This window comes from Brachycentrus maculatus, unplaced genomic scaffold (assembly GCF_059751285.1).
Source record: "Brachycentrus maculatus isolate JH-2025_06_01 unplaced genomic scaffold, ASM5975128v1 h1tg000792l, whole genome shotgun sequence".
Classification (NCBI taxonomy): Eukaryota; Metazoa; Arthropoda; class Insecta; order Trichoptera; family Brachycentridae; genus Brachycentrus; species Brachycentrus maculatus.
This window is the reverse complement of record NW_028281520.1, coordinates 1-140904: the sequence shown is the minus strand read 5'-3', so window position 1 is coordinate 140904 and position 140904 is coordinate 1. Positions and strand designations below refer to the sequence as shown.

At 33.9% G+C, this 140904-nt stretch overlaps 6 protein-coding genes across 9 annotated transcripts; 4 read left to right on the top strand and 2 right to left on the bottom strand.

Moving 5' to 3' along the window:
* The first annotated feature begins 32682 nt into the window (after nucleotides 1-32682).
* LOC148300200 (ATP-binding cassette sub-family G member 5-like) lies at nucleotides 32683-47882 on the top strand. Its single transcript, XM_088275114.1, has 13 exons — nucleotides 32683-32980; nucleotides 35851-35968; nucleotides 36813-36997; nucleotides 38088-38150; nucleotides 39319-39400; nucleotides 39499-39630; nucleotides 40393-40533; nucleotides 40617-40824; nucleotides 41341-41458; nucleotides 42481-42574; nucleotides 43712-43850; nucleotides 43944-44129; nucleotides 46348-47882. The coding sequence occupies exons 1-13, from the start codon at nucleotides 32927-32929 to the stop codon at nucleotides 46745-46747; spliced, it is 1920 nt and encodes a 639-aa protein (XP_088131240.1). The 5' UTR covers nucleotides 32683-32926; the 3' UTR covers nucleotides 46748-47882.
* Nucleotides 47883-48066: 184 nt separating this feature from the next.
* LOC148300199 (uncharacterized) lies at nucleotides 48067-49766 on the bottom strand (the record flags this gene model as incomplete). The annotated part of the gene is made up of 1 exon (XM_088275123.1): nucleotides 48067-49766. A coding segment is annotated over one exon (918 nt), but the record flags the coding sequence as incomplete, so codon positions are not given.
* Nucleotides 49767-56865: 7099 nt separating this feature from the next.
* Nucleotides 56866-64137, bottom strand: LOC148300198 (uncharacterized). Its single transcript, XM_088275115.1, has 6 exons — nucleotides 64077-64137; nucleotides 62729-62885; nucleotides 60377-60510; nucleotides 59408-59617; nucleotides 57838-57910; nucleotides 56866-57512 (listed from the first exon to the last, which is right to left on the bottom strand). The coding sequence occupies exons 2-6, from the start codon at nucleotides 62820-62822 to the stop codon at nucleotides 57418-57420; spliced, it is 606 nt and encodes a 201-aa protein (XP_088131241.1). The 5' UTR covers nucleotides 62823-62885; nucleotides 64077-64137; the 3' UTR covers nucleotides 56866-57417.
* Nucleotides 64138-64924: 787 nt separating this feature from the next.
* On the top strand, nucleotides 64925-101714 carry LOC148300197 (5'-3' exoribonuclease 1-like). 4 transcript variants are annotated; one of them, XM_088275120.1, is made up of 32 exons: nucleotides 64925-65169; nucleotides 66314-66540; nucleotides 68528-68741; nucleotides 69694-69858; nucleotides 70417-70699; nucleotides 71268-71428; nucleotides 72192-72320; nucleotides 73812-73881; nucleotides 74866-74953; nucleotides 75784-75976; nucleotides 77056-77229; nucleotides 77998-78109; nucleotides 79523-79701; nucleotides 80185-80354; nucleotides 81194-81346; nucleotides 81425-81492; nucleotides 82845-83053; nucleotides 83963-84110; nucleotides 84914-85035; nucleotides 85571-85746; nucleotides 86312-86510; nucleotides 87175-87267; nucleotides 87995-88167; nucleotides 88735-88801; nucleotides 89485-89588; nucleotides 90383-90473; nucleotides 92230-92313; nucleotides 94814-94966; nucleotides 95760-95918; nucleotides 96555-96652; nucleotides 96731-96848; nucleotides 100756-101714. In XM_088275120.1, exons 1-32 carry the CDS (start codon nucleotides 65095-65097, stop codon nucleotides 100837-100839), a joined length of 4539 nt encoding a protein of 1512 aa, XP_088131246.1. In that variant the 5' UTR covers nucleotides 64925-65094; the 3' UTR covers nucleotides 100840-101714. The 4 variants fall into 4 exon arrangements, with proteins under 4 accessions (XP_088131246.1, XP_088131245.1, XP_088131248.1 ...); XM_088275119.1 differs by having other exon boundaries at nucleotides 94811-94966; XM_088275122.1 differs by having other exon boundaries at nucleotides 96737-96848; nucleotides 100756-101708.
* Nucleotides 101715-102442: 728 nt separating this feature from the next.
* LOC148300196 (maltase A1-like) lies at nucleotides 102443-117615 on the top strand. The gene is made up of 10 exons (XM_088275124.1): nucleotides 102443-102602; nucleotides 109042-109221; nucleotides 109312-109475; nucleotides 109555-109680; nucleotides 110357-110812; nucleotides 111463-111570; nucleotides 112542-112790; nucleotides 114118-114215; nucleotides 115063-115203; nucleotides 117460-117615. Exons 1-10 carry the CDS (start codon nucleotides 102458-102460, stop codon nucleotides 117527-117529), a joined length of 1737 nt encoding a protein of 578 aa, XP_088131250.1. The 5' UTR covers nucleotides 102443-102457; the 3' UTR covers nucleotides 117530-117615.
* A 4859-nt stretch (nucleotides 117616-122474) lies between these two features.
* Nucleotides 122475-140367, top strand: LOC148300195 (maltase A1-like). The gene is made up of 8 exons (XM_088275116.1): nucleotides 122475-122634; nucleotides 124807-124986; nucleotides 128066-128229; nucleotides 129047-129172; nucleotides 131326-131781; nucleotides 134116-134223; nucleotides 139213-139461; nucleotides 140245-140367. Exons 1-8 carry the CDS (start codon nucleotides 122481-122483, stop codon nucleotides 140344-140346), a joined length of 1539 nt encoding a protein of 512 aa, XP_088131242.1. The 5' UTR covers nucleotides 122475-122480; the 3' UTR covers nucleotides 140347-140367.
* Nucleotides 140368-140904: the final 537 nt, after the last annotated feature.

Here is a 140904-nt window from a genome sequence, read left to right as displayed (position 1 = left end):
TATTTTTTGAGTGTTTTGTATTTGTATTATTTTTTGTATTTGCATTATTTTGTAGCCGTTAGCGAAAAATAGCTTCATATGTATATTTTTTTAAATGACAGTTGCAATTAATATTTATCTTACAAGGTTTATAATCAATAATTGGATTTTTATTTCTTCTAGCTAAAAACATGTTTTATTTTAATCTGCGTTGGGAACCAGAGGGATAATCTAGTATGGGCCAATCAGGAATTTGTTAGCATTTGCTCGTTGCTGGGAGAAAACCACGTAAAACACCTTAGGAGAACCCGGACTATTGACTGTCGTCAACAGGCTTTCCGTTCCACTAGAAGAGGGTTTGGGATTTAGTGTCCTAGCTTGGTTTATGGTACCAATGTCCTTCACTAGTTTTATCATGTATGATACCACATCTCTTGAGAGTTCCTTATGAACCAACACGGATGTTCTATATGCATCTGTAATATATGAATGTAGGTAAAATAATAACTAATCTAAAATGCTTCGGAATACTAAGTATGCGAGTCGAATAAAACCGGTTCAAAATCTATAGAGAGTAGACTTGTTAATGGTGTTTTAATATAACGAAATAAATCATATTCGTGATCAAATACCATCTACTTTCACAAAGATAGCTATGTATGTTCATATTAAGTTTAAAATTAACGTCAAAAATGTAGGTATGCTTTGCATACGAGCTGTATAAATATATTATTTTAATATTTATTCTTTGATATGAAGTTAGTGATAGCTCAGAAGTGAAATCAAATTAATTAAAGTGTCGAAAGTAACACCATTCTTTGAAATTTTATACATAGTTTTGAACTCGTTTAGTTTTAGCTCCTTAGAAATCAGCACAGTTGGTTTTACAGTTTTTCTATTGTCAAAGGTGTGTGTTTTTTTATGAGTTTGAGTGCGTCCAAATATTTTGATTGCGTCCAAATACTTGTTCACAAATTAGTAGGAGTATTTTTCATATAATTTTTTGACATCTGATCAAAGATGAAAAATATGGAAGTCTGGGCATTTACGGGGCTGACGACCGTGATAGGCTGGTATATGTGTATATATATCACTTTACACACGTGTAACATTCACCAATTCAACCCATTATTGACAACTACACTACTCAAATTCTTAGAACTTCTATATATGGTACAATATATGAACCAATTTTGAAACACTGTTCTTGAATCACTAGAACTTCACTACAGACATATATTGGTGAGATGAAAATAAGCTTTTTATTGAGCAGAAACTCTTTTATTAGTATGTGAGGTCCGAATCCTGGATTATAATCATATTTTAATTTCATGCTTTTTCTGTGAGCCTAAGCGGCTCATTATTAGAAAGAGGTATCAAATTGTGGTAGAGTGGGTTCGAACCGAGAAACTCTGACCTAAGAAACCGCGATACTAACAACGGGACCACAACCCGAAACTGTTGTGATCGTTTTGGCATGTGAATCGAATGAGTGTAGAATAGTAAAACAAATTTGTAAGGTATAATTGTGGTTGGAAATAGGAGCAGAGGAAGACCGAGAAAATATTACCATGATCAATTATGTTACATATAATACCTATTTGAAAGCCTTCAGATCAGGAGTCGAAATGGTCGGGTATGTATGAGGAGACTGTTTGAAGAATGTGTGTAAAGACAGAATGTTGTTGCGTTCTATTTTATTTGTTAGTTAGTTATAAATAAGTATCTTTTACATCAATCTAATTGAACGCCCTTCCGGTTTCATTAATCGTATTGTATTATGCATTATTCTGGGAGTGGTGTTGCGTTCTATTATCTTTGCCTACCCCTGCAGAGAAATATCGTGATGGTTAGTTAGTTAGTTAGTTTTGGACTAAACCTATTAGCATTCTTAAATTTGTCGTATGGTAATAAAACCACTCTCCTTATCGTTCATCGTTCACTTTGTGTATTACCACTTTAAAAAACACTACTTCGTGACTGCCGAAAAACTTAAAAACAAGTATGGCAATTAATAAAGACTTACCCATAATAAATAACCAATTAAATTTTACTACAAGTCCACTTTTAAAAATATTCCCATTGTGATTCATTTGTCTTCTGTCTCTCTTTCAAATTTCAGTCTTGTATAAATGTCAGACCGTAACAATTTCACTTAAGTCTACATTTGACCTGGCGATGGTATGATTATTCCGAAACCGGTAGCCACAAAGTGGTATTACACAAAGTGTACGATTTATGATGAGAAGAGTGTTATCTCTGAAAGAGTTTTGTTGATGATAAATATGGAATTATGCAGATTTATTAGAAAAATGCTCATCACACATGTACACATGTGTTTTTGAATTATTCAGATGAAGAGTTATGACTATATTACGATAATTACCATACAGCGACTAGTCATCTACTTTCTTTTAGCTAATCTGTCGAACATGTTAATTTTCAGTCCGATCAGTTCAGAGAAATTAAGTTTCTAACGCATACATAAATATCATACGCATATCGCTCACTCCTTTCAAGAATGTCATAAACAACTTACAACTCATATAGTACATACTTTTTTGTTATTTTTTTCATTTTCATCTTTTTGTTTTTTAGTTTTTTGATAAAATCTATTACATCAGACAATAATATGTATTAACTCTTAAAAACGTCTGAGACATTACTATCTGTCATTAGAATCCTAACTGTCGATCAAACCTCCTCCCTCTACCTCCTTCCCTAAACTCCCTTCTTCCTTTGCCCTCCTTATTATCGTCTTTTGGTAATTTATGTTTTTTTTAAATGTCAATTTGTAATTTATGTTTTTTTAAATGTTCAAGTACTATCTACCCTCTGATTGCAAACAGCTATATATGGTATCAAACGTTTTGATCAATATCACTAGTCCGTTTTTGGTCGGTTGGAAGATATTGCTTTTTAGCAATAAGCCCGCCAATGTACTTTTTATTTTCTGTACATGAAGTTTAAATAAATAAATAAAAAATAAAAAAAACTTGATTATTCAGGAGATCGTTGTGTTATACATATCGCTCACTCCTTTCAAGAACGTCATATATCAAAAATCGTCAATTTTCAGTTGTGCATGTTTTCGGGATGCCCAGAAAATGTATTATATCCCAGCAAAATATGCATATTTTTAACTTAATATTTACCCGCTACAGGGCAGAAAATGTTGTTTTTGCATTTTGAAGAAAAGGTATTGTTAATTTTTTTTTTTTAAATAAACTAGTTATTTTTCAAATAGAGAAAAAACCTTCAGGTCTAATCTAAAAAGATCAGTTGCACAGTAAAAAGTTAAGTAAGTGGCTTGATACTTATTTTTAATAAATTGTATTATATTTTCAAACTTTAAAAACGTTCTCCTGAAAAATTAAGTTTTTTGATTTATGACGTTCTTGAAAGGAGTGGTCGATATATGACGTTGTTGAAAGGAGTGAGCGATATGTTATCTGATATCATGTTAGTAAATATAATCGCGGAACAGTGAGATGTGGAAAGATTGACGAGACCATAAATTTTGACGTTATATTTAGAATGGTATAATAGTATTTCGTGGTCAACGGATGCAGTCACCTTTTTGTAAGTGAGGATAACCTGTAAACTCCACACGGATACGGATCATAATGACTCACGAATGACCTCACTCCATTTATAAAAAAAAGTTTTCAAGGAAAAAGGACGATTCTTGCGTATTTTTTTTTGGTTGACCTTTACGCAACAATTATTTGTGTTTTTTATATTGAAAAAATTGAATCATCCATTTTTAATTCAATTTTTAATTAGTAAGTAAAATTAAGAAAGATGTGTTAAGATGGTTTGGGCATGTGGGACGAATGAGTGAGGAAAGAACGGTAAAACAAATTTATGAGGCGAATGTAATTGGAAAAAAGGAGCAGAGGAAGACCGAAGAGGAAAAACCTGGCACGATCAGTTATGCCAAATACTGTCAGGTTAGGATTCGAAACAATCGCCGGATATGTATGAGGAGATGCATGAACGTGGAAGAGGCGAAGAATGTTTGCAAAGACAAAGTGGTGTGGCGTTTTATTCTCTCTGCCTACCCCTGCGGGGAAGTGGCGTGATGGTTAGCTAGTTAGTTAGTTAGTAAGAAATTGCGTTTTACAAACAATCGTCTTCATTTAAATATAAATGAGCAGAAGTAATAAAAAAAATGTGCCCGGACCCATAAACCAGTGAATACAAATGGTATTTACTAAGTAAAACTTAAATAGAAAATGAATAGATTTTACCACAAAGTGACTGCCGAATCAACTTATGATAAAATTTAATCATATTTATTGCAAAAAAAAATAACGTTCTATAAAAATCAGTATCATATAAAAATCTATTTTTTTAATTATTTATTTGGCAGTCACCCAGTGAGAGGATGTTTCTGCCAGTGCCAAGTCTTAAATTGACCAATTATTTTAAGAATATTCAAAATTATCATTTATATTTATACTCAATATATAATTATTACTCACAACTTTAGGATGTGCCTAAATCCAGTTGTTCAGGCGTCTCACACTATGAAAAAGAATTCGGTAAAGATCTTGCATACAGTACGCTTCGATAAGTAGAAACGCGTAACAGGTACAGTAAAACCTCGATATAACAGACTCATTGGGGTAGGGGAATCCGTTAAAACCGAAAGTCCGTTACATAAAAATAGGTTTAAAATAAAATAAAAAAGTTTTTTTTGATAATATGAACACTGTATTTAGATATAGATAAAAATACAGAACACAAATAAAATTATATTTATTGTCTTCGGATACTCGTCGTGAAGTGACGTTGCTGTTTGATATCGACGCGCTTGCTTTCGGTAAATCCTGCTTAGAAAATGGAATCAAGTTTCATTTGCATTTTTGAAGTTTGCTGTTTTTTTATAACCAACTCTCTAAAATTATGAAAATGCGTATAATATGACCTTCTGACATAGTCTATAAAAGTTTTTTTTGCACTTTGAAGTATTGAGAATTTGTGATTATCATAAAAAAATTACTGACATGTGCCGACACTTGAATTTAGGCATTAGACCAGATTTTTGTCCGTCATATCCGAAGTTCGCTAAATAGATGTCCGTTATATCGAGGTTTTACTGTACTTGCGACACATTACTGTGTAGAAATAGGTGAGAATTAATTATTATACATGTTATGAAATACCTGACGATTATATGTGCCCTAATTCGTCGGTAAAACATTTGTCTTTTGTCTTCTTGTAGCCCGCCCATCTCCTAGCAGTTGTACCAACAACACATTTATACGAGGAATGCAGAACGTATAAATTTATGACCCAGGTGTCGATTGTGTTCGCATCGATTTTAGGACGCCGATTATCGAAATAAAACATGTGTAAATAGTGTGTAATATGCCGAGTACGCATGTGTGCATAGATTAAACTAGCAAGATTGCATATATGTATAAACGAACGAGGCAATGTGGAATGTAAACATTGTTTGGTATGCAGATCCTCATTATTTCTACATAGTTGGAAGTAATCGTCTAGATACCTACTATAACGACCTCGGAATACGATTTTTTTAAATTACCTAACGTCCAAGTGACTCTGCTACGGCTTATGCAACACCGCTTATAATGACCCTACTCAGGCTTTAAATTTTTAAGTTTCATAGCCTATGCCAACTCGTGAGTGGATTTACTCTTTATGTTTAAAGTTACTTTAATTTCATGTAATTCATGAGTGAAAATTCTAGGCAAAACCACTCGCTAGTCCTCGGAATACGAAAATCAGACTTTGCCCCTTATCGATGACCAACATAACTTTTATTCTTATCTTATCTACTGTCTATTTTCCTTGTAAAAAATATTGTTTTTACTTCCCCCGGTGGCTAAGTAAAGTATCGAACAGATTAATTTAAACAAAACTTTTTTACAACATTTTCTCAAAATGTTGTAAATAAATTATCTGGTCAAATTATAAGCTTAAATAATAAAAATGAAAATTGTATTTTCTGGCGTTTCTCATGTGTGTGATTATAATCCAGGATTTGGACCTCACATACTAATATAAGAGTTTCTGCTTAGTAAAAAGCTTCTTTACATCTCACCAATAGATGTCTCTAGTGAAGTTCTAGTGATTCAAGAACAAGGTTTCTAAATTGGTTCATATATAAAGAACTTCCAAGAATTTGAGTAGTGTGGTTGTCAATAATGGGTAGAATTGGTGAATGTTACACGTATGTAAAGTGATCACTTAAACCAGCCGATGACGGTCGTCAGCCCCGTAAATGCCCAGACTTCCATATTCTTCTTCATCTTTGATGAGATGTCAAAAAATAAAAAAAATAATACAAAACTTTTTTGTTGTATTTTTGTAAAAAGTTTTGTAAAATCTTTTGTTTATTAGTTTTATCACGAATTAATATTTAATATGATCTCATTTGGGCTTAATCAAATATTTTTCTCTTCTTGGCATCTATTATATAAGGTTTGGGCACGTGCATGCCATTTTTTCGTCTCGAAACCATACCTGAATTATGGACAAAATGAGCTTTTCCACCGTAGTGCAATCAATTTTGGAGAGTCGATTCTTACATATCAGTCTGGATGGTTCCATTCTCCTCACATGCGCATACCATTGTCTCCTTCGTTGCCTTCCCCACCTAACGACATCTTCGATCACGCATATTTCCCTTATCCTGGTGTTCCTTCTTCTATTTCGCAGACTCTTGCCAGATATGCTTCTTTAGAGTCTTCATTTCTGACACTTTTTTCGATCCAATATATCATGATGGGTCGCACACAAGTATAGAATACTAATAATAAATAATAATAAATACTCGCCTCCGTGGTGTAATGGTCAACACGCTCGGCCACCATACTGGAGGTCCCGGGTTCGATTCCCAGGGGGGGTCAAATAAATATTGGTGATTTATTCACTCTAATATTTATTTAATATAATCCTGGACTGGTACCTGAAGCGTAGGGCTGATCACCTTTCCTTCATTTGTTAATGATCAATATAACACTGCGTTTATATGATGCAGTGCCCTATGCACCATAGGGTGCGGATAAGGGTTTGAATGAATGAATAACAAATAAAAAGTGGTCAGGAGTCGGAATCGGCTGGCATGTATGAGGCGATGCATGAATGTGGAAGACTGTAATGATGATTAACATAAGGTTTCTAATACACAGTTTCCATATGATTCGTAATTCTTTCCACTCATGACCTTTATTTGCGGTTGCGTAAATTACAGCAGATATTCAACCGGAGGTAGATCTCTGAGTATTGTTTGCTCATTGAGTACCTTTGTAGTACAATCATCTCATTGCATCACATAGTATTGATAGTTTAATCGTACACATGACTTATTTTAAAGAAAAACTCGCTATGGCAAGTGTTTGAGCATTGTTTTCAGAAAAAACATGATAACCTTAATCTGAAAGTTCGGCAAAAAATGTGTTGGAATAGCAACGATGTTTGGTTAGTACTTTTATACAGAGTTGAACTGTAGACCCTCAAGATCAGCACTATAAACCAAATATGGCTACATCGTAGAATGCTACCCATTCCATAGACTGATGTGGTCAACAACGCATAGTTAATGAGTGATATCAAGGTCCGGAAGGTGTTCTATCTGGGGCATGTGCTGAGAGGAGAGAAGTACGAGCTATTACACCTAATGGTCGACGGGGTGTGGGCAGAAGACAGATCTCCTGGCTCCGGAATATTGGACAGGGATCAGAGCTGCCCAAGACAGGGACAAATACCCTCGAGTGATAGTCAACTAGGGGAGACCTGACATGGAATACGAAGAAGAAATGTTTAAAGAAATTCAAACAGTCATACTAATATGTAATGATAATAATGCTTTAAATACGAAATACATTACGATTAAATATATCAGAAGGGCGCTCAATCAGATCGATAAAAAATATATACGTAATCAACCAAACATTACGCCGCTTCCCCACAGGGGTAGGCAGATATAATAGAACGCCACATCAATCTGTCTTTGCACACAATCTTCGCATCGGCTACATTCATGCATCTCCTCATACATACGCGTCGATTATTCCGACTCCTGACCTGACCAATTTCAAGTATTTGTAATACTTGATTTTGCCATGTTTTTCACGGTCTTCTTCTGCTTCTAATACCAACTAAATTCGCCTCATATATTTGATTTTGCGTTTTCTCATTTCAAAACTATCACCTCATCACACCTTTCTTTATTTTATCGATAATGTTTTAAAGGCCTTTATCTAAGCGTTGCGTTCTTCCCTTATTTTACTATTGGAACATCTATCTAAGACCGTTTTGCCATGCATTCGTCTAGGTGATCGAGAACTACATTCACCTCATAAATTTCTTTGAAATCATAAAACGAACTTTAAGGAGAATAAATACATGCATATACTTGAATTGTTGCCTTAGTCGGACTTGAAGTATCGCTGGCAGTAGTGTAATGATTAGATTATGTGTGTAACTGAAATTTAACACCCATTTTGTGTCGAGTCTCGACTCCCAGCCCACGCCATCTGCACAATGCGACCTTCTTCGCGGATCGTTTTTTTGTAGACCCAAGTTTTCTCATCATAGCATTACAGTAATCGCTAATTACCGAACCACACATTGCATCGGCGCTAGTAACGAGTAGGCATTTACCATTTTAATGTAATAATTGCGATTTCCACACACTCGCTGGTCGTAGGCAGTGTTCGCGAGATAAAACCAAAGGAAATGAGCAAGGCCGCGATTGAAACTTGAAGCATTTACGTGATACACGATACACCCAGCTGTCTTTTTTGTTATTATTAACTTAGTATACCAATTCAACGAACAAGGGTGTAATAGTTAGCGTGTTTATGAAGCTACCGTGCAGGAGGTCCCGGGTTCGATTCCCAAGGGGGGGGTGAAAATAAATAATACTGATTTTTCACTCTTATATTTTTTTAATATTATCCTGGACCATAAACTGTATGTTTTTTATGTTATATGTATATATATATATATTTATATATATATATATATATATATATATATATATATATATATATATATATATATATACATATATATATATATATATATATATATATATATATATATATATATATATATATATATATATATATATATATATATATATATATATATATATATATATAAACTAACTAACTAACTAACCATCACGCCGCTTCCCCGCAGGGGTAGGCAGAGAGAATCGAACGCCACACCACTCTGTCCTTGCAAACATTCTTTGCCTCTTCTACATTCATGCATCTCCTCATACATACCCGACGATTATTACGACTCCTGACCCGGCCGCTTTCAAGTATTTGGCATACCTGATTGTGCCAAGTTTTCCTCGGTCATCCTCTGCTTCTTTTTCCAACTACATTCGCCTCATAAATTTGTTTAACCGTTCTTTCTTCACTCATACGCTCCACATGTCCAAACCATCTCAACACACCTTTCTTAATTTTATCGATAATGCTTATCTCAGCCTTACATTCTTTCCTTATTTCATCATTCGAACATCTATCAAACATCGTTTTGCCACACATTCGTCTGAGGGATCGCATTTCGACTGCATTCAGTCTGCTTTCATCCTTCTTTTGCCAACTCCATGCTTCGCTTTCATACATAAGGGTTGGAACCAGAACTCCATTGTGTACTGCCAGTTTAGCTTCCGCTGATTCTTCTTAGAAGTTCTATATATATATATATATATATATATATATATATATATATATATATATTTATATATATATATATATATATATATATATATATATATATATATATATATATATATATATATATATATATATATATATATATATATATATATATATATATATATATATATATATATATATATATATATATATATATATATATATATATATATATATATATATATATATATATATATATATATATATATATATATATATATATATATATATATATATATATATATATATATATATATATATATACATATATATATATATATATATGATGAAGATCGTAATGTAAAGCATGAATGAAACGCATAAAACCTTCAAAATTAAATTGACTAACAATAAGCACACTGTATATTGCATAAGCGTTATGCGGTATTTGGGACACTAAACAAAATGTGTTTAATTATTCAACGATTCCAAACTAAACATCGAGTGACATCATTCTTGGTGAATTCATCATCATCACTCTCTCAAGGTTAAATAAAGGTTTGAATAAAATATGGAAGGATGAACGTAGACTGAATGCAGTCGAAATGCGATCTCTCAGAAGAATGTGCGACAAAACGATGTATGATGGATGTGCGAATAGTGAAATAAGGAAGGAATGCAAAGCTGAGATAAGCATTATCGATAAAATTAAGAAAGGTGTGAGGCGAATGTAAGTGGAAAAAAGAGCAGAGGAAGACTGAGAAAAACATGGCACGATCAGGTATGCCAAATACTTGAAAGTTGTCAGGTTAGGAGTCGCAACAATCGGCGGGTATGTATGAGGAGATGCATGAACGTGGAAGAGGCGAAGAATGTTTGCAAAGACAGAGTGGTGTGGCGTTCTATTCTCTCTGCCTACCCCTGCGGGGAAGCGGCGTGATAGTTAGTTAGTTTCAGTTAGTTATCTTTGTTGAAAATTATAAAACGTATCATACGCTTCTGGAATTCATTCACGTGTTGATTTTATTTATTTGAAATGAGTGCTGAAAGAATATTTTAAGGATGTATTCTCAAATATACAAAGTCAGTAAGCCAAAGGTGTTAAACAAAAACACATTGGAATTTGACGAAAAAATGTTTTTTAAATATACCATATTTTTTTAACTCCTTGCCATTCTACCAACTGTTTTTTTAAGACTCCACTCGTTTGCGAGTGATTTAAATAAATGTTTGAATTTTAAATGACTGTTTGTATTTTAAATACCTGTTTTATTTTTTAAACCATATATTTATTTTGAAAAAAAACTTATTTTGTTCATTACAAAATAAGTTTTTATTTATTCAAGTCATAAAATATAATATAAACTGACTGTTCACAGCGGAGTCTTGGTTCCAATACATTTAAAAAATATATTTAATAGTTGCCTTAGAAACTTCCCCTTGTCTATTATTTGTGTTTATATTACTTACAAAAATACTTCAATTTCATATTATTTCTGTGAGCCTAAACGGCTCATTATTAGCAAAAGGTATAAAATTGTGGTAGAGTAGGTTCGAACCGAGAAACTCAGACTCAAAAGTCCGACACTAGCCACGGAACCACAACCCGACATTTATGTACCAGGATTTATAGCATATTTAGTTTATATGTCTTAAAAATGATAGTGGATGTATAGTTTCAAGAATTAACAATAAATATGGGAGTCGAACACTGCAATATATCGTTCCGAACATTTTTAATTTGTTGCCGACGGATGTTAGACGTCAAAATAAAATATAGAACAAAGGCAAAATAAAGGAATGGGTAATTTTATGAAAATTGTAAAATGTTTATATTCTTAATTTTTCTCTCTTTTTTGTGTGTATATTAGGTTAAAATGGTAAAAAACAATAAAAAAATATATTAAAAAAGAACTCCACCGACAAGACACCAAGGTTACCTCTACATTTTTTTTAAAAATATTTTTTTAATTGTGATTTTAAATAAATTTATAAAATTTATGTCAATAATAATAAAAAAGTTAATAATAAATGAATAAGGAGTTAGTTATCATTTACTTCCAAGAATTTTCCATTACAAAAAATCAAGTTTTTTTTATTTATGACGTTGTTGAAAGGAGTGAGCGATATGTACAATAGATTGGTATTTTCATTTTAGTATTTTAGTGACCTTACGATGACCCGACACAGTTTAAAAGCATATTATGTAACGGTTGCTTGTTTGAAATATTGACCCGAGGCAAAAACACATAATACATACATATATGTATATATTATATTTATAATACACATTACATATCGTGTATGGGTAAAATTTGTTGATCCCGTTAAATTCCTTTTTTTATAATTCACACCGTTAGTTACATCAAATTCGAACAACGTTATAACGAAATCATATCGAATTATTCTTGGTGAATTTTTGAAATACTTATAATTAAAGACTTATAACTCTGTTTTAAAATCAATATAAATATTTAATTATAACTTACTTATAATGTCTACCGGTTTCGAAGCTAACCGCTTCTTTATTATTTTTTAACATCTCATCAAAGATGAAGAAGAATATGGAAGTCTGGGCATTTACAGGGCTGACGACCGTCATAGGCTAGTTTGAGTGATCACTTTACACACGTGTAACATTCACCAATTCTACCCATTATTGACAACCACACATTTCAAATTCTTGGCTGTTCTATATATATGAACACATTTTGAAACATTTTTCTAGTTCTATATATACATCTACATCTCACCAACAGATGTCTATAGAAAAGTTCTAGTGATTCAAGAACAAGGTTTGTAAATTGGTTCATATATATAGAACTTCCAAGATTTTGAGTAGTGTGGTTGTCAATAATGGGTAGAATTGGTGAATGTTACACGTGTGTAAAGTGATCACTCAAACCAGCCTATGACGGTCGTCAGCCCCGTAAATACCCAGACTTCCATATTCTTCTTCATCTTTGATGAGATGTAAAAAAATAATATGAAAGTGACTCCTGTAATTGCAGATAATTCAGATTTTGTGAACAAGTATTTGGACACACTCAAAATGTTGTAAACCGCTTCTTTATCAAGACTGATTAATATTAAAACATGATCTACTTAACAATATTCAAAATATTTTGACGGCTAGGCAAAGGAGCTTGGTTAGATCTCAAGTGGCTTTATTTTTTTGTATTAATTAGCAGTCACAGTCAAAAGGGATCAGGGATGTTGAGTGATTGGAAACATATTTAATAACTGACTTTTAGAAAAATCTTTTACTTGAGTATTTATTATTTGTAAATTATTATTAATTGCCTTTTTAATTTGTAATATTTCTAAGTAATCTAAATTAAGTCTTCTGTTGCATGTGTGTAGTATATTAAGACCTTTATTTTTATCAAATGAGTGATTATTTTCTATTAAACGATTGTCAAATTCAGACATTATAATAAAATATATGTTATAATAAAATATTTATAATGATTTTAAAACAAAGTTACATTTTAATTGGTTTTTTTTTAAAGTTCTGTTGGAATTGTTCGGTATTGCATTTTGCAATATGTGTCGAACTCGGGACCTCTAACACGGTAGCTAAACACGCTTTTCATTACACCACGGAGGCGGACAAAATTAAATCTGTAGGTCTCTTCCAAAAAAAATTGTTATCTCCTATGGGAGATGTGAGAATTCGCCTTCGTTTTTCCTTCGATGTGCGATAATTTTCACTGATTTGCTCAGAGCAATAATAGTAAAATATACGAACTGTGTCGGTTAACTGTAATAGCGGGTAATTTAATATTCCGACGTGAGCTGTGTTGTTTGTAGTACTCCGTATTTATTTACCGTAGTGTAGAGATAGTAGAAAATACTATAATTTCCCAATTGACTACGCACTACAGGCGAACGGAATGTATCGACCTATGTCTAAACGGCCAACCGAAGATTGACGACCGTGACGGAAATACGAAAACATTTTAGCCGGGATTGCAAAATCGCCTCATGCTCAATTCTGAATGGTATAACAATGCGGCCAACCTTGTACGAACTAACTTTCGGTTTTTCTTATCTGGAATTACTTTTCGCGGGAAATAAGGCAACTTTTGCGAAGATTATTTCGTACAAATGTAACGAATGTAATTGACGATAATGAGGAAATAATGTCATATTATTTTTTTATCACGAAAAACTCATCCGTTTTCAACACGGCACCGGCTAAATTGAGATAATTATATAATGTAAAATGTTTAAGCTTATCTTATAGCGGAACTGTATCAATTAATACATTTATATAAAAAATATTGCCTCCTCATGTTCATTCTACCCTGGTATACCATTAAAATTGTATGTAAATTGTAATATACAAACAAGGAATTTATTTATTGATTTGGCGTTTAATTTGTTGAACTCCATTTTAATTTCTGTATTAATTTTTAAATAAAACACAGATTTTTTGAGTCTGCTAAGTTTTATTTTATCAAAAAACACATAAAAATTCATATTGTGACATTTGTTTCGCCTAGTTATGCCATTTTCAAACGAATGTGAAGATTATAAGGACCGTCAGTCCTTATAATAACTTTACAATTCTAGGTACTTAAGTGATAGTTTTAACATGTGCAGTGATAATTAACGGGAGATAACAATAGGAAATGGGGATGTAGGTACGTACACTTATATTTTTTTTCTAGAAAGGAAATACATATTGTTTTGACGATTTTCAATAATTCGTAATGCTTTATCATGGCAAATGCTCTTCGGTCTTTCTCTGCTTCTATTACCAACTACATTAGCCTAACATATTTGTTAATTTTATCGATAATGTTTAAAGGCTTTTATCTAAGCGTTACGTTATTTTCTAATTTCACCATTGGAACATCCATCTTACATCGTTTTGCCATGCATTATGCTAGTTTAGCTTCCCCTGTTAGGCTTTTGTTAGCTGTGACTGATTTCAACATTTAAATTATTGGGAACCAAATAATTTTGATTTATATATCTGGATTATCTCCAATTGGGAGGAGATAATAAAAGCTTTCATTATCCAGCTAGACTTCATAAAATAATATAATATTGATCAGTTTTAGAGTAGACAGTTTCCCATTTCCCACTGATAGTTTTCACCGACAGGTATGTTATGGTCCTGGGCAACAGAAGACCGGCTGTACAGATGTGCATCAATAGGTTTATCGAACAATACCAATATTTGGTAATAATGTATTGTGGCTAATGTCAAATTGACAACAAAGGTTCGAATCTGGGCCGATTTATTTCGACCTGAATTCAATCGACATTTCACACTCAATTACACTGAAATAATGGCCGTGAAGAACAACTGAACTTCAATGAAAAGAGTCAGCGAGCAGCACTCGAACCGGCAGCTACTCTTTTTTATGGAATTATTCATGCATAACCCGGTGGGGGACGAGATATGAATTTTTATTTCAAGTTTGTCGTCCAGTCACAGATAATATAGCGGTCAATGTTGAAATGTTTTCTTGGATGTTTTTCGCAAATACTTTGTGGCACATTTTATAAACTTTATAAAATTAAACAACTTTATTTTAACCGCTTTTTTATTATTAGCACACTTTAACCTACCGGTTTCGACAAGAACCTTGACATCACAAGGGTTTATTAAATTCTAAAACATTAAAAACATTAAAATCCTCATAATTAATTACATTCCCTTACCAAAAACTTCCACACACTCCATTACATTTAGGATTTTTTTATGAGTATTTTAATGTTTTAGAATTTAATAAACCCTGCTGATGACAAGGTTCTTGTCGAAACCGGTAGGTTAAAGTGTACTAAAAATAAAAAAAATAGTCAAAACAAAGTTGTTTAATTTTATAATTTTAAAATGCATTGCATTGAATCACGGACGACTAATTATTTATTGCAAAATATTTATAAACAAAAAGTATGACATAATCAGAAGGTAGTGAGTACAGAAGAAAGAACCTCCCAATTAACATCTTTTATTGCACCGTACATAGATCTATAAGGTCCAAAACACAGAAACACGTCAAACAAAACCTGACACAAACCTCTTTTGGTGAAAAGGACTTTGATTAATATGCAATAAAGCTGTATAACCTGCTACCATTATCCATAATTTTACTTTAAACCCAATATATTACAACTTTTTAACCATTCAATAACTCTTTTCTTTTCAAAATACATATATGTTTATTTAGAGGTAAAACATAAACGTTAAAAAAAATCAATTACGGTTTAAAGAAAATTAAGTTACGATTTATCGTATGTTGGGCCTTAAACAAGCGATACTTATGCAAAAAACGAATATTTAAAGAAATATTATGTATTCAAGACGAGAAATATAACAGAATTGAGATTTGGTACTGTTTTTTTGTAATGTTAAAAATAATTGCCAGAATAGACCTATTAATGCGTTTAATGCCTTCGAAATACTCACGAAGGAGCCGGTAATTATTGTAAGAACACATTATTGGACCGTACAAACGGCACATTTATTTCCCCATCCCACGGTACACTTTGGTTTGAATATTTTAATGGATACCAATAAAAATGTTAGGCACATATTTTGGCGTTGCTCGTAAGAGTTAATTTTCTCGCAGTTCGGTTCGTTAAGACGAAACTAATCGAAAATGGACGGCATCTGGTGCCACGAGTGAAGAAGCGGTATTTGATATATGTCCGCTAGGTCTAGTTTCCGTGTAAACTAGCGGACCCGACAGACGTCCTCCTCGAACGTCATGTTGCCCTGGTAAAAGCTGGTTCAGAAAATGTTTTTTCGATATTCTTTCGACTAACTAACTAACTAACCATCACGCCGCTTCCCCGCAGGGATAGACATACAGAATAGAACGCCACACCGCTTTGTATTTGCAAACATTCTTCGCCTCTTCCAAGTTTACGCATTTCCTCATATATACCCGCCGATTATTTCGACTCCTTACCTGACCGCTTTCAAGTCACTTTCGAATTTTCGATAAACTAAGTTACATATGACATTTCAGACATTTGGTTTCGACATTGTATGATTCGCGCACCCAAACCAAAATAACAAAATTAAAAAAAAAAATCTTGATCGCAGCACACCCGATGACGTAAAATTTGGTAACGCATAGCGGTGTCCGTTTTTCGTTTTATTCAAATATGTAAAGTTTAAACCTTAATATCTCCCATACTTCTCTACAGATTTCAACAAGAATGTTACCTTCTAATGTCTTCTAATTTTTCATATACATTTATTAGCCAATCATTTCATATTAATTTATTACTACTCATCACGAGAATCATCATCCATTTCGCGAGCGCCGTCCAGTCGCACACAACTCACAGTGCGGGTTGGCGGGTAGCAATAGGAGCTATTCGGGGCATTGGACTTCGGCGAAGTGCAATGCCTTTTGCGAGGGCACCCGACACTGTGCAAGGGCTCGAGGACTAAATGTCCGTATGGATTTCAATTCCATCAGAACGCCTTGAAATACATTACGACGAAACGCAACGATTTCCCCATCACCCATCACGGATCATTAGGCGCCAGTAATTTGTATGAAACGCAACCAATTTAATGGATATTCTCATGATGTGTTATTATTGGCTAATAAATTAATATGAAAAATCAAAAGATTATCGATAACATTCTTATTGAAATCTGTACAGAAGTCAGGGAGGTATGAAGGTTTAAACTTTAGATATTTTAATAAAACGGACACCGCTATACGTCGTCGGGTGTGTTATGGGGCGTATCCCTTTATGTATCTGCTTTATAGGGCTGTAACAGTAGTAGAGTAATAGTGTGGATTCGTTTCTGTGACGCTATTCGTTACCAACTTACGAAATACAACGATTATACGAAGGTGAATTTTTCGAAGGAAAATGATGAATGAAAATATTGATTATATAGGCTGTTATAAACACAAAACGAGTCAATACGAGAAAAGAGTCACAAAACGAGAAAAATTATATCGGCCGTTATAAACACACACAATCCTCAATAGGTTGAGTATGTAAAATTAAGATATTCCTCCCGAGTGATAATACCCTATTGACCGTGACTGGGCAAAATCGCCCATTTGTGGGTGATGAAGGAATCTCCGTGGGCAATATTGGCTTAGGGGGAATTTGGTGGGCGATTTGAGGAGTCAATTACAGATTGTCGAAAAAATTCTGTATAAAAATGTTTTGAGTATTTTATAATAACGTAACTAGCCGCACGGAGAATTTTCTAAGGCAACTTATAAATATTTAAAATAAAACAGATTATCGGCACTCGTTATCATTTTGATGTAATGGCGTGAGGTTCCTTTTATGTAAATTTGCCTTATTATCATCATCAAGAATGATGTAATAGTTGGGAACAAAGCATTTTGCTTGGCGAATGCTTCAGAGGGCCCTTCATGGCTTCGCGAGTGTTTGAGAGCTGTAATGGTCTATGGCAGGGATGGCAAACCTATGGCTCGTGAGACAATTTTCCATGGCACGTGAAAAAAAAGATTAATCATTAAGAATTATTTTTGAAGAAATCAAGCGAGATCGTTTTTACCATTCCAAAGAAATGCCGAAAATGAAGTACTTACAACTCGGCAATCCATCCCGGAAACTTATATTGTCTTAAAAAATATAGCAATGGGCATTGTAACAATTTTTTCTTCTTGTTCCTATGAATCATTGTTTTCTTCAGTGATCTTTATTAAATCAGACATTAGAAGAAGACTTACAGAGGAAAGAACTACAGCTTGTACATATTCTATTAAAAGTTACCAGCTATGAACCCGATTTAAAAAAACGGCATCTATCATCCAACAAAAAAATTCAATAATAATAATCAACATTTTGAGTGTGTCCAAATACTTGTTCACAAAATCTGGATTATCTCCAATTACAGGAGTTATTTTCATATTATCTGGTCAAATTATAAGCTTAAATAATAAAAATGAAAATGGTATTTTCTGGCGTTTCTCATGTGTGTGATTATAATCCAGGATTCGGACCTCACATACTAATATAAGAGTTTCTGCTTAGTAAAAAGCTTCTTTACATCTCACCAATAGATGTCTCTAGTAAAGTTCTAGTGATTCAAGAACAAGGTTTCTAATTTGGTTCATATATATAGAACTTCCAAGAATTTGAGTAGTGTGGTTGTCAATAATGGGTTGAATTGGTGAATGTTACACGTGTGTAAAGTGATCACTTAAACCAGCCTATGATGGTCGTCAGCCCCGTAAATGCCCAGACTTCCATATTCTTCTTCATCTTTGATGAGGTGTCGAAAAATAATATGAAAATAATAATGAAGTTGTAAGGGTTCTACATTTTTTGGTTAGGTTTATTTTTTTATTTATTTCTCTTATTTAGGCATTGATAAGTACTTTATTATTTTTTTTCGATGTATTAATGCTTTGTTTATATTACAAATCTGAAATTACACAAACATTTAATGCATTTTTAATTCCATGGCATGTGGTACACGACATACTTATTTTGAAAAAAAAATGGCACTCAGGCTCAAAAAGGTTCGCTATCCCTGGTCTATGGTCTATGGGCAGTAGTTATGGCGGACTGCCACCTTATTAGCACAAATTATCTAATCATTACTCACTTATTACTTAAGGTATTATTAGAATGACACGGGCCCAGTATTGCATTAACAATAGCCTATTTTTTCATGCACGATAAAGCGTTAAACGCAAGAACGAACGTTTAATTTGTCGCAAGCATATGCAGCAGCATAAGCCACTTAAGGGCGTACTCTTAAATATACAATTTAGTACGTGACCGTCTGCGCGAGGAGCCAGCCACAAGTGCACATTTCTTTTTAGAATACACAAATACTGAAAAAACATACAATTTTTATTTATAACTCTACCTTTTAATAACTCTTTTCTTTTCTAAGAAAAACTTATTTTTTCGATACAAAAACAGCGTTTTAAGCAAAATATTCTATTACGTTAATTTTTTTATTTATTTTTTGATTATTATTTATTTGGTAGTCACCCAGTGAAAGGATGTTTCTGCCAGTGTCAAGTATTATTTTTATTTACAAACAAGAAAATACTAGAAAATAGTAATAAAAATTAATGCAAAATTCATGGTTTAAATGCGTTTAGCTTTATCATTTTAGAAATTATGCCCGCACATGTCGCTCGCTCCTTTCAAGAACGTCTTAAATCAAAAATCGTCAATTTTCAGTTGTGCATGTTTTCGGAATGCCCAGAAAATGTACTATATCTTAGCAAATAATGCATATTTTTAACTTAATATTTACCCGCTACAGGGCAGAAAGTGTTGTATTGTTTTAGTATTTTTTTTAAATATTCTAAATATTTTTCAAATGGAGAAAAAACCTTCAGGTTTTACCTAAAAAGATCTGTTGCACAGTAAAAAGTTCAATAAGTGGCTTGATATTTATTTTTAATACATTGTATTATATTTTTAAACTTTAAAAACGTTCTCCTGAAAAATCAGGTTTTTTGATTTATGACGTTCTTGAAAGGAGTGAGCGATGTGTTTCAAGAAAATTAAGATGCGATTTATCGTATATTGGCGGGATAATCAATAGCCCGCAAATAAATAAAATAATAATAATAAATTAAATATTTTTTAAATCCAGGTATAAATTTGACGTTATTGAATTGCTTTGCTTAAAACACCGTTTTTGTATTCAAAAAATAAATTTTTCTTCAAAATAAATAAATGGTTTTAAAAATACAACAGGTATTTAAAATACAAGCAGTCATTTAAAATTCAAACATTTATCTGAATAGATTTATATTATCCACTGACACTTCGTGATGGAATTGCATTTTTAATTTATTATTAGATTAAAACCAATATTTTTAGCTTTTCCACTTTTTTATTTGACCAGCGACCGGGTTTCGTCGTTACCGACATCATCAGACTGGTGATGATGTCGGTAACGACGAAACCCGGTCGCTGGTCAAATAAAAAAGTGGAAAAGCTAAAAATATTGGTTTTAATCTAATAATAAATTAATTTATCTGAATCACTCGCAAACGAGTGGAGTCTTAAAAAAAAACAGTTGGTAGAATGCAGTGGCGGTACTTCCCTAGAAGCCCAAAAGCCCGGCTAGCCTAACAACTCCAAATAAAAATGACTTTATCTAGACCAAATGATTAAAAATACATAATTAATGTATGACTATTTTTAAATTATCGCGCGCTTACATGATTATTAAACACTATGCATGCCATTATATTATAATGGTACTTATTGGTTATGGTTAATATCTGAAGAAGATATTTTATTATAGTGAACATTTTCTTCATTTCAAGGTGATGGCTATACCTTACAAAAGTTACATGTAAGCATATTTTTACAATGATTACAATACATTGTTTATATTTATAATACTTTCTGGGTGCTTACTATACTGGGAATGAAATGAGGTGAAGAAATTATAGGTACATCATGTATTCACGAATGTGAAAAATAATGGGCTTGCCTTGCTGGTAAACCCTAGGCACGCCACTGGTAGAATGGCAAGGAGTTAAAAAAATATGGTATATTTAAAAAAAAAATTTTTCATCAAATTCCAATATGTTTTTTTTTAACACCCTTGGCTTACTGACTTTGTATATTTGAGAATACATCCTTAAAATATATTCCTTCAGCACTCACTTTAAATAAATTAAATCAACACGCGCATGAATTCCAGAAGCGTATGATACGTTTTATAATTTTCAACAAAGATAACTAACTAACCATCACGCCGCTTCTCCGCAGGGGTAGGCAGAGAGAAGAGAGCGCCACACCAATCTGTTCTTGCAAGCATTCTTCGCCTCTTCCACGTTCATGCATCTCCTCATACATACCCGCCGATTGTTACGACTCCTACCTAACCTGACCACTTTCAAGTATTTAGCATACCTGATCGAGCCATGTTTTTCTCGGTCTTCCTCTGCTTCTTTTCCCAATAACATTCGCCTCACAAATTTGTTTTACCGTTCTTTCCTCACTCATTCATTCTACATGTCCAAACCATCTCAACACACCTTTCTTAATTTTGTCGATAATGCTTATCTCAGCTTTGCATTCCTTCCTTATTTCACTATTCGCAAAGATCTCTGTGGGAAATATGATATAAGAAGATCCACCTTGAGGACGCTGGTAAGGTTGAAGTGAGACATCGCATGGAAGCCAGACGAGCGGAAGTAAGTACGACATGCAAGTTTAGTTTGAAGGATTTGTTGGGAAAATGAGATAATAGTTGCTGTTCCACGTAGAACGGCAACACAATCGATGACATTGAAGAATCCAGTCGCTAGGTTCAACCAGAACCGGATTTGTTGGAAAATTTATTTGATTGTTTTCAAACTGAGCAATTTGAATCAATCACTCAGTTCAATAGGGTGTATGCAAAATCGGGGACAACGTTTAACCCTTTCCGGTCCCCCAAAATTAAAAAAAATCTAGGTAGACAGATACATTCCATTTGGAAAAAATATTTTGTCCTCTGCTCCACACAATGTTGTAATAGATCCGAGTGACATTTGTCCGCTTCCGTAGTGTAATGGTCAATGGTATAATGGGTGGTTCTGGAGGTCCCGGGTTCGATTCCCAGGGGGGTCAAATAAATATAAGTGATTTTTCCACTCTAATATTTATTCTATATTACCCTGGACTGGTACCTTAAGCGGAGGGCTGATCACCTTTCCTTCGTGTGTTAACGATCAAGATAACACTGCGTTTATATGATGCAGTGCCCTATGCACCAGTGGGGTGCGGATAAGGGTTTGAATGAAAAATAATGCAAAAAATGTCGAATAACATCCGACATAGGACCTAAGAGGAAAAAATCGATGTCGAATGAGATTCGACATTGGACCAGTAAGGGTTAAGGGGATACAACGCAAGACAGAATTCATGGTTCTACACAGGAGCCGTGGCGTAGTTGGATAGGCGCTCGAATGCGAAACTGGCTTCACGGGTTCGATTCCCGATAAGTGCAAAATAAATTCACGAAAGATTTATTTTCAATGGGTCTGGGTTTTTGTGATGTATTTCTTTTATATTTGCCTTCCTTATCCTTGCTATTCTACCGACAGACAAGCCTCTAATAGAAATTCACCAGCCGGTCACCGTAGAGGTAACGTTGCCGGACGCTAAATGAATTAAATTATTGCTTGTAAGACTTTAATATATAAAATATGAAACTTTTTAAAATTAATTTTAATTACGTGACTATGAAAAATAAAGATAATATAATAAAATATCAAGTATATAGTTTTTTACAGATTTATTTTATTTGACAAGTGACCGACATAATCAGACTGCTCCATTTTATACTGATCCAGTCTGACGATGTTGGTACCGACGAAACCCAATCAAATAAAATAAATGTGGAAAAACTATAAACGTAATTTAAGAACGTAACGTAAGAAATTTCAGTACAAAACTTAAATCTAAGAATGAAAATTGTATTTAGGCATTTACAGGGCTTGCGACCTGTCGTAGGCTGGTCTAAGTGACAACTTTCATCATTCTACTCGGATTGAAAACCAGATTACTCAAATTTTGGAACTCGTATTTATGATGAAATGAATAAATACCTCTAAATATGAATAGGTTCCTGCAGAAGTCAGAAAACATGGACGCAAATAAGTTAATTGTGGAATTTTCATAATTTGCTAAGGAAGTTTTGTTCGCGCATAGTGGAATTACTCCGTTAATATCGTAAATTGCAACTTTTGTTTTAACAGCTGCTTCCAATTGTACTTTGTCCATTACATAACATAATTATGGCTATAATAAAGAGGTGAGTAAGAGAACACCGCACAGTTTAAACATTATACATATCGCTCACTCCTTTCAACAACGTCATATATAAAAAAAACTAGATTTTTGAGATCGTTTTTAAAGTTGAAAAATATAATAAAATGTATTAACCTGTCTGGGAGTGAGTTTCTGCGGACAAAACTATATGAATCAGTTTTTTTTTTGCTTTTTTTTTACTTTTTTATTTTTATTTCTTAGTCGATGCTAAAAGCAATATATTTTTTAAATATTTTTTTTATATACCAGTAAACATGATTTATCGAAGCATCGATAATTTTGCCGTAAATCGTGTTTTAAACATGTTTTGATATAAATCATGCCATAAATCATGTTTTGTATCGGCCGTACATGTACGGTCATACTCCTTGAGGATAATTTGGAATGGCCGTACATGTACGGCCATACTCCCTGAAAGGTTAATAATAAATATCAAGCCACTTATTGAACTTTTTACTGGGCTTTTTACTTTTTTTGATCTTTCTAGGTAAAACCTGAATGTTTTTTCTCCATTTGAAAAATATTTAGTATTTTTAAAAAAAATAATTAAACAATACCTTTTCTTCAAAATGCAAAAACAATTCTTTCTGCCTTGTGGCGGGTAAATATTAATTTCATTAATTGATTCGGCAGTCACTTTGTGGTAAAATCTATCCATTTTTAATTAATGTTTTACTTAGTAAATACAACTATTTCTTAAAATCTACTGTGATGTGTTTCGATGCATTACGCATCATTTTCATACGGTGTTTGAAAATGATGCGGAATGCATCGAAACACGTGTCACAGTAGATTTTAATAAAATAGTGGTATTTACTAAGTAAATATTAATTAAAAATGGTAATTATTAAGTTAAAAATATGCCGCTTATGCTGGGATATAGTTCATATTCTGGGCATTCCGAAAACATGTTCAACTGAAAATTGACGATTTTTTTTATATATGAAGTTGTTGAAAGGAGTGAGCGATATAGATTCAATGAACAATATTTGTGGAATTTAAAGAATTTTCCCGTACAAATAATACTAGGCATTCAGCCATACCTTGTTCCGAGCAGCTGTGGAGTATTCCGGAGTTGCTGAATGTTTGCGCATTCCTACATATTTCTGTCTTTGGTTAACGTGACTCAGATCATTGTGTGTTTTGAATAATTGTTTCTGTAAGCTAAAATTATATTGCCGCAATGCAATTTCCCGAATATAGCCGACGGCTTATTACTCAACCGCGCGCTTTATATTACTATATATCGGTAGTGTAAAGGCAAAGGGGTATTACCAGTAAAAATTTTCTAAGTTTGTTCCACAAAATGTCTAAAATAGTGTATTCCATAATCTGGTAAAAGGATATAGCTGTAGTTGCAATACTTATCTAGTTTTATTAAGATATGTACATTTAAAAAAAATTAAAACAAATGAGTTATTTAATTTCACAAGTTTGTTTTTGCTCTCCTGTAAAATTTGGTCTGGGGCAGTTATACCCCTTTGCCTTTTCACTACCGACATGTATGTGTATATATATATATATATATATATATATATATATATAATATATATATTATTTATTTATTTATTTTAACCCTGTATCCGCTCCCGATGGTGCAAAGGGCACTGCATTATATAAATACAGTGTTATCTTGATCGTTAACATGTGAAGGAATCATGTGGGTGATCAGCCCTCCGCTCAAGGTGCCAGTCCAGGGTAATATTGAATAAATATAACAGTGAAAAAATCACTTATATTTATTTGACCCCTCCCCCTACTTATCGAACCCGGGACTTTTTATGTATAAAATAATTTTTCAATGTTTATATTCTTTTTTTAAAAAAAAAAAAAATTATTATTATTTGCCTGAAAACACGTCCGACCACTCACGAGATCGGTCGTGTTTTAAATTTCAATATTCGAGAAAAAATAGAAAAATTCATATTTTGTATATACTTGTACGGTATATATGTAACAATAGATAAATACCCATCACATTCTCTAGCTTGCTACGGAACGGTGTAGAATTAATACATAACTCCGCCTCTTTTAACATTGCATAGGTTCACCCTGAAGATGACCCCTGAAACGGAGGTCGAACGCCGGAAAAACAAAGTCAACTGGGCATTTACAAAATATCTCACCGACTTAATAATTACATATATCGCTCACTCCTTTCAAGAACGTCATGTATCAAAAAACTTGATTTTTCAGAACGTTTTTAAAGTTTAAAAATAAAATACAATGTATCAAAAACAAATATCAAGCCACTTATTGAGCTTTTTATTGTGCAACAGATCTTTTTAGGTAAAACCTGAAGGTTTTTTCTGCGTTTGAAGAATATATAATATACTTTAAAAAATCATAAAACAATACCTTTTCTTCAAAATGCAAAAACAATACTTTCTGCCATGCAGCGGGTAAATATTAAGTTATAAATATGCTTCTTTTGCTGGGATTATAGTACATTTTATGGATACGTAGCTAGATTTCAGAGTCACTTGGACGTTAGGTAATTGAAAAAAAATGAGCGAATTGTCACAAAATTTTAATTATTTTTTGTCAAAAAAGTAGACTCAAAAAATCAGTGTTTGATTTAACATTTAATATATCGCTCACTTCTTTCAACAACGTCATATATTAAAAATCGTCAATTTTCAGTTGTGCATGTTTCCGGAATGCTCAGAAAATGTACTATATCCCAGCAAAAGCGGCATATTTTTAACTTAATATTTCCCGCTACAGGGCAGAAAGAGTTGTTTTTGCATTTTGAAGAAAAGGTGTTTTTTAATTATTTTTTAAAATATACTACATATTTTTCAAATAGAGAAAAAAATCAGGTTTTACCTAAAAAGATTTGTTGCACAGTAAAAAGTTCAAAAAAGTAGCTTGATATTTATTTTTAATACATATTATTATATTTTTAAACTTTAAAAACGATCTCCTGAGAAATCAAGTTTTTTGGTATTTGACGTTGTTGAAAGGAGTGAGCGATGTGTGAAATAAATTTATCATCTTCTTTGGGTATTCACCGTGGTGTAGGATTTTGACTCGCAGAAGGATTTTCTCTATGTAAGCTTTTTTTACTAAGAAAGATTTCAACGCACAGACAAGACCCGAAGCTCGTTCTGTTTAGTAATGATTATTAAAATATTACAATCACAACATTTATGTGTCCAAATCCTTGTACATAAATATGGGTTTCTCCACGTAGAAATTATTTTTACATTTCGACATCTCAACATAGATGAAGAAGAATATTAAGAAAAAAATAGTGTGATTGTCTATCATGGGTAGAATGGTGCCACTTATGTAACTTAAAAAAACATTAAATTCACATTTATGTATCCAAACCCTATTATCTCAACAAGGATGAAGAAGTATATGCACAGACTCCCATATTCCACTTCATCTTTGATGAGATGTCAAAAAACAATATGAAAAATAACTCCTGTAATTGGAGATGATCCAGATTTGTGAACAAGTATTTGGACACGCTCAAAATGCTGTATCCAAATCCTTGTTCACAAATATGGGTTTCTATTTTATAATTTGGCTATTTTTATATTTTGATATCTCAACATAGATGAAGAAGATTATAAAGAAAAAAAATAGTGTGATTGTCATGGATTGAATGGTGAATGTTACACGCGTGTAAAGTGGTCATACAACCAGCCTATGACAGTTTAAAAATATAAGAAAATGGGTATATATATATATATATATATATATATATATATATATATATATATATATATATATATATATATATATATATATAAATATATATATATAAATATATATATATATATATATATATATATATATATATATATATATATATATATATATATATATATATATATATATATATATGTATTGTAAGACTTGGCACGATCAGATAAATCAGAACCTAAAATCTGATGGTGTCAAAAGTCTGCGTAATCGGAGGGCATGTATGACTAGATGTATGTATGTGAAGGAGGCGAGGAATGTATGACACGACATAAGAGTGTGGCGTTTTTTTATCCTTTCTGCCTACACCTGCGGGGAAACGGCGTGATGGTAGTAGTAGTAATAGTTTATTGTCAGACAGCATACGACGGGAATTGAATCGATCATGCAAATATACATACTTATATATAAAAATGAACGAGCTATCGGTGAAATGAATGGAATTTTTACGATCTATATACGTTTTTTACGATATATGTAGGTGTGCCGTTTGCTGTGAGAAATGTCCCAGCGTTAATGTAGGTAGGTTGGTTTGTGTCATGCATTAGTTCGTATAACACAGTGATTCCCAAAAGGAAATTCAGATTTGGGGGTCCCTGAACAACGTCAGCTCACCCGTGCAAGGTTTAATATAAAATAAAAAAAATTGTGACACATTTTGTAATAATATGGAAGAAAATAAGAATCATTAAATTAAAAGCTAATTTTTAAACGAATTTCTTCTACGGCAATAACACCTCACTCTTTTTATATTACACATATTGAATTTGCAGTAAGACACTGAACAAGCAGAAAATACTTCTTCAACAAAATGATTTATTTATATATTTCTTTCTAACCCTTATCCTAACCCAATGGTGCATAGGGACTGTATCGTATTGACTAAGTGTTATGTTGATCGTTACTTACACAAAGGCAAGGTGATCACTCTTACGCTTCGGGGACCAGTCTAGTGTCATATTAAATAATATATTCGAATGTAAAATAACAGATTTTTTTATGTCACCATTTAGGAACGTTTCAAAACGTCAAAATTTAATTTGTAATTTTTCTATTAAGTGTACCTATATGTAGTTTTTCATTCAGGGTCCGTAAGCAAGTTTTGACTACGAAAAGGGGTCCGAATACCAGAAGAGTTTGGGAACCACTAGTATAATACATTACGCTCACTCCTTTCAAGAACGTCATAAATCAAAAATCGTAAATTTTCAGTTATGCATGTTTTCAGAATGCCTAGAAAATGTACTATATCCCAGCAAAAGAGGCATATTTTTAACTTTACATTTACCCGCTACGGGGCAGAAAGTGTTGTTTTTGCATTTTGAAGAAAAGGTATTGTTTAATTATTTTTGTAAATATAATAAATATTTTTCAAACGGAGAAAAAACCTTCAGGTTTTACCTAAAAAGATCTGTTGCGCAGCAAAAAGTTCAATAAGTGGCTTGATATTTATTTTTTAATACATTTTATTGTATTTTTAAACTTCAAAAACGATCTCCTGAAAAATCAAGGTTTTTGAAATATGACGTTGTTGAAAGGAGTGAGCGACATTAGTTCTACAATTCCACCCAGATATGTTAGGACTCACCCGGTCACCTTTATAGTAGCTAAACTGTTCAAAACTGGTTACTTCGTAATATTATTCATGCGTTCTATTATTATATGTATTGTGAACTTCTAGCTGCCTTTGTGGATGCAACGTATACTTTCGACCTTCATGGTAGTAAGAATGAATATGACGATTTTGTTTGACCCCTGTCTGAAGCCAAATGGTGCATAGGGCACTGCATCGTATCTAAGTTACGTGTTTTTTTTTTTAAATATTTTTTAATTGCCTAGATAAATTTCTCCTTGCTTATTATGTACAAGGATTTAAAGCATATTCAGTTTATATAATATATATATATATATATATATATATATATATATATATATATATATATATATATATATATATATATATATATATATATATATATATATATATATATTTATATATATTTATATATATTTATATATATATATATACATATATATATATATATATATATATATATATATATATATATATATATATATATATATATATATATATATATATATATATATATATATATATATATATATATATATATATATATATACTTATATATTAATAATTTCAAAAATATGTCATGAAATTATGACATATGTAGAGTTCCAAAAAAATTAATAGCGTGGCTGTCAATCACGGTAGAATGGTGAAGTGATCACTTAACCTGCCTATGACAGGTAAATAGCCAGACTTCCATATTCTTATTTATCTATGTTGAGATGTCAAGAAAGTGACTATCCTATTTACCAGTTAAAACTATTTTTAATTTTCTTATTGTTTCGATTTTTCTTTTTCGTTGTCAGCGATTGGTTTGTAGCAAGGCGACACCTTCGACTTACCGATAAACATGTAAAATGGGCAACATAATTATCCCTAGATATGAATAAAAACACCACAGCCATAACACATCATTCTTTAGTAATTCCTTCTCTATCCAAACGGCCAGACTATGGAATGAATTACCTCTCCTTGTAAAAAATGCACCTTCTTTAATAACTTTTAAGAAACGTCTGAGACATTACAATCTATCATTAGAATCCTAACTGTCCATCAAACCTCCTCCCTTAGTTTTTCCCTCTACCTCCTTCCCTAAACTCCCTTTTTCCTTTGCCCTCCTTATTATCATCTTTTGTAATTTATGTTTTTTTTTTTAATGTTCAAGTACTATCTACCCTTTGATTGCAAACAGCTTTATAAGGTATCAAACGTTTTGATCAATATCACTAGTCTGTTTTTGGTTGGTTGGAAGATAAGTCCGCTAATGTACTTGTTTATTTTCTGTACATGAAGTTTAAATAAATAAATAATAGAATAAACATGTAAAATGAACAACATTTTAACAAAAGAATACTCACGAGAGTTGGTCCACACAACATCACACCGCTCACAACAGATCACAAAACAAACCACAGCAAAGTCGAGCACTTTTGTTTTATGACTATTCGGGAATCATAGAGATATATAAAATCTTCACTTAAATGTTCGTTAATAGTTCACTCTTTGGATGGAAAGAATGTTATTTTCATTGTATAATTCGTTAGCGAGTCATTTTTCACAGTGGCCCTGTCATGTAGAGGCTTTCGGGTCGAGAAATAGCGCTCAGCACGAAGCGATCGACCTCATCTCTGCGCTTCTAGCCGGCCCAACTGTTGAACGCGCCGCCGGACGCCATAGAATACACAGACGTTCTATCGCCTTCTCCCTTCCGCGCAGCGAATCGGGTGAAACAAAAAACGCCGACTCGATCATAGGTTCCGCTTTGTAACACACTCCGCGAATACCTGAGATGTGCGTTGGTCTCTTTCTTACTTGCAGCGCGTTCATTTACACGAAAGAGATGGAAGAACTTAGTAATCGCTATGGAATGTGATGTATGGAGGTGGGAATTGCTGGATATCGTCTTTTTGACTGTTATTTTCAAATCCATCAGATTAAATTTTTTGAACGAATATATATGCTGATGCTCTCCGCCTCCGTAGTGTAATGGTCAGCACGTTCGGCTACCGTTCTGGAGGCCGCGGGTTCGATTCCCAAGGGGGGTCAAATAAATATTTAAGTGATGTTTTCACTCTTATATTTATTCAATATTACCCTGGACTGGTACCTGAAGCGGAGGGCTGATCACCTTTCCTTCACGTGTTAACGATCAAGATAGCTCTGCGTTTATTTATGTAGTACCCTATGCACCACCGGGTGCGGATAAGGATGTGAAGAAGAAAAAGATATATGTAGTCCCATTTCCCGTAATGGAAAATCGTTTATCAATACTATTACTAAGTACTACCATCACGCCGTTTCTCTGAAGGGGTAGGCAGAGAGGATGACACGCTACACTCTTCTGTCCTGACATACACTCTTAGCTTCCTTCACGTCCATACATCTAGTCATACATGCCCTCCAATTACGTAGACTTTTGACTTTACCGGATTTTAGGTTCGTATGGATTTTTGGACTTATTTTTATTTGCAATCGCTTTTATCAAAGCACCATTTATTTATTATATTCCCTGCATTCACCAACATTCACATTCAAGCTGAGCTGAGATAAGCATTATTGATAAATTAAGAAAGGTGTGTTGAGATGGTTTGGACATGTAGAACAAATGAGTGAGGAAAGAACGGTAAAACAAATTTATGAGGCGAATGTTAGTGGGAAAAGAAGCAGAGGAAGACCGAAACAACCATGGCACGATCAGGTATGCCAAATACTTGAAAGTGGTCAGGTTAGGAGTCGTAACAATCGGTGGGTATGTATGAGGAGATGCATGAACGTGGAAGAGGTGAAGAATGTTTGCAAGGACAGAGTGGTGTGGCGCTCTATTCTCTCTGCCTACCCCAGCGGGGAAGCGGCGTGATGGTTAGTTAGTTAGTTTTTTAGCATTCACCATTCTCTCAGTATCTTTATCCACCTTTCCATCCCTTGAGAACATGCCTCCTGGATATAAAATTTCTTGCGAAGCGGCGCGATAGTTAGTTAATAAAAACGTATTCTTGTTGACATATCAATTGAAATATTGGGGTATATTACTCCTAAGTATAGTAACATCAACACTAACATCTGAAGAAAAAAATTGCCTAGTCAAAATAATATCGATTATTTTTTGGTGTGTCCAAATCCTTGTGCACCAATATGGACTTAAAATCATGTGTAAAGAGATCACTTCATGCCTTGCTCGCAATAATAGAATTCGTTGAGCGTCTGGCTACGCTCAAAGCTAGACGTCAGTTCACGGCCAATTTTTTTAGTATATTTTTTTGAACGTATAATACACTGATTTAAAAAAAATAAATTAAACTCTTTATCTCTCGATAACTCTTTTCTTTTCAAAACTATATATTTATTTCGAAGAAAAACTTATTTTTTCAATACAAAAACGGTACTTTAAGAAGAAAAAAACAATTTCTTCAAATTTTACTTGGGTGTTATAAAAACTAAGTTGCGATTTATCGAATACCAGGCCTTAACCAGCCTATGACAGGTCATTAGTCCAGACTTTTATATTCTCCTTCATCTAACCAAAAAAGATCTAATCAAACAATCAATTACTTCAAATGTTCCCTGGGTTTAAAAAAAAATAATTTGTAGTAGGCCTTTTAACAACTATTAATATTTAAATAAGTTTCATCGTTTCTGTGACGTCATTCATTACCAACTTACGAAAACAACGTATTTACAAAGACGAATTTTCCAAAAGTAAATGATGAATGAAAATATTGATTGTATCGGCTGTTATAAACACAAAACGAGTCTAATACAACCTTATAGGTTGAGTATGTTAAATTAGATATTCCTCCCGTCTGACAAAGATCCATTGAAATCGTCGGAAAATGAAAACAGACTGCTTATCCTGGTTCGACGGGCATTTTTCTTGGAAATAATGAGGTTCGGGACGTACGTCGGTTCGTTGTTCGCGCGGCTAGAGCCGCGTTACGGCAATTTACAGTTCGAGCGGTGGAGGTGGCGGCGTTCCCAGCCATTGTTTATTCTCTCCGTGAGTCGCGAGGTGGTCGCGAACTCGGCGTAGAACTACATACTTGAACCTAAATATACCAGATACATACACCTATCTGACAGTTGCGTCTTCGTCACATTCACAGCGTCCTCGAAACTCCTGTGCTGTTGATACCACAGGGCGGAGTCTACTCGCGCTAAATAAAAATAAAACACAGAGGAAATTGAATAGGAATATTGAGTTTGATACTAAAACATGATCGGAAGCGACTATACTTTAGAACTATGCAATATTTTCCACTCTGGCCAGGTAAGAGACACTCCATATTTTATTTCTTAATTTACATATTAAATGTCATTGTCAAACGCTGATTTTTAGAGTCTACTAAATTGTTTTCTTTTGTTAAAAAACACATAAATGTAAAGTATGTGACAATTTTTTCGCTTTGCTATAGCATTTTCGAACTAATGTTTTAAACTACGTAATTTTTTAATCTTAAATAGACCACGGGACTGTGCAACGTGGTTTTTGAGAACTTTACATAATAAAATACGAACATGAAATATCGGCAAAAAAACAAGTTGTCACTACATTATTTTCATGTGTTTCCTCGGTGCTCCTCAAAGACTGGATGTTCGTCGTAAATTTTACGAATGTCCCGTAATCTAGGGTCAATATTCTTCCTGTTCTTTTTTTAACCCTTATCCACACCCAACAGTGCATTGGGACTATTTATCTTCTTGTAATGGTAATCCTTAATAAATGATGCATAGGGCACTGCATCATACCGGCGTAGTGTTACCTTGATCGTTGTTTACATGAAGGCAAGTACTACTACTAAAGGTGGAGACTGACCGGAGCATTTCGTCCTAACATAACGTCGTAACATCGCTCGCAGCGAGCATCAGCGAGCATTCGAAACTATGGATGGAGCGCTCGGCTCGCTGTACTGACTGCCTGAATGCTCGCATCGTAACGTGTTACGTTACGACGAAATGATTCGGTCAGTCTCCACCTTAAGTAGCATTACTCAATAATAGCATTATTTTCTGCTAATAATGGGCATGTGTATCTAGACCTTTATAATGTTTATATTTTTGGTTGAAAAAATTACAAGGGATACCTCATACCCCATATAATTAACGATCAAGATAACATTGCATCGATATGATGTAGCACCCTATGCCATATTGATGCGTACAAAAGTCGGAACAATAATTATTTTAGTAAGTTTGTTGACATTTATTATGTTATGGGTTATTGAAAGGTTTTCATTTTCAGTTGACCGCGCGTTGAGTATTTTTGTTTGCGTGATATTTTTGGCAAACCTGAAATTCAAGTACTCGCGCTTTTGTTATTATATTTACATAGGGCTTTTGTTACATGTAACGCGGTGGAATGGATAATATACAGGATGTCCTATAATCCGACGTATTCCTTTCAAGGGATGTTAGGCCAGCTTATGACTCACCAAAAAATTAAAATATGACATCAGTAAAAGTGCCTTAGTTTTCCAGATATTTCCACTTTTATGAATTTTACGAACATCTACGCCTTAGATCAGTTTTTTGAGTGCCACTTTTTCAATTTTTCATATTTTAGGATTCTAATTTTTGTTTCATAACACTGAATAAGTATTCTATTCATCGCAGTCCAAAATATTACCAATACTGGCTTGCCTTGGCGGAAAAAAAATATTAATGCCCGGTCAATGATTTTAAAATAATTTTTTAGGTGACCCTGAAAAAAAATATGTGACGCTTACCTGGCAAGTTATTTTAAAAGTTTGTTCAATTTATATCATTTTAAAAACAACATAACATTTACTTTAGAAAAAAATATACTGCTTTTTTAATGAAAAATGAGCTGATTTTATAATCATTTCGTAATTCCTAATAAACGAAATACTTATAAAATCAGCTCATTTTGCATTATAAAAGCAATATCTTTTTTTCCAAAGTAAAATATCGCAAATGTTAGACTGTTTTTAAATATGACATAAATTGAGCAAACTTTTAAAATAATTTGCCAGGTTGGCGTCATATATTTTTTTCAGGGTGACGAGTCAAAGTCACCTAAAAATTTATTTTAAAATCATTGACCGGGCATCAATATTTTTTCCGCCAAGGCAAGCAAGTATTGGTAATATTTTGGACTGTGACAATAGAATACTTATTCAGTATTATGAAACAAAAATTAGAATCCTAAAATGTGAAAAATTGAAAAAGTGGCACTCAAAAAACTTATCTAAGGCGTAGATGTTCGGAAAATTCATAAAAGTGTAAATATCTGGAAAACTAAGGCACTTTTACTGAGGTCATATTTTAATTTTTTGGTGAGTCATAAGCCGGCCTAACACCCCTTAAAAGGAATACGTCAGATTATGGGACACCCTGTTTATAATTTTAATTTTCAAAATCAATTAGACAATCTATATTTATTTAATTCATCAAAAATTATAAAATATGGTATTGTAATGAATATTTTAATGACATTTTAATATATATATTTTTTAAGTAAAAAGATTCAAACGCAGTGAGTTCCGGGACCTTTTTTGTTTAAAAAAAACCATGTACATATTTACCTATTTATTTAATGTTATCAACCTTTCTATAACTCTTTTCTTTTCAAAACGGATGTATTTATTTATTTCAAAGATAAACTTATTTTTTCAATGCAAAAAAATCAGTTACGTTAAATGTTTAAGGGGGAGGTCACAGACTTCAAATTCAGAACGCGAACGACCGCACTAGAGGTCAGTCGTATTTCCGCGCGCGATAATTTTTATTTTATTGGGATTTGACTTTTTTTTTAGAATGTACACTGAAAAAATATGTTTATGATTTTTTTCAACTCCTTACCTTTCAATAACTGTGTCAACCCGATGCATTGTCCTATGCACCACATGTATGCGGATAAGGGCCAGAAGAAGAAAATAAACGAAAATGACTCAAAAAACATCATCTTCTTCTTAATCATATCTGCTCCCTATGTGGAGCATAAAAAGTCCACAAATTGCCTGTAAGAAGATTTAATTCTTCTCTGGTCATTCCCCTCATTGCTGAGGATCGTGACCCCCTGCTGAACACTCCGCCATTGGTCCCTGCATTGTGCAGCCTTTAGAGCTCCCGCAACGGTCCTGTGATCTCTTCCTGTTAATTAATAATGCAATTGCACAGGTGGAGCCCGGGAGCTGCACACAGCGCCTGACAGGAAACATCAAGACAGGAGTTATCCTGAAGGATGTATCTCTCACCGTCCACAGTGGAGAGGTGGTCGCTATCCTGGGTTCCAAAGGTCTTTATTAAGCTGCAATAACTTTTAATATACCTTTTCATTTGTGAACTAGTTTTTGGACATACTCAAAATGTTAATGTTAATATAAAATAAAATGTCAAAATATTATGTAAAAAAATTAACGGGTGAAATTATAAGCTTAAATAAAATTGAAAATTATGTTTGCAAACGTTTCTCAAGTATGTGAATATAATCCAGGATTCGGACCTCACATACAAATGATAGAGTCTCTGCTTACTAAAAGCTTTCCTCATCCCACCATATATGGCTACAGTGAACTCGCGCATACTGTGTTACGAGTTTGATCAATATATCTAGAGGTTTCTAGAATTTCAGTAGTGTGGTTGTCAATCATGGGTAGAATTGTGAATGTTACAGCCTTTAACGGTCGTAAGCCCTGTAAATGCTCAGACTTATTCATATTCTTCTTCATCTTTGTTAAGATGTCAAAAAATAATATAAATAAGACTCCACTTAACCTGATTTACCCTACGCTATAGTTCTTCAGATGAAGCCAAAATGTAAAGGAGTGGAACATTTCATAGTATACAGATGATATACGGCTGTCCAAATTTAAAACACAGTAAGGGACATTTTTTTTGTAGTAGGTTGTTTTTGCATTTATGGACTCTACTTAGTCCAAAAATGCAAAAAAAAACCTACTACAAAAAAAATGTCCCCTACTGTGTTTTAAATTTGGACAGCCGTATAAATGAAGGAGCTTTGTTAACAAATATTTGGATTCACTCAAAATGTTGTAAATATATTTAAGAATTGTAAAGTTCCGCCAAAAAATTTCAGTAACGAAGTAGGTTTTTTTTTCTTACATTTTCAATGATATTAGGGAGCGGTAAAAGAGCCCTTCTGGATGTAATATCTCGGCGCGTGTCGGCCCGAGGCCAGGTGCTGTTGAACGGGTCCCCTCTGAGCCTGTCCCAGTTCCGCACTTCTTGCGGATACGTCCAGCACACTTGCGACTTCATTCCGGGCCTCACCGTCCAACAGACTCTCAACTACACCGTAGTCAATGTGAGTATAACCCTTAATATTTAGATAAAATATCCACTCTTTTATGCTGTGAAAAAATAAGTTGTTTAAAGAGCTACATAGTACACTCGGTTTAGTTTTTGAAAAATACCAAAAAAATATCTTATTTAACCCTTTCAATGCTGGAATATATCATTGTATAGTACCTTTATATGACCGTACCCAGTAGGCCGTGAGTTTTTCAACAACAAAAAACAAAAAAAAGTATATTTTTTGTAAACAGATAGAAAGGATATTATGAAAAATTACCAATATATGTACCGTGTGGCGTTAGAGCAGCTGTTTACTAAAAAAAAAAACACGGTTTTAATATTCACAAAATGTCAGGGTTGTCACAACTTGATACAGAAAACACATTTACTTATAAATATAGTAGAATATTTGTTTTTTTAGAATAATAATAATAATAAAACCCTTATCCGCACCCCAATGGTGCATAGGGCACTGTGTCATATTAACGCAGTGTTATCTTGATCGTTTACACATGAAGGAAGGTGATCAGCCCTCCGCTTCAGGTACCAGTCCAGGGTGATATTGAATAAATATTACAGTGATAAAATCACTTATATTTATTTTACCCCCCTTGGGAATCGAACCCGGGACCTCCAGAACGGTAGCCGAGCGTGCTGACCATTACACTACGGAGGCGGACAAAAAACGGCTTTTTTTTAGAAAAAGAGAAATATTTTTGTCTATATTATTTACACAAATATTTCAATTTCATACTATTTCTGTGAGCCTAAGCAGCTCATTATTAGAAATAGGTATCAAATTTTGGTAGATTGGGTTCAAAACTGAGAATCTCCGCCTTAAGAGTCCGCGACACTAACGACGGGACCACAACCCGACACCATAACTGTGTTTACAAAGTTTATTTATTTATTATTTATGTTAACTTATATTAGAAAAGGATTAAAATAAATATTGTGATACAAATTTGAAACTCAGTCATAAACATATTTGAAATGAAATATAGTACTAATAGTAAATATGAAATATACCAAATATATATGTTGATTTATGGTAATTTTATAATGACTAAGTTTTAAGTAATTCTCCATTAATATTTCAGATAAGTGGATATTTAAAGTCATCGAAGGTCAAACAGGTTATGGCAGATCTGGCACTTTCTCAGGTTAGTTATATAGTCCACAGATTTACCAAAATATAATAACATTTTTAAAAAAAATTGTATGCAAAATACTGAACGTTTTGTAACACCATCTACAATCCATTTGTGAAAGCTTTTTCACCTCGTTCTGGGTTTTGGGACGTACAAAAGATGATTGGTTTAGGTTAGGGGTAGCTGATTCAACACAAGGCCGCATTTGTAAAGATTTCAAGTGAATCCATCGACTACTTTTCGAGATTTGCGGACATTATATAAGCTGAATTTTTATACATAAAGTTATTGTTTTTTTTTTTAAATATTGGCACACATTATAGCCGTATCAGAGTAGATAAGCTTAGCTTGGTGGCAGCACAAGGCCGCGTTTGTATAAATTTTAAGTCAATCCATTGACTCCTTTTTGGAGTTTTACGGACACAAGCATATGGAAGCCGAATTTTTACATTTCAAGTTATTGTTTTTTTTTTTTTTTAATATTGGCACACATTATAGCCGTATCAGAGTAGTAGACTGAATGCAGTCGAAATGCGATCTCTCAGAAGAATGTGTGACAAAACGATGTATGATAGATGTGCGAATAGTGAAATAAGGAAGGAATGCAAAGCTGAGATAAGCATTATCGATAAAATTAAGAAAGGTGTGTTGAGATGGTTTGGACATGTGGAACGAATGAGTGACGAAAGAACGGTAAAACAAATTTATGAGGCGAATGTTAGTGGGAAAAGAAGCAGAGGAAGACCGAGAAAAACATGGCACGATCAGGTATGCCAAATACTTGAAAGTGGTCAGGTTAGGAGTCGTAACAATCGGCGGGTATGTATGAAAAGATGCATGAACGTGGAAGAGGCGAAGAATGTTTGCAAGGACAGAGTGGTGTGGCGCTCTATTCTCTCTGCCTACCCCTGCGGGGAAGCGGCGTGATGGTTAGTTAGTTAGTTAGTTAGAGTAGACAAGCATAGCTTGGTTGATAAAAGCAACTGACCGGGATATCAGAGGACCGGGATTCAACTCCTGGATCAGAAAGATAATTTTCCTGGATGATACAATGAATTAACTTTGTTAAAGTGAGTTATCTACGTTTCGACCATCCGTTCTTTCACATATTAATTCCTAAAATGAATGTTTAGAATGGGTATCGTTATCATAATTATATATTTTGTTGTATATTTTCTAGGTATCCCACAAGTGTGTCGAAAATTTGACTAAAAGTGAATACCGAAGACTTATGATCGGAGTACAGCTAGTTAAAGATCCTGGTAAATATACTAACTTATTTTTTATATCAGTATTTTTATTTTTTAATATTTGAATAGGAATTGTGTTTTAATTTTGATGGTATTAATTATTATTTTAGTTATTCTGCTATTGGATGAACCTACTTGGGATTTGGACCCGTTGAACACATATTTAGTTGTATCAATTTTATCAAATGCAGCAAAGAAATATGGAGCGGCAATTATACTTACTATGGAAAAACCTCGATCAGGTAAAGAGAAGTTCATTTTTTTTTAAATTGACAGAAATATTTTTGACAATAGTGCCCTGTAATGATAGAGGAAATATCAGAAAAATAAAATTATACACATATTAAACTCAAGAGATATGTGTTTTACATACTATGTGTGTATGTAAAATTATGCAAACATTCATATTATTGTTTTTAGACTGCTGTTATAAATTTTGTTTAAAATTGTGATTGAAAAAAACATGCTTCTTGCTGACTACAAGAAAAATGGTTATTTTTCATTTTATTACATCAAATGTTTAGGTTCTCAAAATTTAAGACTTTGGGGCAAAATCAGTAAAATTCCTTTATTTTTCAATTTCATTTTCAGATTTCTTGTCTATGATTACACACATATTTATGGTAGGGACTTACTGGAGCCATTTCGTTGTAACGTAACATGTTACGATGCGAGCATTCGTATAGTCAGTACAGTGAGCCGAGCACTCCATCCATGCTCGGTGATGCTCGCCGCGAGCGATGTTACGACGTTACCTTACGACAAAATGCTCCATCAGTCCCCACCATTAGAGAGGAAGAATTTTTTTTAAATGTCCCTCGAATCAGGTGTGATGTGCTAATAAAGATATTTGTTGTTTCTGTCTTTTGTAGAAAAAGAAAAGATTTGTGACACGTGTGGTTTTTATCCCAAAGTCTTCATTTGAGTTTTTGCTTAGCATATAATTAAAGATGTCCTTAGTTTTTCCCACACGCAAATGAGTATGTACTTTGATTTGTTTTCAGATGTGTTTCCATTCTTAGATAGAGTAGTTTACCTTTGTCTGGGAGATGTGGTTTACGCGGGGCCAACGAGGACTCTATTGGATTATTTCGGAAGTATTGGCTTTCCATGCCCCCAATTAGAAAACCCACTAATGTATTATTGTAAGTTTTATAATTATTTTCCATGAATGTTTTATGTATTTAAAAACAGTGTACAACATATCCAAAGTGTTGTGTATTTTCAGTATGTCTGTCAACTGTGGATCGTCGATCACGCGAGCGGTTCATTGAATCAAACCACCAAATAGCGGCTCTTGTAGATAAATTCAAAATCGAAGGTCACGCTATAATGCAAAGCGGAGGAAACGATCCACACCGAATTATCAATCCCAACAAAATGCAACTCGCTTATGGGAAACCTAGTGAAGTGAAGGTTGTGTGGCTCTTATACGTGTAAGTAATTCTTCTCTTCAAACCCTTATCTGCACCTGATGGTGCATAGGGCACTGCATCATATAAACATAGTGATATCTCGACGTTAACACCGAAAAGAAAGGTGATTAGCCCTCCGCTTCACGTACCACCAGTCCAGGGTAATATTGAATAAATATTAGAGTGAAAATATCACTTATATTTATTTGACCCCCCCCATGGGAATCGAACCCGGGAACTCCAGTACGGTAGCCGAGCGTGCTAACCATTACACTACGAACGTGGACAATACAATATAATACATGTAATATACGGTATAAAGCTAATTATAATGATCTTTTTACCAGAAAAATGGGTGGAATAATAAGAAAAACAACAAAATAATAATAATCGTAAAAGATTTAAAATAAAAACAGTTATAAATAATAAAAAAATACATTGGAAAACAAGTAGGAAAATGAGAGTAGATTAAACTGTAATAACTGTTATCTCTATTTTTTGACAGTGAAATCTGAGGTGATCAATTTTTTTTTGCAGGAGAATGCTCGCATCAATATTTTGCTTCAAAATGTCGGGAATTAAACAAATAGCACTGAGGCTAATAGCACTTCCAGTTTATTTCTTCATTTTGTGGATATTCTATAATGATTCACAAGTAAGTAGATATTTAGTTTTGTTCTAGTGGGAAAAAAATATGCAGTAATATGGAAAATATCAACAAAAACCAAAAACATGGTCATCGTGAATCAGTGTGATAGTCGGGAATATACACTCCATAACCTCTGCCGCATTCACAGATCTAAGAATAGGATACAATATCCTATAGCTAAATCAAAATATTCTACCATCAGGCAAAAATTAATATTTTTTTAATTACTGACATTTCTTGGTGGAATTACATTTCATACAAGAATAAAATATCAACTAAATAGCTTTTTGCACTTTTATTTTACCAACCAGCTTTTCTGCTAAAATAAACAAACTTACTCAACTCAATCATATTTGGTGTCGAGAACTCGCATTTGAAAGAAGCTGTCAATTACAGGATATATATGTAAACAAATTCCAAAATTTGGTTAGTGTGGTTGCGAATCATTGATAGAATGGTAAATGTGTATGAAGTGATCGCTTAAAGCAGCCTGTGATAGGTTATAAGGCCTGTAAATACTCAGATTTCCATATTCTTCTTCATCTTTATTATCGATATTAGATATGATTAAAGAAAACACTTGTTTTTTACCACTTGAGTTTTATTATAGACTACATGTTTCAGAAGTTAAACTTCCATCATTCAGGTCTGTATAATAACTAAAATATAAAATATAAAATTGTTCTATAAATAAGGAGAGGGGAAAGTAAGGGGAAGGGGTTAGTCAAGGGACGGAGTTTGAAAACAAAGGAAAAATGGAAATTTGTTTTCTTTAAGCATTGTAACATGTCTTACCACAAAGTTAATGCCGAAACAATGAATAAGATATTAGACATCAATATAATTTATTTTACCATATGAAAATGGGCATAAGTTGAAGGGTTATGCTATTAAACAAGGTGTATTTCGACATATACCTTCTGCGACGTTTATAAACAGTTGTGTAATTGAAAATTATTATTTATTACGTTTTAAAAAATCTCATTGCATTCTGTAAATTAATATATCTTAATGAAATGTTATTTCAGTATCTACAAAGGACATTTATTACAAGGGGTGGCCTTTTATTCAACTGTATCATTGGAACATACTTTATAAGTATTGTGAATACTGTGTTAACCTGTAAGTATATTGTAAAATAAATTCTTCAAGCGCAAAATGTAATTAAAAAAAAACTATATGTTAATATATATTTATATATATATATATATATATATATATATATATATATATATATATATATATATATATATATATAGTTATTTTTGAAGATCTACCTTAACTCACTACGGACGGGAAAGGTATTTCTAACCATTCGGTCGATTGAAGCTTAAGGACGTAGGGGTATTTTTACCTTCTGTACCGGCCTCATTTAAAAAGTCAGAAATGAAGAAATTACATATTTAATGTTTTTAAATTAATATTATGTATCAATCTCTTTGTTAAGGTCTTAATTATATGTACATAATTATCAAATCCCGTCGCCAGTGGTCTGAGGCGTAAAAAACACCCGTCTTAAGAGGTGTTAAAAATTAAGCAAATTTGTACGAATAGCAAAAAATGCACATTCACACTAACGATTGGTGCAATTTTTGCACCAATCGTTAGTCGGCTTAGTCAGTTTTTCTACCCTAAGAATTGGAAATAATTCTCGCAATCACATAATAATTATATATCCTTACTATAAAAAGATTTACAATGAACTAAAAATATATAAAAATGCACTATTTGTAAAAATTTTACATGTAGACACTAATGTTTGTAAACAATATACATAAAGACAAGTCCTTGGAATTACATATTCTTTCATGGATTGCAAACCATATTTGAAAAATATTCATATGTAACACTAGTCTAGGCAATTTTCATTTGTAATTTAGCGGGAAAAAATGTTTAGTACCACTAACCACTACATCAAAAAAATTAGTCCATGGTTAATATAATTTTTAAATCAACAGTTCAAATTTTAAATTGATATGGTGACTTATAATTGGGACATTTTGTTTTATTTTTTTAACAAAAAAAAGAAATGTTTGTGTTTTTCATTATTTACAAAATGACTTCATTTTCATACTATTTCTGAGAGCCTAAGCGTCTCATTATTAGAAATAGGTAACAAATTGTGGTAGAGTGGGTTCGAACCGAAAAACTCTGATTCAAGAGTCGATTTTAGTTGAGACAATTTTTATTAAGTAGGGCAGAAAAACTGAGTAATCGGCTTTTGGTTTTTAATTGATAGATAATTTAACTTCATTTCAGATATTCCATATCGGACAAGATACTATCAGGAAGCTCAAGAAGGCGTTTACAGCGGAGCATCTTTACTCCTCTCTTGTAATCTTGTTTCTCTTCCTTTTTCCTTCATATCTGTCATCGCAGCAACTGCAATTGTCTACCCGTAAGTAAATTGATAGAGAATCAATTGTTGAATGAATTATAAAAGTATTTTATTCCCCATATTTCTAATAGTATCATTCATTTTTATTGATAGAATTCTGGGGGAAATTTCCCAGATGATGGATTTTCTATATGTCGCATTGGGACTGTGGGCTTGTTATATATTCGCCGAACAGCAAACAATGGCCGTGCTCATGGTGATAAAATGCCCCCTGACCGCTGCCACCATGAGCATTTACATCTCATGCGTCTACATAATGCTGGGCAGTGGATTCCTCAGGTAATCAATTGCAAATATATTGCATACATTATTCTCCTGTTGAACAATCCATTTAATTTATTTATTGATTTGGCGTTTAATTTGTAGAACTCCATTTTAATTTATGTATTAATTTTAAATCAAACACAGATTTTTTGAGTCTACTAAGTTGTATTTTATTAACAAAAAACACATAAAAAATTATATTGTGGCGATTGTTTCGCCTTCTTAGGGCATTATCAAACGAGTGTGAAGATCAAATGGACTACGGTCCTTATGTAGCTATACAATTCTAAGTGACAGTTTTAACACGTGCAGCAAAAATTTATGGGAGACAACAGTAGCTAATGGGGGATGTAGGTATGTACCCTTATATTTATTTTCTGGAAAAGGAAGAATTTATTGACATGGCCATATTTTAGAGAATTAATATTTTAAAGCTTAATACACTTGTTGGTAATATTATTTTTAAGATTTTTTATAAAAAAAAAATAATAATAAATAAAAAAATAATAAAAAATAATAATAATAATAATTTTACCAACAACTGTATTGATTGATTTAAAATTAATACATTTAATTTATATTTGAAGCACTAGCTTTGTGATTTTACATTTTATAATTAAAATGTAACTTTGTTTTAAAATCACTATAAATATTTTATTATAACTTTATTATAATGTCTACCAGTTTCGAAGCTAACCGCTTCTTTATCAACACTGATGAATACTATATAGTAAAATTAGTGCTTCAAATATGAATTAATACTAAAACACTATCTACTTTTAGTATTAATCAGTCTTGATAAAGAAGCAGTTAGCTTCAAAACCGGTAGACACTATAATTAAGTTATAATAAAATATTTATAGTGATTTTAAAACAAAGTTACATTTTAATTATAATTCATTTGTATTTCATCATACACATGATGACCAACTATAATAATGTGCCCTCACTGAGTAATCTGTCTTCTTCAAACCCTTATCTGCACCCGATGGTGCATAGGGCACTGCATCGTCGAATTGTATTTACCGTTACTAAGCACTACTCAAGGGATAACTGGAGAAGAGGTATTGCTTCGACAAGGGTCACAACCCTCAGTAATGAGGAATAAGACGGAGAAGAAGCCAGTTTACTTCTCCGTAGTTAAATGGTCAGCACGCTCGGCTACCGTAGTGGAGGTCCCGGGTTCGATTCCCAGGGGGGGGGGATAAAATAAATGTAGGTGATTTTTTCAATCTAATATTTATGCAATGTTACCCTGGACCGGTTGGTACCTGAAGCGGATGGCTGATCACCTTTCCTTCACGTGTTAACAATCAAGATAACACTGTGTTTATATGATGCAGTGCCCTATGCACCATCGGGTGCATAGGGCACTGATATAAAGTGATACGAGATATAACTTGCTGCTCCGGGTTTAGACGGTGTAACGCCACTGATGGTCAAATTTGGTAAAAATGAACTCATGGTTCTTATAAATCAGTCATTGTCTCAAGGTGTTTTTCCTGATAAATTGAAATCAGCAAATATAGTAAGCAAAATGAAAAATAGAAATTACTCATCGGGAATATTATATATATGACTTATGTATGTAATATGTTTTGAAAAATAAATAAACAAATAAAATAAAAAAGTTTTTATTGAACAATAAAGAGGATTTTTAACTACTTTAAAAATTGATCTTAGATACACAAAGGTTTTTCCTGTAGTATTTCTAGCCCATAACTCTTTTATAATCCATTACTGCCGCAAATCAGTAAAGGCCTATTTTTTTGTCTGTACCATATATCGCTCACTCCTTTCAAGAACGTCATAAATCAAAAATTGTCAGTTTTCAGTTGTGCATATTTTCGGAATGCCCAGAAAATGTACTATATCCCAGCAAAAGAGGCATATTTTTAACATAATATTTACCCGCTACAGGGCAGAAAGTGTTTTTTTTGCATTTTAAAGAAAAGGTATTGTTTAATTATTTTTTTAAATAAACTAAATATTTTTCAAATGGAGAAAAAACCTTCAGGTTTTACCAAAAAAGATCTGTTACACAGTAAAAAGTTTAATATGTAGCTTGATATTTATTTTAAATACATTGTAATATATTTTTAATCTTTAAAAACGTTCTCCTGAAAAATCATGTTTTTTGATTTATGACTTTCTTGAAAGGAGTGAGCGATATGTTTAGTACATTAAGAGTTAAAGACACAAAAAGTAATATTAACAATGTTTACAATTACAGGTCTTATCGAGGGTTGGAAGACTGGTTATATTATCTGAGCTACGCAACGCAGACAAGATACGCATCGTCTTTCCTCTACAGAAAGATTTTCAGCCAGAGCATGTACGATGGCCTGCCGTACAGCAAGACGCAGAACTGCTCCGACATCAACCTCATCCAAACTTCAGCCTCGCTCTACGACTCCAACAACCTCAACTGCCAATTCAGAACGGGAAAGGCATTTTTATCGGAGCGATTTAGCTATCAGTATTCCGCAGTGGACTTGTACTCCATGGGAGAGTTCAATTTGGAATTTAATCTCGGTATAGCGTTTGCATTCGCCGTCGGGAGTATTGTGATAAACAAATTATTTTACTTGATGCCTCTGCCCTCATTTATAAAAGGAAAATTCAGAGAGTAAAATTATTTTTATGCTTTTTTCATCTCACCAATAGATGTCTCTAGTGAAATTCTAGTTATTTTTTGACATCTCATCAAAGATGAAGAACAATATGGAAGTCTGGGCATTTACAGGGCTGACGACCGTCGTAGGCTGGTTTAAGTAATTTATTTACACACGTGTAACATTCACCAATTCTACCCATTATTGACAAACACACTACTCAAATTCTTGGAAGTTCTATATATATGAACCAATTTTGAAACATTGTACAAGAATCACTAGAACTTCACTAGAGACATCTATTGGTGAGATGAAAAGAAGCTTTTTATTGAGCAGAAACTCTTTTATAAGTATGTGAGGTCCGAATCCTGGATTATAATCACACACATGAGAAACGCCAGAAAATATCATTTTCATTTTTATTATTTAAGCTTATAATTTGACCAGATAATTTATTTATTACATTTTGAGTGTGTCCAAATACTTGTTCACAAAATTTGGATTATCTTCAATTACAGGAGTTCTTTTCATATAATTTTTTGACATCAAAGATGAAGAAGAATATGGAAGTCTGGGCATTTATGAAATTCTAGTTATTCAAACACAATGTTTCGAAATTAGATCATATATATTTATTGTTGCGACGTCGTACTAAATTGGCTTTTTAAAAAAGGTATTTTTTTATTACACATAACTTTATTTACAACGTTACAATTAAAATAGAACTTTCCAAACTATGTATGAAAACTAGCTGTACTATACTGCACGGAATGACGGTCCGGTGACGTAACTGTGGAACACGGTCTTGTTGGTTCTCTTGATGACTTGAGTCATCTCCCTTTTATATTGCCCAAAATGTTATCTGACCTCTGATTGCGTATGCATTGGAATGTTAATGGTCTTGTTTACCTTTTCCAATAGTTAGGTAATTTCCATAGTTTTTAGGAAATGTTTGGTATGAAGGCTCTTTGTCTTTCGTAATCACAACATATCCTCCTCCTTAAGTATGAGCAGCTTGGTTTTTAATTCATGAGTCGCGAATTGTTCTTGATTTTCTTTTTTAATGAAAGTTGAATTTTAACTTTCTGTCGCTTGGGGTTGGCTTTGTTTCTTCTTCTTCTGTTTCTGTTTGTTCGTCAGTAAATTCCGTATTTATGTGGATTCTCCGATAGGTTCCAATTGCAGTGATAGTTGTATCGATTCTTGATTTCTTCTTTGTGTCCTTTGTGTTCTTTTCTTTATGATCCATGTTTTATTTTTAGAAAGCTTAATTATACATAGTATTATTACAATGATAAGGATAATTTGGTTCAAACTAATGTGTTTTATTACATGTGGCTGATTTTCTAACTCTTGTAGTTTTTCATGAAATTTATCAATTTGCTTTTCTATATCTTCAAAATTATCAATTTTTATATGGTTAATTTCCAAAGGCTTAATTTTGTTAAGACTTGAATTATATTTGTTTAAATCACAACATCTGTCTTGAGATATCGCTCACTCCTTTCAAGAACGTCATAAATCAAAAATCGTTAAATTTCAGTTGTGCATGTTATCGGAATGCCCAGAAAATGTACTATATCCCAGCAAAAGCGGCATATTTTTAACTTAATATTTACCCGTTACAGGGCAGAAAGTGTTGATTTTGCATTTTGAGGAAAAGGTATTGTTTAATTGTTTTTTCAAATATACTAAATATTTTTCAAATGGAGAAAAAACCTTCAGCTTTTACCTAAAAAGATCTGTTGCACAGTAAAAAGTTCAAAAAGTGGCTTCATATTTATTTTTAATATATTGTATTATAATATTTAACATTAAAAACGCTCTCCTGAAAAATCAAGTATTTTGATTTATGACGTTCTTGAAAGGAGTGAGCGATATATTAAAATTAGTATTCTTTATTTTAATTTGAGTAGGTAATAATTCAATAGTGTTTGTTAAAGCTTTACATGTTCTATTTAATTCAAGTATTCCAGTTGACTGTATATAAATGTTAAATGTTTTTTCTTTTTCACAAAAAAAAATCTATTCTCGTTATTTCAGAGCTAGTGAAAATCCATCTGTTGTTACTTAACTTTTGCCACATTGAAATTTTTCCTTTCATAAATATTCATAATCATTAGGTATAGTATCTTTTTTTATCGATAAATAATGTTAATTCACAATTAGGTTCAAATTCTGAGTTATGTTTTATGTTAGAGTTACATATAAAATGGTTATTATTCAATACCTTACATTCTTTATCTAAGTCATTTATCGTAATGCATGAATGTTCATCATTTACGATTGCCAAGTACTTATTTTTAGGTAAAATAAGAGAATATAAATCTAGTTGATTACCATTAGGCATTGGTAATGGATAAAGTTTATAGAGATTAAATTCTTCTGGATTCGTAAGAGGTAACTTAATTACAAAAACTAAATTATTTTCAGTAGAGAAGTATACTGAAAATTTGCATAATTCTAATAATAAATGCATATTTTCTATGCTAAGCGGTACAGGTATTTCCTGATTTTTAGGGATTGAATTTCTAATTACTCTTAATTCTTGTAAAAAATCTTCTGGTGATAAGACTACTGGGTGTAAAATACCACTTTTAGCGAATAAGATTGCATTCTGTAAGTTGTTCAATCGTTCTGAAACGATTTCAAAATTCTCAGTTAAGTCAGTTACTTGTTCAAAGTATGTCTCACAAATAAGTTCACAGTTCATTTGTATTTGTTCATATTTTTCGATGTTTTTAGAGTTCTCTTGGAATTCTTCTGCTGTTATCTCAAATTTCTTTGTCGTTGTTTCAGTTATATGGACTTGATCTTTGATTAACTTTATAGATTGATCTTCCTCAGTTTTTATTTGCTCTAACAATTGATCGTAATATTTTGCATCATTTGCATCCATATTTCCGAAAATTGTTTTGAATATACTGCCTATTCTATCGATCCATCCGCGTTTGTTTCTTTTTGCAATAAGCGATTTTATATTACTAAGCTTTTTGTAAGCATTGTTACTTATTGTAGTTACGGGTAATAATATCGCTCACTCCTTTCAAGAACGTCATAAATCAAAAATCGTCAATTTCCAGTTGTGCATGTTTTCGGAATGCCCAGAAAATGTACTATATCCCAGCAAAAGCGGCATATTTTTAACTTAATATTTACCCGCTACAGGGCAGAAAGTGTTGTTTTTGCATTTTGAAGAAAAGGTATTGTTTAAGTATTTTTTGAAATTTACTAAATATTTTTTAAATGGAGAAAAAACATTCAGGTTTTACCTAAAAAGATCTGTTGCACGGTAAAAAGTTCAATAAGTGGCTTGATATTCATTTTTAATACATTGTATTATATTGCTAAACTTTAAAAACGTTCTACTGAAAAATCAAGTTTTTTGATTTATGACGTTCTTGAAAGGAGTGAGCGATATGTCTTTACAATCTTCTCTTAAATATTCTCTACTGTTATGAAATTTACAGATGCTAACTGTCTTAGCGAATTTTCCTTTTAGATAATAGTATTGTTCCTCAATTAATGTATAATTTATGTAAGCTAACATTGTCCATTCACTGCCCTGTTTTTTCATAAACCCTAGTGGATCAAAATAAATTCCACTCCCGGTTATTATTGGGGTTATTTCCTGAGCTCGCATTACTGGATTAAGGAGCGTCCTGTAAGGAAAAATGTGGTTTAACTAAGTCTGTGTGAATACGTTTTTCTTTATTCCTGTTTAATTTTATCGTTGCATTGTTATTATTATGGACTTTTGTTATTTTGTATGGTCCTACCCATTTAGGTGATAGTTTTTTAGAAACTGTTTTTGGTAAGTTATCTTTGAGATATACTAAATCGTCTACCTTGTATTCCGGTTTTCTAAAATTTTTATCGTAATATTCTTTAGATTTTTCTTTGTTTTTTATTATTCTGTCCTTAGCTAACGACCTAAGTGTTGCTAGTTTGTATTTGATTTCGTTAAGATATGTTTCATAACTCGATAAATCTGGATTTTGAATAGAGCTTGGTAAATTTGGTCTTCTACCATAGAATAGTTCGTAGGGGGTAAATCCTGTAGAAGTATGTTCCGCTGTGTTGTATGAAAACATGGCTAATGGTAAGTAAGTATCCCAATTTGTCTGGTCTTTATCTACGTAGTGGGTTAGAAAGTCTTTTGATGTTGAATGATATCTTTCTAGATCACCATTCGTTTGAGGATGATATGAAGTTGTCTTTAAATGTTTAATTCGTAATAATTTGGATAGATTTGCAATTAATTTGCTTGTGAACTGAGTTCCTAAATCCGTTAATATAGTTTTTGGTATTCCATGATGTGCGTAGTATTCAATCATCTTTTCTGCTACTGATTGTGCTGGTATAGAGTCTAAGGTGTATGCAAATGAAATTTTTGTTAAAGCATCCTGCAGTGTAAGGATGTATTTATTAGTTTTTAACGTTGTTGGTAGAGGTCCTACAATGTCAAAGGCTACTCTATCTAATGCATCATTAGACGTAGTCGTAATTTCCATTGGAGCTTTTTGATTTCTTTGTGAACGTTTATTCTTTTGGCATTGTATACAAGCTTTCACATAATTAGTAATGTCTGTGACCATATTTTCCCATTTATATTTTGATCCGATTCTATTCAATGTTCTTTTTATTCCCGAATGTCCTGCTGCACTTGAGTCATGACATTCCTTTAGTATAATTGGTATTTGTCTCCGTTCTAGTTTTATCAATTTATTGTGTCTTATTATTATTTGGATATTTGATTTGTTAAAAACATAATGTATTAGGCTTCGTATTTTAGAGAATTTTATCTTTTTTTAGAATTTATTTTCAAAGTTTGGCATTAGAATTACTTTTTCGTTATTTTCTTCGCACTTTTCTTTTACATCGCATAGAGTATTAAAAATCATTGGATAAGTATTGTCGTCAAAATAATGTACTTTAGTAAAGCAGAGATATATAGTACGGTCGTTTATTGTTTTAATTTTTAAAGTTTTCCCTAGTTCTTTTTCTTTTTGGTTTATCTCAACGAAGTTGTCGCATAAATCTTTTAATTCTGGTATAAAGGGGTTTTCTTCATCTAAGTCTATAGATATTGGTATGGCTATGCTTAGATTTTCCTTATCTATTAAGAATTTGTCTTCCTCTAGGAATTTTCTTAATGGTTTTATTTTATTATTTGTTAACTGTTCTAAGAAAGTTTTGTATGACGGTCTATCTGTTAAATCGTGAACTGAATTTTCGTCGTCAATGTCCATCATTGGATAAGATTCTTTAATGTTAGGTTCTTTGCGAAATCGTTGTAAAAATGTTTCGGGTGATTCTATTTCTTCTCCTGTTAAATCTACATTTTCTCCTTCTAAGAGCTTTTCAACGTTCGGTTCGTTTTTATTTTCCTTTTCCTTTTCTAACTGCTCTAGTATTTCTAATAGTTCTGGATCTATAACGTCATCTCGTTTATCTTCATTGTCTAAATCAATCATTTCATTCAAGATTTGATCAAATATTTCTTTTTCTTTATTAAATATTGGTAGTATCTGTTTAGTATCGAGAGTTTTTGCTTCATCTATCTCGATTCTAGATAATGCGTCCGCGTTTCTATTTATCCGTCCTAGTTTATAAACTATTTCATAATCGTATTTGTCTAATTTTAATTTCCATCTCATAAGTCTTGAGTTTTGGTTTTTTAGGTTAAATAGGTATTGCAAAGGCTTATGATCTGTGAATATTTTGAATTTCCGTCCGTATAAGTAACATCTATAATGTTCTACTCCCCATATGATTGCTAATAACTCTTTTTCAATTGTGCTATAGTTTCCTTCGGCACTGTTGAGTGTTCTCGAAGCGTAACTTATCGGTTTATCTTCTCCTAACTTTCCTTGACTTAATACCGCTCCTATCGCATAGTTTGAGGCATCTGTAGTTAATATGAATTCCTTCGTGAAGTCTGGATAGATTAATATTGGCGCTGTTGTTAGTTGTTCCTTTAATTTTTCAAAAGCTAATTGTTGGTCGTCTTTCCATTCGAATTATTTTTCCTTTTTTTGATAATGAAGTTAATGGTTTAGATATTTTGCTGAAATCTTTTATGAATCTCCTGTAATATCTGCCATTCTTAAGAAAGCTTTCATATCTTTCGGTGTTTTTGGTTGTGGATAGTTAGTAATGGTTTCTATTTTGTCCGTATTTGGTTTAATTCCCTCATCTGATATAGCATGTCCTAAGTATGATACTTCTCGTCTTAAGAAATCACACTTATCTGGCTGTAGTTTTCATCTATTTGCTCTTAATTTTTCGAATACCTGTTCTAATTTTTCTTCATGTTCAGTTAGATATTTCGCATAAATCACTATATCATCAATATATACAAAGCAATGAGTACCTTGTAAAATGCAGTTTTAGGAATATGTTCTTCTGCCATTGGGATTTGGTGAAATCCGCTTGCTAAATCTAATATGGTGAAAGTATTTACAGTGCCCTAGCTGATCTAAGATGTCGGTTATATTTGGTAATGGAAATGCGTCTCCTACGGTTACGTTGTTTAATTTCCGATAGTCTTTAACGACTCTCCATTTCGTCTTACCTGAGGCACCTAATTTTTTCGGTACTACCCATATAGGACTAGACCAAGGTGAATGTGATGGTCTGATTATTCCCTGATTAAGCATTTTATTTATTTGATTATTTACTTCCCGCTTGTGTACCTCAGGGTACCTGTAGGTTTTTGTATGGATTGGGGCATTTTCCGTTGTTTGTATTTTATATTCCGTTACATTAGTCGTAGTTAATTCTTCGTTGTCAATGTGGAAAATTAAATAGTATTTATTACACGTTTTGAACAAGGATTCTTTTTCATCATCATTAAGATGTTCGGCTCTTATTAATGATTTTAATTTTTTTACTTTGTTAATAGCGTTCGTATTATCTGATACGTAATGTATGGTATTGGGATTGGATGTAATATCATATTTATATTACTTATTAAAAGATCTTCTTCCGTTGTGTTTAGAACTGTACAAATAGCTTGTCCGTTTTCATCTACCTTAGTGATAGCTTTTGCCATATATACTCCTTCATATGGTGGTTTAAAATCTATTATAACCTCTTTTATTTCTGGATTCGTTATATTAACTTTTATTATCATTTCCGTTCGCGCTTTAAGTTGGATTTTATTTTCATCATTTGTATTTATTTTTAGATTTTCGTCTCCTACAATCAATTTTTTTATTTCATCGTCGATTTTTGTCTTGTTGCGTTCTAGGAAGTCATGTCCTAGTATACCGTCATGATCTAATTCGATTTCATTTCTGTCTACTATATGAAATTTATGAGGTGTGGTAAATTTTTGAAACTTAAGATTTAGTATGAATGAACCTAGAGATTCACTCGGTTTCTGCGAATTAATTCTATAGAATTGGATAATATCTTTGTCGTTTATGATAACATTTTCATCGAAACATTGTTTTTTTTAGGATTGATACTGCTGCTCCAGTGTCGATTAGAAATTTCCGCTTGATTGTGTCATGATTGAAAGGAATAGCGAGAGTTATGTAATGTATTTTGTTGATTGTAGAAATAGTTGCTATCCTCGGAATTAGAAGTCTGGAGTTTAATTCGATGAACCGACTTCGACATTCATCGACTCTGACACGTTTAAAGTATTTACCTTTTTCGATTGTGGTTGGCTTTCCACGGGTGCTACTTTGATTGATTGTATTGATTAGATTGATGGGGTTTACCATATCCGCACCCATCGGATTTGCGGTTCTCGAGACGTAGTTTGTCATAGAATTGTTTTTTTTTGACATTCATTAAGGGTGTGTCCCTTGAATTTGCAATATTTGCAGAATTTTGTTTCGACAAAGTTTATTTTGTGAGAGCGATTTCCCATCTTTGAGTTATCATTATAAAATGGATTTTGACGCGTTTGAGGTCGATAAGTCGTTTGTGGCTTATGATCACTGATTCTCAAATCATGCATTTTAATGAAATTTTGCCTATTCTCCTCCTCTGCTGCTAGAACGTAACACTCCTGTAAATCTTTAAAATTTCTGCTCATTAGCATTTTGCCTATATCTTCATGTATTCCATTTATAAAAGCATGCACTATTTGTTTCTCCATTAATTTCATTTGTCCTCTTAACTCTTCGATTCCGCATTCCTGATTCTGTAAATTAGCGTACAATTGCCTAGCTACCCTATTGATGAAGTTGCACATTCTTTCGTTTCTACCTTGTTTTAATGTATTGAGTTCTAACAGTAGGTGTCCGCATAATTTCTTTTCTCCAAATTGTCTTTTGAGAGCTTCCTTAAGTTGTTCCCAGTCTTCTATAATATAGTTTGAGGTAACGACTGCCGCCGTTCCTTGTAGGTTTACTCTGATATAATCTATTAAGTGAGGAATTTGTGACGTTCCTGCCTTTTTCAGCGCAGTTTCACAGCAATGTATAAAAGAACTAAGTGTTTGCCTATCTCCGTCGTAGAGCTCGATAAATTTGAACAAAGTTTCCAGGGTGAATTCTTCTTTTGCAAGCAAATTCTTTCGAGTTGACTTGACTGATGACCATCATCATCAGTTACGTCGAATTTGCTGTCTTTAACTGCCATTTTTTATATTTAATTAATTAATTAAAGAAGAATTAAAATTGGAATAAAAAATTTGGCAAAAGTAATTTGGATCAACATTCACTTACAGTATTTGGCTGTACAATATCCAGTGTTGCATCGTTCCTTCGGGATGAGTCCTTGGCTACTTAAAGGATTGAAATCCACCGATGAGCTTGAAGTCTGCTCATTGTTCTTGATCACTTCTTCTTCTTCACAACCTTTCTCAGATACGGGCTGTTCAGCACTTGATTTGCGGTTAACTCTCAAACGAAATCTTGAAAACCACTTTCTCCGATTTCTGATGATCACTTTTAGAATCCCTTGAATTCCAATGATCAAATTTTACAATGATCAATTTTTTGAATCCCACTTCTGACTCCAATTTTATAGTTGCGACGTCGTATTTAGTTGAGTTTTTAAAAAATGATATTTTTACTACACACAACTTTATTAATACAACGTTACAAATAAAATAAGAACTTTACATCTAACTGGGCACTTTTGTACTATACTGCGTGAAATGTTGGCCCGATGACGTAACTGTCAAACGGTCTTCACGGTCTTCTTGGTTCGCTCATGACTGACTGATCATGATGTTGCTTGATTCATCTTCCTTTAATAGTGCCCAAAATGTTATCAGATTTCCAATTGCGTAGGCGTTGGAATTTAAATGGTATTGTTTACCTCTTTCCAATAGTTCGGTAATTTCCATATGATTTGGGTGAAATTTAGTTTGTCGGCTCTTCGTTCTTCGTAATCATAATAATATATATGGGTATATATATATATATGCATAGAACTTCCAAGAATTTGAGTAGTGTGGTTGTCAATCATGGGTAGAATTGGTAAATGTTACACATGTGTAAAGTGATCACTTAAACCAGCCTATGATGGTTGTAAGCCTTGTAAATGCCCAGACTTCCATATTATTCTTTATCAATGTTGAGATGTCAAAAAATAATTATTTATAACAACTGAAGTGAAAAATTCATGTATCTTTAGATTTTCTAATAATTTAATATTGCACAGATGTAAAACAACAGCAACGTCAAACCATTATACGTATGTAGGTAAAAAAAAACATTAATAAACTTCCGGAAAACTTAAAATCAAAAAAAAAAATTATCAAACCTTGAAAACTAAATTTAAAAAACATATAAGACTCACCCCTACCTATACTCCATACCAAGGATTTTTTTTATTTATTTTTAATTTACTTTGTTTAAAAAAAAATAATTGTAAAACGAACTCCCTCTCTAAACACAAGTATATACTTTTTAAGATAGGTAGAAACGTTATATATGAAATGTTTTATATATTTACTAACTATTTTGTATTATTTAAATATGTATTTTATAAAAAAAAAATGTATTTATCTTTTACACAATATTTTGGTTCTATGAATTTTTTTTAAATACACAAACATTTGCAGAGATGTATTTTTATTCTTTATTTTCTTCCTTGATTTTAACCTCAATCTGAAACTTTGGGAAAGAATGGTTTGGTGCTATGTTTTGTCAGTAAAAGAGAGAAAAGATTTTTCAAAAAAGATTATTTCGATGTTCAAGCAGAGTACAAAAACTATTCGACATTCATTGCGCTAAGGTGAGATACAAAAATAAATACAAAATGCTTATGTACACGTGACAATTCTCTACGTAATGTAATAAGAAAATTGAACATATCGCTCACTCCTTTCAAGAACGTCATAAATAAAAAATTTGTCAATTTTCAGTTGTGCATGTTTTCGGAATGCCCAGAGAATGTACTATATCCCAGCAAAAGAGGCATATTTTTAGCTAAATATTTACCCGCTACAGGGCAGAAAGTGTTGTTTTTGCATTTTGATGAAAAGGTATGGTTTAATTAATTTTTTAAATATACTAAATATTATTCAAATGGAGAAAAAACCTTCAGGTTTTACCTAAAAAGATCTGTTGCACAGTAAAAAGTTCAATAAGTGGCTTGATATTTATTTTTAATACTTTGTATTATATTTTTAAACTTTAAAAACGTGTTCCTGAAAAGTCAAGTTTTTTGATTTATGACGTTCTTGAAAGGAGTGAGCGATAATTTGTCTAGAAGACTCAAGTCAGATGGTATTCTCCGACGTCATTCGGATAAGCTGTGTAGATGACTGTATCCCCTGTCTGTCCTTCTCCCATCATTTGAACTTGACTATCTGAAATTTAAAAAATTAATATTTTACCCATTGGTTGCCATAGACAAGATATCTCGGTAAATGGCAGATTTTGCTTATTGCCATAGATGAGAAATCTCTGAAGCGATAAAAACATGCGCGTGTTTCTCAGTGTGGCAGCCCTGTCTGAACATGAAAATTTGAAAATAGTCTAACTTCAAGAACAAAAATCCAACAATCAATGCGGCATATAATATTTAGTAAGTATACTGATATTTTTGTAAAAAAGATTAAAAAAGTAGGTATTTTATTGATACCTATAGAAGTTTATAGAAAAACGATAAATATATAGAACAGTTATTATTACTTTTGTACGCTTCCTCCGATATTTCTTCATATATAATTGTATTTGATAAATGTTTCTCCAGTCTGGCTGTCGCCTGAAAAAAAAAACCAAGGTAATATTTCAAAATAAAACATACAAGTGAAAAAATTGCTTAAAAAGATTACAAGATGTCATATTCTTTTATGGCTTTTCACCCTTCAAGAGTTTTTTTTATTTTATTATTTATTTGGCAGTCACCCAGTGACAGGATGTTTCTGCCAGTGTCAAGTATTATCTTTATTTACAAACAAAAAATATAATAGAAAATAATAATAACAATTAATGCAAAATTTATAGTTTAAATGCGTTTAGCTTTATCATTTTAGAAATTATGCCAGCAATTCTAGAATAAGGTTCAGAAAGAAGGGTGGATACTTGGGTGGGGATTTGGATTCCTGCCCGTGTTAAGCTATTTAGAAAGTTCTCCTTTTCTGTTGTCAGCGGACACTGAAAGAACGTATGGTTTGTACCCCCTATATCTTGTCCATATTCGTAATATGGTGATGTAACGCACTTATCTTATAGAGATGCACAGGCAGTGAGCAGTGCCCAGACCATAGGCGACATAACATTAAGATGGACGATCTAGACAAAGATAAGTTCTAGTACCATGGTACACGGTTTATAGATCATTAAGTGAATTTTTATTTCTTATAATTAAAAAATAAATGTTTTATTTCAATCTGTGTTGGGAACAGGAGGGATAAACTATTTTACTAATATGTACTACTACTAATTGTGGGCCAATCAGGAACTTGTCAGCATTTGCTCATTGCTGGGAGGAAACCACGTAAAACTCCTCCTGTTTACTGTGGTCGACAGGCCTTCCGTTCTAAATCTATCTATTTTCACTTCTCCGACCACAATTTATCTTATCTGTCTAAACTACAGATATTATTCTACAAAAGTTTACACTAAACATACCTACCTGTCCATCAAACCTCATCCCTTAGTTTTTCCCTCTACCTCCTTCCCAAAACTTCCTTTTTCTTTTGCCTTCCTTATTATCATTCATTTGTAATTTTCATAAATATTTAATATTAATTTTTTATTTTTTTATTTATTTTTTGTTGTGTGGTTGTCAATAATGGGTAGAATTGGTGAATGTTACACGTGTGTAAAGTGATCACTTAAACCAGCCTATGACGGTCGTCAGCCCCGTAAATGCTCAGACTTTCATATTCTTCTTCATCTTTGATGAGATGTAAAAAAATAATATGAAAATAACTCCTGTAATTGGAGATAATCCAGATTTTGTGAACAAGTATTTGGACACACTCAAAATGTTGTAAATATTTAATAAAATATATAGTATGTAGTTGCTTTATTAATACAACAGTAATTTGTAATTTATGTTTTTTTTTTAATGTTCAAGCACTATCATCTACCCTCTGATTGCAAACAGCTATATAAGGTCTCAAACGTTTCAACCAATATTACTAGTCTGTTTTTGGTGGGTTGGAAGATATTACTTTTTAGCAATTAGCCCGCCAATGTACATATTTCTTTTCTGTACATGCAGTTTAAATAAATAAATAACTAAGAAACTTACATTGAGCGCCATTTCTCTATATTTCTGCAAGTATAGTTTGAGGGGTTCAACGTAGTTGTCAAAACCGAGATTTGTCATGGCAAAAAGGATATCTTCGCCATTTATGGTTTTTCTCTTTTCCACGTGACATCTGTCACTCGCCTCGCTCGTGATGAACGATATAAACTCGGAGACGCATTCCTGAACGCACTCTCTGGCGTCTTTAGCTATCTGCAAGTAAATGGCATGATAGTACATAGCGGTAGTGTAAAGGCAAAGGGGTATATCGACTGTCCAAACTCAAAACACAGTAAGGAACATTTTTTATGTAGTACGTTTTTTTTGCATTTTTGGACTAAGTAGATTCTACTAAGTCCAAAAATGCAAAAGTAAAATGCAAAAGTAAGTAGATTCTAAAATCCAAAATCATTTCAAAGGCAGAAAAGAAGAAATTATCCAATATTTTTATATGAATATTAAATACAATCTCTTTGTTAAGATCTTAACTATATACATAATTATCGATTCCCGTCGCCAGCAGTCCACAAGCGTAAAAATACCTGTCTGAAATGTGTTAAGATATGTTTGAAACATACAAAATAATATCGACAATGGGCAACAGAGTCCACTACAGTCCATAGACTTAGAGCCATCCTGCTGGAATACATTCAACAACCTTATAAAATAATACGTTAAATCAGTTTGAGCTATTTCTTCAGTTGTCAGCCCTTTTGTAGGTCCCATGTCGTTCTTCGCGTGGTGACGTCACGCTACGAGCAGCGATGGCGCGGTTACGTCGCGCTCAATTGTGGCGTACTTGACTGGTGCCTAGCTCTCTGGACGCCGCTCGCGTCACATCCGTCCATGGTAGTCGGGGCCGGATGAGGCACCACACCAGGGTGCTCATATCAGGTAAAAGGCCCTTTTTTGGATCGTAATGATTTGGGCAAATCGGGAAAAGGATTAAAAGCAATAGATGGTAGATAGTACCTTTCCATTGTCAGGTATTGCCCTCTTCATTATTTTAGCAACATTAGCGATAGGCAGGAACCTATCTTGTTCCCTGAGGGGCATGTGCTTGTTGAAATGGTCATTGCTTGAGTCATCGTCGTGTTCACCTCCCTCTGTAACCATAGACAAAATGTAAACAGAGTTTTTATTCTATATTTATTTACATATTTAAAAAAAAAAGGAATAACCAAAACGCAAAGCCTTTATATTTAGAAGCTTGTTTGCAGGTAGGATAGTAAGGATAGGGAAGATAAATGTGAAAATACATCACAAACACCCAGACCATGTGATAATAAATATTTCTTGAATTTATTTTGCAATTGGCGGGAATCGAACCCGCGACTGACGCGCTGAGTGTCTACCCAACTACGCCACGGCGCCTGTCTTCTTCATTTATTCATTCTTCTTCATGTCAACACAGATGAAGAAGAATATAGAAGTCCCAGACTTCATAGGGCACTGCATCATATTGACGAAGTGTTATCTTGTTTGTTACTCACATGAAGGCAAGGTAATCAGTCCTGCGCTTGATACATAACAAAGCTATAGAAATTATGATTTATCACATCTTTTTGGAAGAAATTACTTACAGTGGAACCTCTCATAATGAGCATAGTTCGTTCCAGAATCTTACTCTTTAAGCGAAAATTTTTCGTTTTGAAAAGCACGGAAGTCTCGGCTCACAGGTGAATGTCGTGAAAAAGGGACTTGCCCTTCCTATGCAACTCATGCGAAATATTGCTCGTTAGGGAGCAACTTTTTCACATTTTCTTTTTGCATGTTATGGGAATTACTCGTTACGAGAAGTTCCACTATATATGTATGTATATACAGTAAACCCTCCGATAACATTGAGATAGGTTCCGCGTTATCTACGGTAACGTTATAGGAGGTTGATATTTTAAATTGTATTGACATTTTGACCAGTGGAAATTAGTCATTATTAAATTAAATTACCATCTAAAAACATCTACCCCCTATAACAGTGGTTCTTAACCTGGGTTCGATGGAACCCCAGGGGTTCAGTGAGTCAATATCCCATGGTCGGTGGAGGTCAAAACACACACCCAACCTATTTTACGACATTATGAAAAATGTTACAAGGTACGATATATTCATTTATCCAAGATCTAGTAAATTATTTGAAAGGAATATGTCAATCTAGAAATAAAAATAATACAAGAGCTAAAATGCTAAAACAGTACGCCTACTCCGCATCATAATTTTTTTTACTATGATGGGACTTCATAATAATAAATCATAACAGATGTACTAGATCTATTGTCATAACGTGTTGTCACTGCAAAATGTGCATTATTTTGATTTTGTTTTTATGTGAAAATCTTGTTACAGTGTTTTTGTTCTTTGTTTTTAATGGTTCTGTTCATTTTGTGCACCTATGTATAAATATATACCCATGTTTTGAATTTGAATAAATCATATTTTATGTTTCCAATTATTCAGTGAACGCACATATGAAACTGGTGGGGTTCGGTACCTCCAACACGGTTAACCCATCGGCCAATTAGCCGCCAAACGTTGGCGGTAGGTATGTTTTTACATTCGAATAACAGCCGCAGGTTAAGCCACGCCCATATACATGGCAGTTCATATTATAAAGATACTTTAGTGTGATATCTACAAATCAGTAAAGAAAGCTTTTTGTAATGCATTATTTCTTATAATTTTTATACGAATTTATTTACGACACTTGACCAAAGATGTCCCTGTGAGGATAGAATTATCCTTTTCATTGAAATATCAACTAAAATCAGTTAGAAATCAAAACTTTACATCCCAGGTATAATGTTCTATTGATTTATGTTTTCAAGTTTTCTTGTTAATTTATCATATTTCTGGTCTAGACACACAATAAAATACGTGCATAATAGTTATATGTACCATATTTATTAGTAAAACAGTAAAAGTTTTAATTTTATTAGTTAGTATATTTTTATAACTCGGTTGAATTTGAACGCCTTTCACGCTTCAATCACGCGAGCGTTATCATTGGTCGGACTGATTTGAAACCACAAAAACCAATCTGTAGTGCGCGCTACCTTTTTCTGCATTTAAAGATTATTTCTATGTTTATTTTCGTTTTATCAGGTGCAAAATATTAGCGATTCATTGTTTAACAAACCATATCACCTCCCCTCTGGGCGGGGCAACTTTTTTACTTGAGGGGATACATTCAATTAGTGTCTTTGTATACATGTTTTGAAAAAAAAACCGATATGCGGATGGGTAAAGAACCACTGCCCTATAACGTTTCCTATACTCGTTATGAGAGGTTCCACTGCATCTGCAAGAATTATTGAAGTTACACACCAAGTAAATCTTCAGTGGTGACCATGTAGGACTGCTCATCGCTAAGAAATCCTTGAGATAGTTCATCCCCACTCTCGCTATTTTCCATTTTCATAAATTTGCCCTCCAGGTTGTTCCAGATCGGTTAGACTTCTTAATAAGAGTGATTTCCTGGATTCTGTAAATACCAAAAAAAATCGATAATAAATAAACTGACCATTTATTTTTGTCCTCAAAATGGGACATCTACCAATTTTTACGTAATATTAAAATAGTTTGAAACAATAATTGTTGTGAACATTTAACTAGACAAAAGGATAAAATAAGACTGCCATTTACGAAAAAAAGTCGCGAAATTGTGAAATGTATAAGGGTTTGAAAATGTATGATGAGATGCCTGAATGTATGAAGAATGAAAAGAGTCTGAAAGAATTTAAAAATAAATGTTTTGTGTTCTGTTAGGAAATGTAAATATATATATGTAGATGTAGTAAATTAATTGTATAAAAAAGTTTATATATATGTTTTTCTAACTTTAGAAATAAAAAAATAGTATGTATATTCAAGAAAACACATATTTTTTCATAGTTTTTATGTATTAATAAAAAGAAAAGGAATGTTGATAAAGAAAATAAGAGGAATAAATAATAAAAATTTGAAAAAATTATGTTGTTTTATATTTTTCTGATGAACAATTTTTCTTAACTATAAGTGGGTTTGCTTTTAAATAAGAATGGAATTCTTGGCAGGATTTAAAAAAAATATATCTTAACTAACAACATCACTTTAAGTACTCCGATGTAATTGTGTTTTTTCTTTCGTCCACAACTTATTCATCTGTGAAAAGACTCTTTACGTCTTTCTACCGTCAATTTTTTGCACTTTTTTAATTGTTACTGTGTGTTGCTCTTTTTTTGAAAACGGGACATTTCGACGTCCTGAAACTTTACTTGGGGACAACGGGACAGTCTATCTAAAAAGGGGACGGTCCCGTTCAAAACGGGACGTACCGTCACTTTAATAATAACCCTGAAAAGCTAGATATGATTAATTTCGTGACTCGATTTTTTGGTAATTTAATAACATTGATATATTTAATTTAGCCACCCTTGAGCTAAAATCCCACATGTATCACGGAAGTAAATTTATGTCAATGCAAAAAAATATCATTGAATCAAACCCAAATTCATCGTGTTATTGTTATAATGATAAAACATCCAAGATCGTTGTGATACAATTTATTGATGTAATTATTACTATTAATAATACGTAATAACGACACTTTGAATTTAAATGAACATAATGTTGGTTTAAACATCTTACTCCAACTAATTGATTGAAAATAAGTATTTAAAAAATACAAAACTACCTTGAAATAGCGAGACAAAAATCCCAAACTGCAAAAATGCATCCGACGAAAAATGCACCGCGATTGACGTTTACGAACCGAAGTTAAAACGTTTTCTTCTTCTTCTTATGGCTTTCACCCTTCAGGAGCGTTCTAGCCAGTATCTAGAAATTTTCTATTTACCATCATTTTTTTCAGCAATGTTAGTCTTATGAGTGAGTGATTTTCGTTTAAAAATGTAAACAATTAATGTAAAGGAATAAACATAGTATTTTACATTTTTTTAGATGAAATTGGAATATTATTATGAAAACCAGAGACTATGAATGCCTTAAAAGTAGGTACCCACTTAGTTACGAGGCAATAAATAAATACTGTTCCCCAATTACTATTATTATTTTATTATTCGAAAAAGGAAATTTGTATTTTTTTATTTCTTAACAAACTTAAATTTTATGCAACATATTTTTGTGAGCCTAAGTGGCTCAATATTAAAAATAGGTATCGAATTGTAGTAAAGTGGGTTCGAACTGATAATCTCTGTCTCAAAAGTCTGTGACATTAACCACGGGACCACAACCCGACACAATTGTTGGACGATGTTTGAAAAAAAATAAAGGAACACGCAAACGCACGTTTTGCGCTAGCGTTTTTCAAAATTCTCCATTAAAAACTACCCTTTAACCGCAGGGTCGTTTTTCCGAGAGACATTTTTGTACAGGATTCATTCATCGAATTTCCGAAAGAGGAAAAGGCCTTAGGATACCACAGGTTTAGGCATTGCAATGTTCCTTTGCACTGCAATAGTCACAATAGTCATTTTTTCATTATACTGTATATCTGTTATCTATATTTCTACGCGTGTTTTTGTTGTCTTTGTTTTTCCGCCTTCCGTCATTTCGCGTCGAATGTCAATGGCGGCTTTTTGCGCTTCTGTGCGAGATATTTTATAAATTGCACAACTGTGTGTGCAGAATAAGTTGGTGATCCGGGTTTTATCTTCAATTCGTGCGTCCTATTATTTTATTTAACTCTCAGAATGGGGGTCCCTAAATTCTTTCGTTATATCAGTGAAAGATATCCGTGTTTGAGTGAATTGATAAAAGCTGATCAGGTAATATTTACAAAACAAGCTTTTTATCGCTAATCCGAATATTCAGTTGACGTTTAATGTTTACATTTGTTTCCTATCATATAATATTATGGTACCCATGTACCTACATAAAAGATAATTTTTTTGCTTATGTGGCTTGTTACGGTTTTTTGAGTTTTATATTATTATTTCGCATAACCTAAAAAATACAGAATCACCTCATTAAAATTATAAAGTAAACCATAATTTATTTTTAAAAATTAGCAAATGGAGGTTTTACTTAATTATTTCTCTAATATAACTAATTATTTATGCGTTATTAATCAAACAATCACAAAGAGTTTGATATGCTGTAGTAGTATTTTTTAAATAGTGGTTTTCTTATCTATTGTTGATAAGTATTATGTCCTCAATTGACACTGTAGTATTCAATATGTAGGTAGAAAAGATGGCATTTATTTTAGATCTCTGTGTAACACATCCTATGTTGATTGGGTGATTAAAGCTAGAGTGACCTTTTGAAGAACGTTTTTTACTACATCCATTATATTAATACAATATTTTTTTATGTATGAATACTCAGTTTTTCTTCGTAAAAAAAATGCGCTATTGGATTATTTACGTGGTACAAGTGCTCCCTCTCTAGAATGACAAGTTTCCAACATAATATTTTTATTATATTTATGTTATATTTTCATTATCTTTAAAGTATTATTAAATTCTGTATTGTAAACGAGAACACTTTTTTTACCACTTTTGTTTCGGAAGCAACAGATGCTCCCATCTTCGAGTCTGAATATAAACCAAAGCATAAATATATTTTGTATATTGAATGAATTGTTAACTTTATGGTGTGGTAATATAACCTCCGTAGTGTAGTGGTCAGCACACTCAGCTACCATTCTGGAGATCCCGGGTTTGATTCCCAGGGGGGGTCAAATAAATATAAGTGATTTTTTCACTCTTAATATTTATTCAATATTACCCTATTACCTGAAGCGGAGGGCTGATCACCTTTCCTTCATGTGTTAACGAACTAACATTTATATGATGCAGTGCCCTATGCACCATCGGGTGCGGATGAGGGTTTGAAGAAGAAGATGTGGTATCTATCAAGTGAAACTTAATTAAAATAGCTTTATTTAATTGGCATTTTAAATTTCAGGTTTCAGATTTTGATAACCTCTACTTGGACATGAATGGAATTATACACATGTGTTCTCATCCGGACGATGCTAATCCACACTTTAGGATAACGGAGGAGAAAATATTTGCCGAGATCTTTCACTATATCTCCTACTTATTTCAACTCATCGGCCCTAAAAAAGTCTTCTTCATCGCTGTTGACGGAGTCGCCCCCAGAGCTAAGATGAATCAACAGAGGGGACGAAGGTATTAACCAAATTTGAATTTGTTCATGACAAAAAAACAAATGATATATCGCTCACTCCTTTCAATAACGTCAAATGTCAAAAAACTTACACTACTACTACTACTACTACTACCATCACGCCGTTTCCCCGCAGGGGTAGGCAGAGAGGATGGAACGCCACACTCTTCTGTCCTGACATACACTCCTAGCCTCCTTCACATCCATACATCTAGTGATACATGCCCTCCGATTACGCAGACTTTTGACACCGCCAGCTTTTAGGTTCTGATTGATCTGATTGTGCCAAGTCTTTTTCGGTCGTCCACGTTCTGTTTTCCCTCTCACATTCGCCACATATATTTTCTTAGTCATTCTCTCGCTATCCATTCGCTCCACATGTCCATACCACCGCAAAGAGCTCTTTCTAATCTTTTCAATTATTCCTCGTTCAGCCTTACATTCCTTTCTTATATCGTCGTTTTTAATTCTGTCATACAATGATTTTCCACACATTCGTCTGAGGGAGCGCATTTCAACAGCATTCACTCTGCTTTCATCCTTCCTTTGCCAGTTCCATGTTTCGCTACACTGAAAGTTACACAAAAAACTGAAATCGCTTTACAAAAAGCAACGTCTCCCATCAGAGTTGCCGTTATAAGAGAAGAAGGTGATTAAAAAATGTATGTAATTTATTAAATAAATTGCACTCATTTTTGATAGTACATATCGCTCACTCCTTTCAACAACATCACATATCAAAAAACTTGATTTTTCAGGAGATATTTTTCAAAGTTTAAAAATAATATAAAATGTATTAAAAATAAATATCAAGCCACTTATTGAACTTTTTACTGTGCAACAGATCTTTTAGGTAAAGCATGAATGTTTTTTCTCCATTTGAAAAATATTTAGTAAATTTAAAAAAATAATTGAATAATACCTTTTCTTCAAAATGCAAAAAAAACACTTTCTGCCCTGTAGCGGGTAAATATTAAGTTTAAAATATGCCGCTTTTGCTGGGATATACATTTTCTGTATATGTATTACATTTTCTGGGCATTCCGAAAACATGTATAACTGAAAATTGAGAATTTTTGATATAATATATGCCGTTGTTGAAAGGAGTGAGCGATATGCCCAATTTTTTTTATTCATATTAGTTTAGCGTGTTCGAAAAAAGAAAATCAGCAGAAAAAATGAGTAGGGAATCCAACCCTGAAGATTTAGGCCTTGTGGCATAGTTGGGTAGACGCTTGACGCCATAACTGGAATCTCAGGCCCTTTTCTTTCCTGTGAATACGTTCTTTACACACAGAGGCGAGTTTTACAGTCCTCAGTCCGTCAATCGCCGTTTATGAGAGACTGTAATCACAATTGTCCGCCTCCATAGTGCATGCATGCTTGGCTACCGTACTGGAGGTCCTAGGTTCGATTCCCAGGGGGGTCAAATAATTATATTTTTTTTCTTTATTTTAAATTCTTTTGTATTACATAGCATAAATTCAAATACAAAAAATATTAATAAAATATAAATATTAATAAAATATAAAATATAAAAATGAACACAAAAAAAGATCCCACAAAGGCATGACCTGTGTGTGGGTATACAAAATAAATAGTCATAGTACAGGGTATAAGGGTATAAAATATAAGCGATTCTTTCACTGTTTATTCAATATTACCCTGGACTGGTACCTGAAGCGGAGGGCTGATCACCTTTCATTCATGTGTTAACGATCAAGATAACACTGTGTTTATATGATGCAGTGTCCTATGCACCATCGGGTTCAGATAAGGGTTTGAATGAAACGAAAAATGACTTCACAATTGACAATAATTTTAACGCTGTAGTGGGAGACTGTTTTTTGCTTATTATATTGCGATATTTAAGGTTTATAGTGACATCTGTTGAATTTTCGTAAATTAAATTCCGGAATTGTGCATATTCACCTAATGATGACTTAAAAATGCGCTCCCAATAACTAAGATGTTTTCTGCTGTCTGTAGGTTCCGAACTGCCAGAGAAATGCAGCAGGTAGAAGACGCTGCGAAAGAAAATGGTGAGAAATTACCCGAAGGCAAGCGGTTCGATAGTAATTGCATAACCCCGGGTACGGTGTTCATGGCCAGACTACAGGAGCAGTTGAGGTACTTTGTCAAGCAGAAAATATCTACCGACAGTGCGTGGGCTAAATGTAGAGTCATCTTGTCTGGACATGAGGTGAGGTACCCCTTTTTAAATGTGCATATTTATTCATTCAAGTCAAAAAGGCCATGTCTAAGCTGGACAAAATCTGGAAAGACTGGGATGTGATTTAACAACACCAAGTTAAAGCTTGTCAGGAGTGTGGTCCACTCCATTTTTCTCTATGCTGCTGAAACATGGACCATAAAGTGGTGTTGGAGGCGCATGCTTTGAATCCCATGGACAGCTAGACGCACCAACGAGTCCATTCGTCAGGAGTTACAGTTATATAGCTTGACTCTGGCCAATGTCTGTACACGACGGATTCTTCAGATCTTTGGACATGCTGCGCGTGGTAATGAGGATAGCCTGGAATGACTGGTTGTGATTGGTAGCCTGGTGGGGAAGGAAAAAGTAATAATGAAAATTTTGCTTTACATACTTCAGTATTCTTCTTGTGTCCAGTGTTGAACAAAATCCTCCCTCTTGGACTTCCACAGTTGTCTGTTGGACACGACTCTCTTCCAGTGCAGGCCCGCCACTTGTTTAATGTCATCGGACCATCTTGTCTCGGGCCTACCCACGCTTCTGTGCCCTGCTCTAGGCCTCCAGTCAAGCACCTTTTTCGTCCATCTATCCTCAGACATACGTGCCATATGACCTGCCCAGTTCCGCTTTTGTTCCACGATTCTTTGAGTCACATCTGTTTTATTTTTAATTTTTAAAGGAATAACCCGTAAAGCCTTTATCAAAGGCTCGTTTGCAGGTAGGATAGTAAGGATATGGAAGGTAAATGTGAAAAATATCACAAATACTCAGATCAATTAAAAATAAATCTTTCTTGAAATTACCTTGGTCTTTTCCCTTATCCAAACATCAGTTTTTCGGTCCCTACGGGATATGTTTAGCATCCTTTTCTCCATCTCTTCATTTACATTCAATTCTCGGACTTTGTTATATGAAAAAATATTTTTTATTTGGATTCCAGACTCCGGGTGAAGGTGAACACAAGATAATGGAGTATATACGTTACCTGAAGGCCCAGCCAGATCATGACCCCAACACCAGGCATTGTTTGTATGGCTTGGATGCTGATCTCATCATGCTGGGATTATGTTCTCATGAACCCAATTTCTCTCTCCTCAGAGAAGAGGTACTTCTTTTGATTATTTTACTAATTGTATTAATGTGTCTAACTCCATCTGGGCTAACTTTAGAGGAGAGAGCACTTGATATAAAGGAACCCGAGAGATGGGTATATTTTTCTCTTATAAGGTGATCATTTTATATTCATCCTTTCTTTTATGGAGAGGTAAAATGACAGGACCTTTAGCCTACACTATTTCAACCTTCCCCTCTTCCACTATTTTAACCTGTAAACTAGAAAATAAAAATTATATGCATGATTTAAGAGGGCCAATTTTATTTGGCGATTGGGATCTGCCAAATTTATTATAGGTTGTATGGACGGATTTTAGTTTTTGAGAAAAATTTAATATTTGAATTCAAAAGTGTTCCGTTGATGATAAAACAGAGAGCGACAGAGAAAAACCAATATGGCAATGTTTTGTCAGTTTTGAAAAGGACATAGTAAGTGTCTTGTTTTAATAATGCCGCCATCTTGGATTTTGTCCATCGCACACTGTTTTATCTGCGGAATACCTATTAAATAAAAAAAATCAGAAATACGTTTACATATATTATTTTTCAGGTAAAATTTGGTAGAAATGCGCAAAGGCCCAGTACTCCGGATGAAAATAATTTCTTCCTACTCCATTTATCACTGCTGAGGGATTACTTGGAGCAGGAGTTCTTGGGCCTGAACGATAGCATGTCATTTGAATTTGACATGGAGAAGGTGATAGACGACTGGGTTCTAATGGGATTTCTGGTGGGAAACGACTTCATCCCTCCGTTACCCCATTTACATATTCACAACGACGCACTGCCTTTACTGTATGATGTTTATAAAAAGGTCATAGTCAAATTAGATGGTAAGTTATTTTTAAATTTTAATTCAACGGCAATGTGCTTTTTTTAACAAATTTATTTATTTATTAATTGAACGGTTAAAGCCTTTAACATAATACATAAATACAGTAACTAATGTAAAAATACACTGATGAATACACTAATAGAGAAACAAAAAGTCTTATAACAAAAAGTCTTATAACATATAATAATAATAGCTTTCAATTGTTGCTTTTATTTTTTGTCTTTAAAAAAAATATTTTTCACAGATTGATCATATCGTAGTCATACAGGAGAAAGTGACCAAGTGCATTTTTTACTAAAACGTGATCATAGACTATTTGATATCTTACTAGACTAATATTGCCCTGAAAAATATCCCAAAGGATTTTAAATTTGAAAGTATAATATATTGACTTGTTAAAAATGACTAACTGCATTGATGTTTATTTTCTAGCCAAGCAAAAGTGACTTAAATGGCCCCCCTCAACATTTTACGTTTTGTTAGTTGGTCACTTTCTCCTGTACGACTACGATATGTTTGTATATGTTCATTTATGTCATACTATATGATATGATGATATTTTCCAGGGTACATAAACGAGGGCGGAATTTTAAATTTGTCACGATTTGAAGTATTTATGAAAGAATTGTCTAAAGTAGATAAAGAAAACTTCCAAGGAACGTTTGCCGATTTGAAATACTTTGAAGCTAAGACTGGTAGGAGACCAAACGAAAGCGAACGGAAAAGTGTAAGTAAAACTCTCAACTAACTATAATACAATTTTATTTCATATTTAGTCGGCCATATTTTGTTCACAACTACATAGTATTATAAACTAAAAATAAGAAAATGAAAAATGTAAATGACACAACGCAATTCTGGGGAGATGATGTGAGAAAATCAGCTCGCTGATTATCACAACACTGCGCTCCAGTGCTGCCACATGTCTAGCCCCCATCTGTGTTCCTTCTTCTCCTGTTTGTTCATGTCATGTCCTCCTGACGTCGACTATCACTTGAGAGTAATTGTCCTTGTCTTGGGCAGCGCTAAACAGCCCCTCGACGATCCTGATCCCCATCTAATCTCGTATATTCCGGAGCCAGGAGATCTGTCTTCTGCCCACACCTCGTTGACCCTCTATTTTGCCTTTTATGGTTAGGTACAATGTGCAAAGTGATGATCTGTGCTCCACAAGCGTTTTATGATGTGGTTGGAGCTCTTCGTCAGCCTCTTCTGGAAGCCTGCCACTATATGTCTTTTTAGCCCCATGCTTTTATGTCAGTGTTGGAGTAACTTCATGAGGGCCATGTACTCATTATTGTAGCAGGTTTTTATATATTTTGAGCTTCGCTGTGTGAACTTATACCATAGTGGGCACTCTGATGTCTCATATCCTCATTATCCTCGAATTCAGGACCTCCAGAACGGTAGCCAAGCGTACTGACCACAACACTACGCAGGCGGACAAATTTATTTATTACTTCTTATAATTTAATATGTGTTTGTTGCAGTATAAACATGTTCCTGATGATAATGAAACCTTTGGCGTCAACGTTGAAGAAATCAAAGCTGAAGGGATAAAACCTATTTCTTCTTTCCAATCGGACTTGAAAGCCCTCATTGATTCAACTAATGAACTGGTGCGTACAATTCCCATCTGACATGTCGCTCACTCCTTTCAAGAACGTCATAAATCAAAAATCGTCAATTTTCAGTTGTGCGTGTTTTCAAAATGCCCAGAAACTGTACTATATCCCAGCAAAAGAGACATATTTTTAACTTAATATTTACCCGCTACAGGGCAGAAAGTGTTGTTTTTGCATTTTGAAGAAAGGGTATTATTTAATTATTTTTTTAAATATACTAAATATTTATCAAATGGAGAAAAAACCTTCAGGTTTTACCTAAAAACTTCTGTTGCACAGTAAAAAGTTCAGTAAGTGGCTTGATATTTATTTTTAATACATTGTATTATATTTTTGAACTTTAAAAACGTTCTCCTGAAAAATCAAGTATTTTGATTTGTGACGTTCTTGAAAGAAGTGAGCTATGTATTCACAATATATCTACACATTTTATATGACTGAAAATTTGGCACACAATTCCAAGAGACGTATGTTCATCTAGAAATATATTTCAATACGATTGGCTCTAAGTCAAAGTTCACTGGGTGACTGCCAAATAAATAATTAAAATAAAATAAAAAAATAAAAATTTAATTTTTCATACATGGAATACACAGGAAATTCACAGTACATAACTACTTACATGAACATGAATTTAAATAATATATTATTAAATTGATTTGGCATTAACTTTGTGGAAAGACATGTTGATTTTTTGATTTTTGAATTAACACTTGTATAATACCACTTAATGATTTTTATTTCATTACACATGACTAGTTAAATATGTTTTACTATTCACCTGTAGATGAAAACATCAGTAGTTGTAAATCAAATAAAGCTTAGCGTGCGTCGAAGAGTTACTAGGCAAAAATCTATATTTGCAGTATTTTTACTTAATGCAAACTATGCCATGTTCTCTCCGATTACGTGGCTTCACATGTTAGCCGATGCTTTTGAAAGTATAGATTTATTTAATATATTGTTATCCACCTTGAAGTCTGTACTTTCTCAGCATTTCTTCTCCATGTTATACTGGATAAATTAAAACGTTGTGTTTTGCTGCTCGCTGATAATGCGTGAAGGAGATGTGTATTTACCAGTGCTTTTGTTATTTTATTATTTTATGTTTAAGACTTTTTGTTTCTCTATTAGTGTATTTTTATATTAGATACTGTATATATGTTTGTCCGCCTCCGTAGTGTAATGGTCAGCACGCTCGGCTACCGTTCTGGAGGTCCCGGGTTCGATTCCCAGGGGGGGGTCAAATAAATATAAGTGACTTTTTCACTGTAATATTTATTCAATATTACCCTGGACTGGTACCTGAAGCGGAGGGCTGATCACCTTCATGTGTAAACGATCAAGATAACACTGCGTTTATATGAAGCAGTGCCCTATGCACCATTGGGGTGCGGATAAGGGTTTTATTATTTATTATATATGTATTATGTTAAAGGCTTTAGCCGTTCAATAAATAAATAAATAAATAATGAACATTTTTAGGGTTTGGGTGAAGATGACGATGATAAAGAGTGGGGCGATATTCCCACAGATGAAGAGGATTCTGGAGAGGGTACGTTTAATCATTTGACAAAATATAAAATGCCCTAAAAATGGGAATCTGTAATAGTGGGTAATTTGTTTTGATTTATATGAAAATAAAACGGGAATATAATAATTTTAAATATAACCCTTACTGGTCCAATGTGGAATCTCATTTGACATAGATTTTTTCCTCTTAGGTCCCATGTCGGATGTTATTTGTCATTTCTTTCATCATTTGTATTATTTATTTAAATTCCAAGCTTACATTTTTGTCACTCGTATCTATTATGACAGTATGTGGAGTAGAGGACAAAATATTTTTTTCCAATTGGAATGTAACTGTCTACCTAGATTATTTTTTTTAATTTTGGGGGACCGGAAAGGGTTAAGACGAGCATGTTATCTAGCTGTAGATATTTGCTTGAAAAAAGTGTACGTACATCAATACTAGCACGCTCATAAACCTGTTCAGACGCGCTCAGAGCGCTGCAGGTAGCATGTACGAAAATCAACGACTATCGATTTTTGAGCATACTTAAAATCAGCATCAGTATACCTACGGTACGGTAGCCTAGCGTGCTGACCATTACAAGTGATTTTCTCACTGTAATATTTATTTTATTTTACCTTGGGCTCTACTTGAACCTGAGGGCTTATCACCTTTCCTTCATATGTCAACGATCAAGATAACACTGTGTCAATATGATGCAGTCCCCTATGCACCACTGGGTGTGGATAAGGTAAGAAGAAGACGAAAATAAATCTATGAAAATTTTAAATTACCACCCAACCCGACATGGGACCCAAGAGCAAAAAATCGATGTCAAATGAGATTCGACATTGGACCAGTAAGGGTTAAGCCTGCTCATAAGCGCGCCTTATTAGTAGCATATTTATCTGTACTTTAAAAAGCTTGAAAAGATAAAAATGAGGTAAAAAACTGTTTTGAATTACTTTACAAAGCGGGAAAAGATAAAAATGAGGTAAAAAAACTGATTAAATTTTTTTTCAGATTCTGAATCTAGTCTTTTTAATTCGGAGTTTATCCTACACAAACGTGATTACTACATCAATAAATTGGATTACCCAAATGTAACTGTGTAAGTATGGAATAATGATATTTTCAATGTTTTTAACCTGGTATTTTATGGTCCTAGCCGTGGGGCTAAAAAATAGCAGGTCATATAGCGTGTGGCCACACTTTTGGGAAGTAGTGATTATTTCTTGAATAATTCAAGATTATGATGGAATTTGGACTACCGAAGCCATCTATTGATGAAAAAACAATTACAACATTTATCATCTAGTAAGATGATTTACTTACTGAACGAATGATGTTTTAAGATGTCATTAATATCTTACTACTTGAGGGGTTAAATGAAAAAAATCCTTAAATCTAGTATGATAAGATTTGTTGGCATTTTCAAGATGAACCTATAAAATATTAACAAATTAATATTGTCCGCCTCCGTAGTGTAATGGTCAGCACGCTCGACTACCGTTCTGGAGGTCCCGGGTTCGATTCCCAGGGGGGTCAAATAAATATAAGTGATTTTTTCACTCTAATATTATTTAATATTACCCTGGACTGGTACCTGAAGCGGAGGGCTGATCACCTTTCCTTCGTGTGTTAACGATCAAGATAACACTGTGTTTATATAATGCAGTGCCCTATGCACCATAAGGGTGCGGATAAGGGTTTGAATGAAAAAATGGACTGGTGTACCTGAAACGGAGGACTGATCACGTTTCCTTCATGTGTTGATGACCAAGATGTAACTGTGCATTTATATGATGCAGTGCAAATATGTTAAAAAATTATGAAAAATCAAGAAGTAAAAGAATATTTTTAAGGTTGGCTTTTTAGACCGGAGTTCTGAAAATGGCCGAAGCAGTCAACGTGCTAACATTAGTTGTGATTGTGTTTCAGGGATGTCCTCCGATCCCAGGCGGAGTGTTACGTACGCGCGGTGCAGTGGGTGCTCCACTACTACTACCAAGGCTGCGCCAGCTGGTCCTGGTTTTACCCCCACCACTACGCGCCCTACATATCTGATGTAGTCAATTTTAAGGATATGAATCTTACTTTTGACATGGGCAAACCATTCAAGCCCTTCGAACAGGTTTGTCCGCTATATCAAATTTTCTTATCAAGTTAACTTCTTCTAAAGGCGTTTGTGCACTACACGGAATTACACAGAATTTTACTGTCCGGCACGTCAGTTAGCATATAAAACGGATGATTGGCTTGGATTGGCTTGTGCTTTTGTCCGTCTTTCTTCCGGATCGGTGCTCTTAAACGGTGCGTGGACACGTTGCGCGTAAATTCGATCACGCTAAACTGTCGTAGTCGCTTTTACTTTTCAAAACCGGACTGCTGGACGTTAAAATTCCGTATAGTGCACAAGCGGCTTTTGAGTGATGAGTTTTAATGAATATGGAAAAAGTACAGGTTTTTTATTTCAACCAACTAATTAATTAACCATCACGCCGTAAACTGCAGCGTTAGCCAGAGAAAATAGAATGCCATACTACTCTGTCTTTGCAAACATTCTTTACATCATATAAACGCATTGTTATATTGATCATTCACACACGAAGGAAGGGTGATCAGCCTTCCGCTTTAGGTACCAGTCCAGGGTTATATTGAATAAATATAAGATTGGAAAAATCACTTATATTTATTTCACCCCCTCTGGGAATCGAACCCGGGACCTCCAGTACAGTAGCCGAGCGCGCCGACCATTACACTACGGGGGCGGACTAAAATATGGAAAAAAATGGCGACAAATATATGATATTTAAATATGTTGGAAACATAGGAAATAATACTAACAGACAGAGTCCACTACAGTTCTTATACATAGAGCCACCCTGCGAGAATACATTCAATTACTTCATAAAATAATACGAGAAAATCAGTTTGTGCTATTTCTTCGCCAAGGTGCCTGTACGGCTGTCCAAACTCAAAAGACAGTAAGGGACATTTTTTTGATTAAACGCTTTTTTTGGATTTTAGAATCTACTTAGTCCAAAAATGCAAAAAAACGTTTTTCAAAAAAAATGTCCCTTACAGTGTTTAAAGTTTGTAAAACAAAAAATGCCATTTTTTGTTTTTGCCAAGGGTTAGATTATGTATTGATCAAAAATATACTTATTTGTCCGCATTAAAAGCGTTTGTAATTTGTATTGTATTTTACAGCTACTGGGTGTTCTCCCGGCGGCAAGCAAGGAACTATTGCCAGAGCCGTTCCACTATTTGATGACAAACGACAGTTCCCCCATACTTAACTATTACCCCCTTGACTTCAAAACGGATCTCAACGGGAAGAAGAATGATTGGGAAGCTGTTGTGCTAATTCCCTTTATAGACGAGGTAAAAATATCTTCAAAACAATCAACCCATATTATTTAATTTTTTTTAAATTACCTAACGTCCAAGTGACTCTGAAATTTAGCTACGGCTTATGCAACACCGCTTATCATGACCCTACTCAGGCTTCAACTTTTTAAGTTTTATATGCCTATGCCTACTTGTGAGTGGATTTACTCTTGTTTAAAGTTACTATAAATTCATGAGTGAAAATTCTAGGTAAAAACACTCGCTACAATTAACCTATCCAGGAGTATGGGGTCGTGGTATATATGGTCGTCCAAACAAAACGTTCCTCCGTTGAGTATGGGCATACATGAAGGGCCGCGCTTATAACTAAAGCCCGGGTACATTTTTTTCTAAAATGGCACTTGTACTGCCATCTGTTGTTGTATTCAAACACTAAAACCAAACTTCAGATTATTTTTCTGTTTACTCACGATATTTTACTTCAAACGAAGTTTTGTGAACATCGTAATGACACTGTCAATGAAAACCTGTAAAATAAACCATTGATTCGATTTTTATTCATATAAAATTGTTGCTTATAGCATTTACTATGAAATAAAATTATAAAAAATAAAATAGGCTAAATATTCACTTCCTAGTTTTTTCCACAGAAACTCACTCCCAGGTTGAAAAAAGTTTTCTTTCTTCAAATAACAAAATTTATACATTTTAATATTTTTTATTTTTGTCTTTATCAATTACATGTATTTTTTATAAAAATATTTTCCTAGTTAATATTAATATGTAAATGATAATTTTCAGGTTGATTTACTAAAGGCTATGCAACCATTCTATGATAAACTAACGGATGATGAAACAAAGAGAAATACTCATGGTCCTATGCACATGTATGATTATACTCCACAAGACTTAGGTTTGATATTATTTTTTTCAATTTTACACGTAATACATTTTAATTGGAATTAATTTTAATAGAATTATGTTTTTAATTTTCAATATAATTTCTCCATACTCACATTTTGATAGATTTATAATGCAGATTTCAACAGTGGAATTCCCATTTTGAATTAATGTTTTACTCAGTAAATACCACTATTTCTTAAAATCCACTGTGACACGTGTTTCGATGCATTCCGCATCATTTTCAAACATCATAACTTTATTTATTATTATATTTACTAAGTAAAACATTAATATCAAAAAGGAAAGATTTTACCACAAAGTGACTGCCGAATCAATTAATGAAATTAGTGGAATTCTCATTAGTATTTTGTAATTTTTTTTATTGTTTAAAACATCTGTTTCTTCCAAATTAGTTTGTGCAATTTAAAAAAAAATATATTTCATTTACTGATAACACAACTTGGCCTAAATAATAGAGAGACATTGTTTTATCTTTAATAATATTTTAAACATTATGTATTTTTTGCATGTGCCATAAAAATTTGTGTAGTTGTATAAGAATTTGTGTATTTTTTGATAATATATAACACCATATTACCCGACCATTATTATTATATTACATATTATGGTATTTAGATGATGTAAGGCATAAATGTATTTGAGAAGAACAAAGAGACTCAGTTCAATTGACTTTGAAATGTTTACAATATTTTCCCCACTAACATCAAATCTAGAAATAAAACATTTTTGAACATATTTTTTCAACCTCTGATTACTAGTCAAAGACAATTTATTGATTAACTTGTAAAAGACAATTTATAGAATTAACTAAACCATAATATATGTTTTATATGTTGTCTATTCACACACTATCTGCGGGAAGGGTAATTTTACCGTTTCACTCGACTGGTGGTGTTGGGCGGGAAGGGTAATTTTACCTATTCACTCGACTCATCGTAAATTGCGTTAAGTTACTTTTACGCATGACTTTTGCGGCATCTTTTGATCTCATATCGATGTATACAGTATGGTTAAATGTTATCACTTCTTTTCAGAGATGTTTATCTCTATTATGAGCGCGAATCTGCCCGCAGATAGTGTGTTAAAAAGCGATAATATTTATGCTCTGTAAATTATCTATGATCACCGAATTTGTGGAGGGCATGTAATACTATAGATGTATGGATGTGAAGGAAGCAAGGAGTGTGTGTCAGGACAGAAGAGTGTGGCGTTCCAACCTTTGTCTACCCCTGCGGGAAAAAAGAGTGATGGTAGTATTAGTAGTAATAGTAGCTGATATGATTTTGGATTTTATTTTTAACAAAATAAATGAGGAAACAATTATTTTCAATCTGGTTAAAGTGGATAATTGAAAGTCTACTGTTCTCCATCAAAATTGCCGCCATTTGATTGATTCTCGCAGGTGAATGTCGAGCTCCCGAGTATTTCCCGGTGGTGAAGCCGTGCCACGCTCGGGAGACGGAGGTGTGGCTCGCGGAGCTGGCCGTGCCCCCCGAGAAGGTGGTCCGGGGGCCTCTGCCCAACCCCACGCGGGGCCTGCTGTACCCCGGCATACCCACTCTCAGGCATATCAACTTCAAGGTGCATAATTCCTTTCAATTATTTTAAATAAATATTAGAAATATATATTATTGAAAAGCCAGAAAAACAAACACAATAATGATTTGAGTCAACGTGACTATAATGCAAGTTTTTTTTAACATTTTGAGTGTGTCCAAATACTTGTTCACAAATTTAGATATATCTCCAATTAGGAGTTGTTTTTAACATAATTTTTTGACTTCTCAGTATAGATGAAGAAGCATATGGAAGTCTGGGCATTTACAGGGCTTACGACCGTCTTAGGCTTGGTTAAGTGATCACTTTACACACGTGTAACATTCACCAATTCTACATTAACATACAATTAAAGATTTTTTCGTTCATCGCTCGTATGATTTTTGATATTTTGTTAAAAAAAATTGAGGCATTAAAAAAAAAACATTAATATTTATTCAAACCACTTGCACTGATTTTACTATGGAAACCGCATCTTTTTTGCATATTATTTTTTTTTGTTAACAGTCTCACTTCACTAACGCGAAGGTAAAGGTATTTGACAATCCATCGAGAAATGACAATTGTATTCTGAAGATAATCCACGACAACAGCACGGAGCCCAATATTAAAAACATCGCTGGCGACCTGCTAGGAAAAGTTGTGTGGGCAGGCTGGCCTCATCTGGGACAAGCTAAGTAAGTTAACAAATACCTCATTTTATAGTGTTATTTAAAAATTTTAAATCCTGTTCCGAGAGACTTACTTTCGCTATTTGCAGTATGGCAATAAAACGTGCAATGAAATTAAGATTAGGTATCTGCCTACAACACTTTAGCGATATTATTAAGTGCAGTAGAATCCAATCCTCCTTACTGTCTCTATTGAATGCTGCCTATGTATTGTGATGTTTAAAAAAATAAACAATAGAATATTTATACCACGCACAAATTTTAATAGATGTTGATTAGTAGTTAATTTTTGTATTAGCACCAAAATGGAAATGGTGGACCACCCAGTATTTTCATAATCCTATTCTGGCAACACTCAAGAGTTCTTGGACCATAGATATAGTGAGAATAGCCAAGAGACAGGCTGACAGTCATGGACAAAACTAAAAGATGCAGACAAAACGTATCCTACAAACATCATTCAAATGACTGCCATTGCTTGCCTTACAGTACCCCATTTGATCAACCTAATTTTTCAGTACATTTTTGATTGATTTTGATTCTTACTAAACCACTTAACAGTTCAATTTTGAGAAAATTCGTCGGTGCAGGAAATCATCACCAAACAATTAGAATCTATCCGAACACTGCTCGGGTTAGTCAATAAAAACAAACACATAAATATATTTGGGTCGGGCAAATCAATACCACCGAGTTGGAATACGATTTGCCCGAGCAGCACTCCGACTCATCAATGCAATACAAACTCCTTGCCCGAGTCACGTGAGGGATAAACTGGCAACTGTTTAATGACACTCGATGAACAGAGATGGACACTTTTAAATGAAAATCTTATTTTTCCCCAGAGTTGTTGAAGTATCAAATCGAAAAACTACATTTAAGTATACGGCTGAACGTAGGGAGCATAGTTCCATCGAAGATGACATAGTCGCATCTATATCGGAGGGCTCTACCAATGAAAAGCAGTGGGAACTGCAAACTAGGACGATCATTGAACAGTGAGTCTTTTAAAAAAAATGATTGATAGCTTACAGCATGCGCAGTTGGGGATCTTATATTATATCTTTTATTTTCAGCAATACAAATCGCCTGGGAATTGACGTTGGAGATGTTACTATCATAGTGCATGCCGTCTCATTGAAAGGTAGGTCACAATTATATAAAGTGCCTTACAAAATTTACTGGCTTTTATCAGATTTAAGTTTTGTACTGACATTTCTTGGTGGAACTGCATTTTATAGAATAAAATAACAACTATGTAATTTTATTTGACCAGTAACCGGGTTTCATCGTAACCAACACCATCACCAGTCTGATGATGTCGGTTACGATGAAACCTGGTCGCTGGTCAAATAAAATTCACGCGGATAAAATTACATTGTTATTTTAGTATTATTTGCTTCTTTACGCTTATTGTGATTAATATATTAATATATTTTTTTCTATTTTAAAAGCACTGTTAACTTTTTGCTATGATAATATAACACTCTCCTTATCATTCATCATTAATTTTATGTAATAAAATAAAATTGCACAAAGAGGAAGGGTGAATAATGAGAGAGATATTTTAATTATTATTTTATTGTGTTTAACCTGCCTGTATGGCCATACATGGTCGTCCAAACAAAACATTCCTCAGACGACTATGGGTGTACATGAACGCTTGCGCTTATAACTAAAGCACGGTGACATTTATTTCTATAATGGCACTTATACTGCCACCTGTTGTTGACTTAAAGATTATTTTGAGTATAATGTTGAAATTTATGTTTTTTCTCATTTTTTATTTTAGTTGTATGTAACTTGAGAGAGATACCTAGAATTTTCACTCATGAATTACATGAAATTATAGTAACTTTTAACATAAAGAGTAAATCCACTCACGAGTAGGCATGGGCTATAAAACTTTAAAAGTTGAAGCCTAAGTAGGGTCACGATAAGCAGTGTTGCGTCAATAGGATGTTAAGTAATTTATAAAAAAATACTCTCACATGAATGTATATTTTATTACATTATTTCATCATAAATAACTATTGATATACTTTAAAGCGGTCAGGTTAGGAGTCGAAAAATTGGCGGGTATGTGTGTGAGGAGATGCATGAACGTGGAAGAGGCAAAGAATGTTTGCAAGGACAGAGTGGTGTGGTGTTCTATTCTCACTGCCTACCCCTACGGAGAAGCGGCATGATGGTTAGTTAGATAAATAACTATTGTTATTCCATTGTATTTCATATTATTTTTTTACATCTCATCAAAGATGAAGAAGAATATGGAAGTCTGGGCATTTACGGGGCTGACGACCGTCATAGGCTGGTTTAAGTTCTATAAGTTCTAATAAGTTCTACGCATTATTGACAACCACACTATTCAAATTCTTGGATGTTCTATATATATGAACCAATTTAGAAACCTTGTTCTTGAATGATTAGAACTTCACTAGAGACATCTATTGTATTTTTTTGCGAGACTTGTACGACGAGTTGCCCGTTTTGCAGGATGTCAGTATATAATCGGACCCAACAGTAAACTGGTCACGGAGGCAAAGTGGTGCACCGTGTCCAGTCCGTATCCACTGCAGGCCGTCCTGCCCCGCCTCGAGGTGGCCCCCATCTACTCCACGCGGGTCATGTCCATCCAGGACGCCCTGCCCGCCGGAGACAAGGTCTTCGTCAAGACTGGGCCCTACTATGGATGCATAGCTGAGGTATACATTTTTTCGAAACATTGTACTTGAATCACTAGAATTTCACTAGAGACATCTATTGGTGGTATCCGAGGTATACATTTTTTCATCATTCCGGTGAATACAATTTTTTTTCATATTTTTTTCTTTAATTATTAGACAGAGAAAGAAAGAGAGTACCCGCCGTTAGCGTGTTTAGCTATCGTGCTGGAGGTTCCGGGTTCGATTCCCAAGGGGGGTGGTGAAAATAAATATGATTGTTTTTACACTCTAATATTTATTCAATATTACCCTGGACTGTTCCCTGAAGCGCAGGAGTGATCACCTTGCCTTCGTGTAAGTAACAATCAAGATTACATTGCGTCAATATGATGCAGTGCCCTATGCACCATTGGGTGTGGATAAGGTTAGAAGAAAGATCTCTGAATCTCAAAATATTTCAATTACATTTTTTTTAGTGGTGAGATTTTTTCTTATATGTATGCTAAAACTGCTGAAGACCCTTATCCGGTGTGATATTGTTCAACATAGCGGTAGCTCTTCCTCAGGCATAACCATCGGCAGGTTGGTCCTGTATACAGGAATGTGAAACAATCTATGCCGACGCTGTCTTAGGTAACTATCGGGAACCTACAGACCAATGCTCCAAGTAATTTACGGATTATCGATCATACCGCGTAACTTTGATAAAAATGCGTAATCACAGGGTCTTCCGGTGCCTCATTATACCTATTATTTGATTTATTTAGAGTTTAAAAATTTAAGAATTATAGTTATGATCGCGACTGTCCTAAACCACACAATATCAAACAAAAACGTTATTTGTCAATTCAGTAGCAATCATTATACAGTATTGCGCTTGAACAATGCTCCATCTCTCTAGTCTAGTCCATTCTGCATTGCAATATGTGACGTGTGTTTTTTGAACAGATCGTGGACTCGAGTATGGTGCAGAAGTTGGGGAGAGTGAAGATCTGCGTATTCATGGAGCCCGAGCCGGTAGTCCAACCCCTCCCCAACCAGGGGTCTGCTCCTTCCACGTTCTACTTGGACACCAGAGTGGCGTCAGCTAAGAGTGGTATGTAATCTAAGACAGATTGATTTATTTATATAATTGGCGTTTAATTTGTAGAACTCCATTTTAATTTATGTATTAAATGTTAAATCAATCACTGATTTTTTTGAGCCAGTCAAAGTCCATAAATTAGAACATTGATAATTTGTTACTTTCATCATTTTCAAATCAATTTTTGTAATGAATGAAAGTGTTAATAATTTGCAGTTTTGCAAATGTCGTTATTTTTTTTTTTTTCCCAATAAGCATTTATGAATTCTTTTTTAACCCTCATCTACACCCGATGGTGCATAGGGTACTGCATTATATAAATGCAGTATTATCTTGATAGTTAACACGTGAAGGAAAGGTATTCAGCCCTCTGCTTCAGGTACCAGTCCAGAGTAATATTGAATAAATATTAAAGTAAGAAAAAATAATTATATTTATTTGACCCCCCTAGGATTCGGACCCGAGACCTCCAGTACGGTAGCTGAATGTGCTGACCATTTCACTGTGGAGACAGACTAATATATTATGGATTCTAATAATTAAAAATTACACATTAGTGAGCCACACCTGTAATTTTTTTTATTAAACTCTCCGTGCGTACTGCTCAAACCGTGAAACTTTAAAATACTAGGTCAGATAGTGTGTGGCCTATCTATATATTTTTACCTCTTGATAAGAACATCTGTAGTCCTCGAAACTAGTCATATTTACGTCAATAAACCCAAAATATGCATGAAATGTTTTTACTAAATGTGAAGTTCCCTTTGTTTTAAAAAATTTGCAGTTAAAAAATATAACACTCGTCTTATTTACAGGTGTTGCTCCATTCTTATTTTCTCGTTTGACTGGCTGCATTTTTGTGTCACAATCTTCCAACCCGGATGCTGGCAGAGGTCAGAGAGTCAACATCGGTCTCAACATCAAATTTTCTAAAAAGGTCTGATAATATTTTCTTTTCCACCTAAAGTTACAACAACTTATGAAAATCATTACATAAGTCATACACATATGATATTCCTGATAAGTAATTTCCATTTCTCATTTTGGGACAAGGGACTAAAGTTAACAAGACTGAAACACAAACAAGAAAGTTGAAAAAAAGATAAAAAATTAAACAAAAGTACCACAGGGCAAAATATAAAACAATAAACGGGTATAGTAAATAAGCATATAAAAAAAACATTAGGTAAGAAGCATATTTAAAGGAAAAAAAAAAGAGAAAATAAAACTAATCACTAACACAAATATCTTTCCATAAAATATTTTTTCAGTTCATTTATTTTGCATCCCTGATTGGGTTCTACATATTTTATGCCAGGCAGCTGGTTAGTTTGGGTAAAGGCAATATATTGTAAGGACCTTACTCTAAACTTGGTTGTGTTTATCGGCTCCACATGTATTTTGTTATGTCCTTGTGTATTATAATGATGAATCTTGAACATGTTGCTATATTCACCTTTTGCTCGTTCCAGAATGAAGAATTGGTCGGCTACACCCGCAAAGTGGATAACCGTTGGCTGTACTCCCACAAGGTTGTCGACTTGGTGACCGCATTTGCTGAGAAATTTCCCGAACTTTTCCAAAATATTAAATTGAAAATCCAACAGGATAATTTTACGGAGCAGGATCTATTTCCCAACAACGTAGGGTAATGACAATTATTTTATATATATTTATTTATAAGCAGTCTGGGCTTTTACCAAATTTTACTTATACATGCACCCACGAAATGCATTGTTTATATATTAGTTTATATATAATAGTACTTAATTAATAATGATTAAGTAAGTACTTTTCCTAAGTACTTAACCATAATTAATTAGGTACTATTTTCCTTTATTACTGGCAACCATTTTTGCAGTATAACCGCAGCTAAATTCATGTTTGTAGATATATATATATATATATGTACTGAAATATGGGTACAGAAAAACTTTTCTAAATGTTTTTTTTTAAAACACTTGTCGCAGGTATATGAAACAATGACCGTATTATACATACGTTTATGTTTTTATTTATATATTGCGAATTACTATCACTACTTTGAGTTAAACAAACATTTTCGTATTATGTTTGACAATCGCTTTCAACAACACTATTGAACCATTCTGACATTGTAAAGGCGAAAACAATAGGTTTTTTTTTTAATAAAATATTGTATTTCTATTTTTCATCAAAAATTAGTTAAATTTGTGTGATAATTTGCTTTTTAGAGAGAACAAACTCAAGGAAGTGAGTGACTGGATCAAGGCCCAACCTTTCAATAGTTGCTCGGTGCGCGCTTGCGACTCTGTGGGACTGGAACCGGAACAGATCCTTAACATCCGGGACACGGTGGCGTCGCAACAGCCTCAGCTGGAAAGCGAAAGGAAGAGGCTCAGTCTTCAAGTTAAACCTCATGTTTTATACAAGGTAAAGAATATCCCATAAAAAAATGTACACACACTAAGGACGGGAAAGGTATTTCTACCCGTTCTGTCGATTGATGCTTAAGGATGGGAAGGGTATTTTTACATCCGCGCGCTGGCCTCTTTTCAAAGGCAGAAAAGAAGGAATTTTCCAATGTTTTTATATGAATATTATATACCAATCTCTTTGTTAAGGTCTTCATTATATGTACATAATTATCAAATCCCGTCGCCAGCGGTCCGCAGGCGTAAAAAATACCCATCTGAAATGTGTTGATAAAAATAAAATTGGTTCCATTATTTAATGATTTAATGGATACATACTCCCTAAGATCCCTTGATCAATCGCGGTATATACAATATATTTGATTTTGTTTTGTTTGTTTTCATTCCATATATTTGTGCCATACTGGAGGTCCCGGGTTCCATTCCCAAGAGGGTTTAAATAAATATTAGAAATTTTTCAGTCTAATATTTATTTAATATTACCCTGGACTGGTACCTGAAGCGGAAGGCTGATCACCTTTCTGTCGTGTATTTAACGTCAAGATAACACTGCTTCTATACGATGCAGTGCCCTATGCACCATTGGGTGCGGATAAGGGTTAGAAGAAGAATATATATGTATTGCAGGTGTATTATGAATGAATAATTTTGAATATTTTCAGCCGGAACTCAACCTGGGCACCATATTACCCGACCCGACAGTCGCTACTTTCGCTCTATACGATAGAGTCATAAACGTCAATCCCAAGTCAACGGCAAGTTACATTACTTAATTTTACTTAACTTTAAGATTCAACTTTTGAAATATGACTAGTTCATACATACATACACCACTGTTATATATTTTAAATTTAAAAACGTAAAAATAAAAATTTGTCAAGACAATTGTTTCGCCTTATTACGGCATTGACAAACTACTGTCTACGTGAAACAATTGTCTCGATGAATTTATATTTTTATGTTCTTTACAAATAAAAACCATCTAGTTTTTTGTTTGTTGTTAGCCGTAGACAATTTGTACAAAATATATTACAAACGTGTAACTCCACCCTTAAGTACATAACAGTGTACTTCAGGGTGGAGACTGACCGGAGCATTTCGTCGTAACGAGCATTCAGGCAGTCAGTACAGCGAGCCGAGCGCTCCATCCATAGTTTCGGATGCTTGCTGACGGTCGCCGCGAGCGATGTTACGACAAAATGCTCCAGTCAGTCTTCACCTTTATGATTAAATTTATTATATGAAGTGCAGTCCACCAAAAAATGTCATTACAAAACTTGAATGCTTTCTTTAGCCTTATTTCTTCTTCTTCATCTTATTCCTCAATGCTGAGGGTTGTGACCCTTGCAGTAGCAATGACTCTTCTCCAGTTATCCCTTGAGTGCGCTGCACGTAGCGCTCCAACCACTGAGGTGCCTGCTGCTGCCTTAATCGTGTGGAGCCTTATTTAGTTGGTAGTTAATTTATATCTGTTTTGTGTAGGTGCCGCTGGGGTTGAAGGGGACGGTGGTCGCAATCAGCCAACTTCGCCCCCGGGGAGATTCCGTCAGTCTCTCGGACAAACTGAACACCGAGCCCATATACCAAATTCTTTTCGACAAACCTTTTCTTGGAGGAATCAACTCGGACGGAGTTGGGGATAATAGAATGTTCAAGTATGTCGCCATATTTATTTATTTTTCATGACGCACATAATTACAATTTACAGTAATGTTGCCCTCACTGGGTTTTCCCGTGTCGAGGGCACTTTTTGAATACAACATTTTGAGTGTGTCCAAATACTTGTTCACAAAATCTGGATTATCTCCTACTACAGGAGTTATTTTCATATTATTTTTTGACGTCTCATCAAAGATGAAGAAGAATATACATGAATATATAATGTCAGGATTCGGACCTCACATACAAATAAAAGAGTTTGCTCAGTAAAAAGCTTCATTTTATCTCACCAATAGATGTCTCTAGTGAAGTTCTAGTGATTCAAGAATAATGTTTCAAAATTGGTTCATATATATAGAACTTCAAAGAATTTGTGTATTGTGTCAATAATGGATAGAATTGGTGAATGTTACACGTGTGTAAAATGATCACTTAAACCAGCCTATGACGGTCATCAGCCCCGTAAATACCCAGACGTCCATATTCTTCTTCATCTTTGATGAGATGTCAAAAAATATTACACTCTTTTAATACTTATTCAATGAATTTTCTCTATTTTTCAGAATGCAAGGATTTAATTTGCTGAATATAACACATGGCCGTTCTTTGTTTAATAAAATGAATGATAAGGTATGTTATTCTATCAAATATGTGGTTGTTATTTATTATTATGAGCAAGGGTAGGCAGTGATAAAATAATAGCACACCACTCTGTCTTTGCAAACATTCTTTGTCTCTTCCACATTCATGGATCTCCTCATACATACCCCCTGATTATTTCGACTCCTGACCTGACTGCTTTCAATTATTTGACATACTCGATCATGCCAGTTTTCCTCCGTCTTCCTCTGCTACTTTTTCCAGCGTCATTGAAACACATGTCACAATAAATTTTAAGAAATAGCGGTATTTACCAAGTAAAATTTTAGTAATAAATGGATAGATATTGCCACAAAGTAACTGCTGAATCAATCTGGATTATTTCCAATTATAGACATCTCATCAAAGATGAAGAAGAATATGGAAGTCTGGGCATTTACGGGGCTGACGACCATCATTGGCATCACTTTACACACGTAGGTAAAGGTTTTCTGGTTTAAGTGATCACTTTACTTTACTCGCGTGTGTAAAGCGATCACTTAAACGAGCCTATGGCTATCGTCAGCCCCGTAAATGCCCAGACTTCCATATTCTTCTTTATCTTTGATAAGATGTGAAAAAAAAGTTAAGAAATTCTACATTTTTATATGTTTTGTATGAAAATTTCATTGTGAGGAGCATTTTTTCTTGTATTTATTATGAATGTTTTACAGGCTGTGATCAATATCAACCCATCTCCTTCAAACAACCGTGCCGAAGGATTCAACATACTGAGACATAATGATGGACATAATTCAGCATTCGCAAATTACAACAGGTAATTAACACATTAGTTACGGCAATGTTTTGATAAAACTGTATCTTGAGGCGGGCGACATTAGACAGCTGTTTTATTATAATACAAGAATGCTCTGAGGTTGAACTCGAAAACAATACAAAAATGGTTAAATGGTCTCTAACGTCTCAAAATAAAATCATGTTAGTCCACAAATCACAAAAGTAAAAAAAATGTTAAAAACACTAATAAAATATTAGAAAATAACAACACAGTTTAACAACCGCCGAAAACTCAAAATCTGCGAATAAAAAATGATTTATGGGCTTTCCCCACACGCGTTTATTGCTTTGTAAGTACCAACTGCCGACTTAAGTAAAGGACAATGATCTTTGTATTTTATTTCATTTTAGAACAAAGAAAAAAACGCACCGTCTGTATCCATTGTTTAAAGTTAATTTGTAACATTTCCTTCAAAACAGATTACGACCATTAGCTATGTTTTGAACCAGTAAATATCAGTATTATTTTTTATATTACAACGACATCTATCCACTACACAACAAAAGCAAAAAGGCCAAGAGATTAGAAGTTTATGACGTGTTTTTTGTATACTAAATTGAAGGTAGCCGAAATGCACAAAAATGTGCACCCCGCCACCACACAAGGTTTCTGAAACGCACAAATATGTGCACACCATACACAATGTGTTAATGCAAACATCCATAACCCACACACTGATGAGTAAATAAGTGTCTTTTCTGTATATTCAAGTTGTAATAATAATAAATGTTGCCAGTTGAAAAGTATTCATCCGTTGTATACAATTATTTCAGTCCAACCAAGAACTTTAAAGAGCCGAACGTTTTTCCGGGCGGAAATACACAACACCCCCCTCCGCCCCAAATGGTCCAATCTGCGCCAACGGTAAATAAAAAATATCCTAATACTATTTCTACTTAATACATGTATGGAATGTGCACGCTATAACCACAAACCGTAAGATTTATCACATCAACATATATATGCATTATATTATTGTGCATTTATATGATGCCCTTTGCACCATCGGGTGCAGATAAGGGTTTAAATAATAATGAATTTAAGGTTTTATTTCAAGAAAAAAACCCTCAAATAATAGAGCAAATATTAGAAAGAAAGAGTAATAATAATAAAACCCTTATCCGCATCCAAATGGTGCATAGGGCACTGTGTCATATAAACGCAGTGTTATCTTAATCGTTTATACATGAAGGAAAGGTGATCAGCCTCCGCTTCAGGTACCAGTCCATGGTAATTTTGAATAAATATTCCTGTGAAAAAATCACTAATATTTATTTTACCCCCCTTGGGAATCGAACCCGGGACCTCCAGAACGGTAGCTGAGCGTGCTGACCATTACACTACGGAGGCGGAGAGAGAAAGAATATTAGAGTAAAATTTGATTTGATAAACGGGTTTACAAAACTTGATTTATCAATTGTTCAAATGCGCTTATGTCAAAATTATGCAAATTGAAATTACGCCAATTTTTGGAGTATTTTATTTTTTTAAAGATATTTAAATTTTGTCCGCCTCCGTAGTGTAATGGTCAGCACGCTCCGCTACCGTTCTGGAGGTCCCGGGTTCGATTCCCAAGGGGGGGAAAATAAATATAAGTGATTTTTTCACTGTCATATTTATTCAATATTACCCTGGACTGGTACCTGAAGCGGAGGGCTGATCCCCTTTCCTTCATGTGTAAACCATCAAGATGACACTGCGTTTATATGACGCAGTGCCCTATGCACCATTGGGGTGCGGATAAGGGTTTTATTATTATTATTTTATTATTAAAGAGAAATATTTGTGTTTTTATTATTTACACAAATATTTCAATTACATACCATTTCTGTGAGCCTGAGCGGCTCATTATTAGAAATAGGTATCAAATTGTGGTAGAGTTGGTTCGAACGCTGACTTAAGAGTCCGCGACACTAACCACGGGACCACAACCCGAGTATTCTCACTCTATCTACAATATAATAAACATTAAGATCATAGTTTGGGAATACGTATGGTTCTTCTTTTAACTTGACCTAAATTAACACTCACAAATCTGTCATTCACACTGTATAGTTAAATCTCCTTTAATTAATGGGATCTAATCTTAAAAAATACCTCAAAAAAAGAAATGACAAATTTAAAAAATAATTCACCGATTTTCCATATGCAATATCGGCATGATGATTTAAAAAAATAAATAAATAAAAAAGGCTCTTTTGAATTTTAAATGACTAGTCTTCTATTCCATTCTTTCTAGTCGTCCACCTCTGTTTGGCTACCGTGTTGGAGGTCCCGGGTTCGATTCCCGGGGGGGTAAAAATAAATATCGCCGATATTCACTCTCATATTTATTTAATATCACCCCGGACTGGTACAAGAAGCGCAGGGCTGATCACCTTGCTTTCATGCAATTAACGATCAAGATAACACCGCGTCGCTATGATGCAGTGCCCTATGCACCATTTGGTGCGGATAAGGGTTAGAAGTCTTCTGTTCTCTTTTATGAATGTACTTGAAATAGACATTTCACCCGATGTTTGTACATCGTGTAATTTTTTAAAATTATTCTTATAGTTGTGTATTCATGCATATTATCTTAATTGATTATTTATCCTATATAATTTTTGGATCATTTCAGATGCAAACTACTGTTGATGATTCCTATACACAGCTTCTGAAATCTTTACTTAAAATCAGCGAAGCAAATAACACTGTAGCCCAAGTAAGTTACCTGTACATGTGTATATCTATTTTTTTTTTTTTTTTTATTCATTTAATTAATATATTTACATTTTTACATATTTATAACATAATAACATTTGAATCATTTATACATATGGAGAACTTTTATATTTCGATTCGCTGTGCCTCTCCATAAAAGAGTCTGTGCTCTTGTGCTTTGAAAGGGACTTACACTCGTGGTTTAATGTTATATAATAAAAGATATAATAGTTTTTTTTTATATATTTTTTTTAAGATTCAAATGTACAGGAGCTTTAATTTTTTTCTTAAGGATTTTTATATCATCTATTTTTTTTATTTCTTTAGGGAGTTTATTGAAATGTTTGATTGCCAAATATTTGAAGTTTTGCTGAAATTGCTTGGTGTTGCATTTTGGAGTAGAAAAATCGTTTGAGAATCTCGATGATAAATTTTTTGTTAAATTTAAATAGTTGTCACCCTTTAGTATTTCAAAAACTGCGTTTTTTTTATAAATGGATTCTATATTTGGGACTTAAAATTTTTTGAATAATAATTTTGTTAGAAATATTTTTTTTTTTTTAAGTTGACTTTAATTATGGTTTTCTGTACTATTTTCACTGAGTTCAGTATGTTGTTGTATGTTATATCTATATCTTTGTATCGTAAATTAAATCTGCAGTAGAATCCTTAACACATTGACTGCTATGGCAATTTTCAGAATTCTGGTCTGAAAAGCCAATTATTTAAAAAAATATCTTGATTTTGCATAAATTTTTTATAATTATATTTTTAAAAAAATATTAACCTTTTAAACGCGTTAACTTTGTTCCTAAGAGACGCTCGTGCGCGGCTGTATTTCGCCGTTTTTTAAATTATTACTTTTATCATGTATTTAGTTATGAAACGATTTATTTTCCTAAACAAAAATGTTCAATGGGATTCATTGTGCCTTTTTGGTACTCTATAATACACGTGTGTCACATTATTCTTGAAATATATCGTAATATAAACAAATTAGATCGTAACATAAATAAATCAAAGCACGCATCGTGTGTCACTCTTACCCACTGGCGATGCGTAGCGTCGAGAGTGAGACAGATATAGGGCATGATTATGGCGCGGACTAATTACCGACTGCAAGAAAAATCAGGGATCTGTTGTTTTATTTATCCTTGTGATATTACAAATTATTAGTCAGATATTTCAACAGATGTCATAAGGCCGAGGATTGACGTATTATTTTATCCAAAGTTCCACACCATGAAAAAATCCCTCCAAGTTGAACTGAGGTTCGAAACTTGGAGCAAAGTGAAAACACAAACGCTTATGTCAGCCGCGTATGGGGCATGTCTTGTAAAAACACAAACGGTTATGCGAGCCGCGTGGATCCGGTTAATAAATTTTCTTTTCATGTAAGCCAGAATTGATTTTTTCATTCTCTTTTCATGCGCCATCTATCCATATTAGCACTGATATACTAGGAATTTTATTGTAGCTGTTTGAATATGGCAAGTAAACACAGTAGGAGATCAGTCATAGTCGGCGTCCTAGCAAAGAACGCAATCCTAGAGTTATCTCGTAGTTGGCAGTCAATGTGTTAACTTACTCTGTTGCGCTTTGATGTTATTACTTTTAGATTCATACTAGACTTTTGAAAAGGGTCTTCTTTACATGTGAAATTGTGGATTTGAACGAGGTTAAAAATAAAATTTAAAAAAAAACTAACTAACCATCACGCAGCTTTCCGTAGGGGAAGACAGATGGAAAATTCTCTGCACCACTTCTGCACATTTTTCACATTAATGCACCTTGGATTGTACACTTCAATCAGAATTTCAATCAGAGCAACCTTCTTTGCATGCAAAAACTTAATGACAGAATGCGGTTCGTACTTAGCGGGAACAACAAGCGGGGCGCCCATCGCAAATGGGTGCTGCGCCTACACTGAGCTTGCTAGCGAGATGCCGTTTATGCAGTGGGGTGGAGGAAGGATCAACAAACACGACAGTGTTACCAGATTTTGCGTAGCGTAGATTTTGGTGACCTTGTTTTACATATGCCCCTCATAATTTGTGGCACCCCTGACAGGAAGTCGTCTTCAATTTATTCAATAATTAATATTTACATTACAAACTAACAGTTAAGGCCTATACATAAAATAGTAAGCAAGAGACTCTTGTTAAATATGTAGAAGAATCCCGCTTCAGAATACTTCAGACACATGGAATGTCCAGTGTGATATTGTTCAACAAAGCGGTAGCTTTTCCTACAGGCATAACCATCAGCAGGTTGGTCCTGTATATAGGAATGTGAAACAATCATGCCGACGCTGTCTTAGGTAACTATCGGGAATATACAGACCAATGCTTGGGATAATTTCATGATTATCGATCATACCGCACAACAATCAATAAAAATGCGTAATCAAATACACATTCCAAGTCTTAGATATTGCAACCAGACTGACTGACCAGACGGAGACGGATTTCACAATAATAGTTTGGTTGTTCTTCCCGCAGCCTCCACACCCGCCATTGGACGGCAGATTCCCGCCCCCGTTTCTGGACAATCTTGGGAGCAGTAATCCCGGGCCGCCGCAGAGCCAAAACTTCTTGCAGATGGTGTATCCTAATAACACCATTCCCCAACCCCTCGTTCCGCCAATGCCCAATGTAAGTATTTATTTGATAATGGTTTATAAATACAGTGGAAACCTGGAAATTCTAACTAATTGGTCTGCTCGGATTTTAATAAGTTTGAATTAACCTAGAAATTTGTAATACATTATCTGTGTGTTTTCCTTTGGTGTTTTTTCTTGTTCATATGGTTCTAATATTAATGAAGTATCATATGACGTTGTTTCTTTTAACCCTTTGAACGCATAAATCGACTAAAGTCGCCCGAATTTTTTTCCCCTTCGACGTGTAAATGGACTATGGTCTATGGCTTTTACGAACCATGCACATGGCTTAAACAAATAAAAGGAAATAAAAGGAATTTTATTGAATACTTTATTTTTTATGGAAAATTTGCATTTTTAATTCAACTTTTATTTTTTGCTTAACGCGTTCAAAGGGTTAAGGTATATGTACATACATTATTTTCAACTTTTTACATTTCAATCTAATATATATTACAGTACTTGAGTAGCAATACAAGTGAAGTTCTGTATACTTTATTAACTTTTAATGTCCCAAAGAGAAGATGGACAGAGTTAGGACATGCCCTTAGAATTCCACCTGAGAGCATTAACTCCTCGTGTCTCTTCTTCCAACCTCGAGGATTCCGGCACCTTGGAAGACCGCTGATGACCATTCACTAACTATACTCAGCGGAGCTTGGAGATGCCGGACTGACCTGGGAGGAAGCCCAAGAGATGTGAGACGAGACAGTTACTTGGAGACATCTCCTCGTAGGGGGCGAACATAGAAGAAGAAAGAATAATGTCTGTTGCTTTCCTTTCAGGTTATTCCGGGATTCAATCCTTGTCCAGTTCCCAAGATTCCCACCCAGCAGTTCTACAACAGCAATACCAGCGACAGAGTTGCACCCAGCAATCTCCAGCTACCCTTCCCGCAGATGCTCATTGAGAATGAGAACAGGAATATACCTCACTTCCAAAACGTATGTTAAACTATCTTCTTTATTGTTTTTGTAACCGATAATTATTTATCTATCTTTATTCCGATCCTCAAGATGAGGTGTACATGCCTCTAAAATTCATATGACAAATACAATGAAGAAATAAAATGTAAAAAATTATAAATAAACACTTATTTTTTACCACTTTTGAGTACTATATTTTATTTTTAACAACTAGTTTCGTAAGCAACAGATGCTTCTATCTACAGTTTATATTAAAAACCGTAGATGAGGTTTCCATAACTAGTCGTCAAAAATAAAATGTAGTATGCAATTGGTAAAAAACAACTGTTTTATTTATAATTTAATCTTGTCCTACCACAAACTGAATGCCAAAACAATAAATAACATAAAATGTGAAAATAACATTATTTTGTTCTCCCGTTCACATTCGCCAAATAACTTTCTTAATCATGCTCTCGCTATCCATTCGCTCCACATGTCCACACCACCTTAAAGAACTTTTATTACTAATCTTTTCAATTATCCCTAGTTCAGCCTTTCATTCCTTTCTAATATTTTTGTTTTCGATTCTGTCATACAACGATTATATGATGATACACGGTACATTATCAGTCTTTTACATGCAAATGAGTTTGTACCGTCGTTATTTTTTAGGCTGTGCTAAGCAATAATGGAGGGATTCCAAAAAATTCGCAATCCAGTCCTAAAGTTCCAGCACCATTTATTCCGTTGCAAGCCGTGACAAGACAAAGGTAATTTAAAAATAAAAACAAATAAAAAAAAAACAAAATACAATTATTTTTGTTGAATACCTTTTTTTCATATTTTAGAAGCAGCGCTCCCATTGGCAACAAAAATTATAAGAAAAATTATAACAAAGTTGATCAAGTTAACTCGGTTATTGAACCAACAAGGGAAGTGCCAAATGTTCCACTTGTAGCTGCTCAGGTATGGATTTCATTTTATTGTCAATTGCCAAATAACATTTACTTAAAGTAGTACATATATGACATGAGCACAATATTAACACGTTGTCGTCGGGACACGGCAAATGCCGTTTTTGTCGACTGTCGAACGCGTTGAAGGGTAATTTGCTACTTGGGTGCTAGGCGACAGTCTGTCGACGTTATTTGAGATGCCTTGTCCGGATTGGCTAGTGTGCCGCTTGTAAAGGCGTCGCCAGAAATCTAGAGTTTTTATGCGATCTCAATCTCCAGTTTAGTTTGAGTCATTTCACGTATTGGACTATTTTTCATACCCCTCGCACTGTTTTGTTTACTGTTTGGTATTTTATTATTTGAATATATTAGCATTGTACAAATAAGGAATGATACCTCGGAGGAGAAGACTATTTTTTAGAGTTTACAATGCTTCTAAAATTGTAAAATACGGAATACTTAATTAAAAATTATGATTATAATTTATTTTTGATGATCAAATGTCATATATGATTTCTTTGAAAATTTCAATCGAAAATATTATTTGGTTTTGATATTGTGTCAATTTTAAGAAAGTAATATATTTTTGCGGTAATCGCGAAAAACATCTGCTACAGGCTAGAGTCTATTGTTCGAAGCGCCCGACTACAATGTGTTAATGAACAAATATACATAACCTTTTCTGTTTCAAAAATCTTAACACATTGTTTGCTGGAAATGCTTATTTTACATATTTTTTTGAGGAATAACCTGCAAAGTCTCTTACTTTTAGAGGCTTTCTGCAGGTAGGATAGTAATGACAGGGAAGGTAAATGTGAAAAACACATCCCAAACACCCAGACCAACTGAAAATAAATCTTTCTTGAATTTATTTAGCAATTGGCGAGAATCGAACCTTCGTCGCCAGTTTCGCAGTAGAGCGTCTACCCAACTACGCCGTAGCACCTGTCTTAAAAGCGTCTTTAGCATATTGTTTGTAGAGAGCGGAAGACGCTTACAAGCATTCTATTTGCTTACTTTGGTAGAGCGCGATATGCCAAAAAACTTTGTACAGATCGGATCGAAACTTTGTACAAACGAACGAGACAACTACCTTGATTGGCTGCCCGTAAGCTACTGCTGACGCAAGTCTCGACTCAGTCCATTACTAGAAGCACAACTGAGATGGCATATCTCGCGTTCCTTTATAACCAAGTAAAGTAAAATAAGTGAGATGTGAATACCGTCGCATAGCTTTTTTTTTTAGCATGAATAAACCCATGTCAATTTTTTCCAAATTCCCACAAAATATCTTTATATTGTGCCTGATAAGTAGTAATTGTTTAAAAAAAAATCTTTCAATGCGTAAATGTATTATGGAGGATTACCTAAATTTTGAACTTATTATATTTATGGAGATATTAAAGTTATTACAAGCAATGTGTACTAGTTACACATCAGCGGAAAGGAAGGGTTAACGTTTTGCAACAATCTTCAATATTCCCTTATCTGCATATTTGCTAACTTATCAAGAGCACATTATAAATACATATAATCTTATTTATAACAACTTGTGAAGTATTAAGTAAACATTTATATAGTAACCTTGATTAATATTACTATGATTATTTTTTTTAAATGGAAGTATGTTCTCTAGGGATGGAAAGACTGACAAAGATATAGGAAGAAGAATGAATGCTGGGAACAGAGTGAATGGTGCACTAAAATCAGTTATGGCAAATAAAAGCCTTTCAGCGGAGTCCTGGTACCAAATCTCATATATGAAAGTGAAGCATGGAGTTGCCAAAAGAAGGATTCAAGGAGACTGAATGTAGTTAAAATGCGATCTCTTGTGCGGATGAATGTGCGGTAAAAAGATGAATGGTGATACATGTAAAGAATGCAATGCTGAGATAAGCATTATGGATAAAATTAAGGAAAGTGTGTTGCGATGGTTTTAGCATGTGAATCAAATGAGTGAAGAAATAAGAGTAAAACAAATGAGCCGAATTTACCTGGAAATAGGAACAGGGAAAGATGGAGGAAAACTTGGCATGATCAAGTATTTCAACTATACTTTTGTGGGTTGGAATAATTGACGGCTATGTGTGAGGAGTGGCATGAATGTGGGAGAGGCAAGAATTATTTGCAAAAGCAGAATTGTGTGGCATTCAATAGAGGGAATTCTCTCTGCCAGTTAATTAGTTCGTTTTATGATAATTTAAATAAAATTTGTATGTTTGTTTTCTGCAAATCGATGCGCCTAAAAATAAATAAAGTACGAATGTTTTGCATTGTGACGATGGGAGTTGGGTTAGTATGTAAATCAATATTTGTGCGGATTTGATTTCAGAACTGTTGTTGTGTGGTCCCGGTATGGGCGACATTTCGCAATTCTCGCTTTTTGGTTTTTTATAAAACGTTCTGTGGTTCCCCCAACAATTGCAATAAAGGCCTTCAATGCAAGAGACTTCTCTCCTTTCTTATAAGATGAAGTCGCCCACCCCTGCCAGGTTTCTGTGTGTCTCACAACACCCATTCACTCGATTTACCATTCGTCATTTGCTCAAAATATAACCTTTTCATATTTTGACAATTGAACACACAAAAATTATTTTGAATTCAAGATCCATCTCTTAGTATGCCTTCCACAACTTTTAGTCTATTGTATCCGCCTCGATTAAAACAGGTTCTCTAACAATAAAACCTCATTGGTATTTGCAAAACCTAATTGATGAGCATCATCATTTTAAATTACTACATACCTGTATTTCAGCAAAATAGGCAAAAATAGTTATTGAATTACTTTAGGGGAAAATCATTAGGTAGTATTACGTACTAACAAGGGTATGAGTGGTTTATTTACAAACATACTAACATTACATGCTACACAACTAGAGGAATGTTCTCGGATGCCTTCTTTAGAAATTAGTTTAAAAAAATTATAATTTTGGTATTGATAATCAACGCACTAAACTCCAGTCATAAAAAAATCATTTTTGTTTTACATATGTATATCATTAATACCTTGGATAACACTATTTTATGTTCATACTTGCTGTTTCATTTTTTTTACATATTTTTTGCATAATTTCTCTATTTATAAAACAACAACAAAAAAGCCAATCATAAAAATATATGTTCCTAAGATATTAAAGCCACTTATTTGCTAATTTAATATTTAATGTATGATTTAATTAATATATTAACTTAAGATTATCACAAATTTAAACAATTCTGAAAGATGCAAAGACACAGTTCAAATTCAAAATTCTTGTAGTTCTATTTTTTAATGCAAATATTGGGTAAAAAAATATATATGGCAACACAGGATCTCTCAATGAGGAACACATTAGAAATATATTTATATTTACAACTTGTGAGATATTATTTAAATAAATTATATAAAATTATGAGGTGACACCATTTGCACCATTACATCTTATAACAAAAAATTAAACAGTCACTATAAATTGACCATAAGGTAATCTATGCATTTTTAATTTAAATTTTACTTGTTTTGTGCCACTTTTTCTTGAAATCCATTGTGAAATCACTGTATTTTTGTTCCGGTGTTTAATAATGATCCAGAATGTATTGAAAAACGTGTCAAATTCATTTAAAGAAATGTGGTATTTTCCAAGGTAATTTGATTTAAAAATAGATAATACGATACATGGAAATTAATTTTGTTATAAAATTACCTTGTATCTTATTACAACTTAGGTAAAATAATTAGGTTTTATGTTGACATTTTGCAAGCAAAGAAAAAAGTTTGAGTCATAATAAGATAAATAATATTAGTTTCACGAAAAAAAAAAATCACAAAGTTTTGTGCCTCAAATATTGATTATAGAAAGTTTCATTTATTTATCTAAGTGTTATTTTTAACACAAGTATGTATTCCGGATTTCTTATTGTCGCAATATATGTTTCAGGTAACAAATGCAGAAAATTCATCCAAGAAAAAACCTAAAAAGAAAAAATCAAGGATCGCCGCCAACTTCCAGCCAGCTCAATAAATTTCATTCCATGTTTTATTCTATGTGATCTTATGAATACTAATGAATTACCTCGTGTTATTTGTGTTCTTGTCACTGTTCAAAGCTAGTAATATGTAATTGTATTATAACGTAGACGTTGAGTTCATTTCGATACAAAATATTTTTAGATTAAATTACAATTTTACTCTTTTTAAGTGGACTCTTCGTTGTCTGTGAGAATGCCGCTTGTATTTATTTATCTGTGAATAATGTTTTTATACACAATTTTTAGTGCTCTTATTATGTCGTCATACTACGTGCCGCTATTGGTAGGGTTGTTATTATTATTATAATTTTAATTTGACTCAAGAAAATGACTTGAAATTAACGAATAGATAATTTTGATTTACTTTGTAAAAATGAATCATATGTATGTATAATATGTAACAAAATCTAGCGAAAAATTCTATGTTTTACAATACTAAAATTAAATAATACAAGTATTTTTATTTGGATTTTGTAAGAGATCTTTATAAACTTTTATCTTTAGCTTTTTGACTGAAAAAAAACATTTGTCTGCAATTATGTATTTTCTTTCCAGATGATATGTTTTGAGTTGTGGAATGATGACACTAAAGATGAATGATATTTGCATGACATTTGTAATACCCTTTGAGGTAATGTAAAATTTGTGTATTTCCTAAAGTACAAAGTTATAAATGAAAAAACAATATAAGTGTGTATTAATGTAAGAATAGATCACGTTAGTATCTAAGAGGTAATATTTTCTTTATACAATTTCTCATCACTGATGTACAGTCGTGTAAAGTTATATTTTAGCGAATTGTCTCATAAATGTTAACGCATTATTTCAATGGTATGGTAATCAATCAAATATAACATAATATTTTATCTTTATTTGTTTTTATTAATCACCCCTTTTTACCTGCTTACAAATACAATGATGAAATAATATAGGTTCATTATTTTACTGCATATTTTATTATAATGTACAGATTATGTTGAATTGTGTCAATAGACTTTATTGACAAAGATTTGTACCGGAGGTGGAATCACAGTGAGGACTGAAACATTTTGACATCTCAACATAGATGGACTCATAGAAGAATATGGAAGTCTGGGTATTTGCTGGGCTTATGACCCACTTCTGTGGCTGAAGTGATCACTTTTTATAAGTGTAACATTAATATAATTCACACATTGTTTCATATGTAAGTTTGCAGCAGTATGTATCGTTTATTTGAGTAAACTTTTTATTTAAACTGGGAGATACCTAAAAACATGATTTTCAATTTTTAAGAAGCTTATAATTTGACCAGTTACTTTATTCACAATATTTAGGCTGTGTCAAAATCCTTGTTCACAAATTTAGGTTTCTCTACTTATTATTTTTACATTTAATAAACTATTCGCATTAAATGTAAAAATAACTCCCATAAGCAGAGAAACCCAGAGATATTTCATCAAACAATCCGTGAAGTGGATACTTATGAATTAAGCCAATTTTCCGCGATTAGTAAACACTTGAAAGAAGTTTTTTTTTCAAAACAAATTGATAAGATGTCTGTATAACTATTTACAAATTTACAAAACTATATAAGACTGAATGTAGAAGTCTACATGTCGATACATAACGATGAAGTTTGGAGGGTGTTTGTTGACTTTACTGGCCATTCCTTTGGCCTCTTGCGAACTCAAGTGGTGGGAGACAACGGTAGTCTACCAGATCTATCCTCGATCCTTCAAGGACAGCAATGGCGATGGAATCGGAGATCTGAATGGTAATGTCATCATGGAATATTTGATTTTTTTTTGCAAATAAACTTATCACTAAAATAAAATTTTACAGTTTTTCCATACATATTGCACATATTGTAGTCGTACAGGAGAAAGTGACCAACTAAAAAAATGTAAAATGTTCAGGAGGGCCATTTAAGTCACTTTTTCTTGGCAAGAAAATAAATATGATTGCAGTTATACATTTTCAACAAGTCAAAATATTATACTTCCAAGTTTTAAATCGCTTTGGGATATGTTTCAGGGGAATATTAAGCTAGTAAGATATCAAATAGTCAATAATCACGTTTTTGTAAAAAAATCACTTGGTCACTTTCTCTTGTATGACTACGATATGTGTATATACTTTATTGTGAGGAACACGACGAACTGTCAAACATACAACTGCTTAGTTATAGTTTTTTGTGTTTAAAAATAATATAATCGAAGTTTTGTGAACCAAATGTTATCGTAGTTTATTAATTATATAGTTTTGCATTAAAACTATCGTTTTCTGTGCCCTTTATTTATAAAACTAGAGTCCTTTTAAACATTTCAAGTTATAAATCATTTTTTTGCAACAATAATATTTTTTTTTTTTTTTTTTATAATTTTTTTATATATTTTTTTTGTTCTTTATATTTAAAGTCTTTTACTTTAAAACTTATTAAATATGGAGGCAGGTGAAAAACCTCCAGATCCCCCAGATCCTAGATTTGAAGATTACTCCAATGTGGGTTCGCCCATTATTCACCCAACGGTGAGGTATAAGCGAATCCTTAAGGCAGATTCTTTTGAAGAAGGTCCTCCACCGTCAAAGCAGGTAAGTATGAACACTTATTCGAGAGATGAAACAATGAAAAATTTGTATACAGAAAAGGATGTCGGTCCTTTTATTGTTTATATTCAAAAAATTGCAGAAAATTCCTCCATCAATAGCTTAGAGGTAGGAAAACTCCTTTTTAATAATAAAATAAAGGAAATCATACCTCGAGGTGGTATACGGGCTATTGGCCGCAATAGGATTGCCATAGAACTTAATTCATTCGAGGCTGCAAATAGTTTTGCAGAGAAACAAGGTATTCTCAATCAAAATAATTACAAGGCATACATCCCATATCATATGGTGTCACGCATGGGTTTGGTTAGGGGCATTCCGACAGAATGGTCCCATGAGGACATTCTGGAGAATGTGACCCTCCCAGATAATTGCGGTAGAATTATCAAATCTCGCCGTCTCTCTCGGAAAGTAACATCTCCAGACTCTTCTAATCATACATGGGTACCGACCCAAACAGTCGTGCTTACGTTTCAAGGACAAATTCTCCTTAAAAAAATTTTCTTTTTTTACTCCGCTGTAGAGGTGGAATTTTATATGTTTCCCACAATGCAATGTTTTCAATGCTGTAGATTTGGTCATTCGAAACCAGTATGCCGTTCCCAGCCTCGGTGCTACAAATGTGGATCCAACCACCTAGGAGAGTCATGTTCCGCTTCCTTAGAAAACGCCAGCTGTATACACTGTTCTGGCAACCATTTTTCTACCAATCGTAATTGCCCAGAGTTTATACGCCAAAATTTGATTAAGAAAAATATGTCAGAATTAAATATTTCCTATTTTGAAGCTTCTAAACAGACGTTTAGTAAGGGGAAATCCTATGCGGATAGCTTAAAATCCTCAAATAAACATCCTTCTCAAAACATTTCAAAATCCTCTTTAGATGGTGAAGCTACACTCAATTCATTACCCGCCACAATTACCGCTCCCCAAAAAAATCGTGCCAAATTTACATACAAAACTCCCAGAGCTCCTCTTATTCCCGGCTACGACCGATCCAACCATAACTCCCTTCTCATCCATCCCAATGGCTCGGTAAATTACCAATCACCCGATGGATGTGCTATCAATCAAAGCTCTTCTCCAGCCATCAACTCAAACTCTGCTGAAAGTTTATCACAGAGTCTCGCCTTCTCTAATGAATCTTTCTCTAAATCCATTCTAACCATATTACTTGATCTCTTACTCTCCCAAAAATCCTTACCGTCCAACGTTGCTATTATTATTCCTGTCCTTCAAGCTTTCATACAAAATGGCCCAAATCACTTCAATTAATTCTCTTTCGATTCTCCAATGGAACTGTCGTAGCGCAGTATCCAACAGAGATGACATCAATCTTTTAATCCGCTCTCACAAAATTGATATTGCGACCCTATCTGAAACCTGGTTCTCTCCGGGTTCAGTTATCTCATTCCCTGGCTATTCTTGTGTCAGAGACGACCGCCTTGACGGAAGGGGCGGTGTAGCTATCTTAATAAAAAATAATTTAATTTTCGATTTGATTCCACTTCCATCACATCCCAGAATGCAAATATTAGCCATAAAAATTCTAGATTTATCAATTGTTTCCGTTTACTCAGCTCCCAGAAACGTATTTAAGCAATCATACTGGAGATCTATCGTGAGTTGTCTCTCCCCAAATTTCTACATTTTGGGAGACCTTAATGCTCATTCTACGTCCTGGGGCTGTACGTCGTCCGACACTGCAGGAAGGGCCATCGTTGATTTCATGGAGGAATCAAACTTATGTATATTGAACAATGGTGATCCAACGCGTATTGCTCCGGCTAATCATAGCCAAAACGCCTTGGACATCTCAATCTGTTCCTGCAACCTGGCAAGCTTGTCCTCTTGGAATCTATTGAGTGACCCTTTCTCCAGTGATCATTTCCCTATCATCATCAAAATGATTAATTCCTCAAATCACAGTCATCATAAACCCAAGAGATCTAACTATTTGATCGGTAGGGCTGACTGGAAAATCTTTGAAGATTCATTGAATGCTAAGTCCAAGTCCCTGTCGATCGATGGTGACAATAACAACCCCAACACAATAGCTAACAAAATCCACGAGTTGATAATCGAGGTGGCCAACGTTGCTATCCCCATATCTAAAAAGGTTTTGCACAAGTACTCCCCTCCTTGGTGGGATAAGGAATGCACGGAAATGGTTAAAAATAGAGCATCCAGTATAAGAAAGTATAAAAGAAATATAACTTCTGACAACTTTTTGGAGGTTAGACACGTACAGGCCCTAACTAAAAAATTTCTTAGAAAAAAAAAAAGACAGGGTTGGCAAAATCTCTGTAACTCTTTGTCTCCCGAAACCCCACTCGGGGATGTGTGGGATTCAATAAGAAGATTCAGAGGATCATACTCTCCGAAGGTGAACACTTCCAAATGTACATCCTGGATAGAGGATTTTGTTGGGAAACTTGCTCCATCTTACGTTCCCAGTATTTCCGAACTCCCTAGAGAACCCCCAATCCTTCCAGGCGCTGACTACCTAACATCTCCGTTTTCACTCGATGAATTATCGATGGCAATCCAATCTTCTGGAGATTCTTCTCCGGGCCATGACATGATTCCCTATTCCTTTTTCAAACACTTTCCTAAACCATTTATGATCCTAATCCTAAAAATGTATAATCTCATTTTAAAATCTTGCACAATCCCAGACTCCTGGAAAAGACAAATCATAGTCCCGATCCCCAAACCTGGTAAGGATATATCCCTTGGAACTTCATACAGGCCAATTGCCCTCTCATGTTGTTTTCTCAAAATTCTGGAACGCATGGTAAAGACTAGGCTCGAGTGGTTTGTAGAGAGAAATAACCTCCTACCGCACTGGCAATTTGGTTTTCGAAAAAATAAATCCTGCATCGACAACCTAAGTGTACTAGTTACTGATATCCATGTTTCACGGTCCTGTAAAACCGACTTAATCGCCTGCTTCTTGGACGCAAGTAGTGCTTATGATAATGTCCTTCTCCCATTACTGCTGGAAAGAATGAATGCCCTCGGGATCTCCAGTGGTGTTGGCTGCCTGATATTTAATATGATGTGCAATAGAGATATTGCCATAGATACTCCAAAAGGATCCGTGATTAGAACGGTGTACAAAGGTCTGCCACAGGGATCGGTATTGAGTCCACTGTTATTTAACATCTACACTCAGGATCTTCAAACACATATTCCCCCTGAAATCTCCATTTTGCAGTATGCGGATGACTTCGTGCTGTATACATCAGACAAATCCACACCTCGCGCTTCGAGTGTATTGAATAGGGCACTGGAACCCGTCGGGGCATGGTTCGAGGAAAGTAATTTGGAATTGGCTCCGTCCAAAAGCCAAATAGTAGTATTTTCTAGAAAGCGTAACATCCCCGAGTTAAATATAAAATTGAGGAAAATTCGGATTCCTGTGAAGGACAATGTAAAATTTTTGGGCGTCACATTGAATAATAAGCTGTCATGGAACAAACACATTGAAAACATTGTGGCTAAGTGTGAAAAGAATATTAACATCCTACGGGCAGTTTCAAGAGTGTGGTGGGGTGCCCACCCGACTACAATGAACATGCTTTACTGCGCTCTTGTCCGAAGTCATATTGATTATGCGTGCTTTATAATGGACCCTCTTCCAAAGTATCTGCAATCTAAATTGGATAGGATACAATATAAATGCCTCAGATTAATTTTGGGAGCAATGAAATCATCTCCTTTGATTGCCTTACAAGCGGAGTGTGTTGATATGCCGTACTCTTTGAGGAAAAAACTATTATCCAACAAATTCATCCTCAATAGGACTAACGATAGTAATCATCCAATTTTTCCGAGGCTTCAACTTCTTCATGCTTTTTTTCAATCAACCTCCAACAAAAATACTGACAGTCCTCCTATTCTCTGTAGATCCTGGCATCACATTGTAAACACCATGTCATGTCCTCTTGAAGCCACTCTTCCGTTATATAACATTTAATATGAAGCTGCTATTTATAAACCTGATGTATTTCTTTCTATTGGAATAGATAAGACCTCGTTGGTTCTTAATGCCTCTTATGTTAAACGATTATTCATACAAAAGTTGGAAGAACTTTGGCCTAACCACGTTGCAGTATATACTGATGGCTCAAAAAGTGCCGTAGGAGCGTGTGGTGCTGCATTATATATTCCTTCCCTTAATATAGAAGAGCAATTCCAATTACCTCGTGAAGCATCCATATTTACAGCGGAATGTGTGGCCCTTAGAGAGGCTCTGAGAATAATTATTAAACAATCCTTGTCACCGACAGTAATTTTTACTGATTCTCTCAGCGTTGTGAACCTTTTATCTTCAAATAATAATCACTCTGTCCTTAAAAATAATCATATTCTTTGTGATATAAAAAGAATGTTATATATGGTTAATGTTGAAAATAAAATTGTCTCGATAGTTTGGATTCCATCTCATATAGGAATTACAGGTAATGAGAGGGTGGACTCCATGGCCAAGGAAGCCCGGGACTGTGGCGTGGTTCCCAGTCTATTCACCCTTCCCATTCCTGACTACCTTAGTGGGCTCAAAGCTGGTGCAAGCGAGGAATGGAATGAAATGTTCTCCATAACATCCACTGGATCCTATTACAAGTCAATCCAACCCGTGATACCCAAATCCCCTTGGTTCCGCAAAGTTAGGATTCCCAAGCTGAATGTGTCCCTTCTGTGTAGGCTGAGGATCGGACACACAGTACTTGCATCCCACCTCAAAAGGATTAATATTCTAACTTGTTCGTTGTGCGCGTGTGGACAGGAGGATGAGACTGCTGACCATGTATTTTTCAACTGCCCCTTACTCCCTAACCTCGAGTTCATTCAGGACATTCGGTCTGAGGGTTTGTCCTTCCCGCTGAATGTCCAACACCTATTGTCAATGAACTCGAAAAATGTTAACGGTGCGATTATTAAACATTAAAAAAAGTATAGCAAAAGCGTGTGACCCCAAAAAAAATCAATAAAAAAAAAAAATATTATTTAAGTATATAAAATCACTAGTATGGCAGGTATCACCCAAAATTGGGTGCTTTGCCAAAAATAAACAAACAAAAAAAAAATACTTTATTGTATAAAATGTATTTTTAAAATATAATAAGAAAAGTTTATATATAATAATAATAAAAAAAACTGCAGTTCCACCAGGAAATGGCAGTACAAAACTCAAATCTAATAAAAAAATCAAGTTGAAAATTATCAACCACCAATAGTTGCAACAAATAAAAAATAGAAATGAAAGTTTTTAGGCTCTAGAACAGTTGATTGTATGTCATCCGACTGATTCGAAACTCTTTATTTCTCTCTAAAGTAGTTTTTGGCCCTTTTTTGTAGTTTATTTACTTTTTTTTCGTTCTCACAGGCTCACACTCTTTCTGTACTTGTCTTTTTCTCCATTTCCCTTGACAGAGAATGGAAATTGTTAAACAATAATTATTAAATGATTTTATCTAATGTACAGTATAATTATGAAAACATCTACTGGATTCTTATGCTACATTTTAACACAGTACATGTGGTGCATGAGTTGATATAATATTTTGAAAGCACCATAATTTGAAATTCCTCATCCACAGGTATAACACAAGGACTAGCACATATAAAGGACGCTGGCGTGGGAGCTATTTGGTTATCTCCGATATACAAATCTCCTATGTATGATGCTGGATATGATATAGCGGACTTTAAGCAAATTCAACCTGAATATGGAACCATGCAAGACTTTGAGAATCTCTTAAGTGAAGCAACTAAATTAGGTTAAAAGCATTAAAATTACACATTCAATTAACACGCGCAGAGAAAAAACTTTAAAATAAATTAATTGTATTTATTTTCATTCATTGCAGGTATTAAGGTAATTTTAGACTTTGTACCTAATCATAGTAGTAACGAAAGCGACTGGTTCCTTATGTCCGCTAATAGAACTAAAGGATATGAAAACTATTATGTGTGGGCGGATGGGAAGTCTGACCCTAATAATCCTGGAAAACGTCTTCCACCAAATAATTGGGTAAAACTCAAATTTTACAGAATAATAAATCCGGATTACATTTATGCATAGTATTAATTATTTTTTATTTTTCATATAGATTAGTATATTCCGTAAAAGCGCTTGGGAGTACAATGCCGTCAGAGGACAATACTACCTTCACCAGTTTGTTATTGGCCAGCCTGACCTCAATTACAGGGAACAGAAAGTTGTAGATGAAATGAAAGTAAGATTTCTCCAAAAATTTATATAAATATTCTTATCTAAGCCGGTACATACGTGCAAATGACTTCACAAATGCATATGGCTGTGTTTTTATAACTATATGAGAATTACAAAACAGGCGACATTAGAAAAAGGTCACTTCACCTTAAGCCCCCATGATTGATAGTAAACAAAAAATTAAAACATGCGGCATGACATACGACAGAAACAGAAATTTGGCAGACAATAAACAGATCACCGAAAAATACATGGTTGATGGGAAGCATTAAAGACAATACCAAAAGATAGAGACAAAACGGATCCTGCGCCATATGCATTCTCAAAAACATTTTCCCGTGTATAGGAGTGTGGCAACCCACACATCGACTATGGCAACTCAAATCGAGTGAAATAGCGAGCTCCCTACACGAAGCCCGCAACGAATGGAAGCGAGCCCGTTACACTTCGTCGCCGCCCGTCCTCAGATCGACACGTACTTCAACTGTTCTCATATTAGAATCACGTGATTATTCTTAAGTATTTTCTTGATTGTAATTTTATAGAACTGAATAAATTTGTGTTAAAAGTAATCCGCTTTCATCTTGCTTCCCTTCTGATAAATTAAAGTGGTATTCAACTAGAAACCATAGGAGGAACTAGATATTCATACAATCTCAATTTTTAATGTATTTTCATAGGATGTTCTTCGTTTCTGGCTTAATAAAGGAGTAGCTGGATTCAGAATCGATGCTGTACCAAGTCTGTTTGAAGTAGACCCTAAAGACTTTGGGGGAGTTTATCCAGATGAACCCTTGTCTAACATAAGAGGATTGACCCCTGATGACTACGGATACCTCAACCATATTTACACTACAGATCAAGATCCGACATTCGATATGGTGTACCAATGGAGAGCCGTTCTTGACGAATTTGAAAAAAAAGATGGAAAACCCAGAGTCATGTTAACTGAGGCCTACTCCGACATTAAATTGGTTATGAGATTTTATGGTGACGGTAAACGCGATGGTTCAAATCTCCCATTCAATTTTGAATTCCTGAGAGGCATTGACAAGACTTCCGATGCTAGAGATATCAAGTTTGTGATTGACAAATGGGTGACATACATGCCGCCTGGAAGAACTGCAAACTGGGTGGTAAGTTAAATATGCATCTTCAACTTGACAGCCCCATAGCAAAACATAGTTTTTGACATATTAAGAGGGATTAATTATTTAAAAACTATGTGAGATATATACATTTTTAAATTTTAAAACCCACCATCTTCTATGTAGCTGTGATTCGAAATAGATCATACTTAGTAGAGATGTGCCTAAGGAATAGTTAGCTCTTTGTTGGTTACCTGATTTGGAAGATATTTTGTAACATGGCAATATTGATGTCAAGGAGTGGGGAATGATGTCAATGGATGCCCGCCAGGTTGCCTGGAGCACGTGTACTAGAAAACAACCGTTGGCAACCCGCACTTTTTCCCTGGATCGAGACCAATGTAGATCATACATAAAGTTGTATTGCGCTGGTGTCGCGAAATAAACCTTGTGATACAAACCTTAAGTATTTTTACTAACAAACAGCGACAGCTGTTACAATTTGTAAAATATAGACCGAGAAAAGTATTTCTCAGTCTATATTTCTTTCCAGCTTAAGTTTTTGTTATCAAATAATCTTTTGAAGAAGTCTTTATTTATATAATTTGATTAATGTTTTTTTTTTATTATTTGAACATTCTTACACACAAAATATTGTTAAATTTGTTAAGCCTGAATATCGTTTACATGTATTTTAGAATGGAAATCACGATAATAACAGAATGGCCTCGAGGGATGGCATTGAGAGAGCAGATATCATGAACATGTTAGCTCTTATCTTACCCGGAGTGGCACTCACATATCAGGTAGAGTACAATTATTTTTATCAATTTATTCATCAGATATTGGATTTTTTTATTTATATACATTTATTTAAATCACAATTTATACATATTTAGAGCTTTTTTTTTTGCAGAGACCCACCAAGCCACCTTGTGTGTCTTGTCGGTGGAGTTCTTTTTAATAATTTTTTTTATTGTTTTTAACGATTTTAACCTAATATAGACACAAAAAAGATAAAAAAATGAATAATATAAACATTTTACAATTTTCATAAAATTAACTCTTGATCATTTACCCATTCCTTTACTTTGCCTTTGTTCCATATTTTGTTTAGACCTCGAACATCCGTCGGCAACAAATTAAAAATATTCGGAACGATATATTGCAGTGTTCGACTCCCATATTTATTGTTAATTCTACTCACCTTACGGATGATAGTTCAATATTATAGGTGTATGTATCATCCGTATGAAAAAATAATGATAGTTGTCCCTTTACTAAGAACTATATTCCCTGCATATAATTTATGATCAAGTTATAATGTATTTATGATAATAATTTACTATTAACCATCACGCTGCTTCACGCAGGGTTAGACAGAGGAAAAAAAACACTCATAGATTCTATGTACAGATCTGTCCAACACTGCTGCACTCATTGTCGGGTGCAAATAATGAAAAGAAAAAATGAAATACAAGAATAAGACAATTTATTTGATAAATGATAAAACCCTTATCCGCACCCAATGGTGCATAGGGCACTGCGTCATATAAACGCAGTGTTATCTTGATCGTTTACACGTGAAGGAAAGGTGATCAGCCCTCCGCTTCAGGTACCAGTCCAGGGTAATATTAAATAAATATTACAGTGAAAAAATCACTTATATTTATTTTACCCCCCTTGGGAATCGAACCCGGGACCTCCAGAACGGTAGCCCAGCGTGCTGACCATTACACTACGGAGGCGGACATTATGTATATTCGTTTTCTTAAAGGGTGAAGAATTGGCGATGACAGACGGGGAAGTCAGTTGGGAAGAGACTCAGGACCCACAAGCTTGCAACACCGACGACCCCATCAACTATTACAAATTTTCAAGGGACCCCGCACGCACACCTTACCACTGGGATGATACCAAGAACGCAGGTTTCTCTAGCGGCAACAAGACTTGGCTGCCCGTGGCCAGCAACTACAGGACTGTGAACCTCAAGGCGCAGCAAGCAGCCACCAAGAGTCACTACAAGGTATGTTGTATGAATGTTACATACTCCTCATATTTACTTACTTCAGCCTTCTTGTGTCCAGTATTGAACAAAGGCCTCCCCTTGGACTTCCGCAGTTCTCTGTTGGATGCAATTCTCTTCCAGTGCAGGCCCGCCCCTTTCTTGATGTCATCGGACTATCTTGTCTGGTGCCTACCCACGCTTCTGCAATCTGTTCTAGGCCTCCAGTCAAGCACCTTCTTCGTCCATCTATGCTCAGACATACATGCCACATTGTTCACAAAGAATCATCTTTGAGCCACTTTTATTTATTACCTTGGTCTTTTTCCATATCCAAACATTAGTTTTTCGATTCCTAAGTGATATTTTTAACATCTTTCTCTTCATTGCACTCACAAAAAGCAAAAAGAGTAATACTCCTCATACAAGTATCAATTTTTTATTACTTTATTCTACTAAAAAGCACAACATAATCCCCTGAGAATTATATATCAACCTGTCCTGGAATGTGGCCATACATGGTCGTCCAAACAAAACTTTCCTTAAAGGACTATGAGCGTACATGAACTCGCCGTGATTATAACTAAAGCCCGGTAACATTTACATATTTCTAAAATGGCGCTTGTACTACCATCTGTGATTGCATTTAAACATTAAAACCACAATTCAGATTATTTTTTCTTTTTTACCAATGACATTTTACTTAAAAAAAGTTGCTGCCAAATAACCCATGAAATAAAACAAAGATAATTTTTATATAAATCTTAAAGAAGTGTAAAATTATTTACTTCACAAAACTCTTTGTTTCAAAACAAATGGTAGTTTCATCGGTTAGTTCCAACTGAGATATGAAAGCACTTTATGTACTGTATATAAAAGTTATATAAAGGTTGATTAGGTAAAAAAATAAAAAATTGAGGCAATATGAATGTTTGAATGTCCGCCTCCGTAGTGTAATGGTCAGCACGCTTGGCTACCGTTCTGGAGGTCCCGGGTTCGATTCCTAAGGGGGGTAAAATAAATATAACTGATTTTTTCACTGTAATATTTATTTAATATTACCCTGGACTGGTACCTGAAGCGGAGGGCTGACCACCTTTCCTTCATGTGTAAACGTTTAAAATAACACTGCGTTTATATGACGCAGTGCCCTATGCACCATTGGGTGCGGATAAGTGTTTTATATTTTATGAATGTTTAATAATGGGCAAAATGGTGGAAGTCATCACCAGTATAGTCATCATCATCAGTAAGCCCTATGAAGATCCAGGCTTCTATATTACCTTCGTATAAAAAGAGCTCCATCTTTGTTGAGACATTTATAATATTTTTGTATATTTATTTACAGTTTTATCAAGACATGGTTTCGCTCCGTAAGACAAGTACTCTCCAAAAGGGTGATTTAGATGTAAGGGCGTTGTCTGATACCACTTTGGCACTATTGCGGTAGGCATATCAATAATATTTCCAAATAATCAAATTGCTCGTCTGTAAAATAGGCATAGTGTTTTCGATTCCCGCCAATAGCCAAATTAATATTTGTTTTCAATTGGTCTGGGTTTGAGTGATGTATTTCTATACATCTACCTTGCATATTCTTACATAATTGTATAAACCTAACTTATTACGCTAATTTCATTCTATAGCAAAGGTTCTTTTTTTTGTATAACTTAACCGGATCCACGCGGCTCGCATAACCGTATGTGTTTTCACAAAATATTCCCTGTACGCGGCTGACATAACCGTTTGTGTTTTTACTTTACTCCAAGTTTCAAACCTCAGTTCAACTTGGAGGGATTTTTTCATGGTGTGGAACTTTGGATAAAATAATACGTCAATCCTTGGCCTTATGACATCTGTTGAAATATCTGACTAATAATTTGTAACATCACAAGGATAAATAAAAGAACAGATCCCTCATTTTTCTTGTGGTCGGTAATTAGTCCGCGCCATAATCATGCCTTATATCTGTCTCACTCTCGACGCTACGCATCGCCAGTGGGTAAGAGTGACACACGATGCGTGCTTTGATTTATTTATGTTACGATCTTATTTGTTTATATTACGATATATTTCAAGAATAATGTGACACAAGTGTATTATAGAGTACCAAAAAGGCACAATGAATCCCATTGAACGTTTTTGCTTAGGAAAATAAATCGTTTCTTAACTAAATACATGATAAAAGTAATCATTTAAAAAACGGCGAAATACCGCCGCGCACAGGCGTCTCTCAGGAACAAAGTGAACGCGGTTAAAAGGTTAATTTTGAAATACCCCATTTTCATTGCAGATCTCTACCCGATGAACCAACCGTGGTCGGGATAGCTAACTTAGCTCCTACTAAACAAATAGTAAACCTCGAGCCATTCAGGATACTTCCTGCTGAGATGTTTGTTTATGCGTCAAGCATCAATGCCACATTAATGAAAGGGTAAATATTATTTTAAAAGTAATAAAAATTATGAAATACTACTTAACTTTAAAACTCTTCGTACATTTTTAGATTTTATCACTAATTATCATATAAATACATATTATTATAGGCAGTAATGAGCATTTAAATATGTGGAATAAATGATAAAATATCTTTTAGTGAAACTCTTAAGATTAGTATTGGGATATGATTATAATACATATTTTTGTTATGCTTAAAAAACAGAATATTTAATATTTGAAGCTGTAACATTGTGATTTTTCAATTGATAACTTTGTAATATCACAACATAAATAACATTGCTCACTCTTTTCAATAACGTCATATTTGAAAAAACTTGATTTTTCAGGGGATCGTTTTTTAAAGTTTAAGAATATAATAAAATGTATTAAAAATAAATATCAAGCCACTTATTGAACTTTTTACTGTGCAACAGATCTTTTTAGGTAAAACCTGAAGGTTTTTTCTCCATTTGGAAAATATTGAGTGTATTTAAAAAAATAATTAAACACTACCCTTTCTTCAAAATGCAAAAACAACATTTTTTGCCCTGTTGCGGGTAAATATTAAGTTCAAAATATGCCACTTTTGCTGGGATATAGTACATTTTCTGGGCATTCCGAAAATATGGACCACTGAAAATTTACAATTTTTGATATATGACATTGTTGAAAGGAGTGACCGATATAATATGATGCCTAATTAAAAAAAAAACATTTTTACATGTATTACACAAACAAGCACATGCAATACACCTCTAAATGTATTACACAAACAAGCACATGCAATACACCTCTAAATGTATTACACAAACAAGCACATGCAATACACCTCTAAATGTATTACACAAACAAGCACATGCAATACACCTCTAAATGTATTACACAAACAAGCACATGCAATACACCTCTAAATGTATTACACAAACAAGCACATGCAATACGCCTCTAAATGTATTACACAAACAAGCACATGCAATACGCCTCTAAATGTATTACACAAACAAGCACATGCAATACACCTCTAAATGTATTACACAAACAAGCACATGCAATACACCTCTAAATGTATTACACAAACAAGCACATGCAATACACCTCTAAATGTATTACACAAACAAGCACATGCAATACACCTCTAAATGTATTACACAAACAAGCACATGCAATACACCTCTAAATGTATTACACAAACAAGCACATGCAATACACCTCTAAATGTATTACACAAACAAGCACATGCAATACGCCTCTAAATGTATTACACAAACAAGCACATGCAATACACCTCTAAATGTATTACACAAACAAGCACATGCAATACACCTCTAAATGTATTACACAAACAAGCACATGCAATACACCTCTAAATGTATTACACAAACAAGCACATGCAATACACCTCTAAATGTATTACACAAACAAGCACATGCAATACACCTCTAAATGTATTACACAAACAAGCACATGCAATACACCTCTAAATGTATTACACAAACAAGCACATGCAATACACCTCTAAATGTATTACACAAACAAGCACATGCAATACACCTCTAAATGTATTACACAAACAAGCACATGCAATAAAGGGCTTAAATTCAGAAAGCTTATATTCAGAATATTGTCCGCCTCCGTAGTGTAATGGTCAGCACGCTCGGCTACCGTTCCGGAGGTCCCGGGTTCGATTCCCAAGGGGGGTAAAATAAATATAAGTAATTTTTTCACTGTCATATTTATTCAATATTACCCTGGACTGGTACCTGAAGCGGAGGGCTGATCACCTTTCCTTCATGTGTAAACGATCAAGATAACACTCCGTTTATATGACGCAGTGCCCTATGCACCATTGGGGTGCGGATAAGGGTTTTATTATTTATTATTATATTCAGAAATACTTAAAATCAAGAAAGCAATTCAAATTTATTTACAATTAATAAATACCCATTCAAATGATTTATCCAAATGTCCATATTGTCCGTTATGAAACATGTTTTCACCTATTGACCATCGCTGATTCCTTTGTCTGCAACTGCCTATCAACATAATAGCCACTTGAGATTCCTACCCAGGCCCTGGTAACTGCCTAACATTTGAATTTGTTAAGTAGATACTTTTTAGTATTAACTAGTCTTGAGAAAGAATGTTTTCTTGGAACCAGTCGACATATAATTAACTCATACTGAGATATATTGTGATTTATAACAACGTTATTTCGTAGTTTTAATTTTAATTTTAATATGATCATTTACAGGGATCAAGTGAAGACAGCACAATTAACACTGCAGCCATATGATGCCGTGATCTTAACCACCAAACTGTAATCACCCGAAAGATGACCGACTACATTACTATTGTGTGTTCAAACCTTCCAATATGCATACATTGTAATTTAATTGAAATAAATATATTAAAGCATTAATGTTTTTTTTATTTTATTTATGATATAATATTTAAATTTTAAGTTTGTACAATTGTTAACACACTTAGGACGGGAAAGGTATTTCTACCCGTTGGGTCGATTGATGCTTAAGGACGGGAAGGCTATTTTTACCTTCTGCGCCGGCTTCATTTCAAAGGGGGACAATGAATTATCAAGACAAGGAATTATCTAATGTTTTCATATGAATATTATAAACCAATCTCTTTGTTAAGGTCTTAATTATATGAACAAAACTATTAAATCCCGTCGCCAGCGGTCCGCAGTCATAAAAAATACTCATCCCTAGTGAGTTAGCAAAGGTTGCAAGTATATAAAAACTAAATTATCATTACTTTACATCCATGGTTAGCTGAACAAAATAATTTTACCTTATAGGCAGGCACCGTAGCATAGTTGGGTAGATGGTCAACTGTGGTTGCAAACAGGGGTTGCGTGTTTGATTCCCGCCAATTGCAAAATTAATTCAACAAATATTTATTTTCAATTGGTCTGGATGTTTGTGCTGTACTTTTCATATTTACCTTCCCTCTCCTTACTATCCTACCTGCAGCAAACCACTCAAATAGAGGTTTTGCAGGTTATTCCTTAACAAAAAATAAAAAAATCACAAGCTGTTTTGCACCCAGCTTTGGGTATAGTACAGAATGGTGATAAATATATTCTGTGGAGTTATTACATTTTTTTTTTAAATATATAATTATGGGAAATCCATACATCAGTAAAAGGATTGTGCTGATGGATGAAGATTCTCAATCCTAGAATTTTGTATTCTGCACTGTAAAAAAAAAAACACGTGGAATATATTTTAAATAAATCTAAGAAAGGATATAAGAAAAAAGTTATGTAAATAAAAAAAACAACATTAATTGATTCGGCAGTTACTTTGTGGCAATATCTATCTACTTCTTTTAATATTTATCTTGTTAAATACCAAATTAATGAAGATCCATTGTGGCAAGTGTTTCAATGCAATCAATACACAATGTTTGATAATGATATTGAATGCATTGAAACACGTGTCAAAAAAGATTTTAATAAAATTAAAATAGTATTTTCACAAGTAAAAGTTTTTAAAAAATTAAATAAAATAACAATTTCAATTTTTAAATTCATAAAAATACTCATGTTTTAATTATAAAGCAACTATTGCGTATATTATGAGTTTTACCTAAACCAGCAGGAGGCGTGTTGCAGGAACTTGAGCAAGGACTTATCCGACATCGGATCCGTGATAGTTCATAAGGAACTCTCATGAGAGGTGGCATCATACATGATAAAACTGGTGAAGGACATTACACCAAGCTAGGACACAAAATGCCGAACCCTCTTCTAGTGGTACGGAATGTCTGTTGATGACAGTCAACACTCCGCCTTCTCCTGAGGAGTTTTACGTGGTTCCCTTCCAGCAATGAGCAAATGACGAGAAGTTCCTGATTAGCCCACACTAGATTATCCCTCCTGTTCTTAACAAAGATTCAAATAAAACATTTTTATTGAGTTAGAAGAAACAAAAACCACTTAATGATCTATTATAAACCTTGTACATAATAAGCAAGGTAAATAATAAAAGCAAATCTCATCTAAAAAAATACCTAAACTGGCAAAATGTAATTCATTAAATTTTAAAAATAAAATGGAGTCAATTAAATTTTAACAAGGATGGTAGAATACCAAGAATAGGAAATATATTTGCTTTATTTTATAAAGGTATTACTTATAATATTATCATGATTACATTGCATAAATAGATTTTTTTAATGAGTACTTCACACTTTAAACAAATAAATTTAATATTATATTATTGATGCAATATTTTATCCTTCAGAATATTAAACTCAGAAGTGAAGTTGATTTTCCATCACATTAGATAAGTAGAAATCATAAAAAAGTAATACAGAGAAATTAATTCATTAGTAATTCCATTGATAAGGAAGTACTTCACATGACATACGGACAAATAGTTTAATTTAAATGACATTTTTTTTCTTCTCTTCATTTAACTGTTTTAGTACCATATATTTTATTAGAACTATCTACAATAGAAGAACTTTTGCACTTAAAAAGTTAACCCTTTGAACTCGAGACTTTTTTCGTATGACATACCAGTAATACTCGAGTGTATTTTTTTGCAAATTTGCACAAAAATAGTTGATTTTAGAAGAGAATAAAAAAAAACTGGAAATGGGTATTATGCAAATTACAATAAAACCAATAAATAAAGGTTTAAAATGGCTTATTTAAGAAAAATAAAGACAATTGGTTACTATTTTATAATTTTATAGTGTTTCAATGTATGGTATCTAACAAAGAAAGAAATAAGGAAGGAATGCAAAGCTGAGATAAGCATTATCGATAAAATTAAGAAAGGTGTGTTGAGATGGTTTGGACATGTAGAACGAATGAGTGAGGAAAGAACGGTAAAACAAATTTATGAGGCGAATGTTATTGGGAAAAGAAGCCGAGGAAGACCAAGAAAAACATGGCACGATCAGGTATGCCAAATACTTGAAAGTGGTCAGGTTAGGAGTCGTAACAATCGGCGGGTATGTATGAGGAGATGCATGAACGTGGAAGAGGCGAAGAATGTTTGCAAGGACAGAGTGGTGTGGCGCTCTATTCTCTCTGCCTACCCCTGCGGAAGCGGCGTGATAGTAAGTTAGTTAGTTAGTTAGTATCTAACAAAAAAATAGCGCAAATGCATCCTACGCTACCCAGGACAAGTGTCATAAAATTCATAAGTCTCATGCCTTTGCTAATTTTTGTTCCTCTGTGAGTAAACCACACAGCCTCTTTTTGATCCTATACGCAAAACATGTAGTTTGCCATCCAGGCGGACCTCAGTTTAAGGAGGAGACGTCCTACTTGGAATCTGCCTTAAGTCCCCTACCATCTGATCTATAAAAGTTTTCACAAACTTTAAGTCACTCAATGCTAGCAAGCACCTTGAGCAATTGGCGGGACAGAAATATACCTGAATTAGTACATATCCCGGCCTTTTATTATTTAAACAACATAACGGTACATAGTGGCGACATACAGTCGCCAACTGATTTACTGGGGAATTTACCGTATCGACATATTGTCGGCTTTCGAGTGCAAAGGGGTTAATATTTGTATTTTTTAATTCATTGATTCAAGGGAAGGTGGGTATTCCAATTCCATAAGATTCCATTGAATCTGCAAAATTGTTATGGCTAGGTTTATCAAATTTTGAGATACAACATGGGACTCTCAACTCTCTCGACTGAAATAAAGATTTTAAAAAAAAAGTTATTTCTTAAAAATAGTAGAAAATATAAGCTGTATATGGTCTAATTGTGGAACATTATCATTTTTACAAGTATTTGGAATACTTTTAAGCTTTGTGATTCTATTTTATTAAATATATTCCGTACATAGCTAGTTTACTTATTAATCTGAGTGATAATACATGCAAATTAACATCACAAATATGATGCAATTTTTTCTGACCTCTAGGAACTTAGTGTAAATAACTTGTAAATTCATATTTATTTTTTACTAGCTGTACCCGCCCACGCATTGCTGTGGCATAGTCTGATTAAATGGAAAACAAAAAATATATAAAGTAAATATTTCTCACTTACCTTCACTTCAAAATGTTTTGCAAATATTATTTATTTGCCCTTGAAAACTATTTTCACCTTATTTTTTATAATTCACCATTTTGACAGTTGAAAAAACAAAAGAATCTCAATTCGTTTGCGATTTTGTTCCTAATTCAAACATTTTTTAAATGCGTTCTGTTTGATGACCGCATTCGTAAATTGTACCTACCTAGATTAAGCGGTATAGGTACGCATATTCAAATCTATCAAACAGGACACATTTTTACAAAATTTTATTTTATAACAAAAACCTGACAAATAAACCAAGTGAGATCTTCTACTTCCAAATGTCGAAATGGTGTAAGAAAACTGCTATAATGTGAAATTAGTTTTATGCATATTTCTGTTCCCGATCCCATTTTTGGGCCCGTTTTTTTACAGGAATCATTGCGGGCATGTACACAATAACTCTTGTAATTTTCATCATAATCGGTTGAATAGTTTAGGAGTCTATACAGTATAAACACACATAAAAACATACATACATTTATTTTTATATTCCGCTCACTCCTTTCAAAAATGTCATACATCAAAAACTTGATTTTCAGGATATTGTTTTTAATTTTTAAGAATACAATAAAATGTTTTAAAAATAAATATCAAGTCAGTTATTGAACTTTGTACTGTGCAACAGATCTTTTTAGGTAAAACCTGAAGGTGTTTTCTCCATTTGAAAAATATTTAGTATATTTAAAAAAATTATTAAACAATACCTTTTTTTCAAAATGCAAAAACAACACTTTCTGCCCTGTAGCCGGTAAATATTAAGTTTAAAATATATTTTTAGGTAAAACCTGAAGGTGTTTTCTCCATTAGAAAAATATTTAGTACATTCAAAAAAATAATTACACAATACCTTTTCTTCAAAAATCAAAAACAACACTTTCTGCTCTATAGTGGGTAAATATGAAGTTAAAAATATGTCGCTTTTGCTGGGAAATAGTACATTTTCTGGGCATTCCGAAAACATGCACAAATTTAAATTGACAATTTTTGATATACCATATGACGTTGAAAGGAGTGAGCGATTTATAGATCGAACATACATTCCTTGAAATGTGAATAATCAAGTTTTTTTCATGTAATAAAAAACATTTGTAAGTAGGTACTTGAAAAGTACTTATCTCACCAACTTCAACATAAATAAAAATAATAGAGTATAATGTATAAAAGAGATAATATCCGGTGAACTATAAACAGTTCACGATGAAGACGCTGTGGGGATTGTCAATATTTGTGCTGGCTTTGGCCATGCCATTTGTATCTTGCCAACCAAAGTGGTGGCAGACAACGGTAGTTTATCAGATTTACCCGAGGTCTTTTAAGGATAGCAACGGTGACGGAGTCGGAGATCTCAATGGTAATAATTTTATTTTTATCTTAACACTTCTTACCAGATCTCATGTCCTTAACCTTCCATTCAGCCATTAAAAAATGTGTGATTATTCTTATCGTTGTATTATTACTAGCAGTTCACTTTTACACTTAATTTTTTTTAAATATTTTTTATATATGATTAGTATAAAGTAAAAACAAATTATGAGGCTAGTGTGGTTGGGTAGAAGTAAAGGAACAGCTGTAAAAATTTGGCATGATTTAGTGTTTTAAATACTTGAAAGTGGTAAGGTCAGGAGTCAGAATAATCGGCAAATATTATTTCCATGATAAAATTTTAATAAATCCATTCCACTATACCTAGGAAGACCGTGGAAAACTAGGCATAGTCAAGTATTTCAAATACTTGAAAGTGGTGAGGTAAGGAGTATAATAATAATCATAGGTATGTATGAAGAAATGCATGAATACGGAAAATGCGAAGATTGTTTGCAAAAACAGATTGATATGGCATTCTATTCTCTCTGACTACCCCTGCAGAAAAGCGGCCTGTTTCTTAGTTAGTTTTTTTTTTAAAGGAATAACCCGGATTTTTTTTTAAAGGGTCTATTTTAGATGCTTGTCTGCAGGTAGGATAGTAAGGATGGGAAAGGTTAATGTGAAAAATACATCACAAACACCCAGATTAATTAAAAAAATAATCTTTCTTGAATTCATTTTCCAATTGGCGGAAATCGAACCCGCGACGCCAGTTTCGCAGTCGAGCGTCTACCCAAGTATGCCACGGCGCCTGTCAATTTAGTATGATTAATACTAAATACACTTACATTCGATATCAAAGGACACAGTCAAATGTATATAACATATCCCAAAATGTTTATAAGGGAGAAAAGAAAATTATTAAAAATAAAATTGTGCCAATATCATTAAATTTAAGCATCTCACCCTCAGCACCAATATACAGGCAACTGGCAGAACATGCCCAAATATGTACATCAATCACATAAGTTACAAAGGCATTAATTGATTCTTAAACTTTGCATGAAAATTGAAATTTATGAATGTAAAATATATTCTTCTTCTTCAAACCCTTATCCGCACCCCAATGGTGCATAGGGCACTGCATCATATAAACGCAGTGTGTTATCTTGATTGTTAACACGCGAAGGAAAGGTGATTAGCCCTTTCGCTTCAAGTACCAGTCGAGGGTAATATTGAATAAATATTAGAGTGAAAAAATCACTTATATTTATTTGGAATTGAGCCCAGAACCTCCGGAGCGGTAGCCGAGCACGCTGACCATTACACTACGGAGGCGGACAAAGTATAAGTAAAAATGTAAAATATAAGAACTAAAAAAAAATGTTTAACAGGATAGGTTATTTATTTATCTATTTTTTATTGATTTGCCGTTTAATTTGTAGAACTCCATTTAAATTTAAGTATTAATTTTTAATTGAAACACAGATTTTTTGAGTCTACTAAGTTGTATTTTATTATTTGATCTTCACATTCGTTTGAAAATGCCATAACTAGGCGAAACAATTGCCACAATATTAATTTTTATGTGTTTTTGTTAATAAAATACAACTTTGTAGACTCAAAAGTCTGCGTATGATTTAAAAATTAATACATAAATATTTATTAAAAAAAAAAAAAAACGCGAGTCAGAAATGAAGACTCTGAGAAGCATAACAGGCAAGAGTCTTTGAGATAGAATCAGAAATGCCAAGATCAGGGAAATATGCGAGATCGAAGATGTCGTTAGGTGGGGAAGGCAACGAAGAAGACAATGGTATGCGCATGTGAGGAGAATAGAACCATCCAGACTCCCCCACATCACACTGTACGGCCAACCCCATGGTAGACGACTCTCGGGCAGACCACCAAAGAGATGGGCCGATAGCTGGGAATCGACGTCGCAGGAGGCTAATCCCTCTTAAAAACAGGCCGCAAGGCCTATAATAATAAGAAGAAGAAGAAATATTTATTTACCAATAATAATGAAATAGTGAAATAAACAATCATAAATCCACAAAGTCCGGGAAAAACAAATAATAGTCTTATTGAAAATAATAATACTGAAATGAAATATCCTAAAAAAACCTAATTTGTCCTTCAAAGTCATGACAAAATGTGATATCAATATTTAATGGAAAAACGTCCTTTTCGATATCAAACAATTTAAAATTTTCAGGAATAACCCAGGGATTATCTCATATTAAGGATGCCGGAGTGGAAGCAATTTGGCTATCGCCAATTTACAAGTCTCCCATGTATGATTTTGGATATGATATAGCAGACTTTAAAGAAATTCAACCTGAATATGGAACTATGGCGGACTTTGAAAATCTGCTGCTACAAGCTAAGAATCTAGGTGCGTATATGTTAAAAAAATTATATTTTATTTATTGTTTCGGCAACTTTGTGGTAAGACATGTTACAATGATTAAAGAAAACACTTGTTTTTTACCACTTGAGTAAAAAACAAGTGGTAAAAAACAAGTGTTTTCTTTAATCATTAAAAAAATTCTAGCAATCATAAAGTCCTACTTAGAATATTTTGCTCACTCCTTTCAACGTCATATATCAATAAACTTGGATTTTTCAGGAGATCGTCATCAAAGTTTAAGATATAATGAAATGTATTAAAAATAAATATCAAGCCACTTATTGCACTTTTTACTGCGCAACAGATCTTTTTAGATAAAAACCTGAAGGTTTTTTCTTCATTAGAAAAATATTTAGTATGTTTAAAAAAATAATTAAATAATACCTTTTCTTCAATATGCAAAAAAAACACTTTCTCCCCTGTAGCAGGTAAATATTAAGTTAAAAATATACCGCTTTTGCTGGGATATACATTTTCTGTATATATATATATATATATATATAGTACATTTTCTGTATATATATATATATATATATATATATATATATATATATATATATATATATATATATATATATATATATAGTACATTTTCTGGGCATTCCGAAAACATGTATAACTGAAAATTTAGAATTTTAATATAATATATGCCGTTTTCTCCATTTGAAAAATATTTAGTATGTTTAAAAAAATAATTAAACAATACCTTTTCTTCAATATGCAAAAACAACACTTTCTGCCCTGTAGCGAGTAAATATACGCCGCATTTGTTGGGATATAGTACATTTTCTGAGCATTCCGAAAACATGCACAACTGAAAATTGAAGATTTGTGATATATGACGTTGTTGAAAGGAGTGAGCGATTTGTACATTTATTTTCTGAAAAATTAGTTGTTAGTTACCTATCATTAATCATCATGGATGAAATAGCCGAATGACGCAATGTATTTCATATCTACTCACCTCTATTATCCAATTAATAATAGCTCTTCATAAATAGTTCTGTTATAATTTAAAAAAAGCATTTCTCAGAAAAGTACATCTTCGAGATACCAACATGACTTTACAATACCAAACAATTCCAATAGAACTTTGAAAATTTGGGAGCCAAGTCAATAACCTTACAGAATGAAGATATTGATAAAAAAAGAAAGACATTAAAATGCTAAAAAATAAATTAAATAAATTATGTACATGTTAATCTAAGAAAGAAAAAAACACAAAAAATTAATTAGGTATAGTAAAAATAAATTACCAACAAACATAAAAAATACATATAAGTGTATGTCCCTCTCCAAGAGCTTAGTCTCTTTATCAGAGAGAACTGATTCATTGATTTTAAGACTTTAAAAGTAGAAATGTATTAAAACTATTTTTAACCTAACCTAACCTAACCTTACAGAATGAAGATATTGATAAAAAAAAGAAAGACATTAAAATGCTAAAAAATAAATGAAATGAATTATGTACATGTTAATCTAAGAAAGAAAAAAACACAAAAAATTACTTAGGTATAATAAAAATAAATTACCAACAAACATAAAAAATAAATATAAGTGTATGTCCCTCTCCAAGCACAAGAGCTTAGTCTCTTTATCAGAGAGAACTGCTTCATTGATTTTAAGACTGTAAAAGTAGAAATGTATTAAAACTATTTTTTTAAAACTGTTTAACCATACTAAATAATAAATAAAAAGATGATGATTTTAGAGATAACGGGAATAGATTTTATCTTACCAAACATGGTTTATATTTGATTTTGTTTTTGATCTTGTGGGTCTGCAATTATTTTATGTAGCGTTTAATATGTGATTTGTATCCTTTAGCTGGTTTTCTAGTAATTGTGTGAGTAATTTTTAAATAAATATATATATGCATTTACAAATTAATACGTTTCGTAGTAGTAGTGTTTTAGCTTGGTGCTGTATAGCTGCCGGCCGAAGCTGCTCCATAAGTTTAAATATATTCCCCCGGATATTTTTATCTAAACTCCGTAATTTTTTGCATATGTATAGAAATATTGTAATTGGTGGTAAATTGAAACAGTTAAAAGTGAAAAAAGTTATTAAGTTTAATGCAACTCAAGTTAGAGAAATGGAACGTTTTTGAGAGAAGTTGATCTTGAAAAAAAAACACATGTTAATTGCATCCCTACGACCATGTCAATATAGTGAATACAATAGACAACAGCGACCCAAAAACATGTGCTAACTCCAACTCTATTTGTGCAATTTTTTATTAACCTGTTAACCGGGCGGTCCGCTGTCCAATTACGCAACTTGTAACGGGCGCGAATACTGATTTACTCCGTGTCTTAAATTCATGTCGAGACATGCATGGATGACTAATACCTTTGTTGTTCGAAAAATATACGTCCATATATATATATAATATGATAAACATATATTTCAAGGACGTATTCATATGTCCTACCTGTACCCGATATTGTTTACGTTTGACGTATTTATGCGTACCGCCCGGTTAACAGGTTAAAGATTTGTGAAAAAATATCCTTACAGTAAAAAACACATTTAATTATTAATCTTTATGGAGTATAGGAGCAATTTTAAAACCCCAAAACACGCTAGCTCGGATCTACTACATTGAGAAAGTTGGGGCTGGTGCGCCCGCTTACCTTGCCCCCGTCATGGAGTACCTGGCTGCCAAGGTGTTGGAAATGCCCATCAATGCCGCCAGTGACAGCAAGAAGACCAGCATCACCCCGCCATCTGCAGTTGAATATCCACAATGACGGGACCTTAACAAGCTGCTCTCCGGCATTACCATTACACAGTGAGGCGTCCTGTCCAACAGCTTGGCCATGCTCCGGCCCAAGAAGACCGAGAAGAAGGCGCAACAATATGGCGGCTCCACTTTCCTGCCTTCAGACTCATGATGACGATTTTCAAAAAAAAAAAATTATTCTTTTTATCTGTCGTTATCATTTTCATATCATAATCCATACCTGTATAAGCGCCCTTGAGGAAGTTTTTTTTACGAAAATGGCGCTATATAAATCATCAAAGATTATTTTTATTATTTCGAGGCTTTTCATTTTTACAGGTATCAAAGTAATTCTGGATTTTGTACCAAATCACAGCAGCAATGAGAGCGACTGGTTCCGTCTATCTGCCAACAGGACTAAAGGATATGAGAACTATTTTGTGTGGGTAGATGGAAAACCTGATCCTAATAATCCTGGGAAAACACTTCCTCCAAATAATTGGGTAAATATGAGTTGTATCAAATTATACAGATAAATCTGGATTGCATTTATGCAAAGTTTTAATTATTTAATATTTTTCATATAGATTAGCATATTCATTGCATGTTTATATACATAATTTTTTTCTGAACCCCATCTGTACCAATGTTGATTATTAATTACTACTAATTAGCCAAGTCTTCTTCTAACCCTTATCTTATCCGCACCCAATGGTGCATAGGGCACTGCATCATATTGACGCAGTGTTATCTTGATATTTACTTACATGAATGCGAGGTGATCACTCCTGCGCTTCAGGGACCAGTCTATGGTAATATTAAATAAATATTAGAGTGTAAAATCACTTATATTTATTTTCACCCCCTCCCTCCCTGGGAATTGAACCCGGAACTCTCGGTAGCTAAACACGCTAACCACGGAGGCGGACAAATTAGCCAAGTTTTAAAATAAAAAAAAACCCTTATCCGCACCCGATGATGCATAAGGCACTGTATCATATAAATGCAGTGTTATCTCGATCGTTAACACATGAAGGAAAGGTGATCAGCCCTCCGCTTCAGGTCCCAGTCCAGGGTAATATTGAATAAATATTAGAGTGAAAAAATCATTTATATTTATTTGACCCCATCCTGGGAATCTAACCTGGGACTTCCAGTGCGGGACAAAATTGATTGAATATGAGAGAGAATATTTTATACTTATTTTGAGCATCTTGGGAATCGAACCCTAGACCTCCAGTAAGGTAACCACTGCACTTTAGAGGCAGACGAAAAGAGAAAAATATGTGTATATATTTTATTTGTTACAATTATTTCTAGGTAAGTGTATTCCGCAAGAGTGCTTGGGAATACAACGCAGAGAGGGGACAGTACTATCTGCACCAATTCGTCATCGGCCAACCAGATCTCAACTACAGGGAGCCACTGTTGGTAGAAGAAATGAAGGTAAAATGAAATATGATATTCTTTGTATGTATGTTTATATCTATAGAAGAATGCTCGGGATATCCTGGAGAGACCATATCTCAATTCAATTTCAATTCAAATTATTCAATTCAATTCAATTTATTCAATAAAAAAATAATATATACATAACAAACAATATTCAAGGTGTATATATTAAAAGTAAAAGTAAGCAAGAAGACTTAAAGGTGTAGAAGAATCCCGCTTCGGAAAACTCCTTCCGACACATGGAACAGATCAATATCCAATGTGATATTGTTCAACATAGCGGTAGTTCTTCCTACAGGCATAACCATCGGCAGGTTGGTCCTGTGTATAGGAATGTGAAACAATCTATGTCGACGCTGTTTTAGGTAACTATCGGGAACATACAGACCAATGCTCCGGATAATTTCAGGATTATCGATCATACCGCGCAACAATGGATAAAAATGCGTAATTAAATACACATTCCTTCTAGTCTCTAAACTATTGTAGCCAAGCATACCCTGGAGAAACTGGGTCGGGTAGAGCCAAGGATAATAGCCGTACTCTCTCATGTAGAGATAGATCCCTCTAAAACTTCTTTTGGACTTTCTCTACCATAAGAGAGTACTCAAGCTCGTGTGGCCCCCAGATCATCGAGCCACTCTCGAGTCTACTTCGCACCAAGGTGTTATAAAGAGTTCTCAGCACGCAGGTATTTTCGAATACCCTGGCAGTACGCAGAACAAATCCTAGCATTTTCAATGCATTACCACCGACTGCCTCTATGTGATGGTGAAATGTCAGGGTGCTCACAAATCTAACGCCCAGATCCCTAACATTCGATGCTCGCATCGTATCTCCAACTACGAGGTGCTACGATTGATCAAGGAAAGGAAGTACCTACTCGCCACTATCTCCAAAAGACGCGATGAATGGATCGGTCACGTGCTAAGACAAGAGGGTTTCCTGAACTAAATAATAGAGGGGACGATCGAGGGAATAAACGCCAGAGGACGCCCGCGCCGCGAATACCTAAGCGACTTATACGAAGACATGGGCTGCTCGACGTATGAGGAGCTGAAGAGGACTTCCGAAAATAGGCGAGAATGGCGAAAGAGATGTCATCTGTTGCTACAGACCAATCGGCAGGATTGAAACCAAAGAGAGAGAGACATCTATACTATTCAAATGCTTGAGATGAAACTTACAAGAATTATTGTGTGCGTACCCGCGGTGATTCCTGTAAAAACAAAAAAAAAACATGAACAGAAATATGCATAAAACTATTTTCACATTGACAGTTTTCATACACCATTTTGATATTTGGAAACCCAGAAGAATCTCACTTGGTATATTTGTCAGGTTTTTGTTCCAAATTAAAATTTCATAAAAATGTGTCCTGTTTGATAGATTTGAATATGCGTACCTATACCGCTTCACCTAGGGAGATACAATTTATTCATGCATTCATAAAAAAGAACTATTTTTTATTTATTTGAAAAGGTAAAAAATGTATGCTTTATATATGTTTTCTTTTTCATTTAACCAGACTGAGCCACAGCAACGCATTGCCAGGTACAGCAAGTACTTTATAAATATCATGGAACACATCATATCCTGGGTATACTGGCAAAAACGTTAATTTAAAATCCTTGTTTGAATAATCCCTGTTATTTAAAGCTTTTAGCCTACATAAAATACTCACTGTTAAACTTAATAATAAAATTAATAAAACCCTTATCCGCACCCCAATGGTGCATAGGGCACTATATCATATAAACGCAGTGTTATCTTGATCGATAACACATGAAGGAAAGGTGATCAGCCCTCCGCTTCAGGTACCAGTCCAGGGTAATATTGAATAAATATTACAGTGAAAAAATCACTTATATTTGTTTTAGCCCCCCTGGGAATCGAACCCGGGACCTCCAAAACGGTAGCCGAGCGTGTTGACCATTACACTACGGAGGCGGACAAAACTAAACTTAAAGTTGAATTTATTTGTAAAACCACATATGTATGTCATTTCGAACTATTTAGTGTATTTTATCAGTTTATATAACGTTGAAAACTTTATAATGTGCATCATGAAGTCGTAATTGCATATTATCGTGTATACGCTTTTTGCCAGTATACCTACGATATGTTTTTTAAAAAATGTTTTTTAGAGCGTTTTGCGGTTCTGGTTAGAAAAAGGAGTAGCAGGGTTTAGAGTGGACGCGGTTCCATTTTTATTTGAAGTAGACCCAAACGACTTTGGTGGAAAGTTTCCCGATGAGCCTCTGTCCAACGTAATCGGGCCTTCTCCCGACGACTACGGTTACCTGGACCACATATACACCCAGAACCAGGAGCCTACTTACGACATGATCTACCAGTGGAGGGCGGTGCTGGACGAGTTTGAGAAGAAGGATGGCGTACCTCGGGTGATGTTGGTGGAGGCCTACGCAGACGTCAAGTCGGTCATGAGGTATTACGGAAACGGAACGGTCCAGGGAGCACACCTTCCATTCAATTTCGAGTTCCTGAACGGGATCAACAACAATTCAGATGCCAGGGACTTTAAATTTGTCATCGACAAGTGGGAGACCTACATGCCTGTAGGGCAAACTGCCAACTGGGTGGTGAGTATTCCCTTTTAATACCATCCGCATCGCTGTAGGGGTGGGCAGAGAGAGTGGAACGCCACACTCGTCTGTCCTGACATATACTCTTAGCTTTCTCTACATCTAGTCATTCACGCAATCAAATTATGTAGACTTTTGAGACTACCAGAGGTTCTGATAGATTTACAACATTTTGAGTGTGTACAAATACTTATTCACAAATCTGGATCATCTCCAACTAGGAGCTATTTTTTCAATTATTTTTGACATCTCAACATAAATGAAGAAGAAAATGGTATAAGTCTTTTCTTTTTTAAAAAGGAATAACCTGTAAAATTTCTATTTTAGATGCTTGTCTGCAGGTAGGATAGTAAGAATAGGGAAGGTAAATGTGAAAAATACATCGCAAACACCCAGACCAATTGAAAACAAATCTTTCTTGAATTCATTTTGGAATTGGCGGGAATCGAACCCGCGACGCCCAGTTTCGTAGTCAAGCGTCTACCCAACCATGCCACGGCACAAGTCTGGGTTGTTACGTTACATGTGTGTGAAGTGAACACTTGAACTAGCCTATGACGGTTGTAATCCCTGTAAATGCCCAGACTTCCATATTCTTTTCATCTGATAGATGAAGTAATTCTTGGATGTCTTCATTCTGTTTTCCTGTTTATATTTGCCAAATATACTCTCTTAGTCATTATCTCGTCATACATTCCAAACACCTCAAAGAGTTACTCCCAAGTATTTATATAGTATGTATTAATTATTGATATTCTCGTCCAAATCGTATGTACATTGGCAGGCTTATCGCTATAAAGCAATATCTTCCAACCAATCAAGTTGGTAAGATTTGTATCTTTTAGAGATCTTTGGATCAGTGAGCAGATGGCACTTGTACAAATTCAACATTTATATTCACACGACTGTAGTTGCGGATACAATAAGGAAGATATAGGAGGTAGGATATAGAATAAGAAATGAGTTGAGAGATATAGGAATTCAAATAAGGGATAAATTATAAGCTTAAATAATAGAAATGAAAATGGTATTTTCTGGTGTTTCTCATGTGTGTGATTATAATCCAGGATTCGGACCTCACATACTAATATAAGAGTTTCTGCTTAGTAAAAAGCTTCTTTACATCTCACCAATAGATGTCTCTAGTGAAGTTCTAGTGATTCAAGAACAAGGTGTCTAAATTGGTTCATATATATATAGAACTTCCAAGAATTTGAGTAGTGTGGTTGTCAATAATGGGTAGAATTGGTGAATGTTACACGTGTGTAAAGTGATCACTTAAACCAGCCTATGACGGTCGTCAGCCCCGTAAATGCCCAGACTTCCATACTCTTCTTCATCTTTGATGAGATGTCAAAAAATAATAGGGATAATATGATGGACAGTTAGTATTTCAAAGTATGATAGTAATGTTTCAGATAGGAATAAGGTTTTCAATTTAAAAAAAAAAAAGAAATAACTCTAAAACCCTGTATTATTAGAAACTTGTCTGCAGGTGGGATAGTAAGGATAGGGAAGGTAAATGTGAAAGATACATTGTAAACACCCAGACTAATTGAAAACAAATCTTTCTTGAATTTATTTTACAATTGGCGGGAATCGAACCCGCGACGCCAGTTTTGCAGTCGAGCGTCTACCGAACTACGCCGCACCTGTCATAATCTCGTATTATGTTACTTATTTACTTATAACCCTTATCCGCACCCAATGGTGCACAGGGCACTGCATCGAATTGACGCAGTGTTATCTTGATCATTACTTACATGAAGGCAAGGTGATCACTCTTGCGCCTCAGGAACCAGTCCAGGGTAATATTAAATAAATATTACAGTGTGAAATCACTAATATTTTTTTAAACCCCCCTGGGAATCGAACCCGGGACCTGCAGCACGGTAGCTAAACAGGCTGACCATTACAACACGGAGGCGGACAATATGTAGTTAGGAATAAATAAGCAAGGCTGATGTACAGCCAATATATGCATATTTGTTGTCAAAATATTAAAATATGTCATAGCATAAAAATGCAAGAATGTATTGAATGACCAACTAAATTTTACGGCGTAATAATTCTAGCAACATGAACTATGACCCCGAGCGCCCGCTAGGGGCAGGGCGGGGTGTACGCGGGAAATGTTTACGTTATCCCTTATGAGATTGAGGCAGGGAAGACTGCACACACTTGTCATTGTACTGTCATGGCGACTTGTTGAATAAACCGATTGCATCCTGATTACGAGTTATTATTACCTATACCCGAGCCCCGTAATATAAAATTTAAGTGTCTTAGAATTTCACCGTGGATTAACTGTTACATTTTTTTTTTGTTCAGAATGGAAATCACGATAATAGCAGGATGGCTTCAAGGCAAGGCATAAACAGGGCAGACATTATGAACATGGTAGCTTTAGTATTACCAGGAGTTGCTCTCACATACCAGGTAAACACAATCAATTGATAATTTATTTTATCAGACATATCGCTCACTCCTTTCAAGAACGTCATAAATAAAAAATCGTCAATTTTCAGTTGTGCATGTTTTCGGGATGCCCAGAAAATGTACTATATATATATACTATGTACTACAGCAAAAGTGGCATATTTTTAACTTAATATTTACCCGCTACAGGGCAGAAAGTGTTGTTTTTGCATTTTGAAGAAAAGGTATTGTATAATTATGTTTTTAAATATACTAAATATTTTTCAAATGGAGAAAAAACCTTCAGGTTTTACCTAAAAAGATCTGTTGCATAGTAAAAAGTTCAATAAGTGGCTTGATATTTTTTTCTAATACATTGTATTATATTTTTAAACTTTAAAAACGTTCTCCTGAAAAATCAAGTATTTTGATTTATGACGTTCTTGAAAGGAGTGGGCGATATGAGTTGTTCACTCTGCGGATACTATATCAATATTTAACCTTTCCGGGAGTACAAAAATTGATGTCCGACTTTCTCTTGGGAGTGGGTTCTTTTTACATGAAAAAAAAATTATTTCATCAAATCGATGTATTATGAAGATAGAAATTATGTTAAAATAATTTTATTTATTGTTTCGGCATTAACTTTGTGGTAAGACATGTTACAATAATTAAAGAAAACACTTCGTTTTTTACCACTTGAGTTTAATTATAGACTACATGTTTCAGAAGCTAAACTTCCATCATTCAGGTCTGTATAATAACTAAAATATAAAATATAAAATTGTTCTATAAATAAGGATAGGGGGAAAGTAAGGGGAAGGGGTTAGTCAAGGAACGGAGTTTGAAAACAAAGGAAAAATTGAAAGCAATGGCGAAGAATTTTGAAACAATATATTATTTAATAAATTATTATTAGAATTCAGGTTTTTTTGTATTTCTAAATTTTCAAGATAATTCATAATTTGGCCTTTATATGGAACAAGGTGTAATAATTTTAATTTATGGGAGTGAAATGAGTGATTAGTATCTATTATATGATTTGCAAATTCCGAAAAATAATTACTAACAAGACCGCTTTGATGTTCTTTAATTCTAATCTTTAAATTTCTCGCAGTTTGACCTGAATGATGGAAGTTTAGCTTCTGAAACATGTAGTCTATAATTAAACTCAAGTGGTAAAAAACGAAGTGTTTTCTTTAATTATTAAAATAATTTTATTAAAAAAAAACACCTATTTGAAATATTTTTCAACTATGACAAAATTACACACAAATATCCACAGATGTCATTGCTAAACAAGTTACATCATACTAATTGACTGACGGACTTCGACGTTCACTAACGTCGATACTCTTTTAAGGAAAATTCGCAATTACATTAATTTATGTCCATACTCCCGGACAGGTTAAGGTGTCGCAATTTGAGGTAAAACATATTTTTTTAAATTATTCTAATGGTGTCATAATCAGCCATATCTCCAAATCTATTGAAATTCTAACTACATGTGAAAGGGGTCCAAGATAATTGCATATATACAAGTTCAAAAAATTAACGCAAGGATGTTCAATAATAAGCAGAATTGTCATCATTTCCTCTTCATATCCTTATCCGCACCCGATGGTGCATATGAAACTGCATCATATAAACGCAGTGTTATCTTGATTGGTTACACACGAAGGAAAGATGATCAGCCCTGCGCTTCAGGGTAATATTGAATAAATATTAAAGTAAAAAAAATGGAATCAAATGCCCATGGGAATCGAACCCAGGACTTCCAGAACGGTAGCCGAGCGTGCTGACCATTAACTACGGAGGCGGACAGTATCATTATATCATTTATAAAATATAAAACCCTTACCGCACCCCAATGGTGCATAGGGCGCTGCTTCATATAAACGCAGTGTTATCTCGATCGTTTTACACATGAAGGAAAGGTGATCAGCCCTCCACTTCAGGTACCAGTCCAGTGTAATATTGAATAAATATTAGAGTGAAAAAATCACTTATATTTATTAAACCCCCCTGGGAATCGAACCCGGGACCTCCAGAACGGTAGCCGAGCATGCTGACCATTACACTACGGAGGCGGACATATTACATTATATCATTTACTTTTTATAAAATATTTTGATTTATTACGATGTTGAAATCAGTCATGGTTTTTGAAAGGGGTGAATGTAGACCTGGATGTAAAATAGTAGTAAGACAATAGTCTTGTATATATGCAATAGCATATATACAAATTCAAAAAATTAACGCAAGTATGTTCAATTATAAGCAGAATTGTCAAAATGATCATTGCAATTATATCAACATGAAGTTATAATAATAATTATTTTTATTTTTTATTTATTTTATTTGGGATTTTTACAGCCACTACAAAACAATATGTTATACAACATTAATTAACAAAACTATGGCCAATTAAAAAAATACTCCGATAATGCTATTCTTACGAAAGTTATGTTGGTTGGGGTGAGTGTGTGTGTGTGTGTGTGTGTGTAGTACCTATTCCATGTCAACATAAATCATCCAACAAACAGGGATTATAAACAGTTGGCTTGTTGAACAAACAGCAACGATCAATCATTCACCTAATTTCCTGCTTATGTCATTTTTTATGGAATTAGTGCTTTTCAATTTAAAACATTTTAGTAACATTTTATTATAAGTATCCATAATGCGGTTAATTGTAGTATTTCTGGCAAAATCAGTATTACATTTAGGTACTTGAAAAAGTTGATTATAACGCTAATAATGATAATAAAAACCTTTTTTGACCGAAAGAACATTGATTCTTCTCCATCTTAATCCTCATTGCTGAGAGTTGTGACCCTTATCGAAGCAGTGACTCTTCTCCAGTTATCCCTTGACAGCTCTGCACGTACCGCTCCAACCACCCACTTTGATTATTATGCAGTAAAGTTGTACAATCTGCTTCCACTATCCATAAAGTCGATAAAATATCAAAACTAAGTTTAAAAATGCTACTCATAAATGGATAATGGAGTTGGGTAGATCTGAAATAGTTCGCATTATTTTGCAATGTCTTATTTGATTGATTGTCATAAACAATTTATTTTTCATATAATTGTATAATTAAGTTTTGTGAAATTTGCCCTCGGCTTGGAAAACTTAGTAGCATTATTGTAAATTGTAATTGTGTATGAAAAATAAATAAATTAATGAATAAATACAATAAAGTATTTTGTATATTAACCTTTTAACCGCGTCAACTTTGTTCCTGAGAGACGCCCGTGCGCGGCGGTATTTCACCGTTTTTAAAATGATTACTTTTATCATGTATTTAGTTAAGAAACTATTTATTTTCCTAAACAAAAGCGTTCAATGGGATTCATTTTGCCTTTTTGGTACTCTATAATACACTTGTGTCACATTATTCTTGAAACATATCGTAATATAAACAAATAAGATCGTAACATAAATAAATCAAAGCACGCATCGTGTGTCACTCTTACCCACTGGCGATGCGTAGCGTCGAGAGTGAGACAGATATAAGGCATGATTATGGCGCAGACTAATTACCGACCGCAAGAAAAATCAGGGATCTGTTATTTTATTTATCCTTGTGATGTTACAAATTATTAGTCAGATATTTCAACAGATGTCATGAGGCCAAGGATTGACGTATTATTTTATCCAAAGTTCCACACCATGAAAAAATCCCTCCAAGTTGAACTGAGGTTCGAAACTTGGAGCAAAGTAAAAACACATACGGTTATGTCAGCCGCGTATGGGGTATGTTTTATGAAAACACATTCGGTTATGCGAGCCGCGTGGATCCGGTTAGAAGCATTGATAATTTTGTGGTATGGTAATAAAACACTCTCCTTACCATCCATTGTTCACTTTGTGTAATACCACTTTTTTAAACACTTATTTGCAACTACCCGTTTTGGAATATCATTCCATCATTGGGTCATTAAAATTAAAATAAAATTATTACATTAAAATTATTAAAATTAAAATAAAATTGCAAAGAATGCTTCTCAAGCTCCACTTGACATCGGAAAAGTTCAACATGATGATATTCATTGGCAAGACTAAAAGCATGACTATATCAAAGAGTCCAGTTAGATGCAAATCAGTTGTAAACAACAGAATCGTTGAACACGTGATGAAATTCAAATATCTTGTAGTTGACATCAGTAGCTACGGTGATCTATATGATGATACTCAGAAACAAATAAACAAGACTGCAGTTATATCGGGATGCCTCAGAAACTCGGTGTGGAGGAACAAACACATGAGAATAGAAAGTAAAATGAAAATATACAAAACATGTGTTCGACCAAAAGCCACATATGGGATTGAGGCAAGAGCAGATACTTCCGGAACAAAATCTCGCCTTCGAACTTCCGAGATGAAGACTCTCCGATCCATAACTGGAAACACATTGCGAGACCGAGTAAGAAATATCGACATCCGGAGCATGTGTGAGACGGAGGATATCGTGAGGTGGGGACGACAACAAAGGCGATACTGGAAGGAACATATAAACAGAATGTCAGAAGATAGACTTCCACGTATCGCCCTCCAAGGCAACCCTGAAGGACACAGACCCCCAGGCAGACCTCCGAAAAGATGGAAAGACAGCTGGGAGTCAACATCCCAAGAGCGACATGCGGAGGCACAAACAGATCCCAAGGATCTACAAAAAGAAGGTGAAGAAGAAGCAAATAAAATTATTGCAATTTGACATTTGTTTAAAAAAAAATTTAAGAGAGAAAGATGACAAATGAATCACAGTGGAAATATTTTCCGGAAATGGACTAAAGTACAATAAAATATTTATTTATTCATAGGGTCGACGAAATTGGACGCGGATCAAAACCGTCGAGGCGCTGTTTAGAGCTGCCCAAGACAAAGATAATTACTCTCAAGTGATAGTCGAAGTCAGGTGGACCTGACACGACACGCACAAAAGAAGAAGAGTAATAAAGTGACAAATGCTGAGGGACAAGAGTTAATTATAAATCATTCTAGGGAGAAGAATTGGCGATGACAGACGGCGCAGTCAGCTGGGAAGAAACCAAGGACCCGCAAGCTTGCAACACCGACGACCCCATCAACTACTACAAGACTTCCAGGGACCCCGCGCGCACTCCCTACCACTGGGACGACACCAAGAACGCGGGTTTCTCCACCGCCAACAAGACTTGGCTGCCCGTTGCCAGCAACTACAAGACTGTGAACCTCAAGGCACAGCAAGCAGCTACCAAGAGTCACTACAAGGTGAGGGTGTTTGGCACTGACCATAGATAAAACAGAACAGAAAATAAGTTTATTCTCACAAATCTACATTATCTTTTGATGAAATTGATATCTCACCATAGATGAAGAAGAATATAGAAGTCTAGGTATTTACAGGGATTACTACCCATGAAAGACTGTTCTTTAAATATTTTAATCGAACACTGATTTGAGTCTACATAAATGTTTGTTATATTTTTTAAAGATAAATATAAAAATTCAATGTCAATTGTTTCGCCTTGTTCGGGCATTTTCAAACCTATTTAATTTAATTTGAAAATGCCCTAAGAGGGGAAAAATATTGTCACAGAATATTTGTTTTAAAAATAAAATAAATATTTTAATAGACTCAAATCAGAGATTGATTTAAATGTTTAAAGTATATATAATAATAATAATAAAACCCTTATCCGCATCCCAATGGTGCATAGGGCACTGTGTCATATAAACGTAGTGTTATCTTGATCGTTTACACATGAAGGAAAGGTGATCAGCCCTCCGCTTCAGGTACCAGTCCATGGTAATATTGAATAAATATTACAGTGAAAAAATCACTTATATTTATTTTAACCCCCTTGGGAATCGAACCCGGGACCTCCAGAACGGTAGCCGAGCGTGTTGACCATTACACTACGGAGGCAAACGAGTATATATATAGAGTTCTAAAAAAATAAATGCCAAGTTGATAAATAAATATGATATGGTTTCAGTTTATACATGTGTAATATTCACCCATGATTGACAACCACACTAATCAAATTTCAGTTTTATCAAGAGTTGGTTGCATTAAGGAACAACAAAGTAATGATGGAAGGAGATCTGACTGTGAAGCCCGTTTCTGAAAATATTTTGGCGATAATGAGGTAAGTTTATTTACAAAATTATTCATTCATTCAAACCCTCATCCGCACCCGATGGTGCATAGAGCACTGCATCATATAATATATAATAATGTTATCTCGATCATTAACACATGAAGGAAAGGTGATCAGCCTTCCGCTTTAGGTACCAGTCCAGGGTAATATTGAATAAATATTAGAGTGAAAAAATCGCTTTATTTGACCCCCCCTGGGAATCGAACCCGGGACATCCAGAACGGTAGCCGGGTGTACTGACCATTACACTACGGAGGCAGACATCAATGTTTCGTAGAAAATCATAGATTGTGTATATCAATTAAATTTAGGTACAAGACTAACATTAAACCAGCATGAAACCAAAATACACACAACGAGTAGTCATTATAATTTTTAACACATTAGTTACGGCAATGTTTTGATAAAACTGTATCTTGAGGCGGGCGACATTAGACAGCTGTTTTATTATAATACAAGAAAGCTCTGAGGTTGAACTCGAAAACAATACAAAAACGGTTAAATGGTCTCTAACGTCTCAAAATAAAATCATGTTAGTCCACAAATCTCA

What these genes read in the sequence shown, in the direction of transcription:
- LOC148300200 (XM_088275114.1), top strand. Translation starts at nt 32,927, where the DNA reads ATGATCGGAAGCGACTATACTTTAGAACTATGCAATATTTTCCACTCT. An exon ending in ATATTTTCCACTCTGGCCAG is followed by an intron (nt 32,981 to 35,850) that starts GTAAGAGACACT and finishes GCAATTGCACAG; the next exon opens with GTGGAGCCCGGGAGCTGCAC. An exon ending in ACAGCTAGTTAAAGATCCTG is followed by an intron (nt 39,401 to 39,498) that starts GTAAATATACTA and finishes TTATTATTTTAG; the next exon opens with TTATTCTGCTATTGGATGAA.
- LOC148300198 (XM_088275115.1), bottom strand. Translation starts at nt 62,822, where the DNA reads ATGAAAATGGAAAATAGCGAGAGTGGGGATGAACTATCTCAAGGATTT. An exon ending in CACCACTGAAGATTTACTTG is followed by an intron (nt 60,511 to 62,728) that starts GTGTGTAACTTC and finishes CTATGGTTACAG; the next exon opens with AGGGAGGTGAACACGACGAT. An exon ending in ATAGAGAAATGGCGCTCAAT is followed by an intron (nt 57,911 to 59,407) that starts GTAAGTTTCTTA and finishes TTTTTTTTTCAG; the next exon opens with GCGACAGCCAGACTGGAGAA.
- LOC148300197 (XM_088275119.1), top strand. Translation starts at nt 65,095, where the DNA reads ATGGGGGTCCCTAAATTCTTTCGTTATATCAGTGAAAGATATCCGTGT. An exon ending in CATTCAAGCCCTTCGAACAG is followed by an intron (nt 75,977 to 77,055) that starts GTTTGTCCGCTA and finishes TGTATTTTACAG; the next exon opens with CTACTGGGTGTTCTCCCGGC. An exon ending in AGTGGCGTCAGCTAAGAGTG is followed by an intron (nt 84,111 to 84,913) that starts GTATGTAATCTA and finishes TCTTATTTACAG; the next exon opens with GTGTTGCTCCATTCTTATTT.
- LOC148300196 (XM_088275124.1), top strand. Translation starts at nt 102,458, where the DNA reads ATGAAGTTTGGAGGGTGTTTGTTGACTTTACTGGCCATTCCTTTGGCC. An exon ending in AAGTGAAGCAACTAAATTAG is followed by an intron (nt 109,222 to 109,311) that starts GTTAAAAGCATT and finishes CATTCATTGCAG; the next exon opens with GTATTAAGGTAATTTTAGAC. An exon ending in GTCTTCCACCAAATAATTGG is followed by an intron (nt 109,476 to 109,554) that starts GTAAAACTCAAA and finishes TTTTTCATATAG; the next exon opens with ATTAGTATATTCCGTAAAAG.
- LOC148300195 (XM_088275116.1), top strand. Translation starts at nt 122,481, where the DNA reads ATGAAGACGCTGTGGGGATTGTCAATATTTGTGCTGGCTTTGGCCATG. An exon ending in CACTTCCTCCAAATAATTGG is followed by an intron (nt 128,230 to 129,046) that starts GTAAATATGAGT and finishes AATTATTTCTAG; the next exon opens with GTAAGTGTATTCCGCAAGAG. An exon ending in TGTTGGTAGAAGAAATGAAG is followed by an intron (nt 129,173 to 131,325) that starts GTAAAATGAAAT and finishes AATGTTTTTTAG; the next exon opens with AGCGTTTTGCGGTTCTGGTT.